At 48.5% G+C, this 139,141-nt stretch overlaps 7 protein-coding genes across 13 annotated transcripts; 5 read left to right on the forward strand and 2 right to left on the reverse strand.

The window, feature by feature from the left end:
- The first annotated feature begins 6,946 nt into the window (after positions 1–6,946).
- On the forward strand, positions 6,947–30,315 carry RSPO1 (R-spondin 1). 3 transcript variants are annotated; one of them, XM_081923051.1, is made up of 6 exons: positions 6,947–7,676; positions 21,241–21,682; positions 25,630–25,821; positions 27,356–27,505; positions 27,801–27,992; positions 29,620–30,315. In XM_081923051.1, the coding sequence occupies exons 2-6, from the start codon at positions 21,556–21,558 to the stop codon at positions 29,760–29,762; spliced, it is 804 nt and encodes a 267-aa protein (XP_081779177.1). In that variant the 5' UTR covers positions 6,947–7,676; positions 21,241–21,555; the 3' UTR covers positions 29,763–30,315. The 3 variants fall into 3 exon arrangements, with proteins under 3 accessions (XP_081779177.1, XP_081779178.1, XP_081779179.1); XM_081923052.1 differs by lacking the exon at positions 6,947–7,676 and having other exon boundaries at positions 21,590–21,711; positions 25,634–25,821; XM_081923053.1 differs by lacking the exons at positions 6,947–7,676; positions 21,241–21,682 and adding an exon at positions 24,182–24,369.
- A 10,127-nt stretch (positions 30,316–40,442) lies between these two features.
- Positions 40,443–57,449, forward strand: GNL2 (G protein nucleolar 2). The gene is made up of 16 exons (XM_081923048.1): positions 40,443–40,816; positions 42,195–42,279; positions 45,696–45,790; positions 46,005–46,144; positions 48,265–48,449; positions 48,824–48,890; positions 49,785–49,943; positions 50,348–50,461; positions 52,188–52,316; positions 52,652–52,756; positions 53,230–53,388; positions 54,055–54,162; positions 55,054–55,490; positions 56,015–56,094; positions 56,765–56,865; positions 57,288–57,449. The coding sequence occupies exons 1-16, from the start codon at positions 40,753–40,755 to the stop codon at positions 57,432–57,434; spliced, it is 2,175 nt and encodes a 724-aa protein (XP_081779174.1). The 5' UTR covers positions 40,443–40,752; the 3' UTR covers positions 57,435–57,449.
- Positions 57,450–58,505: 1,056 nt separating this feature from the next.
- On the reverse strand, positions 58,506–64,435 carry DNALI1 (dynein axonemal light intermediate chain 1). Its single transcript, XM_081923054.1, has 6 exons — positions 64,240–64,435; positions 63,985–64,121; positions 62,216–62,385; positions 61,353–61,531; positions 60,181–60,345; positions 58,506–58,857 (listed from the first exon to the last, which is right to left on the reverse strand). Exons 1-6 carry the CDS (start codon positions 64,318–64,320, stop codon positions 58,822–58,824), a joined length of 768 nt encoding a protein of 255 aa, XP_081779180.1. The 5' UTR covers positions 64,321–64,435; the 3' UTR covers positions 58,506–58,821.
- A 146-nt stretch (positions 64,436–64,581) lies between these two features.
- On the forward strand, positions 64,582–71,025 carry SNIP1 (Smad nuclear interacting protein 1). 2 transcript variants are annotated; one of them, XM_081923050.1, is made up of 4 exons: positions 64,582–65,567; positions 66,991–67,093; positions 67,417–67,994; positions 69,536–71,025. In XM_081923050.1, the coding sequence occupies exons 1-4, from the start codon at positions 65,488–65,490 to the stop codon at positions 69,801–69,803; spliced, it is 1,029 nt and encodes a 342-aa protein (XP_081779176.1). In that variant the 5' UTR covers positions 64,582–65,487; the 3' UTR covers positions 69,804–71,025. The 2 variants fall into 2 exon arrangements, with proteins under 2 accessions (XP_081779176.1, XP_081779175.1); XM_081923049.1 differs by lacking the exon at positions 64,582–65,567 and adding an exon at positions 65,947–66,023.
- A 1,603-nt stretch (positions 71,026–72,628) lies between these two features.
- MEAF6 (MYST/Esa1 associated factor 6) lies at positions 72,629–83,627 on the forward strand. 4 transcript variants are annotated; one of them, XR_014171248.1, is made up of 9 exons: positions 72,629–72,889; positions 73,115–73,230; positions 74,162–74,249; positions 74,915–74,960; positions 76,492–76,681; positions 81,461–81,490; positions 81,664–81,722; positions 82,255–82,288; positions 82,955–83,627. XR_014171248.1 is itself a non-coding variant. In XM_081923056.1 (8 exons), the coding sequence occupies exons 1-8, from the start codon at positions 72,785–72,787 to the stop codon at positions 82,961–82,963; spliced, it is 618 nt and encodes a 205-aa protein (XP_081779182.1). In that variant the 5' UTR covers positions 72,630–72,784; the 3' UTR covers positions 82,964–83,627. The 4 variants fall into 4 exon arrangements, 2 of the variants coding, with proteins under 2 accessions (XP_081779182.1, XP_081779183.1); XM_081923056.1 differs by lacking the exon at positions 81,664–81,722 and having other exon boundaries at positions 72,630–72,889; XR_014171249.1 differs by lacking the exon at positions 81,461–81,490 and having other exon boundaries at positions 72,636–72,889.
- A 51-nt stretch (positions 83,628–83,678) lies between these two features.
- LOC309376601 (uncharacterized protein) lies at positions 83,679–91,248 on the forward strand. Its single transcript, XM_081923058.1, has 7 exons — positions 83,679–84,191; positions 86,260–86,374; positions 87,599–87,655; positions 88,350–88,449; positions 89,436–89,617; positions 90,742–90,856; positions 91,084–91,248. Exons 1-7 carry the CDS (start codon positions 84,169–84,171, stop codon positions 91,098–91,100), a joined length of 609 nt encoding a protein of 202 aa, XP_081779184.1. The 5' UTR covers positions 83,679–84,168; the 3' UTR covers positions 91,101–91,248.
- Positions 91,249–100,336: 9,088 nt separating this feature from the next.
- Positions 100,337–115,028, reverse strand: ZC3H12A (zinc finger CCCH-type containing 12A). The gene is made up of 6 exons (XM_081921153.1): positions 114,872–115,028; positions 113,611–114,171; positions 104,558–104,697; positions 103,430–103,664; positions 102,804–102,910; positions 100,337–102,594 (listed from the first exon to the last, which is right to left on the reverse strand). Exons 2-6 carry the CDS (start codon positions 114,156–114,158, stop codon positions 101,627–101,629), a joined length of 1,998 nt encoding a protein of 665 aa, XP_081777279.1. The 5' UTR covers positions 114,159–114,171; positions 114,872–115,028; the 3' UTR covers positions 100,337–101,626.
- Positions 115,029–139,141: the final 24,113 nt, after the last annotated feature.

The following is a 139,141-nucleotide window of genomic DNA, read 5'->3' on the forward strand; positions in this document are numbered from 1 at the left end:
TATTTTGCTATATATTTTTCAAAGAATCATAGAGTTGGAAGAGACCATAAGGGCCATCGAGTCCAACCCCCTGCCAAGCAGGAAACACCATTAGAGCACTAAGCAATTGCAACAAACAACCCCCTCCACTCCACATTTAGAGGAAATGCCTGCTGAAAACTTTTCTATTCTGCCAGGCCTATGCTGGCAATTAAGAATGCATCCTTCCAAAATGGTTAATTGATGTCTGCTTTTAACTTTTTTATGGCCTTTATTGTATTGTTTTATCCTTTATTGCTGTAGATCGCTTTGATACATTTTCATGACAGAGCAGTATATAAAAAATTTTTTATAAGTAAATAAAAGGGCCTAGAGAGACACCAGCTATTCATCTTTAATTTTTGGGTTAGCAAGACTTTCATGGCATAAAGTTATGGTATTATTTTTTTATATTTTGCATGACGTACCATGCATGTTGCGTATCTCTAGACTTGTGTTTTGGGGGAGGGGGGGAACCACACACCTGGTGCAGAAGCACCCTTAGCTGCTGAAGCCAAGGAGCTGTTGGCTAGCCAAAGCAAAGAGTGGTCAAAGGTAATGAAATAAAAACACCAGAAAATCCCTGCTTCTAGTTCGGGATAAAGGGGAACCGATCTAGTCCAGCATTCTGTTCACAGTGGCTAACCAGACGTCCTGCCCACAAGCAGGATTCAAGTGCAAGAGCCTTTTCCCCTCTTGTGGTTTCCAGCGACTGGTATCTAGAAGCATTTATTGCCTTCAGCTGTGGCCTTGAGCTTTGACAGCTCTATCAAAGACTACTAGCCACAACGGCTACTGTATGCTCTGCCTCCACAGCTGAAGGCAATAAACTCCTTTTAAAAAACATCCTTTTTAAAAACATCCATTCCCAGGGCTTTTTTTCAGCTGGAATTTACCAGAACTCAATTCTGGCACCTCTAAGGTGGGCGCCATTGCCATTATAAGAGAACAAGAGAGACATTCATGGTGAGTTCTGGTACCTCTTTTACTAGAAAAATAGCGCTGTCTATTATTATTATTATTATTATTATTATTATTATTATTATTATTATTATTATTATATTTATTTATCCTGCCTTGCTTCCTAAAGGAGCCCATCAGTACATCCTGTGGGAGTGAATTCCATTGTTTAAATAAGTGTTGTGTGAAGAAGTAAATGTTGGCTGCAGTGAAGTGAAATTTGTCTTTGTGTAATGGATTCAGAGGAAGGATTCTGAGGCTGTGATGAAACCTTATATTACAACATAGCTCAGTACTGCCACCTAGAGCATGTGGGAATTTTGAACTCCTGCCGTGAAGCATGAATACACATACATCCTGTGCTTTGTCTCTGAATAAATATCTAGGAGTTAAGCTCTTTTTCACAATGCTGTATCCAATTAGAACTGGCTAGCTTTTCCACTATGCAGGCACAGAGTTGTTAAGAAGGTGGAACTACCATCTGAGTACATTTCTGTTTTGCCACGAAGACAACTGACATCAGAAATGGAGTTAATCTCTCTGCTTGGCTTAATAACAAACCATCTTAGGAAGAAGGCTATCATTTACTGGTTACAGATTCCCATAAATATGTGAGGCTTTAACCCCACTCATTGTCATTATGGAAACATCTACTCAAGAGAAAAATTATCTAAAATCCAAGACTCTGTCCTCCTTTTATATTTGAACATTTGGAATTTGGAAGGATATTTTCATCAGAATCTTCACTCCACCTGGTGGCAAACTATCACAATTGTTTTCGGGTGGGGGGGAGCAATACAAAAGGGTGGAGTCTGTCAGTAAAGAAAATTACCCCTCCCCTGTTCTATCACATAAGCAGATTGGCAACGAAGGAAAAAACAAGGAAAAAATGTCTGTAAACTCAACACAGTGATACAGACATAATGTGTGTGATAAATGTATATGTGCTGGTTTGTCACCTTCTATGGCAATGTTTCAGGTGCTGTTGGGGGACACTGAATAAAAATAAGGGGGACATAGAAGCATAAAGAAAGAAGAAAAGAGAAGAAAAAAATTAAAAATGATTCGTACATGTTTCATCTGTTGTGAAATGGCACTTACCGCCAGGTCGGGCGCTATTGTGGGTAGGTGACCACGCATCCCCTGGAGGCGAGGGGTTTTCTCAAGCTTGGGTGAACCCTTTTCACCTTCACCTGGTCCAGGAAGTGGATCACAGCTTGCCTGCCTATTTGGCCAATGGCAGGTGGGCTGCAGCCCTGGCCTCAGGACATCCAAAAATAAAGTACCTCTTCATTGTGTAACACCTAATCAGTTCATTGAATTCACTGCCGCCAGCAAAGCCTGACTCCAGGTTCAAGGGGGGCCTGGCAAAGTGTCCTTGGTGGTATCCCTGGTGGTCTCAGCCAGTGGCAGTATCACTTTCAGTTTCAGTTTCTAGGTCTATTTGAATTACCCAGATTGCCCCAAATATATTGTCACTCTGGAACATTGTGGGAAATTTCAGTGGCAGGTGGACACAGATGCCTGCCACTGCCTGCAGCGCCAGGATGGATTTTATTTCTAAAGGGGCCCAGCACCCTGACAGCTATGACCCCACAGCCTCAAGTCTGAGCCCTAGTCATTAGGTGGGTTGGAGAAAGCAACTGAATGGAAATTGCCAACGTCCTCCTCACTTCATGCCGCAGTGAGTGTAATTCTCCTTTGATATGGACTCGGCTTCTCTTGTTTTCCAACCTCATTCCATCTCCCTGAGAGAGCGGTTTTTGGGTGGGAGGGGGATGAGTCACCAGGCTTGGCCTAAGCAATATGTCACCAGCCCCCAATACGTCCTTCAGCGAGGCAGAAATGGACTGCGGCTCATTAAAGAAGAATTATAGCTTCTGCTTAAGTAGATCTTCCACCTAAAATAAATTCCAAAAAGCGTTCAGGCGACTTCAAATGTCAATGTGAGAAGAGTGAAGCCATCTGGAGCAGATCATGAGAACAACAGTAGTCAATGGAAGGGAAAAGAGGCTCCAGCTGGAAAATAGGCTTCCTTAGGGGCCATTCTGGTTCTCCAAATGTATCCATTTGGGACTCACAAAACATGGGAAAGGTTTAGAGCATGGCATGGAGAAAGTGGATGTAGAAAAGTTCTCCTCCCTCTCTCATAACACTAGAACTCATAGACAGCCAATGAAGCTGAATGCTGGAAGATTCAGAACTGATAAAAGAAAGTCCTACTAGATGCAGTGCATAGTTAAACTGTGGAACTTGTTCCCAGAGGACGCAATGACGACCACTAACGTGGATAGCTTTAAAAGAAGATTGGACAAATTCATGGAGGAGAAGGCAATCAACATCTACTATCCATGATAACTGTGTTCTGCTGCCACAGTCGGAGGCAGGAATACATAGAATACCAGTTGCTGGGAACTGCAGGAGGGGAGAGTGCTTTCCTCTAAGTCAGCTTTCCTCAACCAGGCCCCCTCCAGGTGTTGATGGAGCCAGGTAGCCCCAGCAGCCAGAAATGGCCAACTGTCAAGGATTAGGAAAGGTTGTAGTCTTGTGCTCAAATCCTGCTTGTGAGTTTCCCTTTGGGGCATCTGGTTGGCCACTGTGAGAACAGGATGCTGACTAGATGGGCCATTGGCCATGATCCAGCAGACTGTTCTTATTTTATGATATTCTTGTGTTCAAAGCATATGGAAGGCACCACATTGGTGAAGGCTCTCCTAAGCCACCATAAGAGGTTCCTCCTTATATTCAGGGGTGGTGCTTACAGACACTGGATCCCATGCCAGCCTCCTACCAGCCCCACTGTGGTTCTGTATTCCTACCTCACTTCCCCACTCTGTGCAATTTGTGTAGCATACCAGGAGCCTGCTCTCTCCAGCTCTAGCTTTCATGCATTGATTCCCCCCCACTCCCGGCAAGATGTTGTTGGAGCCACCTGATCAGTCTCGACTCCTGGCCCTTCTACCATTTTGTTCTCCTGCTGTCTCTTCACAGGCAGAAAGGATAAAGCGTAGTAGGCATATGCTGAACTGCATATTTGGCACTGTCTTGGGAGGGAGCCAGGCAGAGGAGGAAGAATCAAGACATCCTGGCAATCAGCCTCCACGTCATGCAACAAGGGTGGCATCAATTAAATACCACAGAGATAACACCGCATGACGCCTTCAGAAAGGCCTCCTGGGCTTTCCCTCATAAATAATCTGATACCACAACATCCCTGCAGCAACATCCAGACAGGAACATGTCTGTTGGCCAAACACTGGCAAGGAGTCCCAACACAAAAACTGCCTTGTTATTCCCAGAACAAGCAACCTGAGATGCACATCCAAATCCCTATCAGTTTAGATGGCACAAACTCAGATGTTGTGGTACGTGGTCAAATCCTCATTCCTATTCAAACTAGATGTTTGGCTTGTTTTTGACAATCTGTTTTGGAGCTAGTTGGGTGCCAAGGAATGAAGGATAATATATGGAGGAGTCATAGATGATAGAGACAGAGTTTGCTTGGCGTATTATTTATGTATTAGCTTCTCTTTAGCCTACCTTTTGGGGTACCTACCCTCCTTAGGCAGTTTATAACCTCAAACATCATCATTATACAATAAATATTAAAATGAGAAGAAAATAAGAGATAGAGATTTACTAGTTTAGTAGTTTCATAGTACTACTCTCTAGTACATTGGGAGCCAGTGTGGTGTGGTGGTTAGAGTGGCAGATTAGGACCTGAGAGACCAGGGTTCAAATCTCTTCTCAGCAATGAAGCCCACTGGGTGACCTTGGGCCAGTCACTGCCTCTCCACCTAACCTACCTCACAGGGTTGATGTGGGGATTAAATGGAGAGGGGGGGAGAACCATGTATGACATTTGCTAAAACAGAACACCATAAAAATTGTGAACTGCAGCCTGGAATGAAGAACATATTTACAGTTCTTCTAAAGACCAACCAAGAAGGAGGCCTGTTTCCCTGGGAAGAGTGTCCCAGAGGGGCCACCACAGAAAAGCCTTTGTCACTAACCAAGAAAAGATTCATTTCCCCTCCCCCCATTTTCGTTTGGTGTAAATTATTGTTGCTTAGGGTGTGAACACAGATACACACTGGGATGAGGATCACAATGAGCTGTACTTACTAGCTACATGTCAGTGAACCAAGCACTGGTCTATGCTACGTTCTGAGGCTTCCTCTCACTGAAGAACAAGGCCCACTGCAATTGGTTACCTGAGTTGGGCTGCTTCCACCTTGGGCACATCTTGGGTCCAGGGAGCACTTGCTTTTCTAGAAGCAGGAGGTGCTGGAAGTGAGGGAGCAGGTGAGAGGAAGAGGACCAGGCCTACCAAGAAGCAAGGATGGGGGTTACTTATGTACCAGGCACTGCAGCCAGCAGGGACCCCAAACTCTGAGGTTTAATTTGACAATAAGTATCTAGCCTTCCTGGAAAGAATGTTACCAAGCAAAGCTTCTAATTGACTTCTGTGAGATAAGCCAGCCTGGCCCCTCTCAGCCTTGTTTGTGGTTTTAGCCAATGAGTGATGTCAAAGCCGTAACAGACAAGTGAGTTGATTGGACACCAGGCAATAGGAATCTCTGGGGTCCTACAGAGCTGCTGTTTCCCTTCCCCTTTAGTGCAATTTTCTTTCTTGCTTCTGCCTCATTTGCTAGTCCTTGAAAACTCCATCATTTGTCCTTCCTTTTTTCCTAGCAACAAAGTTGCATCTTTCCTGTGGTGGATTCAACTGAGATCTGGTATAAGCTATTTTCTGCAAACACTCCTACACAATCAGTGTGCGTGGATGTTAAAAAGCCCCTCTCTCACTCCCCCCAACCACAAAATGTAAAATGTGAGACCTTTGCAACGAGGCATAATGGTAAACCCCATTTGTTTGCTGAAAAATTTCAGCGCTAACATTCACTTTGCTGACGCACTACAAAAGGAGTGGCCTGTGGGGCTGATTCCACCCAGCACAGGTCATTCTTGGGCCTGGGAGGCCATTTCCCCCAAACCACTCCCATGTGCATGACATCACATGTGACAGCAGGTCTGCAGCAGTAGGTAGAAACACAACAGCAAGGGAGGCTTCAGCTAACTGGGGGTGAGGGTAGGGCTATGGATCATCTGCGCTACTGAGTAGCACAGATGACCCCCCCTCCCCCAAGTGGAGCATGTTGTGGAGACACAGAGGTGTCCTGCCTCGTCCTGCAGCATTCAGACTCTCAGCCCAACGGTTGCCAAAGGCTTTATTCCAGAATTCACTGCAATGCCCCCAAATCAGACTCCAGGTGCCTCCAAGAAACCCCCAAGCAGCTGCATCTAGCAACCACAATGGCACCTGAGCTGTCCCAAACAATTGAAGAGCCTTGTGGTACTTCAAAGGCCACAGTGGTGGCATAAGCTTCCATGGGCTCAAGCCCATTTTGCCAGATGCATCCAATGCCCACATTCAAACACAGTTTTTCTTTCCTGCTGGCCCTAAATATGACCTGAAAGGTTGTGATGGGTGGAGGTTTTCTTAAATTTCATTTCGGTTTCTTCACCATTCATCCATCAGGCTGAAGTTTTAGTGCAATGTACTTAGTGCAGTGTAGTGAATCAATATCATTTGTGTACTCAGGGAAAAGGAGTCACAGAGGTGTTTTCCCCCAATATGGGGTTCTCTGGTGGTGCATGGAGTGAAACTGGTCTAATAGCTTTTTATTCCATGAAGATGAACCTCACAGCAGTGAATGCACAATAATGCATTATACAGGCACAAATAGACACAAGAGAGGTTTAGCTGAATCAGACTTTGGACTGAGCCTCAGTTGGCTACACTAGGCTACACTCCCAGGCTTTGCGTCCAGCTCCCAGGCCAGCCTCCTGTTAGGAAAAAGTTGTCTTCCTTCCAAGTGGCTAACAAGCTGCTTTGAATATGTGACATGTTTATTAACAGATGCAAAAGTGACCATAGATGACTCCTTAGGCTGGTTACTACTGGAATGTCATCCTCACCCTCATCCTCCATGACTTTTAAATGAAGCCAGACACAGAAGGGCCTCTTTGTCCCATCTTCCACCCACCGTGGCAATTTGCTGAGCTCCTGCTGGCTCTAGACAGAACTTTGCATGCTCCAGTCCAGGTTTTGCAACAGTCGCAATATTTTGGCAGGATATTGTCTTAGGAGGTGGTACGAGTGGGGTGGGATTCCCTCCTGCCGCAGTTTGCACACTCCATGCCTTTGCAAAGCTGGATGCGTTACGTTTGTAGGCAGGAGGAGAAGAGCAGTGATACAGGGGAAGCCGTCCGGGCGAAGAGGGGCTGGAGTCTGCCGCATCAAAAACAGGAACTTATTAATGTGCAAATTGCTTAGATATGATCACATTCTTCTTTTGCTCAGCATATCCAGAGAGCCGTGTGGGATACAAACGAGCCCAGGCAATCTTCGCAAGCAGGAATTCGGCTCGGTGGAGGAGACGCAATCGCTTCCCTCTGTGAAATTTGGAAAACTATTTGGTGCCTGGCTTTAGAAGAAGAAAGGATTTGGGGTTGTTGTTGTTCTTTTAAAATATCCAAACTGAAGGTACAAAAACTGGCAGAGGGAAAAACTTGTGCGGAGAAACTTTTTTCCCTGGTGGAATGGATGATTGCGATGAGTGCTGAAATTGGAGTCTAACCAGAGTAGCGGAGAGAGTTTCTTCAGGCAGCAGCAAGCAACTGACAGCTCAGAGGTAAGGATTTCGCAACCCACGCTTGTTTGGAAGGGGCTGTTGCAAGGGCTGATTTGCTGGGCATGTCAGGTTGCTTGAGAACAGCACACCTAATGTAATGTGGTGGATCACACTTTTTGGCATTGCCAGAGAACAGAACCTGGAGGGCTTCCACTCTCAAACCAGGGACAGGGTTTTCCTGGCCTGATTCTGGATCAGTGTTAGGAAATGGTTTGGCAATATGGATCATGTTCCTAGGTGACGGATCAAGGGAACCATCTCAGGACAACTGTGTATACATCCCCACTCACCATGTCCCCCTCCACCTCTTTCCCCTTTTTCTTCCTAATGTAACACTAATATCTCAACAAATGAAACTGATATGTAGAAAATTTGACTTGAAAAAAGAGACATCACACATAGTTTTGTAAACCAAGAAATCTTTAATAAAAATATGTAATAATAATAATAATAATAATAATAATAAGAAGAAGAAGAAGAAGAAGAAGAATAGGGGCTAGGGCTCCCTGCTGTATTTGGTTTCTTTGCTATAGTCCTTCCTGACCAGACCTTTCTTAAGGAGGCATTCAGCCTGGCAATTTTCTACATAATGCCCCATGATGCCTGGTTCCAGGCAGTGGCGCAGCGTGGGTTGTCAGCACCCGGGGCAAGGCAAGTAATTTGCGCCCCCTAACCCATGGATTTGCGCCCCCTAACCCTAACCCCCAAATGTTGCGCCCGGTGCGGCCGCCCCCCCCTGCACCCCCACGCTATGCCACTGGTTCCAGGTAACAACCAGATGGGAAACTGTGGTGGTGATTACACGTTGGATTGCATCTGATTAAATCCTATTTGTTGGTCCCCAAAGCCTGGGCTGACATTCTAGAAAGGTGTTTTAAATTTCTCCAAATTGAAGAGCAGAAACTGGAATCCTATACATGCTTACATGGGAGTAAACCTTATTGAGCGGGAATTATCTCTGAGCTAACATGCTATGTGGTTGTGCTGAAAGGGTTGTCATCAAAGTATGGAGATCAACAGTAGTTTTTTTTAGAGTTTAAGATGGTCTGTTAGAGCCATTGTTTCCTGTGGTGTACATGTAGGAGTGTACACCCACACCCACACACCATTCACTCCGTTGCAGTGTCTGATTAAGCTGGCCACACTGCATGATCAGCAATTCTAGCAAGGTAGGCATGTTCCAAATGAGCAACAATAGTCCTGCTGTCATTTACCACCTTCAACTATTTTAGTTTGGAGGACCATCATTTTTGAGAGATTTGCATGGCCATCTAAGATCAGTGATGTACAAGCATTTCTTTTGTCCCTGGGATATACATCCATTTTTTAAAATTGCATTTATATCAGGCATAGGCAAACTCTGGCCCTCCAGATATTTGTGACCACAATTCGCATCATCCCTGACCACTGGTCCTGTTAGCTAGGGATGATGGGAATTGTAGTCCCAAACATCTGGAGGGCCGGAGTTTGCCAATGCCTGATTTATATCCTACCTTTTCCTCCAAGGAGCTCAAGGTGGCCTGTATAATTCTACCCCTCCTCATTTAATCCCCACAACAACCCTGTGAGGTAGGCAAGGCTGGGAGAGGCAGTGACTGGCCCAAGGTCACCCTGTGAGCTTCACGGCCAAGAGGTGATTTCAACCCAGGTCCTAGTCAGACACACCATTATGCCACACTGCTTCTCTGGTTGAAGAGATTTTGAGATAAGCACATCACTGGCCACAAAGCCTCTCAGATTCTCAAAATAACAATCCTCTGACATGGATCCTTTGGGCAGCAGTTTCCTGTGTGGCTCAATGATTTGCTGCTCTTCTGCATGATTTTCTGGGCTGTGCAGGAGGCACTCCTTTGGAACCAAAGCTGGAGAAAGAAGGCACCTGGCTTCAAGGACCAGCGCAGCCTATCCCCTGAGGGAGATCCAGGATGATGAGTGAGGACAGAATCCAACCCTGCAGCAAGTTCCTCCATGCCTGAAAGAACTGCACCTTGGAATCTGGGGGTGTCTGGCAAAGTCCCAGCAGGAAGCATGATCCCCCAGGGATTCTCCATCTGCCTGGAATGAGGCAGGGCTGGTACTGCACTTGGGGTTGGGGTTCAGGGCGGGGTCCATAAGAAACAGGGAATGCCGAATGCCAAAAAAGAAGAAAAACAAACAGAGAAAAAGGACTGGAGGCTGGTGATGACCGTCTTCTTGCAGGAAAGAAATGCACCCAGGAGTTTTTGTTTTGTTCTGAAAGCAATGCCTCCCTGAGAAATAACGGGAAGCTGTAAAATCTGGGCACAATTACATTATGTTAAAGGAGGCAAGTTTGTCAACAGCGCGTTTCCTTCCTTTGCTGACCCTTTGGCAGCACCCTTCCTCAGGACTCTTCGCCCAAACAAGATCAAGCACAAGTGAGCCTCAGAAGTGGGATGAACTGAAAACCCTCAGCCAGTGAGAACATCCACACCTCTTCACCCCAACCTCAAAAGAGCTAACCTTTTGAAGTCCACACCAGCTAATCTCACCATGATGGTTACACTCTGCCTCAACAGTCAAGGCAGCAATGCTTCTGAATACCAATTTTTGGAAACTGCAGGAGAGGAGAGGGCTCTGGCTCTCGGGTCCTGCTTCCAGGCTTCTCATAGGTGTCTTGTTGCCCACTGTGAGAACCAAATGTTTCACTAGACAGGCCATTGGCCAGATCCAGCAGGCTCTTCTTACGTTCTTAATGCCAAGAGGCATTGTGTGAGTCGTTGGCGATGAGCTTTAGAAAAGCTTCAAGGTGTCATTGTTTACTGCCATTGGCATGAATATCATGGCTCCATTTCCTTTGGCTACTTTATAAAGCCTGATGGCTTTGCTAGTGTACTTGTTCCCATGTTTCCATGCAATGCATACTGTAGGCCAATGGACTGGTGAGGAAGCAGGGAAAGCAAGAATAAGAACATCAGAAAGGCTTGCTGGATCAGGCTAATGGGCTATCCAGTCCAGCATCCTGTTTTCACAGTGGCCATCCAGGGAAGAAACCACTCTCCCCTCCTGTGGTTTCCAGCAACTAGTATTCAGAAATATTCTGAATTCAGGCTAGTAGTCACTGTTAGTTTTAGCCTCCTCCACCAGTTTTTTTAAAAGAGCCAAATGGCTCTTTTAAAGCCATTTAGGTTGGTGGCCCCCACTGCCTGCTGCAGGAATGAGTTGCATAGTTTAAGTATGCCCTGAGTGAAGGAGGACTTCCTCCTGAATCTTCCAACATTGCTTTGTTGGATGTTCATGAGTTCTAGTGCTATGAGAGAGGGAGAAAGTTTGATGGGACCTTTTGCAAGGGATGCACAGGCAAGAGAAGGTAATTGAGGCTTCTGAGACTGCCAAAACGAGGCTTTCTGAAGGCAGCAGGGGGAGGGAGAGGAGAGGGTTGCCGTTAGCAGAGCCCACCTGAGTACTGAGCAGGAGCCAGGGTTGGGCAGGAGGACACAGATCTTGAGAAGGCTCCTGCATACTTCAGTGGTCTTCTTCCATGGCTTCCTTGCCCTTCAGTTTATATTTCAGGATTAGAGAAACTCCTATCAAAACCAAATGTTGACCTTCTGGTTAGGAAACACAACAGAGCCCAGCCTGTTTTTATGGCTTGGAGGATTAAGCAAAACAAAGTGCATTTTCAGCATCATGTGGGGATAGAGCAGCGACGGCCCCCCTCTCTCCCCCTGCCAGCCACACGGATCTTTCTCTGCTTTCGGTGACCTTGTGCACCACGGGAGGCAAGAGATGGCAGTTCTGTCCTGTGCAGCTCTCTCCCTGCTCAGCGTGCCAAGCAGGATGTTGACCCCCAGAGCAGGCAGGAAATGATGATGGGCCAGAGGGGTGGGAAGGGGTCAGGCAGAGGGTCACTGCCAGGGAATGCCTCCACGAAGGTGAGAGAAGGCAAACGGATCTGTGTTTCCTTCTTAGATCTTAGAATTGTAGAGTTGGAAGGGAGTACGAGGGACATCTAGTCCAAATCCCTGTAATGTAGGAATTTTTTTGCCCAACGTGGGGCTCAAACCCCTAACCCTGAGATTAAGAGTGTTGTACTCTACTGAATGAGCTAACCATCCATATCTTGCAAACTTCTGGGGTGGCAGCAGGGATGGGTGGGCCAGAGAACCAGCCATTGCTCGAGTCAGCCTTCCAGCCACACCTTTTGCCTTGGATTTTTTTCTTCCCCCAATCCTGTTATGGTGGCGATGGTAAAGCACTCTGCACATGCTCAGGTTAATCTTCTGCTTTGTTATTGCTTCACATGTAGCAGGATGGAAAGGGGCTCCAGGGCCACAGTCGAGCGTCCTGGGTAGTAGTTATCGCAGGCTATGTGAGATTGCTACAGGGCTTACAAGGGCCAGCTATATTGGCATGCCCTGCCCCCCTCCCACCGCAATTGTTGTGGAGTGAGAGATGCCTAAGTGTCAGGATTGCCACCAGCCACCCAACCTGCTTTCGTCTTCCCTCCACTCCTATGCACGCTGGCACCAGGAGTGGGAACTGCAATTCAGTAGATGCTGGTAGTGCTGGCAAAGGAGTACTGCTGGTCTCAAGACCCCTTGCAAGCCAGCCAGCCGGCCAGCCAGCCAGCCTTTGACTGGTCTGTGTGAACCATACCGACGAAGAGACTCTCTGAGCCGTCCCTCTTAGGGGGAAGAGCACAGCAAAGTGGAGATCACAGGATGTAAACAGGGGATGAATCACCCTGCGAAGCTGGCGTAATCCTTGTTTGGCTTGCAGGAATTTATTAAAATCTCTATTTATGAAGGAGATTTATTTATTGATGTTGAGGACATGGTTGTTTTGGCTGGAGGAGGTTCACGCGTCTGCACCAAATCAACTTTCTAGGCAATGAGGCCTGCAGGAGTTAAGCACCTCAGTTGTGGAGCCAAATGGAAACTTAAGGGGTTGGGAGGATTCATTGGCCCACAATTGTAACTGCTAAGGAATCTGACAGGAAAGGCCCCCATCACTTTTGATGTACAATGTGACATTATGCATTGCAGCAGCCCCCGGGTTGCTTTGGAATGGGCTTTGGGGCCAGGGCTCCTAAAACCACTTGTCACTTAAGTAAACTATGAGGTGTCAACCCATTGCAAGAGTGACCCCAGGGAATATCTTTTATGGATGGGAACAGCAGAAACTCAAGAGGTTTGGAAGTCCAGCCTGACAGGTAGAAGTCAGTATCTGGGCTTGTATGGAGGCAATGGAGCCTCCCTCCCCAACTCTCTCTTAAACTATGGAATTCATCCCCACAGGAGGCAGTGATGGCCACTGACTTGGATGGCTTTGAAAGAGGATTAAACTAATTCATTGAAGTGAGGACTATTGATGGCTACTATCCATGATGACTGTGCTCTGTCTCCAAAGTTGGAGAAAGTAATGTTTCTGAATACCAGTTGTTAAAAAACACAGGAGGGAGAGAATACTCTCGTGCTCAGATCCTGCTTGCTGGTTTCTGACAGGCATCTGGTTGGCCACTGTAGGAACAGGATGCTGGACTAGATGTCCACCCCCACATTTGTCTGATCCAGCAGGATCTTATGTTCTTATGTGTTCTCTGGCCCACCCTTGCACTCTTAGTTACAGGCAATAGGAGCCTCTCCTTCCTTGTTCCTCTACTGCTGTTTTCTCTCATCTGCAGGCCCATTGAGTCAGGCCAGCTGTTATTGGGGGAACTTGTTGCTAGTTCCCAGGACTATAGTAGCTTAAGCTCTGTGTGCTGCTGTTGTGCCATGTGTGTCCATCTGGGCTTGTCAGGTGGGCTTTGGATTCTCTATCACAAAGTGGAAAGTGGTGCAACTTTCTCCAGGTTCAAAGGCAGTATGAACATAAGAAGAGTCCTGATTAATCAGAACAAAGGTGCATCTAGACCATCTATTTTCTTATAACAGAACTGATCATTAAAGTCAGTCTGTGAGCACTTAGAAAAAGACGCTGTGATTACTAAAAGTCAGCATAGGTTTATCAAAAACAAGTCATGCCAGATGAACCTCATTTCTTTTCTTGATAGAGTTACAAGTTTTGTGGATCAGGGGAATGCTGTAGACATAGTGTATCTTGATTTCAGTAAGACTTTTGACAAAATCCCCCATGATATTCTTGTGGAGAAGCTGGTAAAATATGGGCTGGACAAGGTAACCTTTAGGTGGATTTGTATCTGGTTGACTGACTGAACCCCAAAAGGGCTCATTAATGGTTCTTCATCATCTTGTAAAAAAGTGACAAATGGGGTCCTGCAGCATTGTGTCCTGGGCCCATTGTTGTTCAATGCCTTTATAAGCGATTTGGATGAAGGAATTGATGGGATGCTCATCAAATTGGCAGATGGCACCAAACTGGGAAGGGTAGCTGCTAATGATGCAGAAGACAGAATTGGGGTTCAAGATGACCTTAACAGATTGGAGAACTGGGCCAAAGCTTACAAAATGAACTTCAATAGAGGTAAATGTAAGGTTCTGCACTTAGACAGGAATAAAAAGCTTCACAAACATAAGATGTAGGAAACCTGGCTTGTTAGTAGAACATATGAAAAGGATCTAGAGGTCTTGGTAGACCACAAGTTTAACATGAATCAACTGTGTGATACAGCAGTGAAAGAGGCTAATGCTATTCTAGGCTGAATCAACAGAAGTATAGTATTGAGATGAAGGCAGGAGTGCCTGAAGGCTTTTCTCCTGCTGGGTGAGCTCTGCTCCTACCTCCAGTCCCCATTTGGACAGGCAGTTTTTGCACTCAACATCTCATTGCAAAGCCCACTTTGGAGTTTTGCTTTTTTTCCAAGCACCTTAAACATTTTTCTGTTCAAAGATCTGATCTGCATTTTCCCCCCATACCAAAACAGTTTTATACTTTTGGCTTCATGGAGATGGGGGAGTTGGCTGTGTGATGTGACACAAGAGCACAATCTGCTGGAAAAACAACAACAGAACAGTAGCCTCTACCTTGAACTCGAACAAAGCTGAAGATTCAGGACTGGAATGACTTCTTCATGCAGTGCGGTGTTAAAATATGGGGTTTGCTCCTACATGATGCAGTGATGGTGACCACCACCATTTAACAGGAAGTTAGACAAATTCACAGAGTGTAAGGCTATCAGTAGCTACTAGTCATTGCAACAGGTGTATTGTTCTAAATCTAGAACTACAGTGGTACCTCGGGTTACATACACTTCAGGTTACATATGCTTCAGGTTACAGACTCTGCTAACCCAGAAATAGTACCTCGGGTTAAGAACTTTGCTTCAGGATGAGAACAGAAATTGTGCTCCGGCGGCGCGGCAGCAGCAGGAGGCCCCATTAGCTAAAGTGGTGCTTCAGGTTAAGAACAGTTTCAGGTTAAGAACGGACCTCTGGAATGAATTAAGTTCTTAACCTGGGGTACCACTGTAAAAGTAAAAATGACAATTGCTGCTGTGAGGCGGTGGTGGAATGGCCACCTAGCCTGCTTGGTGGCTTCCCAGAGGCTCCCTCTTCCCTGTTGACAGGATCATGAAGCAGGAAGGCCTTGGCATTGCTCCCTGATCTCGTTCTTCAGCTGCAGCCAAAGGAAACACCCACCTGCTGGCAGGGATGAGCCCGTTTCGTCTGCTCTTGGTTTTTGGCTGCTGCATTGGATCCTGATGGATGGCAGCACAACTCCCCCGAGGCAGAGGTAGGCGGTCCTGAACGTGTGCCAGGGAATCCCTCCAAACTTGCAGAATTAATGGGAAGCAAGATCTCTGGCAGGTGAAGGAAAACCAGGGTGCTCAAGGCGCAAGATGGAGAAGAAAGGTGGCAGCCTGCTGGCATGCACTGCCAGGTTACTCACGAGCAAAACCTGGCAGAGAATGGGGGGAGTAGAGGGGGGGGGAGTTTTATAGACCGTGAAACAAATAAAGACCCGTGTGATGGTGTGATATATCTTCTGCAAACGGTGCTAAATTGAGGTCGGGGCTGACTCTAGAAGGGTGGCAACACTGGTGCCCCAAGACCAGGAAATGTCCCACAACTCAGCTCAACAGCTGCACCATCCTCACTCTTCAAGTGGCAGCCAAAAAGGTTGGCTGCAGCATGAGCACATTGCAGACCACACCCCTCTTCCTGGTGAAGGCAATGGGAGATCCCTGGGACACACACAGAACACCGAAGAGACACTGGCTTACTAGATAGATAGATGATAGATAGATAGATAGATAGATAGATAGATAGATAGATAGATAGATAGATGATAGATAGATAGATGATAGGTGATAGATAGATCATCTACCTATCTTCCTATACGCATAAAAAGGTATAATGTCATCATGCTGGTGTGGCCACCAATAGGAGCCAGAGGTGGTGTAGCAGTTAGTGTGTTGGTCTAGGACCTGGGAGACTAGGGTTCAAATCACCATTGTGCCATGGAGCTCACTGGGGGATCTTGGGCCAGTCATCACTGTCTCTTAGCCTAACCTACCTCACAGGTTTGTTGTGAGGATAAAATAGGGAGAACTAGGTTTGCCACCTTGGGCTCCTTTGAGGAAAGGTGGGATATAAACACAAGAAATAAATGCAATAAATAATAAACCGCAGCATGAGAATAATGAGCCCATTTAATGTGTCTGCAGCAAGGTTCGGTGGAGAGTGAAGAGGCCATTCACTCAATGATATAGTGAGCTTCTGGCTGACGCACCTGCCCTTGCTATGCTAAAGGAACCTGCAGTGAGGTTTAATGGAGGGGGGGCTTCACCCACATAGCTAGCTGCTCTGTGAAATGCCCCTCCCCTGGCTCACTTAAAAAGGAGTGACTGGGGTGAGCTGGGAGGGATAGGGTCTAAGGAGTGGGGAGGTGTAAAGGGAAAGGTGTTTGGTCCGATGTGGCGAAAAGGGGGTTTCCAAAGGAGTAGGTGAGGTTGGTGAACGGAGCAAGTAGGGTCAGAGCCCCTAGTATTTGCTATATGGAATCATAGAAATGTAGAGTTGGATGGGCCCCCAAGGGTCATCAAGTCCACCCCCCTTCACCCCAGGAATCACAGAAAGATGGCTACCAACCTGATTAAAAACTTCAAAGGAAGAAGAGTCTGCCACCTTCCAATGTGGTCTGTACCACGATTGCATAGCTTACTATCAGAAAGTTCTTCTGATTATATATTACACACACGCACACACATCTAAGACCTCTTTCGTAAAAATTTGTTGTTTTAACTCTAAAAAGTTCATCTAACCCACCCCCTCCCCAATAATCCACTATGCAAATCCCAAAATTGCACTTTGCAGAAGACATAAAAAAGACTGGCCATAATTTGAGGGCTTAGTAATTGAAATAGTTTTCCCCTGATGCCGAAAGGATATTATTAAAGTTGCTTGGAAACATCCCTGTGGAGCCTAGCCCAGGAAGAGAAAAAGTCACATCCCTTATATTGCGCACAGAAACAAACTGGAAGCCAGAAAAGATGTTTCAGCACTGGCAGAATCTGGCCAGCTGGCCAGCATCTGTTAATAACCTAGACCAGTTGCAGTTTCCAAACCTTTTATTCATAGGCTTCCCTACAAATACTGCATAATCTAATCTGGGTTTAGTAAAGCGTGGATAACTGTTGTGATCCTGCTTTCTTCCATGGGTCAAATGAAATCAGTAAGAAGCACTTTAAGCCACAATTGTCACTTGAGCCTCCACAGATGGAGGCAGCAATGCTTCTGAAGACCAGCTGCTGGAAACCACAGGAGGGGACAAGGCTCTTGTCCTCGAATCCTGTTTGCAGGTTTCCCACAAGTGTATGGTTGGCCACTGTGAAAACAGAAGGCAGCACTAGATGGGCCATTGGCCTCATCCAGCAGCCTCTTCTCATGTTCTTATGGACAAAGACTGACCAGGCTTTTATAGGTGAGCCAGCAAGGTCAACAGGAAATTCTCCAAATTCAGAACACCTTCAACCTCTGAAGGTTACTCTGTGAGTCCAAACCCCTTGAGGTAGTGATGAAGGCCCTGTTGACACCTCAACCCAACATGGACCACCAGCTCCTCACCCAAGCCACACTGTCAGACTGTATGGGTCACCTGTTGCCACATGTGCCATTCTGTGAGAGCTCCCAGGTTGCCAAGGGCAGCCATGAGATCCTGAATTGCCCCAACAAGAGGACCTCAGGCAATGCTGAAGTTCTAAAGAATGAAAGAAATGGAGACCCATGACACCAGGTCTAAAATCATCTCTAGGAAGGAGGGTGGGACATGGACAGAACTCCTAATTTGTGCTGTCAAATGCCCGGTGCAAACCTGAAGGAGCGTCTCCACCCCCATCGTTCTGCCCGGACACTGTGGTCCAGTGCCGAGGGCCTTCTGACGGTTCCCTCCCTGCGAGAAGTTACAGGGAAACAGGCAGAGGGCCTTCTTGGTAGTGGCGTCCACCCTGTGGAATGCCCTCCCATCAGATGTCAAAGAGAAAAACAACTACCAGACTTTTAGAAGACATCTGAAGGCAGCCCTGTTTAGGGAAGCTTTTAATGTTTAATAGACTATTGTATTTTAATATTGTGTTGGAAGCCGCCCAGAGTGGTTGGGGAAACCCAGCCAGATGGGTGGGTTATAAATAATAATAATAATAATAATAATAATAATAATAATAATAATATATTATTATTATTATTATTATTGATATTTTATCTAGTAAGTGATGGAATACTACTCCTGCTACTACCAAATGAGTTTTACCTAGAATCATAGAACTGTAGAGTTGAAAGGGATCTAGTCATCTAGTCCAACCCCTTTCGATGGAGGAATCACAGCTTTCCCTTTCGCTTCCGTGGCCTAAAATTTCTGTTCTTGATCACATGGTCTGTACATTCTGAATGCTCTGCTCACACATTAGACAACACCCACACCATACACACAGAACACCCGTATGCCACACTTTGGCATTCCCAGTGTAGACAAAGCAGCATTTTCCATACATACACACAATTAACAATATTGCCTTGTAGGGTGAGGGATGGGCAAAATTTTTGATTTCTGTTTTTCTCAGTTTCTATCCTGCCCCCCCAATCTTAAGTTCTCAAAACTTCCACATAATTTTGAAATTTCTTAAACAAAGAAATCTTTGTGAAAATCCGCATGCATTTTAGTGCAAATTTCTCCTAATACGACACAGTTTTGTGTGCAAATTTGCAAGTCATTTCCATAAGTATATGCATTTGTATGCACACTTCACACCAGCATATACGTTTTTGAACACCTTAGTGGGCTGGAGGCTGGCATTGCAAAATTTGGAGAAGGGCAAATTTGGCTGGGTTTTGGTCCAGGAATTATTTTGAAAAGTGCAAATCAGGAAGGTTAAATGCAAACTGAATCAGATTTCTCCTCCATCCCTAGCTGAGGTGTCCAGTTTCAAGACAGCCAGTTAAGGTGAATACCAGAAGATTTCAGAACAGACAAAAGAAAGTGCTTCTTCACATGGTGCACAGTTAAACTATGGAATTTGACCCCACTGGATACAGTGATGGCTAGACAGATTCCTGGAGGATAAGGCTGTTGATGCCTATATTCTGTCTCCGCTCTTAGAGGAAGTATGTCTCTGACTTCCAGTTGCTGAGCAGCAGAAATAGGGATTCCCATAGACTTCTGGTTGGCCACTGTCTAAACAGAATACTGGACTAGATGGGCCCTCTTTGGCTGGATCCAGGAGGGCTCTTAGGATCACATTCAACAGAGACTCCCTGCCCATTCAACAGTGGTTTGGGGTTTAACAGAGGATCCTTTCAGCAGAATGGATTTCTCAAAGGCTGTTTCTCATTCTCAACTACTTGGGAAACAGTTTTGGGTGCTCCTAGTCCCCCTCTCCCCCACCCTCACTAGAGATGAAACCATGCTTGGTTAGAGAAGCTTAAAAGATGATGCCAAGTGCATCAGACAGACTTCCAAGTCAAGAGGCAGGCAGGATTTACACAAGCAGCTAATTGTTTATTTGAAATCTACGTGCACGTGCGCAGGCATACACACACGAACGACGCAGACAAGTTTAATGATACAGTGTCCCTCGTAAGTGCAAACACATGCTTGACACCAAGAGATAATCTGGCAGCCTTGGCAACGACCTGAAGAGTGACGGCAGAAGCGTGGAGAGAAGGTTCGGCTCCATCTGTTTGGCTCAAGGGCTTGAACTGCAGTTGCTCCATCTCTCAGCCAAGGCCAACAATGACCTGGCTCCTTAGGCCCGCAATTAGCTATGCCACTACCAAACTCGACTCGGAGCATAAGAACGTAAGGACATCAGAAGAGACTGCTGGGTCAGGGCAGCAGCTCATCTAGACCAGCAACCTTTTCTCACAGGGGCCGACCAGATGCCTGTGGGAAACCCCAAAGCAAGATTCAAGCACAAGAGCCCTTTCCCCTCCTGTGAAATACTTGCAGCTGGTATTCAGAAGCATTCCTGCCTCCAACCAGGGAGGCAGAGCACAGCCATATTGGCTAGTAGCCACTGATAGCCCTGTACTCCAGGAATTTAAAGCCCTGTGGAAGCGAGTTCCATGGTTTAATTCTGTGCTGCATAAAGAAGGTATTTCCTTGGATGTGTCCTAAGTTTAAGGCATCCTTGAATCTGTCCTGAATCTTGCAACATTCAGCTTCATTGGATGTCTATTAGTTCTAGACAGGGAGAAAACCTTTTCTCTAATCACTTTCTCCATTTATTAACTTCTATCATGTCACCTCTTCCTTGCCTTTTCTCTAAACTAAAGTCCTAAATGCTGCAACCATTCCTTATAGGGGAGTCGCTCCATCCCATTGGTTCCCCTTTCCTGAACCTTTCCCAGCTGTGCAATATCCTTTTTGAGACGAGGCATCCATAACTGTACACGGTATTCCAAATACGGCCACACCCTAGAATTGTGTAACGGCATTATGATACTGGCAGTTTTATTTTCAATTCCATTCCTAATGATCCCTAGCGTGGAATTTGCCCTTTCCGTGGCATGTGTGGTGCTGTTCAAGCCTGTGGTCTGTGTAATGCTGAGAAGAGTCTTTCAGCTCCTTTCTCCTCCTCTTCGCTGGAGTCCTGCCACAGTGGTCTTGCAAGCAGGAGAGGCGCCCACAGATGGGTTCTGAATTATGGGCCTTTCCAGCTTTATCAGAGGTGGGAGGTTCCACAGAATGATAAAGGAAGTGGTCCAACCTGTACATCCCCTTTGTTACTTGACCTCTGCTCCTTGTTTTGTCTGTTGCATGCAGAACCTGACTGTCACAACCTTAAGTGGTAGCAGATTTGGAAACTGTCACAGTCTTGGCTGTTTTCAGAAAGGCAAAATGTTAGAAGATGCCTGCTGGGAGCCTTCTAGGGATCTAGAGCAGTTGAGAAGGAAGGCTGTGAAATGAAGGCTTGGAGAGCCAGTGGGGAGTAGTGGTTAGAGTGCCGGACTAGCACCTGGGAGACCAGGGTTCCAGTTCCCACTCAGCCATGAAACTCACTGGGTGTGACCTAACCTACTTCACAGGGTTGTTGTGGGGATTAAATGAGAAGGGGGAGGACCATGTTTGCCGCCTTGAGCTCCTTGCATGAAAGGGAGGGATGTAAATGCAATAAACTAGCTAACTAACCTTTCCCCCTTCCTTCCAGTGTCTTGGTGCAAGCAGACGACTCAAGTCGCCCCAAGCTCATCCTCGCTGTCTGTGCCCAATGGGACTGCCGCCTCTCGCCTCTCAGGCTCCTTATGGGGTTGGAAACAGAATCATGTTATCTGCAACCTAATGCTTTCGGGGTCAAGACCTTGGTTCGTGAAGATGGTCTTTTACTGGGCGTTGTGTACAGACTCGTGGTTCTGATCAAGTCCCGAACACGTTAGGAAAAAGCATCACACACCGCGACCCAGTTGTGGGCCGGAGTCCTTCCAGTCACTCTGCCTTCGAGGGTCTGAGCTGCTGGGAAGTTACTATGCAGCTTGGACTGTGCACAGTGGTGGTTTTTCTGAGCTTGGCGGATCTTGCAGACAGCAGCAGCAGCAGCAGCAGCAGCAGCCGCAGCAGCAGCAAAGCACTGAAGGGCAAGAGGCAAAGACGAAGTATGTATGAAAGCCCTTTGAAATGGCAAGTTGCAGACCTGCATCATTGACCTATTCTTCTTGCATTGCATTTTCAGGCAACGTAGGGCATGGGCATTACAGGAATTCTCTAGGAGGGTGATCTGGCCTTGATCTGATGATGGCTCTGCTCTGCCTCCACAGTTGGAGGCAGCAATGCTTTTAAATGCCACTTGCTGGGAAACACAGGAGAGGAGAGGGCTCTTGTGCTTAAATCCTGCTTGCAGGTTTCCCATTGGTTGGCCACTGTGAGAAGAGGATGCTAAACTAAATGGGCCATTGGCCTGAACCAGCAGGCTCTTCTTAGCTTCTTTATAAAAAATAGCAGCCCCTCCTCCACCTGCCAGACTCAAGCCAAGCTCCCCTCTCCTAGATCCTAGTATTGCCATATTTTTGCCATTCACCCCTTTGGGGGTGGGAGGATGGCCTTAATATTAATGTGAGAAATGCCATGTTTCCTCGATTCAGGAAACAGCATGCTGTGTGGTAGAAAGGTGTCTTAGCTGGAGAGTGGTTCTTATGGAACAAAGGAAACGGAGCTTCCAGCCACCTTCCTGTTCATTTGCGTAGAGTGTGGGGTGTCATAGAATCCTAGGATTGTAAAGTTGGAATGGACCCCAAGGCTCATCTAGTCCAGCATCTGTAGCATCCCCATAAGCTTTCATGGCCTTTCATTCTGGACTCCATATTTCCACATTCTGGCTATCTGACATATCTGCTACCGAGAGTTGTTGGAAAACCCTTACTCTTCTCCCTGAGTGACAGCTCTCAGAGTTCCCAAGGAAGAGGGATTGGCTGTTAAATCATTCTGTGAGAGGGACAGGGGTATCTCAACAACTCTCAGCACCCTTAACTACAGTTCCCAGGATTCCTTAGGGAAGCTCTGATTGTTTAAAGTAGCACCATAGTGTTTTAAATGTATGGTGTGAATGTGGTTTTAAAGAATGCCTCACTTTTATGCTGCCAGAAGTGTCATTTCAATAACCATACTGCAATATACCTTCTGCCAGAATAGATATGGGAGATGTGTGTGTATATATATTTGCAGATCAAACTACATGCGACATTAACTGCATGGTTTGCCCTGAAGGGGGTGGGGGTTTTTTTTGTCAAGGGGCTAGCATGGAGAAGGGATGTACATCAGTCAGGACTGGCAGGCAGCAGTGGGTGGGGGTGGAGTGGGGGGCTTAACTTCTTGGGGTCTGTTGCCTGCCAGATCCACACTGAGTCCCTATGTGTGCCATTTACAAAGAGTAGGGGAGCAAATGGGAGCCCGCCTGCCCTGTCCCTGTAAACAGTAGAGAAGTCACTGTGCCAAAACAACAGCAGTCATCTCTGTGGACCCTGGAGGATGTGAGAGGGAAACAGAGGTGCAATTCCTGCATTGCAGGAGCTTGGACTAGATGACCCCCAGGACCCTTTCCAACTCTACAATTGGAAGAGGGCCTTAAGGTCCATGAATAACTATAGTTTAGAGGTCCCAGACCCTAAGGAAGTCAGACTATCCTCCACTAGGGCCAGGGCCTTTTCAGTGACAGCTCCGACCTGGTGGAATGCTCTGTCCCATGAGACTAGGGCCCTTCAGGATTTAACCTCCTGCCGTTGGGCCTGTAAGACAGAGGTATTCCACCTGGCCTTTAATTTGAATTCAGCCTGATCTTTTATTTCCCTTCTCTTCCCTCCCCCTCCCCTTTTAGAAAGATTACCCGCTCTGAGACCCCACAGCTAATTCTCCGCTGGCCTCCTCGCTGGCTCAATTAGGACTAATTCAGCCAGCTAACCCTGGTGACTATCTAATGCTTATTAGATGGATTTTCCCCAAATTGATTTCTGAACTTTGAATTTTATTGTTTTTCATGTTTTTATACTGTATTTTATGCTGCTTCTACAATTAAGTGTTTCAAATTTGTTGTTAGCCGCTCTGAGCCCGGTTTTCTGAATCGGGAAGGGGGGGTATAAATAAAAAAATATTATTATTACTATTACAATTTGAAGCTGGAGGTCATGAAACTGTGCCTGAGACACAAGTGGGATAAGTGGGACTTAAATTCAATCTTCTAATATATTAAGATGGGGGGAAACCTGATGGTGCATGGTGGTTGGAGTGGACTCACTTCAGAGAAGGAATCGGCTCCCAATTTCTCAAGACAGGCTTCACTTCTAACAGCTTCCCCCTGCAAATCCAGGTGGGGCTGAGTTGACAAATTGGTCCTGCTGCTTCTCCCCCAATCTCCCAGCCTGACGGGAGGCCTTTGCAGCCTCTGCCTATCTCCCCACCACCGAGAAGCCGGGCCTTTGACTCTCAGGAATGTCAGAGCACTTGCTTTGCAGGAAGAATAAATAATGTGTTTAAAATAAAGTCAAAAAAGATGTAGACTTGCTATAAACAAAAGCCAATGCTTGCATAATTAACCAGTATAAATATAAATAACCTGTGACGATTTGTTTAAAAACCTGGCTGAGTTGTCCATGATAATTGATACCAGAAAGCAGCACAGACATAAAAGGGGATGTTTTTGTTGGCCTGAGCCAAGGAGGGCCCAGGAGGAGTGAGTCTCTGTCCTCTCCGGATCTGGACTTCTGCTTCCATCCAAGCGAGTTCAGAGAGGGAAGCCTCCCTGGAGGAGAGCAGAGCAGAGACAAAGCTGTGGGAGCCTCGACTTTTCCTTGTAGGTTCTGCTGGGGCAAACCTTTACTCTTCTCAAAACCTTGTGTGAATTTAAGTGAGGGAAGGAAGTGATTCCAAAGCATTCTTGGGAGCTGAGTCTGTTTACCCTGGAGAAGGGAAGGCTGAGAGCTAATAGGATAGCCGTCTTCAAAGATCTGGTGGGCTGTCACATGGAAGAGCAAGCTTGCTTTCTGCTGCTCCAGAGGGAAAGACCTGAACCAATGGATTCAAATGACAAGGAGATTCTGCCTAAACATTAGGAAGAACTTTCTTATGGTAAGAGCGGTGGAATGGACCACCTCAGAGGTGGTGGACACTCCTTCCTTGGAGGTTTTTGAGCAGAGGTTGGATGGTCATCTGTCAGGGATTTATTTATTTTGTGATTCCTGCATTGCAGAGGGTTGGGCTAGCTGACACGGGGTACCTTCCAGCTCTCCAATTCTATTATTCTATGATTCGGCAAAGCTTCTTCTGGGTCAGGCCATAGTCTGCCTGGCATGTGCAGTTTAAATCTTGAATGGTCCAGGCCCATAGCCATACATAGACAGATGTGTCATTTCCCTTGCCCCTCTAAGGCTGGCTTCTGCTCTGCCTGGGAGACTGGCCTCTGCACCCAACCACAAACTGCTTTAATGGGAAGGTACAAGAAGCTGGCCCTCCATCTCTAGCTGTTGTTGACAATGGTGGAAATAGCGACTTCAGAAGCCATTCCCAAGAAACTTAAGCAAACCAGACCCAGGGCCCTGTGGTGACGCCCCATATCCCCCTGGTGAGATGCCAGGGGATTCTGACAGCAAAAAATCATAGAATTGTAGACTTGGAAGAGATCCCAAGGGTCATCTGTAGCAACCCCATGCAATGCAGAAATCACAGCTCAAGAATCCCTGACAGATGGCCACCCAACCTCTCTTTAAAGGCCTCCAAGGAAGGAGCGCTCACCTCCTTCTGAGGATGTTCGTTCCACTGTCAAACAGCTCTTACCCTCAGAAAGTTCTTCCTAAGGTTTAGGCAGAATCTATTATTGTTGTTTTAGTTGCTTTATTGCTTCAACTTGCCCACTGTGCATTCTGTGAACATCTCCAGCTTCTCAAGGGCCTAGCTAGCAGTGATGGGCAACCACATGCCAAAGGGTGTTTGGGAGATGCTTTGGGTCTCTGCTCCCAACTCCTGGGACCTCCTGCTTGCACTGAGCTATGACCCTTCATAGAAGCAGGCAGGTGATCTTGCTCTATGGTGCTCACTTCTCTCTCCCTCCTTCCAGTCAGCACTGAGATGACTCAAGGCTGTGCGAAGGGATGTGACCTGTGCTCTGAGTTCAATGGGTGCCTCAAATGCTCCCCCAAACTCTTCATCCTTCTGGAGAGGAACGACATTCGCCAAATTGGCATCTGCCTGCCCTCTTGCCCACCAGGCTACTTCGATGTGCGGAACCCAGACATGAACAAGTGCATGAGTGAGTCTTTGGGATGGGGGTTGGGGGGGGGGGAATAGGGTGGGGGGAGGGAGCAGCCCAGCATTATTTTCTTGTGAAATTCAGCCATGTTTGAATGTCATTTCTCACCATATAATGGTCTCTTTGTAATATTCTGTGTGATTTCTGATTTTTGAACAACTGATACGTAATCTGAGGTGTGAGCCAGCCATCTAAACTCCTATAAGGAAGGTTCTTAACTTAGGAAATGCATTTTCACCTAAGGCAAATGTTTTTGGCACTCCATTGGAATGAAAAATATCATGGGTTTCCAAGAGCTCATTTCAGTGCGTACATCAGTGGAATGGATGAAGAAAGTCCTCTGTCCCCATAGCCAGTGTGGTGCAGTGGTTGGCGTGTTGGACTAGGACCTGGGAGACCATGGTTTGAATCCCCATTCAGCCATGAAGCTCACTGGGTGACCTTAAACCAGTCGCTGCCTCTCAGCCTAACCTATCTCACTGGGTTGAGAGGGAGAACTATGTAGACCACCTTGAGCCCCATGGAGCAAAGGATGGGCTATAAATGCAATCAATCAATAAAGTGTAGATGGGATCCCAGAGCACTCCTTGGTTCCTCAAGAACAGCTCTGTCAGCTACAAGCTTGGTTGCATTCCTGTGGAAGGGGACAGTGCGGCAGAAGAAAGCATGCCTCCTTTGATGCCAGGGCTGAATGAGTGTGCACAGAAAGATCCCTTAGAAAGTATGGACAAAGAGGAGAAAGCATGCAGAACATCACACCTGCAGGGAGGTGAAGTCAGGGCTGACCCAATACCTTTGGCTGCCTGACGTGGGAGAGCAAATGGGAACCCACTCACCAAGTCAAAAGGCACAGTGTCCAAGGCTGGTCAGGTTACCTTGGCACCTGAGGCAGGTAACCCCACAAGCAGGACCACTCCCTGGGAGTAAAAATATATCAACAACACCACTCTGATGCCCTTCCATGCCACTGTATGCCTTTAGGAACTAGGATTCGAGCAGAGCAACTCTCCCCTCCTGTGGTTTCAAAAGCATTGCTGCCTCGATAACCCTTTCCTCGATCATTTGCCTAATCCTCTTTTAAAGCCATCCAGCTGGAAGGTCATAACAGCATCCTCTAGGAGCAAGTTTCGTAGTTGAATTACTTGCTCTGTGGAGGACTTCCTTTAGCTGTCCCGAATTTTAGACAGACAGATGGGGACTTACCAGGGCCATGTTCAGTTCTCAAGGCAGAGAATGGACACTTCTCTTTCTCCTTAGCAAGCCCCTGATCAATGAGGGCCCAGCACATTAGCAGGGCACAAGCTGTTTCCTGTGTGTTGTTTTCTTTTAGTGGCAGGTGCCAATTCCATCTTACTTCAGTGCCAGCTCTGTTGCCATCCCCGCCCCCCCCCGCCAACCATGTGGGACCCTCTCGGCCACCTAATTTGGGATCCACTCACAGGAGGACTCTTGGGTAAGGGGTGAGAAGGAGATTTCCATTTGAGGCGGTAATTCTAGCTGGTCATTTTTCTTTCTCTCCCACCACGGGACACAGAATGCAAAATCGACAACTGTGAGGACTGTTTCAGCCGAAACTTTTGCACAAAGTGCAAGGAAGGCCTGTACTTGCACAAAGGAAGATGTTACACCACCTGCCCTGAGGGTTATTCTGCTGCCAACGGCACCATGGAATGCAGCAGTCCTGGTGAGCATGACAGTCAAGAGGGGTGGTGGTGATGGAGGAGGTCTGCTTGCCTGCCCTGCCCAGGGCAGCCAGTAGCTCAGGCCCAGGGGGCCCTGGAGGTTCCAGAGCAAGAGGGGACTTTGGTTAGAGGCCACCATGTTCCCCAGGATTATTCAGCCTTTGCTTTATTCACTGAAGCACCTTGATGTATATTTGGGTTTCCATGGAAACATGGGCATAAAAAATCCCCCAAGGTCTATGACTCTGTGACAAACAGACCCCTCTCTCTCTCCCCACCCCCCTGCTTTTTTTATAGCACAATGTGAAATGAGCGAGTGGGGTCCATGGGGCCCTTGCTCCAAGAAAAAGAAGCTCTGCGGCTTCCGGAGAGGCAACGAGGAACGCTCTCGAAAGGTCCTTCAGGCGCCCTCCTTGGGGGACGTGTCTGTGTGCCCAGCCACCACCGAGCTCCGGAGATGCACAGTGGTGAAGAACCCGTGCCCAGAAGGTGAATGGATTATGAGTTCCACTTAGCCCCTTTGCTTGGTTGGCATAAGCACAGGGCAAAGAATGAGAGACGGTTGCTTTATGTCCCGGAATGTAAGCGTTCTCTTCAACTGGCTAGCTGGTAAATCCAATGGAGGCTTTGCTGGACTTTCATTGCTGCATTTTGGACCGGCTGAATTTTCCATGCCCTTTTCAGAGTCAGCAGTTCTCCAATTCTGATGCAGTTCAGATTTGCATAAGCAACACACGGCTAGGGATGTATCTTGCAGGGGCAGGTGGTGCTCAAGCTGAAAACCGGCCAGCTAAGTCAAAAGGAACAACTGCGCTCTTGTTGCCTCATTTTTCAACATTGTTGTCTTGGGTGTGCAGGGAGGAAGAATGTGGGCTGTGACCCTTTAGCCCCGATTTCAAAATGTATCAGGCTATCTGTTGATTTGTGGTGCTGTTTGCCTTGGATAAGACTACATTTCCTGTGAAAAGACAGGTTTGCATTGTGTGCAACTCCATCCCATGAGGCACCTAGAATAAAAATACTGTGACATGGACCAAGGCATATTATTATTGTTATTATTATTAAAATTTATATACTGCCCTATACCTGTACGTCTCAGGGTGGTTCACAATATAAAATTACAATATAGAAACACAAAATGCATAACCAAAACAGAAAGAGCCAATCAACACCCTCAAAACATATAAAAAGTCAAGAACCATTTTAGTTAAAATAAAATAAGAAGCAGTTTAAAAGAATGTAAACAGTACTCACTGCTGGGCAGCAGCAGCAGTCCTTTTGTAGTCTATCAGGCCAAGCCCTGGGCCTGGTGGAGAGAGACAGAAGCAGGACTCTCAGCATGTTCAGCAGAACCTTCTCAGGGCCATCCCCCATTCCCTTCCTGCCTGTCCTCCAGGCTGACTTTCCCTCACCGACAACTTCTGAGTGTCAGCAACATCACTTCTTCAACTCATCCAAGGCCATTGCAGGAGCCTGTACTCCACTCCCTATGTCTATCTCAAAAGCTAGGTGAAAAGCCATCCCCTGCCTTTGCATCCAGGGGAAGGGCCATAGCTCAGTAGTAGAGCATCTGGTTTGGATGCAGAAGGTCCCAGGTTCATTCCCTGACAGCACCTCCAGGTACAGAGGACAGAGAACACAGCCTGAAATTCTGGAGAAGCTGATGCCAGTCAGTGTAGACAATAGTGAGATAGACAAGTGATCTGACTTGGTATAAGGCAGCTTCCCGTGTTAATTGATCTGGGGGGAATGAGCTTTTTTTGCCCCTCAGAGACAACATTATAGCTTGAAGAAGGAGGGCGATCTCTCTCTGTTGAGAAGGCCCAGAGGTAGGAAACCTGCTCTGTGCACAGATGGCCCCAGGTCTAACCTGCAGCATTTCTACATAGGGCTGTGAAAAGAGTAGATAAGGTTGAGCTAGGTGGACCCATGGCCAGTCTCCATATAAGACAGCTTCCCATGTACAGGTAGCACATGGTGTTGACTGTTTATGTGCCATTTCAGAGTGTCTAATGTCCTCTTGCTGAACAGCAGAAGCAGGTTAGGGGACAACCTCCTCTCAACTAGCAGGCAATCTGTTCCTCTGTCTCACTCTTGGCCTTTTGCTTGTTTGCAGGATGGAAAAAGAAAAAGGAAGAGCAAGGAAAGCGAGACAACGCGAATGAGGACAGAAGCCGGAAAGATGCCAAGGACGGCCGTGTCAGGAGAAGGAAAGGCCAGCCCAGGGGAACAGTTGTGCCTGTGACCTCTGCTCCGTAGCTGTCCCTCCACAGCTGTGCGATGACAAACCTCCATTGCTGCTATGTATATGAAAGCTTTATTGAACCAAAACACTGCACCACGATGATGTAAGACACGGCTGGACAGACGGAAGGATCCTTCTATGGGCAAAACGTACAAAAATGTAGACCCACCTATATCCGGCGTACTGTATCAGAAACATGGGAATTCCTCGTGGTTCCTTAGCAAGGGGACTGTCTCAACAAGGTGCTCTTGACCAGAGTGCCCAGGACTTGATGTTGGGAAGATGAGAGGGAAGAAGGCATGTGCTTTAAGGAGGGCCACTGAGCAAACATCTCCAGCTGGAGTCACTATGGACAGACGGCATGAGAGGAGACAGTTCCCAATGCCAAGGACAAGACTGGAATGAGTTTGCTCAAAATCTGGAAATGCACAAAGGCTGCTTTAAAGTCCTCTCCATTGTGTTTCAACCTGTATCACTGAGAATATGTGTTGCATATCTGTGATGAACGTCCAGGGGTGTTTGCCCTGATACTGCTTCAAAATTTCAGATTAAAAAACCCAAAAAATAGTCCCATTCTTATGTCTGCAGATCATCTTCAAAGTAGTATCTCCGAAATGAGTATTCTCATCCTTCAGGGTACATAAGGTCTGCTTAAACATTATTTCTATTGTGCATTCATGATGTTTGGTGCTTATGATGCCACCATGGCATTTTTATGTGATTTTGCTGTTTGCACCCACGAAACATCGCCCACACTGGAGGCCCCCAATCCGGAGGCCTCCTCTGTCACACTACTGTCAGAAAGTTCTTCCTAGGTGGAATCTCCTTTCCTGTCATTTGAGAGCTTATCCAGGCTTACCTTTTGGTCTGCTCTTTTCAGGCACAAGTCTGTGCTTAAAAGCTCTGTGTCCAAGTGTTGTTTTGTTTTGTTTGTTTTGCCCCACAGCTGCCCCCATGAAAACTCACTCTTTAGCACTCAATCAGAGAAAACATTAATTTGGGTTTTTAGTGGATTGCTGCTTGTGCCAATTTAGTTGTAAAGAGCAGGTTTTCACAGAAAAAGCTCTGGAACTGAAGCTTTAATGTGCAGACTGTGCCTGGAAATAGTGGAGAAAAGTTAAGTGTGGATAAGCCCTGAATCCAATGGTTTGGGTCCTACCCTCTGGAGCAGCAAAAAGCAATGAAGAACTTCCTGAGAGTAAGAGCTGTTTGACAAGGGAACGGACTTCCTTGGAAGGTGGCTGAAAAACCAGAGATTTTTCAACAGAGGTTGGATGGCCATCTGTCAGGGAATCTTTGGCTGTGATTCCTGCCTTCCAGGGGATTGGTTGAGATGACCCTTGGGGTCCCTTCAAACTCTACAATTCCATGATTTTATGATTCTGCACTGGACATGGCTGTTGAGCAATGAGCCCTGGAGGGATGTGCGTCAGGCCTGCAGCATGGGAACACAAGGCTTCTCCTGTGGGTGTACACCAGCCAAGTCCGGTTCCTTCTTGCAGTTCCATTGTCCTGCTAGGAATTTCCACCCTGGTTTCTGTTTGCAGCCAAGGGGATTGGGCAGTTACGTTTCTAGGGAAGGCTCACCGGATTGTCTTCCTGGCTCCAGCAGGGGTGTGGGAGCGGAATAGTTGTGTCAATTCCAGAGCTGTACCGAGCTCTCCCGGACTGCTTGTTCACAGCAGGGCTGCCAGGCCCATCATCCACTTTGCACTTAAGTAAACACTGCACCGTTATATCTTTCGGAGGGGATTCCATTTCAGCGCGATGATAAATGAGCAGCATACCAGGCCACAAGTGGGCAAGAGCTCCTCCAGGCTCAGCCTTTGAACCGCGCAGAGATTATGTTGAGGGAAAAGCCGAAGGAGGTCTTCTCGGCTCCTTCTAAAATTTCTCCCCCCGGCGAGTGAGAGATAAGCAGCTTGTTTCTGCTGCAGCATCTCAGCAGTGGGCCGCGTGACCCTCCAGAACTCCGAAAGCTTCCTGGCAAAAGAAGGGCCTTTGTCTGAGTGGGGCCTCAAGTTGCTAAGATGCTCTGTTATGAGACTGACTCTGTCGGAACAGTTACCTTAGGAGAGCACTCCCTTGCCCTGTGCCTTTGCAACTGATAAGAGTGGACAGAGAAAAGCTTTTCTCCCTCTCCCATGGACTAGAACTCATGGGTGTCCAATGAAGCTAAATGTTGGATGATTCAGGATAGAAAAAAGCAAGTCCTCCTCCTCCTCCTTTTAAAAAACAACAACCCTCAAAGCTGTTTACAAAAAAAAGATAAAATAAAATTATCACTGAGAAAAAATTAACAACATTTAAGACTTTCAAAAAGTTTAATAATGACGGCCAAAAAACAGATGACAACTCGTATCACATTTCTAAACATCTGGGTGGGTTTGTTTAAATAAATGTTTTTAGCAGGTGCCGAAAAGAGTATAGTGAAAGCTCCTGCCCGATATCAACAGGCAGGGAGTTCCAAAGTGTAGCAGTCGCCCATGCTAAATATGGAACAGATATTATGTGGCACCTCTAACACTGCCAGTTCCACTGACTGAAGTGGTCAAGTGGGCACATATGGGGTAAGGTGATCTCATAGGTGAAATATTGTTCTATATGCTGTGAGGGGGAATTGTTAGTGGTGCTGCTTGCAGCCCTTCCTCGCTGGTACCTTGGCATCATCATCAAATGGAAAGCCCCCGTAACTTGCAGCTCAGATGAGCCCCAGCAGATGAGCCCCTTGCTTCAACCAAGATCAGGAATCAACCTCATCCCATGTTCTCTCTTTTTGGGGACCCAGATGCCAGCCCCTTGTTGTGGGAAGTTTGTGCCACCCAGAGCCATGATCTCAAGGCATAAAGGGCCCTGCAGAGTAGTTAAGTAATAAAAACATGGCAAATAAGTAGGAAAGGACGAGGAGCAGTCATACCCAGGTATATTTAGGAAGGCTAGTGATAAAAAATTGAGTGGTGGAGAATCAGCACTTGCCAGAAAAATATTGTATCACATGCAACGCCAGGCTCTCTGTCTCTCTGCCCACTCTTGTCTTCCCAAAGAAACCCACCCAGAGTTCAGCTGAAAGTCCAGCATACCTCCCCCCACCACAGTGACAAATTGTATGGATTATCTTCTCCCTCCCATGTTTAATATAAATCCCAACTTTCGCCAGCTTCCCTGGCAAGCCAAGTTTAACATGCTCATGTGCAGCCCCCCAATAATAATTTACTAGCCTTCTGCCTCCATAGCAACCTAGAGAATGTATATACCTTGCTTGTTAATGTTTACATTAAAATGACTCTTTGCTCTGAAGAAATCCCAGTTTATACATTCAGAAGTGTGAGGCATCCTTCGCACTTCATTCTTTTGTGGTCTTTCTCTAGAACGCTGCAGAAGTGACTGTTTTTGGGAAATCGAAAGAACATGAAAACATAATATTGCTATTGTGGGTTTGGGTGGTTTTTTTTTATGAAGGCTCTCCTTTGAGGTATCAGAAACTCCAGATTTATATAAGCAGCTACCCCAGATTAATCACTCTGATGGTATTTATACACAGTATAATATATTGCAGCCTGGGATCTCTATACTCAGTTGGAGAAGCAGGGTAGGTGGGTGAGGGGCATTCAAGGGAAGGAAGGGGGGGGGAGAGAGAACAGGGTTCAAAAGAACCCAAAGGGTTGTTGTGATAGTTTTACTTCCCATGGTGTGTGTAGGTGCATATTGCCTCTTGTATTGCATGGAAATGATGCAAATGCATGTCCATCTGGTTGCCAGAGGCGATTCTGGGAGGATTGCACATATATGACATCAAGAGCAACAAAGAACCCAAATGCAAAAACGTGGTGGCTGCCAGAGAACACTGGAAATCATAAAAACATAAGAAGACGCTACTGGATTAAGCCAATGGCCCATCTAGTCCTAGTCCTGGATCCTGTTCTCACAGTGGCCAACCAAATGCCTGTGGGAAACCTGCAAGTAGGAACCAAGCACAATAACAATACTCTCACCTCCTGTGGTTTCTGGCAACTGGTATTCAGAAGCTTCCTGCTTCCAGCTGTAGAGGCAGAGCACAGCCATTGTGGCTGGTGGCCACCGATAGCCCTCTCCTCCATGAATTTGTCTAGTCCTCTTTTAAAGTCGTCCAGGTTAGCGGCTGTCACTGCAGGTATGCCTTCCCAGTATCTGCCAGGCAAGCACAGCCAAGGTGAGTGGGGAGAGGAAGAGGAGGGGAGAAGGGGAAAAGGTCAAAGCTTTCCATTTCACCTTGGCAGCCTCTGCTTTGTCAAAAAAGCAGCAGGGGCAAAACTCCGAACGGAAATCCATTCAAGAGCTTCCATTTGGCTGGGAAATGCTCATTTCTTCTATGGAAATGATTTCACAACTCTTGTGGGGGCTGTAAAAGGAAAGCACAGATTAAGACATGTGGCATGATGAGGCCATGGCACTCTGCCCTGGTGGTGTGCGACACACAGGGGAGAAAGAGGAGGACTCTGCCCAGAGAGAACTTGTAAACTGACTGGGAGGGTGCAGTACCCACTGACAGGGCAAGAAGGAAATTAGTAGAAGCAGATAGAGAGCACAGATGGAAAAGGACACAAAACATCAAAGGAGAACACCGCTCAGAAAGCAAGAGGGACTTCTTGGTTCTTCGGATCTCTTTCAATACCTGCTCCTCATCATTAGTTTTGCTTCCATCCCACTGTGTGTGCTTCTGCCCTGGAACAAGTTATCCTGTTATTTCTTATGCGTTAAAGAGCACAGGAGCAGACTGCTGCAGTCATCTTACATGTCCTGCTCTGTGTAGTCTCTTTGCCAGTTTGGCCACAGCTTGAGCTGCATTCCTGAAGCTAACTTTTTCTGCTCTTGCAGAGCCTGGACATCAGATTCCTGGGAAGATCCCAAGTTTCTCCCCCCCCCCCCCCCCGCTTTCCCTTAAACAACACACAAAGTGTGTTTTTCTACGGAAAAGGAGAGAGAGCGCAGGGTGAAGAGAGCAAGTATTACTCAACTATTTAGTCTGAGAGTTCAGAAATCAAAAGAGCCCTTTGACAGATGGATATCGCCTTTAATAGAAACCACACCGAGGCTGGGAGAGGCCTTCTGTCTAAGCCTCTAGTCTAAGAGCTTAAATAATTAGCTGCAATTTGAATCTTTAAAAAATCCCACTGGGGGAGTGAGCGCTTTGCGCACAGATAAATCTATCACGATAAAAGGAAGGGGTGGGGAGACAGACTCCAAAAAAGAATGAAAATTGCAGCTCTTACATTTTGCTACTGAGCTCCCACTAATTGAAACCAACTTCAGACCAGAGAGGGTGTACACTGGTGAGATCGGAGGCTGTTGCTTGTAGTTGTAGAACACAGAATAGACATGGAGAAGATCCTGGGTTCAGTTCCTAACATTGCCAGGAAGGGTTTGGAGAGGCAACAGTCCTGAGACCCTGGAGAGTGGCTGCTAGTCATTGTGTGGACCAAGAGGCATAGGGTGGTCACACCAGACCCCCAGGACTCTCCCCATTTTTGCTTGGCTGGAATGTGTCCCTGAACTGGAAAGTTTGTTTATTTACCATATTTGTTAAATTTTCTTTCTTTCTTTTAAAAATTACTTTACTGAAACAATACTTTACAAACAAACAATCAAACCAAAAAAAACACAACAAAACAAAACAAAACAATGCAGTAACAGCATCAAAGAACAAACAAACAAGAAAAAACACCACATATTCTTTTGACTTCCATTCATCCCACTATGTTTTCTAGGCTTCATTTTCAATTTCACACTTTGTATTATCACTTCTTAATTTTAATTATCACTTAATTTACTCGTGTTCCCTATTGTCCTGCAAGGTTCAGTCTAGACTTGTCAAAGCGTTTAAGTTTTTACAATGTGTCTGTAAATATTCTTTAAAGACATTCCATTCTTTATTTAATCTCTGTTTAAACTTCCAGTCACTTTGGCTAGTTCTGTATATTCTATCATCTTCACCTGCCAGTCTAATTTGGTGGATATCACCTCTCCTTTCCAATTATTTGCTATCAAAATTCTAGCCACCGTTGTTGCATACATGAAAATTCTTCCCAGGTCATGTGGGCGGGGAGGGGGGGTTGCAGTGATTTTTAGGAAGTAATTAGTCTGCACCAGGCGTCCTATTGGGAAGACCCAGTTTTCTGAGTGCATGTTCTGGAAGTTGGGCAATAGGGGCAGTACAGGATTCCTACTGGTGTACCGACCTCCCCGCTGCACCAAGGATTCCCTGCCCGAGCTGCTTCAGGTCGTGGCAGATATGCTCCTGGAGACACCTAGCTTGGTTGTCCTGGGGGATTTTAACATCCATGCCGACACGACCTTACAAGGGGCCGCTCGGGACTTCGTGGAAAGCATGGCCTCCATGGGGCTGTCCCTGAATAAGTCTGGCCCAACTCATAGCCACGGACATGCCTTAGACTTGGTGTTTACCTCTACGGATGTTGGTGATCTGACATTAACTAAAAGCGAAACAAAAGAAGTGCCATGGTCAGATCACTTCCTGGTGCAACTGGACTTCTCCGCAACCCTTCCCCTCCGCAGGGAGGTCGGACCGATTCAGATGGTCCGCCCCCGCCACTTAATGGATCCAATTGGCTTCCAGAGAGTGGTAGGGGATGCTTTATCCCAAGTTGATGGCCTTTCAGCTGATTCCCTGGTGGCACGCTGGAATGCGGAGTTAACCAGGGCAATTGACTGTCTGGCTCCGAAGCGCCCTCTCGGATTGCATGGAGCCCGGACAGCCCCGTGGTTTTCCCCGGAGCTGAGGGTGATGAAACAATCGTTGAGACAGCTAGAGCACCGGTGGCGGAAAACTCATTCTGAATCAGACCGGACACGGGTTAGAGCTCAACGTTGAGCCTACCAAGTGGCAATGGCGACGGCGAAGAGGGCCTTCTTCGCCGCCTCCATTGCATCTGCAGAAAACAGCAGCAGGAGACTTTTTCAGGTGGTTCGCAGTTTATCGGAACCACCTGTACCACCGGGGCCTGGTAGGGACCCCAAGATCTCCTGCAATGCTTTTGCAAAGTTTTTTGCAGATAAAATCGCTCAGATTCAGAAGGAGGTAGACTCCACCGTGGGAGCAGGGCCAGGGCGGGAGAGTGCTAGAGTTCTGTCTGGTCCTGTTATATGGTATCTATTCCAATCTGTTACCTCCGAGGATGTGGACAGGCTGCTTGGATGAGTGAAACCGACCACCTGTCTCCTTGATCCTTGCCCATCCTGGCTCATAAAAGCGAGCCGGGAAGCGCTGGGCGATGGGCTCTGCGGGGTGGTGAATGCTTCCCTCTGTGAGGGAGCCTTCCCAGACCCGCTGAAAGAGGCGGCCATTAAACCGCTTCTTAAAAAAACATCTTTAGACCCGGCCAATTTGGCTAACTATCGCCCAGTCTCAAATCTGCCATTCTTGGTCAAGGTGATTGAGCGGGTGGTTGCTGAACAACTCCAAGCACGCCTGGAGGAAACGGACCATTTGGATCCCTTCCAATCGGTATTCAGGCCTCACCATGGGACTGAAACTGCCTTGGTCACGCTGGTTGATGATCTCCGGCGGGCTAGGGACAAAGGTGAGAGCTGTTTCCTAGTTCTGCTGGATCTCTCAGCGGCCTTTGACACCATCGACCATAACATCCTTCTGGACCGTCTAGAGGGGCTGGGAGCTGGGGGCACTGTCATACAGTGGTTCCGCTCCTTCCTCCTGGGCCGTGTCCAGAAAGTGGTGGTGGGGGGTGAGTGTTCAGACCCCTGGGCTCTCACTTGTGGGGTGCCTCAGGGTTCTGTCCTCTCCCCCATGCTTTTTAATATCTATATGAAGCCGCTGGGAGAGATCATCAGGGGGTTTGGACTGGGTGTTCATCAGTATGCAGATGACACCCAGCTCCACCTCTCCTTTAAATCAGAACCAGTGAAGGCGGTGAAGGTCCTGTGTGAGTGCCTGGAGGCGGTTGGAGTTTGGATGGCGGTTAACAGATTGAGGTTGAATCCTGACAAGACAGAAGTACTGTTTTTGGGGGACAGGAGGCGGGCAGGTGTGGAGGATTCCCTGGTCCTGAATGGGGTAACTGTGCCCCTGAAGGACCAGGTGCGCAGCCTGGGAGTCATTTTGGACTCACAGCTGTCCATGGAGGCGCAGGTTAACTCTGTGTCCAGGGCAGCTGTCTACCAGCTCCACCTGGTACGCAGGCTAAGACCCTACCTCCCCGCGGACTGTCTCGCCAGAGTGGTGCATGCTCTAGTTATCTCACGCTTGGACTACTGCAACACGCTCTACGTGGGGCTACCTTTGAAGGTGACCCGGAAACTGCAATTAATCCAGAATGCGGCAGCTAGACGGGTGACTGGGAGTGGCCGCCGGGACCACATAACACCGGTTCTGAGAGATCTGCACTGGCTCCCAGTACGTTTCCGAGCACGATTCAAAGTGTTGGTGCTGACCTTTAAAGCCCTAAACGGCCTCGGTCCTGTATACCTGAAGGAGCATCTCCACCCCCATCATTCAGCCCGGACACTGAGATCCAGCGCCGAGGGCCTTCTGGCGGTTCCCTCATTGCGAGAAGTGAGGCTACAGGGAACCAGACAGAGGGCCTTCTCGGTAGTGGCGCCTGCCCTGTAGAACGCCCTCCCATCAGATGTCAAAGAGATAAAGAATTACCTGACATTCAGAAGACATCTTAAGGCAGCCCTGTTCAGGGAAGTTTTTAATATGTAATGCTGTACTGTTTTTAACACGGATTGGGAGCCGCCCAGAGTGGCTGGGGAAACTCAGCCAGATGGGTGGGGTATAAATAATAAATTATTATTATTATTATTATTATTATTATTATTATTATTATCTTCTAGAGTTTTTCGGGATTTCATTGTACATGATTCCCAACAGGAAGGTTTCTGGTTTTTTGGAATGAAAATTTAAATATTTTTTTAAAGTTCATTACTTATATGGTAATGTCCCAGAATTCTCTAACTTTCACACAGTTCCACCACATATGTAGCATTATACCTTCTGACTTCTTACACCACCAGCAAATGCTCGATTATTTTTTTTAATAATACATTTTGGCTAATTTGGCTGGGGTCAGCTACCATCTGTAAAACATTTTCATCAGATTTTCTTTCAGATTATAACATGCGGTGAATTTTATGTCTACCTTCCAGAGTCTTTCCTACACATCCTATTATAGCCGAAGTCCTGGGCGCATCGAACCATAACTGATTTGTTAAATTTTCATCCCACATGTTTCTCTAAGGAGCTCATGGTGACATACATGGTTCTCCCCCATTTAATCCCAACAACCCCGGGAGGTAGGTTAGGCTGGGAGGCAATGACTGACTGGTCATGTAGGGATTTGAACCCTAGTTGACCAGGTTCTAGTCTGATACTCTAACCACTACATCACACTGATTTATTAGCGCAAGCCAGACCCCACATCTGCTTGTCTTTCTTGCATCAGTCCAGCATATGCCACTGCCCTTCGTCTCAGTGTTGCTATTGTAGAACTGAGTAAGGAAGAGGAGGAGGAAGGGGATAAAAATAGGATTAAAAAGTCTCTGCCTCCCACAGCTTTGGCTCCACCTCCTGTTGGTCTCTCTGCCTTCCACTCTACCAGCCATTCAACGGAGTCCTGAACTAGGATAATGCTTGCTTGGATGGAAAAGTGTGTGTGTGTATAGAAACTTGCATGGCTGGAATCTAACCTACTGCACTTGGCCACTGGTCAATGATGGTGGGAGTTGCAGTTCCATCATCACCTGGAGATCAAAGTCTGAGGAGTGCTATGTTTTTAGCAGTTACAGATAGGTTGCCGTGTTGGTCTGCCATAGTCAAAACAAAAAAAATTCCTTCCAGTAGCACCTTAAAGACCAACTAAGTTAGTTCTTGGTATGAGCTTTCGTGTGCATGCACACTTCTTCAGACTGTTTTTAGCAAATACCATGAGCACCACTTCTCTCTTCTAATGTGAAAATGTTTGGCATTAGCCATGACCCTGTACCTGGCATCAAAGAGGGTGGGGAGAGTGCAATTCCAGGAAGCAGGCAATTATGAGCAGATTGGATGCTTTCAGCAGTGGCTCAAAGGAACGCTGTGATGCTCGTAAGGCCACTGTGGACCTACAGAAATGAATTATAACCCTCCCCCTTCTAAAGGCTCCGCAGTTAGTGAGGTCTACCTCCACATTCTAAATTCGCATTTAACAGCAAAAACGGAAGGGGAGTGGTGGTGGTGGGGGAGATGTAGCCTCTTATCTCATCCGGTCTGTGCTGGTGAGCATGACTATTCTAAAATACGTTGAGCTGACTGTCCACGGGGGTCTTAAGGGGGCACAGAGGAACTATGGCTTGCATCACGTTTATTTCCCTGCCTTCGGCTTAGAATGATGGAAAGCGGAGCGAAGCTGCCTTGGGAGCTTCAGGGCAGAGACAGGATTTGAACCCAGATCTCCTCCTTCTCCTTCTAGTCCTGTATCCCCTGGCTCTTCTCCCCATAAACGTTCTCATCACCCCCACCCATCCCGCCGCGACAATTGCCCATGGTGTTTGCAGGGGCTTATGGGAATTGGAGTCCAATCGCATATCCCCTCCCGCCCCTTCCTCAAGCGCTACCCACGTGTTAGGCAAGGAGGAAGCCCATTGGACGGGCGGACCAGGGGGCACTTACTTCTGAGTGGACAGAGGACAGAGGCGTGGCCGGAGCTGGCCCGCCCTGGGGAGCCACGCCGCCTTCATGCTTTACCGACGTCATCCAACAAGCGCTTCCCGCCTGTCACTTCCAGGAGCGGGAGTTTGTGTGTGGTGAGGGGAATCGTACCAAACCTTTCGCCGTGACGTCACGGCCAGCTTCGGAGCGGTGCTGGCGAAGGGGAGCGAACTGACAAATTGAGCTTTTGCCGGAGTCACCGGCGGCGGAAGTGCGTCACCGCCTTACCCGGAAGTTGCTGCGGAGTCTCTTCCGGGCGTCTGAACGTGGCCTGAGCCGCAGCAGGAACTGCAACCGCCGCGATGGTGAAGCCGGGATTCAAGGGCCGCGCCAGCATCAACCCCTCGCGGGCCAGCACCAACCCCGGTGAGTGAGTGGGATGGGCGGGCAAGGGAAAGGAGGGAAGGTCGCCAGGCGGGGGTAGCCCCTCCGGGCTGGATCCTGCGCTCTCCCCACGGGGGGCTGGGCCTCGGCGCTGGTCCGTAGCGGAGCTGCAGGTGAGGCCGCACTTGGAAGAATGCGTCATGATGGGGACAAAAAAAAAAAGAGAGACATTAATTTCTCCTGAACTGGCGGAAAGTGACCAGGAGCCTCAGGGTCCTAGTGGCTAGCACGATGGGGATGTCGAAAAAGGTAAATTCCATGCTAGGGGTCGTTAGAAAAGGAATTGGAAATGAAGTCGCCAATCTCATAATGCCATTATGCAAAACTATGGTGCTACTTCACATTGAATACTGTGAGCAGTTCTGGTTGCTTCACCTCCGAAAGGACATAGTAGAACTGGAAAAGGTTCAAAGAAAGGGCAACCAAAATGATCAAGAGGATGAAGCAGTTCCCCAAGAGGAAAGGTTGCAGCATTTGGGACTTTAGGAAAGGTGAGTAAGAGGTGACATGATAGAAGTTAATAAAAGTATACATGGCCTGGAGAAGGTGGATAGAGAAAAGGTTTTCTTCCTGTCTGATAACACCTAGTGCTCATGGACATCCAAAGAAGCTGAATGTTGAATAACTCGGGACACATAGAATGAAGTATTTATTAAAGCACGGAGTTAAACCCTGGAACTCGCAATCACAGGAGGTAGTGATGGCCTCCAACTTGGATGGCTTTCAAAAAGGATTAGACAAATTCACGAAGAAGAGGGCTACCAATGACTACTAGCCAATATGGCTATGCTGTGCCTCCACAGTTGGCGGCAGCAATGCTTCTGAATGCCAGTTGCTAGTATTCCACAGTAAGGGAGGTGCCCTTGTGCTTGAATCTTACTTTTGGGTTTTGCATAGGCACCTGTATGGTTGGCTGCTGTGAGAAGAACAGGATTCTGATCTCGCTGGAACCCTTTTGGCTTGATTCAGCAAGCTATTCTTATGGATCTTGACACAGCTGCTCAGGCTGTGTCTGAGCGTTGCACTACCAGGTTTTATAGTATGGCCTTAACCAACCTGGTACCCTCAAGAGGTTGGGGCTACAACTCCCATCCGCCTCAGCTAGCTGAGGTGGGTGGGAGTTATAGCCTTAAACTTCTGGAAGGCACCAGGTGGATGAAGTAGTACACTGAAATGTTTTTCTTTTAACAGTTCCTTTTCTTCATCTTTGGTTACTTGCGTCCACACAAGCTGACACAGGTTCCTTCATTTGTACAATTCCTCACTTACACTAGAACTGACTGATGGTTCTTTTAATTTTTGGTCACGGTTTCGTCACCATGTCTTTCATTTTCTCTTTCCCTCATCCCCATCATGTTAGATCGGCCAAATGGCGCTGGAGGCCACAACATGCGGGACCGGGCAACCATCCGGCGCCTCAACATGTACAGGCAGAAGGAACGCAGGTGAGGCTGGGTGTGTGTATGCCATGAACCCTGTCTGGAGGGTTTTCTAGTCAGGGCGTTGCGGTTCCTGAAAGGACAAATTCATGGAGAGGACCATAATGGCTATGCTCTGCTTCCACAGCTGGAGGCAGCAATACTTCAGAATACTAGTTGCTGGAGACCACAGGAGGGGAGAATGCTCTTGTGCTCTGGTCCTGCTCATGCGTTTCCCATTTGTGACATCTGTTTGGCCACTGTGAAACTAGTGTGCTGGACAGGATGCCATTTGCCTGATCCAACAGGCTCTTCATATGTTCTTGTGTAAAATGGCATTTAAAGAGGACTTTTCCTGAGACCAGCAAATATTTCACAATCATGAGGAAGCTTGATGCAGAAATTCATTTTAGTCAGTAAAAGGAAAGGGAGTCATTTATTAGTTGGTTCAGTTTACATCCTGCACTTCATCAGTTCCATTGATCTCAGAGCAGGTTTTTTTAAATAATAATAATAATAACAACAATAATAATTTATTTATACCTCAGCCACATATCAACACACTATAAAGCAGTGCTATTTTAACAACATAAAGTAGAACAAATATCAATGCAGTGATAAGATTGCAGCAGAGCAGCACTAGTAGCTAGTGAAGTATTTGCTCAGCTCTCCCCTCTTACCAAAAGCCTGATTGAAAAAAATTAGTTTTTAGAGTTTTCTGTCACATCTTCAAAGCAAATTCCATGGAGGTTTCTGGGAAAAAAAGGAAAAAAACTTGTTGGCAGCCACAGGAGGGAACAGTTTGGATTGGGTCTGTGCAGGAAGAAAGGAAGTTCTAACCCTTTGCCCCTGTACAGTGGCCTAGATCCAAATCATCTTCTCTTGCCAGCTGCTATAACATGCATAAGGGAAAAAGTACAGTCTTAAGAGCTGAAGGCCTTAAGTCTTTTTCTCCATAGTTAATAGAAGCTCTGGTTTGGGATAGAATTTTGATCAGGGCTGTGACATGAGGCAGAGAGTTAGGTTGCTTCCTGCCTTCGGCAGCATGAGCGGGATCCAAATTGTCTCTTCCATGGGGTTGCTTTTTGTAATATAAGAATATTGCAATATCTTGTCATACCATGTATGGTTTGCTCATACCGTGTGAGGCTATTCATTAGGTCTTGCAGGTTACAAAGTATAAAAGCACAAAGCAAATGATGAAACAAAAAAAGTTAAATATTTACAATCAAGTCCTTCCCTGATTTTGAGAGAACAATAGTGGCCACTCCAAAACAAGCTTCCCTTACTGCCATCTGTGGAAGCAAAAAGCCTGCCATTCCCCCACTTCTCTTCTGGGTTGCAGCCCTGTGATTTTTTCAGTTTTGCCCCCTATGAAAGCCTCCTGGAAGAAGCAGTGCTGGTTATGCAAATAAATAAAAGCAAGCAACTGCATGTGCACATCTTGCAGTCTGAATTCCTGCAGACTTCTGGCAGCTGACTTTTTGATAAGAAATCCAATAAGCTAAAGCACAATTTGTGGGCGGACTGCCTTATTCCTGCTGGGATTCCTGTTTTTTGTGTGTTTGTGTTTTAAAAGGCTGCTCTAGGTAGATCCTTGTGTCCTCTTAAGCAAGAGCACATACATACGCAGGATAAAAGATTATAGATTTGTTCAAACTTTTAACAAGGAAAATATTCAGCATATGGACTCTGCCTGTAAGTTTACAACACCCATCAGTGCATCACAGGGAGCTGTTGCTACAGGAGGTTGGACTAGATGACTTTTTTTTTTACCTTCCAACTCTATGGTTATATGATTTCATGAAAAGAAGTTTTCTGCCCAACTGTTGGTCTGTTAGTTTTTCTTATTTAAATTCTGTAAGTAATAAATCTACTTTTTGTTTAACTTGCTGAATAGCTGGAGACCCCCAATCTGTTTCTTCTCTTCTTAAAGTAAAAATGAAAAGTGGTCCATTAGCATTGATAGTTATTCCCAGACTTTGCTTTAATTAGCATCCTTTTCATGTCGCAGCAAGATATTAGTAAGCAGAAGTGGTTGTGGTGCTCTCTCCTTCAAGCTAGTTACTGTGGCGTGTGTTTTTCTTTGGTCAGGTATTCACTGCTAAAAGGGCACTTTCCCCACCCCACTTAGTTGAGACACAACTTTTGCTACCCCACCTTTACTCAATACCAGTCTTGCCTGCTCTTCCCTCAAGATCATGTTCCCATGCTTTTCTGCTTCTGAGCTGAGCTTGAGAGCAACTAACCAATTGTTGCCCATCCAAACACCTCAGCGCTTGGCCGGAAAGGGTTTCGAGTTGACTCAGCACTTCAGAAGAGGCCACATGACATGCAGGTCTTTCCCCCATCACTGAGCCCGGGGAGCCAGTGTTTTCAAAAGTCCTTTCTCTGTAAGCTGATTCAGATACAGGTTCTTAAAAAACAGGGCTCAAGACCCTCTTGCCATCCCCTCTGCTCCCTCACCTGTCGCCATGAAATATGGGATTGGCAGACAAGCATCACGCCAGTGTTGTCAAGGAGAGTCACAGCCGCTTTGCCAGAAACCTAGATCTGGGTGAAGCTGCCCTTCCTCAGCTGCGAGGCTGAAGTCACTGCTGCCTCCTGTTTTCCTCAAACTTGGCGCCTGCTTCTGTACTGTCTGTAAACAAGTCGATTTCATGCCCCGTTGTGCGGCCGGCATGTGCTCTGTACCCCTGAGCAGGTGCTAAATGGAAGCAGCCTTGCTGTGTCTCCCCAAACATCTCCGCCTGTGAAAGGGGGCCAAGGGCAAAATGTGGAACCTCTTAGTGATGTGTTTTTCAGAGGCTCTGCTCCATTGCTTGGCGCGGCCTGTGGAAAAGTGTCAGCCTTGGGTAACAGGCATTCTTGCCCCCGCCTCGGTAACCCTCCTGCCCTCCCGCCTGACATGCAGCCAAGGAGCCCTTATTGCTTCCAGTTGTTCACCTGGAGCCGTACAATCAGCTCCCTTCTGCTCCGTCTTGTGTTTCGCTTGAGCGTTTGCCCTTTCCTTCAAGCCAAGGAGCAGGGGCTGGATGGAGGGACCAGCTTATTACTCCCCTGGGAGCCCTTATAGGTACGGTTTTGTTTCTATCAAGTACATTTTCTGCAGTCCTCCAATTCCAAACACGTTTTACAATCTTAGCTGTGTTCGCCCTCTTAATACATCTTAATACATTGGAATCTGCGAGTCGGCTGAGTGGTCCATCTAGCTCTTTATTGTCCACACTAATTGGCACCAGCTGATCGGAGTTCTTCCAGGGAAGGAATCTGGGACCTTTTTCATGCAAAGTGTGTCCTCCGCTCCTGAGCCTTTGGCTCCCTGAGGACTGCCACTGCTGTTTCCAATTCAGAGTTGGGGAAACGGAAGCTGAAAGGGACTAGCTTCCCTCAGACAGGATCAAGCACAAGCCAGCTCTCCAGTGGCTGTTCTTTGTCTGCAGGAACAATCGTGGGAAAGTCATCCGGCCACTGCAGTTCCAGTCCACGGTGGCACCCGGCACGGTGGCAAGAGTGGAGCCCAACATCAAATGGTTTGGTGAGACTGTTTTTTGGTTGTGCTGTGGCAGTTTTTCTTAGGCTTTCTTCCTTGGGTGAAAGGCAGGCATGCAGGGACCCTTGTCAAAGAGCTGGGTTTGAATAAAGGCCACCTTGCACCTGCTCCTAAAGAACTGCTTATTTCATCAAGCCCAAGGTGTGGGAGGCACCACATTGGGCCTGGGGTGCCCCCATTTATGGTTCTCTCAATGCAGGAAACACAAGGGTGATCAAGCAGTCGTCCCTCCAGAAGTTCCAAGAGGAGATGGAGACAGTGATGAAGGACCCCTACAGAGTTGTCATGAAGCAAACCAAACTGCCACTCTCTCTCCTACATGACCGAATTAAGCCTCATGTAAGTCCTCCTCTTACCACCTTGTGGTGGGGACTCTTCTCTCCCCACAGCATCCAGGGACCCAATTTTGTTCTTTTCTTGGGTGTGGTTGTATGCATGCCGGACTCTGGGAAGACTTCTGGGTTGCATTTCCCACGCATTCACAGAGAAAAGCATATTCCAGTAGGTGTAATTGCAGTAGGTGCAATTAAAGGCCTAGTGAAAGTGTGCAAATTGACTTTGGAAAATAATTCCACGTAAAGGTTATTCTCTAGCCCACCAGTGCACAGATGCCAACATGCCGAGAGAGAAGGGGGGCAGCCTTTGTTAGGCTTTGTTGCCTGAGTGTCCGTTTCCCTCCTCATCTTAGTCCATTAATGTAATTGTGTGTCATTTTGTGATTCGCACCTGCTGAATTGCTTGTCTCTGTAAACCCCCCTCTAGACTTTTCTCCCTTCCCGCAAAACTCCCCAGTGCCTATGGGCTGCTTCCGAGGGAGTAGGAGCCTTCCTTTGGTTCCAAGCCTGATTGGATTACGTTTGCAACTTATAGATGTAAACTGAGCTGTAGCGTGGCTGCTCGCTCTTTGCCAGGATGTGCCCAACATGCAAGGGCTCAGTAAACTTGGGGGGCGGGTGCTATTCCAGCACCATGTTCTTATACTGGCCTTCCAGTTGCCCAAAGAGGAAAGCTGCAGGAACCCTCTCCCCTCCTGTGCAACAACAACAACAAAAACAACAACAATAATAATAATTTATACCCTGCTCTCCCCAGCCAGAGCTGGGCTCAGGGCGACTAACACCAATAAAATTACAGTAAAATCATAATAGGGGAGAAAAGGCCAATTTAAAATACAGGTTAAAATGCAATTTAAAATGCAGCCTCATTTTAAAAGTAGCCCATAGATCAAAACCATAAGGGGAGGGAAAGATAAGGGTCAGACTGAGTCCAAACCAAAGGCCAGGCAGAACAGCTCTGTCTTGCAGGCCCTGTGGAAAGATGTCAAGTCCCGCAGTGCCCTAGTCTCTTATGACAGAGTGTTCCACCAAGTTGGGTCCAGTACTGAAAAGACCCTGGCCCCAGTTGCGACCAATCTAACCACCTTGCGACCTGGGATCTCCAAAATGTTGTCATTTGTGGACCTTAAGGTCCTCCGCAAGGCATACCAAGAGAGGCGGTCCCGTAGGTACGTCGGTCCTCCTAGGCTGCATAGGGCTTTAAATGCAACTGGCATTTAGAAGCATTGCTGCCTTGAACCGTGGAGGCAGAGCAAAGCCATCATAGCTAGTAGCCACCAGTTGCCGTCTCCTCCTCCATGCATTTGTCTAATCTTCTTTTAAAGCCCTCCAAGTTGGAGGCCATTGCTGCCCTCTGTTGCATGCCAGGTGTGTTCATGTGGAACATGTATGCGGTCTGTGGTGTTTCTCTGGTAGCCAGATGTGCCAATTCCCAACTCCGGGCCATTGCCCAGGCCTGGCACTGAAGAGGAAGCCGCTTGGCTCTGTCCTCTGGCTTCTTAGGTCCGCCCCACAGCCTGTGCCTTTCATCTCAAGCCCAACATTCCCTCTGCTCTGGCCCATCTTTCTTCTACGCATACTGAGCTCTTGCAGGACAATTTTGTTTTCTCACGAGTTTCCATGTGTCTCCAATAAAAGGAAAACATCCTAAATTAAGAAAAGAGTTCTCTGTAACTTGAGTGCACATCACTTAAATGAGCAAGCCTTGCTCTCTGTAGGAGACTCGCTTCCAAGAAAAGGGCTGGCCCTTGCAGCTGGACTTTGAAAGAACAAAGCAAAATGGGAGGCAGATTCTCCCTGACAAATCTGGGCCCTGGCTGGATCTGGAGCCCTCTTTGACGGAACCGAGCAGAGAGAGCAGTGGGATTTGCACCCTTGTAGCTTTAATTGCGTTGGACTGAGCGAATGGTAATCTTAATAATAAGAGAAATGGAGCAGGTCTTTCTGGCAAGCCCCAGGGCTGTGGCTCAGGTCTGCTGGGCTGCTGCTCTCAGAAACACCCCCAAACAACAACAGAACAGGGGCAGTATGTTGTCCAAATCAGCTTAACTTGGGCGTCTTGTTCTGAGCCAGGACAAATGAGGTGTGACTTCTCCCTTCCCTCCCCCCCCCCTTGCCTTTCAGAATTCCAAAGTCCACATTCTCGACACAGAAACGTTTGAAACTACATTTGGCCCCAAAGCACAAAGGAAGCGGCCCAACCTCTCGGCAAGTGATGTGCAGTCCCTGGTGGAAAACGCCACAGCTGGAGCCAGCAGTTATGAACAAGAAAAGGACAGGGATCGGGTGACAGAAGATACTGGAGTGAGGTGAGCCCTGGAGCATCTTCCTAGGGAACGGGGTCCCTCTCCCTTCTCTTTTTCATTCTTTCCCCCCCTCCCCTCAAGGGCCCTGTTGGCTGAGTTATCAAGACAGGAAATGGAGCTTTTTACCCTGTCAAATGCAAGGCTAGCTGTTTTTTTCCCTGTCTCATGGACTGGGCTGGATCACTCCCTCAGAACGGGCTAACTAATTCACTAGCTGAGACCCTGTGTGGTTAGTGGTTACAGCATCAGACTAAGACCTGAGAGACCAGGGTTCAGATCCCCATTCATCTCACTGGGTGTCCTTAGGCCAGTCACACCCTCTCAGTCTAACCTACCCTCACAGGCTTGTTATGACACCTTCAACTGCTTCTTTGCAGGGAGGAGGCGCGAGAGGAAATCTACAAGAAGGGGCAGTCCAAGCGCATCTGGGGAGAACTGTACAAGGTAGGCTCTGTGGAACTGTGGGAAGGAGTTCCCATCTCTCGGCCGGAACGTGACCCAATAGGTCCCTTCAGTTGCTCTCCATCCATTTGCTTCTGGGAAGGGCCTTCCATATTAAAGATGATGGTTATATATGTATATATATATATATATATATATATATATATATATATATATATATATATATATATATTAGACTATCTTTTTGCTTGCCTTCTCTCCCTCCCTCTGATAACAAAACGGGAGAGATTGGTGGGATGGGGGCTTTTGGGGGAGTCCTGTGGGAGGGGGAATGAAAGGCAGAATATTTAGCTGGCTGCCTTATGCTGAAGTGGGAGGTTGGGTACTATGTGAGAATGATGGAGGAGGGTGTTTTTCAGTAAGTGGTGCAAGCAAATGCATGTCTACTCACAATCAAGCCCTACTGAATTCAACAGGCCTTACTCCCAGGAAAGTGGAAATAAGCTTAGTTGAACTCTAGGGTTTATGCATGCATAGATTCCACTTAGACCTTTGACTGGGGAAGCAGATGTAACTTTGCTAGTAAATCACTTAGACTACTCTTAAATAAGTTGAAAATAGATTGAATATATTATATGGAAGTTCATTTAATATTTTTATTAAGTCTACTACTTCCTTACATTTTAAGGCCCTCTGCTGTCACAGGGAACCACACTGCATGGAGGTATGGCGGGACCTCTGCTGCTGAAGGGAGGCCCAGCAAGGCCCTCCACCGCTGCAGGTGTATATTGTGATATGTCGAGATATCATGATGTTTAGCTGGTGATATATCATGATGTTGAAAAACAGATATTGCCTAGCCCTAGTCACTGAGATTCTGTGGAAAGTTTCCTTCTAGTCTAATGTGTGTCCCTTGCCCTCTCTGTGCCCTTCCAGGTCATTGATTCATCAGATGTCGTTGTGCAAGTGCTGGATGCCAGAGACCCCTTGGGAACCCGCTCCCCACACGTAGAGACTTACCTCAAGAAGGAGAAGCCCTGGAAGCACCTAATTTTTGTCTTGAACAAGTGTGACCTTGTGCCCACATGGGCCACGGTGAGTCTTGTGAAGGAGGGGTGCTTGCTGGCAGAGCCAGGAAAGAAGGCTGCCCTTTGATGGCCTCCTGCCAAATTCCCCTGAAAATGGCCTTGTCAACCCCTGGAAGCTGCTAGGTCTGAAATAGTTCCTTGGAGCGGAGCGAAGGGTTAGGCCCCAGCTCCCCCGGGTGGGGGCTCCTTGGCAAGGAAACCAATTTTGGAAGTGGGATTTGGACTTTTCCAGAGCGCTAGACCTGCAGAGCAGGCTTTTCATGTCTGGGAGTCTTTTGCTATGATCCCTGCGTAGCAGGGCTGTTGGACTAGTTGACCCTTTGGGTCCCTTCCAACTCTACACTTCTGTGATTCTATGAGCAGCTGTGCCTCGTGAGGTGGGATGCTAAATGGCAAACTCTTCCCTTCTAGAAACGCTGGGTGGCTATTCTCTCCCAGGAGTACCCAACTTTGGCCTTTCACGCCAGCCTCACAAACCCCTTCGGAAAAGGGGCCTTCATTCAACTCTTGAGACAGTTTGGAAAGGTAAGGCACATCTTTGTTTCAAAGGTGCATTGCAGTGGTGTGCGGTCACTAAGACTAGGCTAGTCCCCTAAATGTTCCCCTGGTGCCTCTTCCCCAAAGCCCGGAAAGCTTCTGCCTGGCTTAGGGAAGGAGCTGCGAGGCTCCGATGAGTCCAAGATCCGTTCTGCCATCTTCCCAAAGCCCATCTGGTTTTTGAAAGGAGGCTGGAGGGCTCCATGATCCTGTCAGAGCCCTGGTACCTCTTTTGCAAAGCCTGGGAATTTTCTGACTAGCTTAGGGAGGGAGGCACGATGCTCACATGCACGACATCAGGACGTCACGTCACATGCATGACATTGCCGCTGCCCCCATCTCCCTCGCAAGCTGGCACCTCTGTTCCTAACTGTTCCCCTATGAAAAATTTCACTGCACGCCACTGGTGCATTGTCGGTGAAGAGCCTTGCATTTTTTTGGGGGGGGGGAGGGGTTGCTGAGATGCAGTCCTCGGCAGGAGATACAGTTTCAGAAATCCCCGTGGGGTTTTGTGGTGGTGGTGGGGGACTTGGTTCCTGCTGTGCTAGGAAGTCTGATTTCCTGGGAGCGTCCTCCATCTCCCCAGGAGGAAGCCATCAAGTTTCATTGAAGAGAGATGCCAGGAGGTACCATCTTCAATTGTTGGGGACTGCATTGCATAGGTATGGTGGCTGCTGCTGGTAGGGCAGGTAGATTACTTGAACTGCTAGGCTAGCAGGTGACTGTAGGTGTTTGTGTGTGCCCATTGTCATTGAGAACCTCTTTCCCTCGGCCCGAAAGCCCAGAAGCCTCTGTTCTTGCACACTTGCACTGGAGCAAGCTTATTTTCTGCTGCTCCAGAGGGTAGACCTGAATCAGTGAATTCAAACGAACAAGGAAGGAGGGTCCAGTGAAACATGAGGAAGAACTTTCAGGTGGTAAGAGCTGCTTGACAATGGAACCGGAAGTGGTGGACTCCTTTTCCTAGGAGGTTTTTGAACAGAGGTTGGATTCGTTAGCTCTGGTTCCTGCATTGCAGAGATTGAACTAGATGACTCTTGGGGTCACTTCCAACTCTATAGTTCTGAGATTCTGTGCTAGTTCCATACTGACAGCCGCCCCTTCTTTCAGTGATTAGACAAGCAGTGATGCCCCTGATGTGCTGCTTCTCTGCTGGAAGAGAGCGGCGGCGGCGGCAGCAAAGGAGGTGGCAGCTGTTTGGCCTCCCTCCTTGCTCTTCTCCAGAGTAAACTGAAGAAGGGGCATAGCTCAGCGTTACAGCATCTGCCTTGTGTGCAGAAAGTCACTGGCATCTCCAGGAAAGGCTGGGGGAGGCTTCTTCTCTGAAACCCTGGAGAGCCATTGTGGCCACTTAGTGTAGAGGATGCTGATTCTGTTCAGGGCAACTTCCGTTGTAGGATTGCTGTGTCCTCTAAGAGAAAAAGGGCTATTGATGGCTACTAGCCACAGTGGATAGGCTCTGCCCCTACAATTAGAGGCAGCAATGCTTCTGAATACTGGTTGCTAGAAACCACAGGAGGGAAGAGCAGATTTCCCTTGGGGGCACCTGGTTTAGAACAGGATGCTGGACTAGATGGGCCACTGGCTTGATCATGCAGCAGCTGTCCCCAGCAGCTGGTTCAGAAAAGCAGTGGCCCTCTCCAGGTTGGACATTTCCTGTTTGAGGACACTCAATGGATTCTATGCCCACACACATGTCCTTCTCTCCCAACAGCTGCATGTGGACAAGAAGCAGATCAGTGTGGGCTTCATTGGCTACCCCAATGTGGGAAAGAGCTCTGTGATCAACACACTCCGTTCCAAGAAGGTCTGCAATGTGGCACCCATTGCTGGCGAGACAAAGGCAAGTGGCCTTCATCATCATCCCCAAAAAGTGGGGGTGGGGGCTCATGTTTAATCTCCAGTAGGCAAAGGCAAGGGCGAGTTGCTAAAGGTAGCTCTCCTCCTCCTCCAATCAATCCCTACTGTCATCGAGGAGGAAATGCTGCCTCTTAATTTCCAGGAAGCAACCCCTGAAGGTGTTTGATTCTCCTTCCCCCAGCAGTACTGAGGAGGGAGGGAGAGGGAGAGCGCATTAATTAATCTCCGCTGAGCAGCCCCAGTTTAAAGTAGCTGCTACCACATTCATTTTCAGGTGAGTAAGGAGGGCCAAGTTGATTCCATTCTTTCCTCCCACAGGTGTGGCAGTACATCACCTTGATGCGCCGCATCTTCCTCATTGACTGCCCAGGTGTGGTGTACCCCTCCGGTGACACAGAGACGGACATTGTGCTGAAGGGAGTGGTAAGTAGTGGAAGGGACAAGCGCTGAAAGGAGCAGGTGCTTCTCTCCTAGCCCAGCCCTGGTCTATTATTTATTTCTCTGAATTTATATCCCACCTTTTCTCTAAAGAGCTAAAGGTGGCATATACATGGCTTTCACCCGCCTCATTTTATTCCTACAACAACCCTGTGAGAGGCAGTGACTGGCCATCAAGGTCACCCAAGCTCCTAGTTCAACACTAACCACTACAGTACTCTTGACTCTCCATATTTGTTGTCTACCATATTTCACTATCAAAAAAGTGCTGAGGATTAGGATGCTTGAATTGTCTTTGCAGAGGCTTCCTGGCTCTTCAACATCTGGCGGAGGGGACACACAGGCCCATCAGAACCCCTGCCTTTGCTTGTTGGAGCCACCCTCCATCGTTCTCACTGCTGCAGCTGTGCCCCAAATGCCCCAATGCCGTGGTAATGAGCTGCTTTTCTTATCTCCAGGTTCAAGTGGAAAAAATCAAGTGCCCGGAAGACCACATCGCTGCCGTGCTAGAAAGGGCAAAGCCGGAATACATCAGCAAGACGTACAAAGTGGACTTCTGGGAGAATGCAGAGGACTTCCTTGAGAAGCTGGCTTTTCAGATGGGGAAGCTGCTCAAGGTGAAGGATGAGAGCCTGCCTTTTCTTCCTGGGGATTGTGGGTGGAGGGTTATATGGCCAGGCTGTCATGGAGGAAGTCACTTGCTTGGGCTAGCTAGCTGCTGAACTGCAATTTGATTGGGGAAACCCTGTAGCTCAGTGGCAAAGGATCTTTCTTGCAAGAAGAAGATCCCAGGTTCAATCCCCAATGGAATCTCCCAAGTAGGCGTGGGAAAGATGTCCTCTCTCAAACTCCGGAGAGCCGTTTGAGAGTGTACTGAGCTAGATAGAATGAATATAAGGCACCTTCCTAGGTTCTTGTGATTAATAGGCCAGGCGTATACTTGGGAAGCGATGTCAATAATAGGAAAGTGTTTCATCAGAGGAAAAATGAGAAGAGCAAGCAGGCACTCTTTGGTGACTTGTCTCGTTCCAAGAATCCATTCATCCAAGTGACAGGTGATGACTACATGGGGAAAGGTATGCTTGTGGGGTTGTAGAGAAAATGGGGTTGCAATCTATCCCCCATAAGTATCCCCACCTTCTTGATGTAGCCAGAACCTGCCTCTTGCGATCTCAATAATGAGACTCCACCTTTGCTTTTAGAGAGTTTGAGCAGAGAGGCCCCTTTTTTCACAAATGTCTATGCTTTGTGGGTCTGAAAGAACTGTCCCACTGCCATTTCAGGGAGGAGAGCCTGATGTGAGCACAGTGAGCAAAATGGTGCTGAATGACTGGCAGAGAGGCCGCATTCCTTTCTTCGTGAAGCCCCCAAATATGGAGCAGGGTCCCCAGGTAAGAGCTGCATGTTTAAGGTGGGTGAACAAAGGTGCCATCTGATTTCTCAGTCCCAGTGCGGTGGCGGCTGGAATTCTTTGGAAAACAGAAAAGATGGGATATAAATCCTCCAAAAAAATAATTGATTTTGAACATGTAGCGTAAACTGGTGAGCAATATCTAAGCAAGTGGAGCAGAATTGATTTTGCCCGGTCCTCATTTGGATGGCAAGCAACTCTTGGACTAATAAATCACCCTCGTCCATCAGCCATGACAGAAAACAGGATGATCTTACTGGCCAAGTGATTTTACTCAAAAGGGCGGCGGGGGCAAAACGTTCCTATCTGCCCTCACGGTAAAAAGGACAGGGCAAATGAAAATGAGACGGCACTTAAGACCAGGCTAGTCTCACTGTTTCAGTGTTTTGGGGTCCTACATCAAACAACTTCCACTTCTAAAATCACAGAAGAAGGTATGCTTTCTTTAATTCTAACAGAAGTCATTGCTGTTTTGTTTACTAGTAGTTCTTTGCTGCAAACCAAAACCATGGAGAAAATCAGGAGACCCCCCCCCCCCATAAAATAAGTTCAGGTATTTTTGCAAATATAAAGGGATGGGTTCTAAAAGGAGATTTGGGTCAAGATAAACTCTCTAATCTGGAATCCCTGGCCCTTAATCCTACAGACGCAGGGGGAGGAGCACTTGATATGTATTTAATGTGGAAGGAAAATCAAAGAGCATATCTAATCTGTATTCTGACCAGTTTTTGAAGCTGGACCCTGTTGAGGTGCAATTATAGACCCAGCAGTGGGAAGTAAGATGTTCTGGAATGGAACTGACACATTAGCATGTGGATGTGGGTTTGGTAATTGTGGCTCCCAGAGATGCTTCTTTCCCTTCATCTTCCAGCCCACAGATGCTGCTTTGGAAGTGCCCGCAGCTGCCAGTCTGAGTGAGAGCCCTGGGGAGAGCCTTGTTGCGACGGAGACAGCTGCAGCAGAGCCCAGGGGTGAGGAGGGCCCCCCGCAGGAAACCAAATGGCCCTTGTCCCATGTGCGGCAGAACTTTGGGAAGCTCCACGTGGCCCCTCAGTTCTTGAAGGAGGACCTGATCCCCGTGGATGTGCTTGATGTTGATGGGACGGACAGTGATCCAGAGGAGGAGGAGGAGGAGAAAGATGGGGAGGAGGAAGGGCACTCCCAGCTTGGCAAGACGGATAACAGGCCCTCCGGCAGGGAAAGCACCAGGCAGGACCCAAAGGCAGTGCTGAAGTCCCTGGATGAGAAGATTGCCAAGTACAAGAAATTCTTGGACAAGGCCAAGGCCAAGAGGTTCTCGGCAATAAGGTAGTGCCTTTCACGCTGTCCCTGGGAGTGGGATGGAGCTTGGTTGAGTTACGTGGGTGTAAAAGTCCAAAAGGTGGAGGCTAAGCTTCTGTCCAGCCATTACGTTGCCTTTCCTACCCAGCGGCAGCTGAGGCAGTCCAGCTGGCCACAACATGCCATGAGCAGAGATGACTTGGCCCAGCCACATACTGCAGAGGAAGGCTTGTGCTGTCCCAGGCATTGCTTGCCACCCCCCCCAACCTTGATTTGGGGAGGTGGTCTTGCTCCATCAGTGAGTACTCTTCTGGGCACAAAATTGCATTTGCGACAAGGCTAGTGTGTTCTTGTGCCACAACCTTCAGTGTATCTCTCTCCCCAAGTATGTGATGTGTGCGACTCCTGCAGAGGTGGATGGTATTGCTAAATTGTGACTGTCGCAGATGATATGCCTGGTTAGATGGCAAGGTCTGTGTGTGTCTGTGTCAGAATGCCAGCTGTGCGCAGGTTTTTGCAAGAGCCTAAATGCCCACCTCCTTGCCTTGCAGAATCCCCAAAGGACTGAGTGAAAAAGTCTTTGCAAAATCACAGTTGGACTCTGGTGCAATTGCAAGTGATGAAGCTGCAGGTAGGTTGGCTCTAGGACAGCACTGGGAGGTCTCCATCTGAGAGCTCACCCACAAGAGGCCCGTCCTGCCTGTAATCCCATGGTGGGAGGGGATGGCCTGCTCCTGGCTGTCCTGGGCTGTGCTCCTTCTTCCACCATGCAGTCCTGAGTGACTGGGAAACACACTTGAAAGCTCTACATCAAGGGAGGGGTCAATTATTAATAATAATATTATTTATTAAATGTATATACTGCCCTTCTTCCAAGGATCACAGGGCGCTTTACAGTATAAAGGCAAACAACAAACAAAACAATACCCACCCACTCCCATTTAATAAGGCCATAAATTGTTTCTTTAGTCAAAGGCTTGGGAGAAGAGGAATGTTTTCACCAGGCGACTAAAGATCTATAATGAAGGCTCTAGGCGAGTCTCCCTGGGAAGAGCATTCCTCAGATGGGAAGCCACAGCAGAAAAGGTCCATTCTTGTGTTGCCACCCTCTGGACCTCTTATATTCTATGGATTGGGCTGTCATCAGCCTAAGTAGGAAGGCCTTACGTCTTTGGGAACCCCTAGCCATTCATCACCCTGCAGTGCTTGGCAGTTTGGAAAAGCTCCAGCCATCGGCCTGAGCAGAACCACAAGTTTCTGGAGCATTTTGCCTCACACAGTTCTTGAAATGCTGCTTTTAGGGAGCCCGAGGAAAGCTGAGAAAAGAGGACGGCAAGAGGATGGTGAAGAGGACCAGGGTGCCTGTCCGGTGAAGGTTTGCAAGAAACAGAGTTCCAAAGAGGTAGGTGCCAACAGAATCTTTCTGCAGCTCCCCCAGTTTCAGGGCAAGGGGGGGGGGGCTTTTGCAGCTTATGCACAAAAATATGTACAGCATGTTATGTGGAAGGGGAAATATTCACTGTGTAAGCCCACCTTTTGTTCCTTTTAAATAACAAGTTTCTAGTTCTCTTTAGCAAGAATTTGCCCATTCATTTGCACATGGCAAAATGACATGGGCTTTGGCAGCAGTGGTGATGCTTTCCTTTGACTGACTAAAGTGGGGAGGGGTCAAGCCATGTTCCCTCTTCCAGTCACAGGAAGACCTCTTTGCATTGTGCAAAGAGGTTCTCCTGTGTCCCCACTGCATCTGATGGGTGAGATTGTCCAATTTTTAAAAAAAATTGCCAAAGAGGGTAGCACAAACTTTCTTTGCTTCTTTCACAGAGGAGAAGAGCAGAGCGGCAGCAGCACTCAAAGAAAGTCGGCGTCCGATACTATGACACACATAATGTCAAAAACAAAAACAGGAACAAGAAGAAACCCAACTCAGCAGGGCAGAAATCAAAAACTAAGAGAAATAAACACAAGTAATAGTTTTCTGATCTAGACGCCTTTCTGTCCAGTTTTCTGACTGAAAATAGGGATTCAGCTTTAGCCCGCATAAGTTGCGTCTATGCAGTATTCCTGTGCTCTCAAATTATAGGTTGTCTAATGTTAAGGAATATGTTTCCTGTATGTTTTTGGCAGATAGAGATTTTTTTATATAGAACCTTGAACTTGCAGATGCTCCTGTAATTGGAGCTACAAATCATTGATAGAGCACATACCTGCATGTAAATAAATAAACCTGCCATAAAAGGAGATGGGATCAGTTAGCTCTGCTTCAGTGGGAAGAGTTTGACCCTTGTTAAACCTCTGGCTAGGAAATTAAGAAATGAAGCAGCAGCAAGTAAAACTGCTCATTTCCCAATTTAAACTAATGCCCAAACACAAAGCAGTGATAGCCACCAGCTTGGATGGGTTTAAAAGAGGATTGGACAAATGCATGAAGGAGGAGAGGGCTATTGGTGGCTACTAGCCATAGTGGCTATGCTCTGTTTCCACTGTTCAAGGCAGCAATGCTTCTGAGTGCCAGTTGCAGGAAGCCACAGGAGGGGAGAGGGCTCTTGTGCTGGAATCCTGCTTGCTGGGTTTCCACGGGGGCATCTGGGTGGCTACTATGAGAACAGGATGCTGGCCTGATTTAGCAGGCTGGTGGCACTGTGGTTTAAACCACTGTGCCACTCGGAAGGTCGGCGGTTCGAATCCCCGCAACAGCGCGAGCTCCCGTTGCTTGGTCCCTGCTCCTGCCAACCTAGCAGTTCGAAAGCACGCAGTGCAAGTAGATAAATAGGTACCACTCCGGTGGGAAGGTAAACAGCGTTTCAATGCACTTCGCCAGAAGCGGATTAGTCATGCTGGCTACATGACCTGGAAAAACTCTGTGGAAGTGGACAAACGCCAGCTCCCTCGGCCTGTAGAGCGAGACAAGCACTGCAACCCCCAAGTCGTTTATGAATGGGACTTAACTGTCAGGGATACCTTTATCTTTATGTTCTTAAAGAGGCTGACTGGATATTTAAATATCAAGGAAACTCATGCCAATTAAGCAAACAGACCAAGTTTCAGAATTATTTAGTTTAATGTGACTTTGTAGAGCCTTTGTCCTCCTGCGGGGCAGAGGCTTGCCTGGTAATAACAAACTGAAGTACTACTACATAAAAAAATACTTAAAAAAATTCTAGTTAGGGTAAACTGGTGAGGCAAATCCCAAGCCAGCTGAGAAATCACTAGAAGCAGAGAAGGGGAGCTGCTCCAGATGAGAGAGGGGGTGCAAATTAATTCTGGAACCTTTTTTAAAGAACTCTTGGAAGATATTCTTTTGTTTGCCACTCAGGAGGCACTCCCCCCTCCAGCTCTGGGCTGTTGGAAAGGTCCGCTACTTCTTTGGTGCAATGATGCCTTCAAGCTGCGCCTGAAAAGCAGAAAAATACAGACTAATTAATTAGTCTCTCACTTTTGCCAGAAGGTGCACATCTAACAATCCACTGCTTCACTTGGAGGCTGCTGCAGTGCTGGGGGCTGAAACAAGTTGGAGTGGAGAGGGGGGTGTTGTTTGTTCTTGCATTCCTCATCCCATGTTTTATAAATTAAGTTTCTTTCATTCTTGGCAAGGAAATCTGTTGCTTTATGAGAAGAAAGTGGAGAGTTGGCACTGTTTCCTGGCTACAAAAGTCTCATTTCATAATGTAAAAGTACTAAAGAGGAAATTGAATCAAAGTTGCTGTAACAGTGGTTTGCATTCTCTGCTTTCATGACTGGCCGTGAAGCCCTTGGCTGTCTGAGGGCTGTGCTATGAACATCATTTCTGGGACTCAGGCTCACAACAGTGACTAGAGGCAACTTGATGCCCAATTAGAAAAAAAACAACACCACTGGCTGCCACTGAACAAGGATGGGTTACTGGGGGCCACATCCAATTTTCTTGCTGGTTTTTCTTCCCTGCATGCCAGAAGCAGGCTCCACCAAGGAGGCAAATCTTTGGTAAGAGGAAAGTGTTTTCTGTCCCTCCACCCCAATCATAACACCCCTAAATTACCTAAGGGACAGGTGGAAGGAAACAAGACTTCTAAGCACACAATACCCATTGTGAAGCATTCAAACAGGCCTCGATTTCCCATAAGTAGCCCTTTGAAACTTGGTAAAATATCCCACCCTGTCAACTGACGTGCTCAGCTCTGTATGATCAGACTGACTAAGATTAAAGAGTACAGTTGCACTTCTGGGACCCTTAATAATGCCCCTCACTACTAGTGAAACATGTTGAACTGTCTACATAGCTGATCCTCTCAGCAAGTCTTAAGTCCTCTGATTAAGAATACCACTGCTGATTAGCATATGGCTAACAGATTAGAATTAAGGACTCTGGCCTTCCAGACCAGGTTAAGGACATGCCTACATAAAGCCAGGCTCTGGTATTTTCTAACAAAACATACATTACTGGGAGGCCATGTAAATTGGGAACTAGAAACTGGCCTGACCAAATCAACCTGGGTGTGTCCTGTGTATAACAGATGAGCAGGAAAGATGTAGCAACTCTCCCAAAGTCAGAAACCAATAGGTGATGGGGCGGGAAGGCTCCTAAAGTCTAAACGCAGAATCCTGTTAGGAGCGTAGAATTTGCTGGACTATAACTTCCATCATCGCCGACTGGAGCTGGGAGTCCAACAGAATTTGGATGTCTAAGAAAGAGTGGTTTCTTTATGCACCAATCCAGCCCCTGTCCCCTCTAACCAACCTTGAGCTGCTGATTTGTTCGTTTCAGGAACTGCACTTCTTCTGTGTGCTTCTTCTCTTCCACCTGCCGCCTTTCAAGTTCCCGTTTCTCAATGGCATCACACTTGGCTTTCTGCTCATTCACTTGCCTCTCCAAGTCCCGCTTCTCATCCTCTAAGTCTGCAATCTTGGAGCAAAAAACAGACCCACCAGGTTAATGAGTGGCCACAAGAAGTGCAGTGTTACTTCTCCAGGCCTCCTGGAAGTGTCTTTACTGTCACCTAATAGAAGCAGGCAGGGATGTGGGTGGCCCTGTGGGTAAAACCTCAGTGCCTAGGACTTGCCTCAACTGTGAAGGTCTCCTTATCCCACTGGCCTTCACCTCAGATCTTGCTTAAGCATAGCAGGAATTGCAGACAGTGGAAAGATACAGGAAGCCCTCACAGCCCCCTGTCTTTGTGTCACCTGCTGTCTCTTTAAATAGTTGTTGGCTTTATTTGCTGTTTTGTTATGCTTCCTGGTTGCGTTTTTATCTTCCGTACTTTGTTGATTTAACTTTATTTAAGCTGCCTTGTGGGACGCGGGTGGTGCTGTGGGTAAAACCTCAGTGCCTAGGACTTGCCGATTGTATGGTCGGCGGTTCGAATCCCCGCGGCGGGGTGAGCTCCCTTCTTTCGGTCCCAGCTCCTGCCCACCTAGCAGTTCGAAAGCACCCCCAGGTGCAAGTAGATAAATAGGTACCGCTTCATAGCGGGAAGGTAAATGGCGTTTCCGTGTGCTGTGCTGGCTCGCCAGAGCAGCTTCGTCACACTGGCCACGTGACCCGGAAGTGTCTTCTGACAGCGCTTGCCCCCAGCCTCTTAAGTGAGATGGGTGCACAACCCTAGAGTCGGACACGACTGGCCCGTACGGGCAGGGGTACCTTTACCTTTAATAGAAGCAGGCAAGATGTGTGACAGTAATTACTATTCAGGTGGTTCCCACGGCTTGCTCACCCTAGGCAGCTCAGCCTTGGAGCTGATTATTCTCCTTTGCAAAGTTGCAATACGATGCACTGCACACACACATCTGCACAACTATAAGCAAGTGGTAGACTTCATGCTTGCCAAGAAGCTTTGAGGCCCAAACCAACTCTGCCTTTCTTTCCCCAACTAAGATCGTGCAGTGGTGGGAGATGTTGGCCTCCACACTTACTCTCCTTTCCATATCAGACTTGCCCTGCTCAGCCTGCAGTGCCTTCCTCATGCCAAAGGCAACACTGCTCTCATACAGGGTCTGGTAAGCAGCAATTGTCATCCGGATCTCGTCTCGCACTCGCAACAGCAGCAGCCCCCGCTCTGCACAGTTGATGGTCACCTCTCGGATCAGCTCATCTGCAAGGGAAGAGTTGCAAATGAGGCTTTGCATGGGAAAAGTCTGGACTGATGCTCTTTCTCCCACCCACCTCCAGAGGTTGGAACCTAGGGACTCATGACTGCCTTAAAGGACAAGAATTCTTCAGTGTTTGGTGTTCCAGCTTGCGAGCAAGTTAATGACTAACTTAGGTTTCAAAGCTGTACTTGTAGCAGCAACAAAGTTGATCAGGGAGGCTTTTCCTAGGAAGATGAACTACAGTTATTTAAGAGGCAGGTTAAAAAGAAATGGATAAGCAGAAAGGGGTGTATTTTGGGGGTGAGGGTGGGATGGGAAATAACACTATAATGTGTTACAGTGGTACCTCTGGTTGCGAACGGGATCTGTTCCAGAGGTCTGGCCAGATCCCAAGATTTTCGCAACTCGAGGATCACTGTTATATGCATGCGCGTGGCGGTAGACCGCTTCTGCGCATGAGTGTGCGGCAAAACACTTCCAGGTTTGCCACTTTTGCAACCTGAAGTTTACGTTACCCGAGGGTAATGTAACCCGAGGTGCTACTGTATTTTAATTGGAAGAGGTGTAGGACTAGAACTGGGGGTGAGGATGTGACAAATCATTGAAACGAGGACCTGGGACTCATGCCCTCATTTTCTGGATGAGATTGTGCATGCGGAGAGGGCTGGCTCTGTTCACTCACTCACCAAAGCACTGGGAGTACAGCTCTCGCCTCACAGGGCAGATGCCTGTCTCACGGGCCTGGCGCTGCTGGAGTTTGAGGTCCAGCTGTTCCTGCAGATGCACCACATCCATGCGTGTGCTGGGGGTGCTCGACACCTGCTGGATCCATAGCTGGTTCTCTTCCACCCATTCTCTACACCAAAGCAAGCAGAGAGAGGCTAGGATTCAAGGAGACCAAGCAGGCTCACTTTATGTTTTGGTAATGAAAGAGACATTTCCAGCGGCTTCTAAATCTTAGAAAGGAGACAGCAACCCAAAGCCTGTTCAGACCTCAGTTTATCATGGATTGTGAATTCCTCGTGCCTCCATCATTCCCAACCTAAAGTGTCCTCTTCAAACTACTGCTGTCCCATACCTAAAGGTAAAGGTACCCCTGCCCGTACGGGCCATTCGTGTCCGACTCTGGGGTTGCGCGCCCATCTCGCTTAAGTGGCCGGGGGCCAGTGCTGTCCGAAGACACTTCCGGGTCACGTGGCCAGCGTGACAAGCTGCATCTGGTGAGCCAGCGCAGCACACGGAAACACCGTTTACCTTCCCGCTAGTAAGCGGTCCCTATTTATCTACTTGCACCCGGGGGTGCTTTCGAACTGCTAGGTTGGCAGGCGCTGGGACCGAGCAACGGGAGCACACCCCGCCACGGGGATTCGAACCGCCGACCTGACGATCGGCAAGTCCTAGGCGCTGAGGTTTTACCCACAGGGCCACCTGTGTCCCAGGGGTCCCATACCTAGTCCTCCCTAAATAGAGATTCCCACGCTTTGAAAATTTGAATACAAGAGCTACATCAGTTGTATAGGGAAACTCCAGATTTAGGGAAGAGAAAGTGAATGACAGCAGTAGTTGGAAGAAAACATGTAGAGGACATGGGCATAGCCAAGTGGGGGGCAGCTGACCCCATAAATCAATAAAAATACTTAACTGAGGTCCCCCCAGCACAAAGCCTTCCCCCCTAATAGAAATCCTGGCTATGCCCGTGGAGGAGGGGGAATTAAAGGGGGCACGGGGGAGGGGTTCATAATCCACATTAAGCTGAGGAATGGATGGCTCCATGTCCAAGGGCATTAAGAACACTGTAGCCTCCACTCCTTGAATCTGAGTGCACTGTGAGTAGACCTGTAACTGCAGGATGGAGCCGCAGCTCAGTACAGTGGTACCTCGGGTTGCGAACGGGATCCGTTCGGGAGGCCCATTAGCAACATGAAAAGATTGCAACCCGCAGTGGCGCATTTGTGCATGGGTGGGTTGTGATTCGCTGCTTCTGAGCATGATGTCATTTTGTGCTTCTGCACATGCGGCGAAACCTGGAAGTAACCCTTTCCGGTACTTCCGGGTCGCTGCAGGACGTAACCTGAAAGAACATAACATAAAGTGGATGTAACATGAGGTATAGCTGTATTTGGGTGGGTGTGGATGTAAAGCTGCCAGTTCAGCATGCATCTGCAGAGGAAGTTTTTTTTTTTGCTGTTGCCACTATAGAGAAGATGCAGACTTCTTCTCATGCAGAGCGAGGTAGCTGGGCAGTGGGTGCTTGCCATGCCTGGAATGAACGGGGAGCCGCCCCCCCCAATAAAGAGTAGAGCTTCCTTGCTGGCCTCTACTGTGGTGGGGAGCCCTCCAGGACTGGTAGCTCAGCTGCCCCTCCGGCCCCAGCAGGAGGAGGGGGACTCGAGAGGCCCCTGCCCAGCAGCCCCTTGGTTTCGGACCCAACCCACTCACAGAGCCTGCATCTCACCTGGGGGGCAGGATGGCGTTGAGGATCTCCTCGGGCTGCTTGGTGGCGTCTACAGTGGGCGGCGGGGTCTTGCCCTTCGGCGTCGGGACGGGCCCCGGCGGAGGCCCCACCTGCGGGCTCGCCTTCAGCGGACGCGCCTGCGGAGGAGGAGGAGGAGAAGACGGAGACAGAAGCAAGTGGAGCGGGGCTGGCTGGGGCGAACGGAGGGGCTCCGTGCACGGAGCTCAGACCCAGCCGCCACCCCCCGGGACGTACCTTGGGCGAGCGCTTATCAGTGTTGCGGCTGACCAGCACCGGCGTCTCATAGCGGAGCAGGGAGTCCGCGGGCGGGATCATGATGGCGGCGGCGGCTCCTCTCTTCCTCCGGGCGGGCCCGGCTTTCGCCCCGGGACCTGTTGTGCTAAGGTTGGCATAGCGACGGCGACCGGGCTCGGACAGGAAGCCCAGTCACATGACACGCTCCAGCCCGCGCCTGCGCAGAAAAGCACCGCGACCGCCCCATCTACCACACGGCAGCCTAGAGACACGCAGGAGCCGAAAGGGTTCGTGAGAGTAGTGCCGCCTGCGCCGACTTCCGGGTATCGTGGACCGCTGCCCCGTTCCTCCCGAGAGGCAAGCAGAGAAGAGCCGCTCCCGGCTAAGCACGGGGTTGTTCTTGCTTGAATCCTTCTTAACATAGTCCAGTGCGGGTATTCTTGCTATTTTGGTTTGCACACGAAAACTGTCCTGCAAAGCAGCTTAGCAGCAACAATCCCTGAGGCTGGGACTGGAAGAGAGGAGAAGGGGAGAGAGAGGAGCGGAGCGGTCACCTGCTCAGGATGAGCCTGTCCTTGTTTTCAACCCCCGCCCCCGACTGTCCCTGCCCGTCATGGAGGTCTGTGAGCTTAGTTAGGCGCGGCTGGCGAGCACAAGCGACGGGGCATTCTACGTGGTGGCCCCGCAGTCGCAAGCCTCACTTCTGGGTCACGTCTAGAGCTGTTTCGGAAAGGATTGAGAAGCATCTCCTTTCCCCCAGTGATAGATTCCGTATTTATCGCGCCTCCCTCCGTCTGCAGCGCTTCAGCGCTTCACACACGGCTTGGGGGGGGGGGAGCTTCCTGCTCGCGCGCGCTCTCTCTCTCGTTTGTTATGAAAAAGCAATAAATGAACCCATTAAGTGAAGACGAAACTTGGCCCTCCAGCTGTTTTGGGACTACAATTCCCATCATCTCTGACCACTGGTCCTGTTAGCTAGGGATGATGGGAGCTGTAGTCCCAAAACAGCTGGGGGGCCAAGTTTGGCCATCACTGCATGATTAAGTAAATATCTTATCAGTGGCCGCCAGGGGGCGTCTGACCACGACTAGTCCTCCAGACAACTCCGCTCACAGGGCAAACCATAGAGCGCACAGTAGGTAGAGCGGCATCGAGCCTGGCTGGGAAGTGTTTCTCGATAGTGACACCGGCGACGACCTGGAAGCGGAAGCGGGAGGAAAAGGAGAAGGAGAAGAGGCCGGCGGTGTTATGGAGGAGCCGCAGCGTCGGCGGAAGCGGAGCCCGCGCGGAAGCCACTCGCCGCCGCCGGGGAACTCGGGGGCCGGCAGGTGATGATGCTCGGGGGTGGCGAGGATGGGCTCAGAAGCTCCTGTGTCTTGTGAGGGGAAGGGGCCCGGCCCAGCGCCGCCGCCTCCTCCACTGGCGCTCCGTGGGGAAGGGGGGGCGCGAGGCCGTGGGCCGACTCGCTTTATTTGCCCTTTGCCTTATAAAAAGGAGCCTTGAAGGACCGAGAGTCGGTGTGCTGTACTGGTTAAGAGTGTCGGACATGGGAGAGACCGGGGTTCAAACCCCCCGCTCGGCCATGAAGCTCCCTGGGTGACCTTGGGGACCAGCCACTGCCTTCTCTCAACCTAAGTTGCCTCACAGGGTAGCTGGCACCATGTTTGCCGCCTTGAGCTCCATGCCTAAAAAAGGTGGGATATGAAGACAACGAATAATACAATGGTCTCCGGGCAACTGTTTCCTATTCAAGTCTGGCTTGACTGGCTTTGCAAGAAGGTGAGGTAGGGTAGAATGACAATTATGGGAAATGTGGGTTAAATGCTTCTGTAGTGGCATTGGGCTTTGATTAGATAACACACATTAGGGAAACTGAGTTTCACCTGTTGACTGTGAGAGTGGTGCTACACATACTAGCCTTTGCCGGCGTGGTGCCCTCCAGATGTTTTGCACTGCAACTCCCAGCAAGTACAGTATGCCCCTCAACTGTGAAGGTCTCCTTATCCCACTGGCCTTCACCTCAGATCTTGCTTAAGCATAGGAGGAATTGCAGACAGTGGAAAGATACAGGAAGCCCTCACAGCCCCCTGTCTTTGTGTCACCTGCTGTCTCTTTAAATAGTTGTTGGCTTTATTTGCTGTTTTGTTATGCTTCCTGGTTGCGTTTTTATCTTCTGTACTTTGTTGATTTAACTTTATTTAAGCTGCCTTGTGGGGCGCGGGTGGTGCTGTGGGTAAAACCTCAGTGCCTAGGACTTGCTGATCGTAGGGTCGGCGGTTCGAATCCCCGCGGCGGGGTGAGCTCCCGTCTTTCGGTCCCATCTCCTGCCCACCTAGCAGTTCGAAAGCACCCCTAAGTGCAAGTAGATAAATAGGTACTGCTTTATAGCGGGAAGGTAAACGGCGTTTCCGTGTGCTGCGCTGGTGCTGGCTCGCCAGAGCAGCTTTGTCGCGCTGGCCACGTGACCCGGAAGTGTCTCCGGACAGTGCTGGCCCCCGGCCTCTTAAGTGAGATGGGCGCACAACCCTAGAGTCGGACACGACTGGCCCGTAAGGGCAGGGGTACCTTTACTTTTTAAGCTGCCTTGTATGATTCTGCAAATGTCAGGTATATATTCCTTATTGATGCCCCACTCTCACCTCTGAATTGCTGTATACCAGACCACAGTGGATCAAGTGTGTTGACTTGCATGTGCCTTTTTTTTGCTGATGGGAATTCATGTGCTTAACCTTGATTTCATATCTTTAAAAGGTCACAGTCAAAAAGAAAAAACAAGTCCTCAAACAAAAAAAGCAAATCCCCCCGAGAGAAAAGAAGCCGAAGTCCGCATCATGTGATCCCTAAAGTAAAGCAGGTAACTGGGCATACCAGATAAAATTGACAGAAGCTTTGTATTGTATTGCACACTTAGGATTAAAGCAAGTATGGACAACTTGAGGAAACAAAAGTTACTGGTGTAAAAAAAAAAAAAAGCTAAACAAACACTATCACTGCCATTAGATTGTGCAATAGCTTAATTTTTCCAAACAGACCTTGTAGTGTGGCTATTAAATTCAGCATGCTGTGATAACAGTTTTACAGTTTTAGAAAATATATGAAAAGCTGAAACCATTTTACTTATTTATACTCATGAACAGATCTTTTAAAAACTTGCCTTTTGCTATTGCCCTAATGTAGGAGCGAGAAGAACGCTCCCAGAGGGGGCATGAGGAGCGTCCACATCGAGACCACTCTGAGCCGGGCCACAGGCGAGAAAGAAGCAATGACCGAGACAGACATCGGGACCATTCTGGCCGAAGGAAGCCCCACCGGGATCAGCCTGGGGGCCACGAAAAGGAGAGGGACGGTCATCGCTTCCAGGTTCAGCAGGCACAGAGGGAATTATATAATGAGCAACGTCGGGAGCGCCGGGAGCAGGCAGAAGCCAGCGGTGACGAAGAGAATCCAGAGGCAGAGGGGTCACACAGCACAGACAAAGAGCCAGGGAATAAAGAGAAACCAAGCTTTGAACTGTCTGGTGCACTTCTGGAGGATTCCAATACGTTCCGTGGTGTCGTGATCAAATACAGCGAGCCCCCAGAAGCACGGATTCCTAAGAAGCGGTGGCGTTTGTATCCTTTCAAGAACGACGAGGTTCTCCCAGTTATGTACATTCACAGGCAGAGTGCCTACCTGCTGGGCAGGCACCGACGCATTGCTGATATCCCTATTGACCACCCCTCCTGCTCAAAACAACACGCTGTCTTTCAGTACCGGTAAGTCTTGGCCCAGGTGTGGGTGTGGATATCTAGCTGCTTAGGAGCCTCTATGAGCTATGAGTAGCTGTTAGTTTCAAGTTAGCTATTAATACTCCCCACTTACTGGCTGGGATCTATACAGTAAAAGACAGTATTAAGGACTTTGGATACATCATTTTATTGATAAATACGCCCTGTAATTGCTACCTCCATGTTGTCCTACCCCTCTCCAGCAAATTTATGCCAAATACATTCATCTGCTGTCGTTTTGACCGTAGCTCCTCTTTCCTGGTACACTATGTCGCTATTGAGAAAGTATCCTTGCTTTAAAGCTCCTTGCCTGCAATTTGATGTCAGCCTTGTCTCCTAGTAAAGCCCTTCTAATTCCTTCAACTTGGGACAAACAAGCAACAAGTCCCAAGCAAGTGTCGGGGAGCTTCTAGCCCAAGGACCTAATTAAGCCTGGCACAAGTCCCAGTTTGGTCCATGAAACTGTTCCCCACAAACTACAGTCACCTGCTCCCCATTTGGCCTTACATAGAGGATGTGAAATGTGGGGCAGGTATAGACACGGTTATAAAGGATTTAACTTAAGCCCCCAATTGTTCCTTTGCAAGCAGGTTCTTTGTTGGTGCTGATAGGAACTCCCTAGCATAGCTGAGGGGACTTGCATTGTTTGCAGGAAGGGGTGTGGATTCAAACCTGCTTGGAACAGAGAATTGTTTTTCTCTGCAGAGGGGGAAATGCTTTGTTTATGGAGAAAGCAGCTTTTACCCAAACCATTTTCTTGAGAATGACTTCAAAGGAGCTCCCTCTGACTGCCAATCAGTGGTTACAGCAAGTCCCTTTGAAGGCATTCTCCTTTGAACTTCAACATGTGCATGTGCCAGTCATCTGGCAGTATTATGACGTTGGCAGAGGGTGGGGGAATTAAGGGCCAGCCTTGACAAACCTGGTAAACTAATGGAAGCCAGTGCAACAGAGCTTACCCTCCCTATGCCTCCTCCAGATCTCTTAAGGGTCAGGAGAACCCCTAGAGCAGCACCCAGGAGACATGGGGCTTGCCAAGCTGTACTTGGCAAGCAGAAATATTTGTGCTGACAGAACAGTCGTAAGAGCATGACTTTGAATTCCTGTCTAAGGATCTGGCCCACTGGGTGGTTCCTATTCCCCGTTCCTGATATGCTGAATTGTGTGAGGACTGGGAGTGATCAGAAATTGCAATTATGGGGCATATTGAAGGTTTAAAACCAGAGCAGACCTTATGGGGCTTTAAGTTCATTATCAATAGTTGCACTAAAGATTAGGGCAGCTACAAATTTCTCAAGGTGGAAAGGGCCACAGCTGATCTCCTTGAGCAAAGCAGTCACAACTAAATAGCTCTTCTTCCTGAATAAGCACACAGGTCTCTGCTGTCAGTTATGTTCAAAGGAGTTTTATGTTTTAAGATGTGCTCCACAGGGTTGTTGTGGGATGCTGGAAGCTGGGAGAAATCTTAATGAAGTTGGGCTCCCATATATTATGCTGTTAATCAGTACAAATCTCTTGTTTCTTACAAGGCTTGTGGAATACACCCGCCCTGATGGCACAGTGGGCCGGAAGGTAAAACCCTACATTATTGACCTTGGCTCAGGCAATGGCACATTTCTGAACAACCAGCGTATTGAGCCTCAGCGCTACTACGAACTGAAAGAGAAGGATGTCCTGAAATTTGGGTTCAGTAGCAGGGAGTATGTTCTGCTCCATGAGTCATCAGATACCTCAGAGGTGGACCAGAAGGCAGAGGAGGAGGAGGAGGAGGAGGAAGAGGAGGAAGAATCCACCTGACAGCCCATCAGGGGGTGGACTTAACCTTTCTCTGCAGCTGAGCCTCAGATCCTTTGTGTGGACTGAAGCATTGCTGCCCCGATGCCTCTCACTGCCTTAAAATCTGCTGCCTTTGGCTAGTCATGTTAATTTGTGAACTTCTCACACACTCAGTTGATGGTTATGGGCACTGAAGTAGAGCCAACTGTTGCTTTTCAAATGGTTTGGGTTAATCAGAAGGTGCTAGGAAAGCGAGGTCACTTTTGATGCCCAGCTGATATTGCAGCTGTGTTGCTAGAGTTTCTCAATGTATCTTTTAATTTAAGACTCTGAAACAAGAAACCACCCTGTACAAAAATTGCCTTTTCCAAACAAACAGGTTATTTTGCTTCTCCCCACCCCTTTTATTCTTTTGCTTGCAGTTTTTAAAAAAATGATAGATGCAACTTTTTTTAAGAAAAAAAAGAATTTTGGTTTAAAGCCTGTTGGATGTTCTGTACTGTCTCTAGCAGTTCGATTTATTAATGTGTCGAGGTAAAAGAACTTGCAAAAAATTGTGTAGATTTCTGAGATTCATGTAGGAAATTGTGCATCAAAATACATTTTCAGGGATATACTTTCCAGATCCGTGGCAGTTGAATCTGGAGTGAAAAGGAAGTTTTCTGTCTCCTCTGTCTGGCTTTCTTACCACTGAGAGGAAGGGAGCATTAAGTTCGTTTCTCAGGCACCTGTATTACCCCATGAATAATTTTGCACTTAGCATGGTGGATAGTTTCCAAAAAACATTTAAGTAAGTTTAATTTCCTTTCTTTCAATGTGGATGCTACTATATTTTTGTCTTACTGATAGCAAGAGGCAGGAGGTGTATTAGTGTTGTACGAAGGGAGGTGGAAAAGACCTTCGCCCACAACCCTTTTGCACTCTGAAAACTTGTGCACAGGTTCTGTAGCTGCAGTTGTGCCTTACAATAAAGGAAACACAACTTGCTGTGTGTAGGGGTAGTAACTTTTCCTACTGCCCCACACTTTCTGAGAGCACCTCCTGTTTGCATAAATGTACCATGTGCATAGGGTTGTGTGCATGTCTAGAAGAATATTAGGATAAAGTTTAGCATGTAAATATGGGGCCAAAATGCAGATTTTCAAGCTTTTAGGTGATGGAGATGGTTTTGGACAGCAGTATTGCCTTTCCCAGAAGTCCCTATTTTCTTTTTTAAATAAAGGATTTGTAAATTTAGCTTGAACATGTTTATATTGCTGTGGTTTTTTTCTTCCTTTCTCCAAATTGATAATGTTATTTCCTATTTAACTTTTAAATGAAAACAGGTGGGTTGGTGTGATATTACAGATAAGCAGCAAAAGTAGAGTTTACAAAGCTCTGTGTATTTTTTTAAAATGGCATTCGGCAAGCACGACAAACCATTCTATCACTGCAACCTTGTACTATTGAGGAGTCATGCTGTAAGCTGTTTAGAGCCTGTGCCCCATAATCCAATACCAAAATATTTATTTTCAATACAGTGCCATTGTGACCCTCTTAAGAATGTTGGGGGGTGGGTTGAACAGGAAGGACTAGACCATGTGAAAAGTGAACAGAATATTTGAGCTGCAGTTCATTTTCGCCTTTGTATTCAAGTTATAACAAATTGCACCTAGACATTCTGTTGTTGCTCCCATAACCTAGGTTTAAGGTGCCATTTAGCTCCTAGCTTTCACATCTCAGTTTCTAACACTGCAGGCAGCAAAATCACAAAATTGGGATGACACATACAGCCCCAATTTTTAAAAAGGAAGAGCAGCAAAGAATGGACTTAACCAATCCATGAAAGAACATATTAGACAGCCTGGTCTGAGATGGGCAGGTGAATGGTTCTGCCCATGTACATTCAACTGAATGACCCACTTTATAATGCCAAACCCAACTGTGTGGACTCCCTAAGGAGATCACAATTGCTGTCAGCTTAGCAATTATTTCACTTAATGTGCTGTCCTAATGCGTTCTCAGTTTCCGGCTTACGGTTTGTCTGGGATGTACAAACCATGAGCTTAGGTTTGGATGATCTGCTACTGGCACAGAGGAGATAAAAGACAGCCAGTGTGATACAGTGATTAGAGTGCCGGTTTACAGCCTGGGAGACCAGGGTTTGAATCTCCACTCAGCCATGAAGCTCACTGGGTGAACTGGGGTCAGTCACTGCCTCTCAGCCTAACCTACTTCACCGGTTTGCTGTGAGAACAAAAATAGAAGGGCAACCATGTGCACCGCCTTGAACTCCTTGGAGGAAAAGGGATATAAGGTCACACATCACTCCCTCCCTAAGACAGAGGGGCCTCTGTCACCTGGTTCAGGCCTGGTTCGAAATATAATTGCTTTCTGCTTCCTAACAAATATTTGCTTCATCTTGCACCCATTGCCCGGTTGAAACAATCCCAGGAACTTCTCCTGGCCTGTTGACATTCCCTAAATATATTTGAACGGAGGCGATAGTGCAACTCTTCTCCTTCCCCTCTTCGGCTGAGTAACGTCAGAAAGGCAGAGGCTTGGGAGCCTAACTGTGAGTTGGCTTCCTGGCGGGGTGAGAGACCTCCCCAGGTGGAAGGGCGGCGGGAATCCGTGGGCCTGTGTCCGTCGGCTCCTCGACCCTTCCCAGTCCACCCATCGGCTGGGATTGGGACCGGCGGGCGCTTCTAGATCCAAGAGGGAAGCGCGGGCGGAGCCTTCCGGCCCCTCCATCCTTCCTGCTGCTGCTTATCGAGAGCGGAGTGGAAGCCCCGCCGAAAGGGAGGGAGCTGGCAGGGCGGGGACTGCCGCCTGCGGGCCGCCCAACCGCCGCTTGGCTGCCTCCGCCTCCGCGCAAGGGCTGGCCCGACGGCGAGGAAGGAGGAGGCTCCAGCCTCTGCTGCTCCCAGCGGCTCCGCCCGGCATCGCGCTCCCGCTCGCCTGCCTGGGTCGGGCCTTCCTCTCGCCTCTCCTCCTGCCGCTCGCTCTCCTTCTCGCGGGCGATGGCGGCGCTCCACGGGGCGGCCACCAAGGCCGGCGCCCCGCCGCAGATCCCGGACACCCGTCGCGAGCTGGCCGAGCTGGTCAAGCGCAAGCAGGAGCTGGCCGTGAGTAGGAGCCCCCCGACGCCGAGGGAGGGGAGGGGAGGGGCGGGCTAGGCCTGGGCGAAGATGTTGAAGATGCCCCTGGCCCGGGCAGTGTGGGCGCGGGCGCGGGGAGGGATGCCTTCTCTGCCCTGCTCCTCCAAAAGCCCCCACCCACCGCGAGGCTCCCCTGCCGCCCCTCCCCACCGCGCGCTCGATGTTTCCTCTCTCCCTTCTGCCCTTTTGCAGGAGACGCTGGCCAACCTGGAGCGGCAGATCTACGCCTTCGAGGGCAGCTACCTGGAAGATACCCAGATGTACGGCAACATCATCCGAGGCTGGGACCGCTACCTGACCAACCAGAAGTGAGTGGAGGGCGGGGTGCCAAACGGAAAGCTGCCCTCAAAGAGGACTGGCGTCATGGGTTGCAACAGGAGACCTCTAGCAAAGCGCTTTGCAACTGCGCCAGGTCCTCCCTGCTCTAAGTGATAAACCCTATAGCTCTCCTCTGGGGGGTGTCCCATGGCCTGGACTGCTGCGGGTGACTCCCTGCTGCCCCCCTTCCACTTTGAGCTACTCCTTCCTTCTCCTCCCCCCACCCTCCACCTCCTGCCTCACCAGTGCTCCTTCCCTGATTTGGGGCAGGGGCTACAGCCACCTCTCTGGGGTCCAGGGTGTGTGTGTGTCACCCACTGGGCCTGGGCCTTAATCTGTTGTCATACAGCAGCCACAGTTTATTCTAGAGTCCAGAAGGCGGCCTGAAAAAGGGCACTCCCTCCCACTTCTTCTTGAGAAGAGAGGGGTGGTTTCCCCGTTTGAGGTGGTGGTTGTGGGGAGATGCTATTTCACAGGTCTGCCCTTGACTTACACCAGCCAATAGGAAGGCTGCTGGATCAGGCCAGTGACCCTTTTAGTCCAGCATCCTGTTCTCACAGTGGCCAACCAGATGCCCCAACGGGAAACTCACAAGCAGAACCTAAGGTCAAGAGCCCCCTCGTCTCCTGTAGTTTCTAGCAACTGGCATTCAGTAGTATTTACCTCCTCCGACCATGGAGGCAGAGCATAACCATTCTGGCTAGTAGCCGTGGATAGCCTTCTCCTCCATGAATTGGCCTAATCCTCTTCCAAAGCCGTCTTGCTTGGTGCCCAGCACTGCTTCCTGCAGGAGCAAGTTCCATAGTTTAACAATGCACTGTGTAGCTGTCCTAAATATTCAGTTGAAGGTCCACAAATTCTAGTGTTTTGAGTCAGGGAGAAAAACTTGTTTCTATCTATTTTCTCCTCTCTTGCTTCCAGGAACTCCAACAGCAAGAATGACCGACGGAACCGCAAGTTCAAAGAAGCCGAGCGCCTTTTCAGCAAGTCTTCAGTCACATCAGCTGCTGTGAGTGCAACCTGGGGGCGAGGCCTGTGTTGTTTCTCTGAGGCCTCCCCCTTCTATGTCCTTTCTTCCACCCAAACACGTGGAAAGCATATTGCATGATTTCCAGTAACAGGTACTCAGAAGCATTGCTGCCTCCAACTTTTGGTCCTCCTCTAGGTAGTCTCCCTGTATTGACAGGAAGAAGTCACTGAACTGATCCCTCAACTTCTCTAGACATCTTTCAGGTTGAGCAAACTGTGTTTATTTGTTATTTTGAAAGCATTGGAGTTATTCCTGTCCAGTTTTGGCCAGCCCTCTCCCACAACACACACCATTTGCGTCCTCCCAGTCTCCTTCCCTCCCACCTTGTCTTATTCAGGTGTAGTTTGTTCTTTGTCCTCCGAGCACTGAGGGAGGACCAATGCCAGCCCTCCTGGGGCAGAGGAAGCTTTCCCCCATTACTAGATGCCTGAGATCCTGTCAAGGGAGATACTGCCAAAGCATAGAAAGTAGGGCAAGTACTTGGAGTGGGGTGGGATTTGCAAGCTGTGCCTGTCCTATGGCACAATCTCGGAAGTCCAGCCAAATGTGGCACATCTTTGAGTGGCCTGAGAAGGAGGCGATGGGGTGGAGTCTCCCAGAAGTTCCCACAATCCTCCTCAATCTGGTCTCTTTCGGTTTCCTAGGCGGTCAGCGCACTGGCAGGAGTTCAGGACCAGCTCATTGAAAAACGTAAGTTGGCCTTCCTTCCTGCTGAGCCCCCTTCCTCTCTTGTGATCTTGTCTCCACACTGCTTACTTCACAGATGCTGTGAAATCCAACTCAGAAGGTGCAGAGTTGGACTGTCCCGCTTCTGGAAGAGAGCAGGATTGAATGCCGAAAGCTCCCTGCACGTGGAAAACTTAAAAAAAAATAATTAAATATTTTATTGAAGTACTGTAAATAAAAAACCCAATACAATAAAAACAATAGAATTATATAAATATATATATATATATCTAGGTGAGACCCAATATTAGACTGGTAGAATACTTAAGACAATTAGGAAAGCTGAATTTCATATTGTGCTGTGGAGAGAGAGTCCCGTGTGCTTGTTATGTATAATATAATATCCCACCAAACAGTGTAAATTTTTTCAGGGTCCTCTAAGCTTTTGCCACCAAGTAATTTAGGAGTTATTTTTTCAGCTAATGCTAAACTTCACATATTTTTATACCAAAGCAGAAGTCACAAGTCCTGCAAGGTTTTCCCTGAGAGCTGAAAACTGAGTTGCTCTTCCCACAGTTTTAGTAATTAAAGCTGCAGTGAAGTTGTGTTGGGATTTTTGAGGATTTTGGTCATTTCTTGACCAATTGTCCAGCATTTGAATGCCTGCGGGCAGTCCCACCACGGGTGGAGGAAGGTGCTTCTTTCCCCACATCCCCACTAACAATTCTGGCATCACACCAGTAATTTGCACTGGTACATTGTGCCATAGGATTTCCATGGAACACTCCCTCATGTAAGCCGAGGCTGATTTATATCATTTAGATGACCCTAGCACATAGAATCTATTGTCTGCATGTGCAGGTCTTTCTTCTGTGTAAGTATAAGGCCTAATAAAACAGACCAGTGAGAATATCTACTAATTTGGCACATTTGGCTGACACTAGGCCTTTCATGTGAGGCGGGGTGCGCTCCCGCTGCTCGGTCCCAGCGCCTGCCAACCTAGCAGTTCGAAAGCACCTCCAGGTGCAAGTAGATAAATAGGGACCGCTTACCAGCGGGAAGGTAAACGGCGTTTCCGTGTGCAGCTCTGGCTCGCCAGAGCAGCGATGTCACACTGGCCATGTGACCCGGAAGTGTCTCCGGACAGCGCTGGCCCCTGGCCTCTTAAGTGAGATGGGCGCACAACCCCAGAGTCTGTCAAGACTGGCCCATACGGGCAGGGGTACCTTTACCTTTACCTTTAGGCCTTTCATGTGGAAAGCTAGTGCTTCAAGGAGAAGGGCAACCCTTGCATCACCCAAATCAGCCCATGTTTCTCACTTATTTATTCTTCCATCCTGCTCTGAGTTTTCTGAGATAAGAATAGGTTAGAAATAGAATGATTTTTTTAAAATAAAAAAGAGTAAATTGATAATTCAGGTGTGGCTGCAAAAAGCGCATTTCCCCCCTGCTGTGGGGGCTTCCTTTCTGACCCCTGGGGGCTGGCCTTCTGACCAGAGCCAATGAGAACAGCTGTTTCTCCGAGCTCTGAGGCATGTCTGGATTTCTCCTTCAGGGGAGCCTGGCAGCGGGACGGAGAGTGACACCTCCCCAGACTTCCACAACCAGGAGAACGAACCGAGCCAAGAAGAAGCCGAAGAGCTGGACGGCTCCGTCCAAGGGGTGAAGCCCCAGAAGGCGGCATCCTCCACTTCGGGCAGCCACCACAGTAGCCACAAAAAACGGAAGAACAAAAATCGACACAGGTGAGGGGGGCGAGGGCCAGGTGCGTGGGCTGAGCTGGAGTTGGGGGGGTTTAGAGGGCACCTTCTCTTGAAGGGCAAATACCCTGCCAGAGGATTTCCCCGTCTGGCTTGGTACATGTTTTGGTTTTGGAATCATAGAATTGTAGAGTTGGAGGGGACCCCCAAAGGGCATCTAGTCCAGCCCCCTGTGACGTAGGAATCGCAGCTAAAGAACCCCTGCGGGATGGCCGTCCAACCTCTGGTTAAAAACCTCCCGTGAAGGAGAGTCTAACCCTACCAAATCTTTATTTTGAGGTGGGTGTTGAAGAGGACTCTTGATGGCACAGCGCAGGGCTGGGGGACTGGATTTTCGGGCCACTTTGACAGGTGGACAGGGGGAGTGCAGTGCAGCAGGTAGAGCAGTGCTTCCCAAACTTTTTCAGGCCACTGCTGCCTTGGTTCCATAACCTCATCCCCAGTGCCCCCTACTCTGTAAAAAGCATTATTCAAAATAGTGGTTTGCATGACCTGTTAAGGTAGATAATAACACACTAGAATTCAAAACAGTAACAGTTAATTGCACATTTATTCAAAATCCAGTTAACGCTATTTAGCTTAATTATTTCAAGAAAACTGATGAACTTGATACATTGATACCAGCTTTTCGAAGTCTGAGTGTTATTTACACCTCTAGCGGCCTCCCCCCTCCACCCCTTTGCCTCTTAGTGCCCCCCTAAGGAATCACACTGTCCCCCAAGGGGCACTACTTCGGGAACCGCAGAGTTAGAGTGTTTGACTAAGACCTGGGGGACCAGAGTTCAAATCCCCACTCAGCCATGAAGCTCCCACTAGGTGATCTTGGGGCTCTTGTCCCTGTTCCCAGGCTAATCTACCTCACAGGGTTCTTGTGAGGATAAGATGTGCAGAGGGAGAACCAATCAATGCCACCTTGAATTCCTTGGATGGAAGGAGGTGGGGTAGGACTGTTGTACGTAAATAAAAATACATGACAGGTCATAGGATGTTCAAGGTGTGATTGCAAAGGAAGAGGAAGCAGGAGAAGGTGCCTTCTTGACTCTTCCTTTACAGGCAAAATCCTGCCCTTTTCCTGTTACTGTGCAGGGCAATAGACGAAGATGTTCCGTTAAAAAGCAGCCCATTTTGCCTGTAAAGGAGGAGTCGGGGGTGAGAGCACTTAGAGGGGGCTCCAGCTTGAGGTCTCAAGCCTTAACTTGAATTTTCTTACATCTGATTCACCTGCCATCAGGGCTGGGAAAGGTAGGCGTGGTTTATTTTGTTTGGAGCATTTGCGTCCCGCACTTCAGCCCAAAAGACTCCCAGAGCAGCTTAGACTAGTGGACAAAATTGTGGAAACCTTTTGGAAAAGGTGTATTTCTGAGGTTTGATGGCTCATAACACCACTTTTTTTTTTGGGAGTAATACCATAAAATTATATATCAATGGAGAATGCAACATTAAGTTCACTTACCTGTATTCTGTAAAAAGGTATACCTAAATAACCAGAAAAGGGAAGCACAACTTCCTTAGGCCTATACGCAGTCGCGTTCCTTCATTTGAATGTAGCCAATGAGCATGAGTGTTTGGAGAGCCAATCAGGTGTCGTCTTGTTTTGGCAATGATCCAATCAGGTCACAGTAGGATTCAGCTGTTGATGTTATGTACTGGAGCTGAGAGGAGGACATTGGTCAGTGTGTTAGGTGATTGCTATCAAGTTGGTTGGTTTTTTTGTGTTCTTTCATTTAGTGAGCTTGTAAAACGTAATAAAATTAAAGAAATGGTGCAAAGCGTTGCCTGGTAACCCAGAAAGCGATGTAAAATAGTACTGTTAAGTGAACAAGGCTACAGTTATGAAGAAATTAGAAGAAAAATTGGTGGAAACTTAACTAAAGGTGGCATTTCTAAATTTTTGAAGAGGTATAAGGAGACTCAGTCACTGCAAAATCAGACTGGTAAAGGCAGGAAAAGGTGCACAACAGCAAGTAACAACAGAAGAATTGAGAGGTGTGGCTACGTGGCAGAAAAATAATCTGGGTGTATACAAGATGACATGGCGCAATGTAATGTGAAGTTGAGTGCAAGGACTGTTTGGCGCAGACTGCAGGAATATGTTCTAAATGCTAGAATTCCAAGGAAGAAGCCACAGTTATTTCTCAAAGGCTGAAAAGATTAAACTGGGCTAAAACCCAACTGGACCGCAGAACAGTGGGACAGTGTTATTTGGAATGATGAGACCAAAATCTCCTTGCTTGGTAGTGATGGCATGAAATACGTGAGGAGAAGAATCGGAGAAGATTTGCATCCTACTTGCATTACACCTACCGTGAAACACCCAGTTAGTGTTATGATCTGGGGTTGTATGACAGCAAAAGCTATGGGCAGAATTTGCATCATTAATGGGAATGTAAATGCCCCAAAATACATAAATGAAATACTTGAGCCCGAACTGAAGCGTTCCACACATGATCTTTTCCAAGACAATGAAGCATTTATATAAATGTTTATTAAATATTTAAGCATGATTTAGCTCCATGTCATATTGCTGCTGTGTGCAAAAGGTGGTTTCAAGATAATCATATTCCACTGCTGGAATGGCCTGGGAATAGCCCAGACCTTAACACAATCAAAAATCTATGGAGCCAACTAAAGAAACTTGTCAGTCAGAAGCAACCCAGCAATAAAACCCAATTAATAGAGGCAATAATTCAATCTTGGTTTCACATTATTACAGCTGCAGAACTAAAAAAAACTTGGTTCACTCCATAGGAAGGCGTCGTAATGCTGTAATTAAAGCTAAAGTTTACCCAACTAAGTATTAACTGACATGGTGAGAATTCTTGCATATCTCATTTTTTCTGTGTGGTTCACGTTTCTTCTTTATGACTGCTGTTGTAATAAATAATCCTTCATAAAAGTTATTGCATTATATTCATTAAATTATCTTTCCATTGATATATAATTTTATGGTAATACTCCAAAAAAGAAGTGTTATGAGCCATCAAACCTCAGAAATGCACTTTTTCCAAAAGGTTTCCACAATTTTGGCCACTAGAGTACATATGATCAAGAAATGACAATCCCTACCTGCAGGCTTACAGTCTGTTAAAAACAAACAAGCCATGAAATGCAAGGGAAACGGAACAGAGAGGGAAGAGGAAAATGAAAACAAAAACTTGGGTACCAATTTCTGCACAGCTGTTCCTATATTGACCAGCTGGCACAGTTCAGGAGCAGGAGGTGCCTGATGGAGCTAGGCCTCTAGCAAAGCTGATGAAATGAGCCTTGCTGGTACCCATCTCTCCCACAGATGCAGCCTGGGGGGAATGGCTGCCTGCAGGTGACAGTTAAGGGCAGAGGAGGCCCGATGGGGCTGGCCTGTCCCAGCAGAGCCAATCATTCTCTGCTTCTCAGCTCTCCCACTGCTGGAATGGCACCCAAAACACCGTGGTGGGTCACCTGGTGGGCCAAAAGTTCCCCACCAATAATGTAGAGGGAGGTGGCTTTATTTTAGTAAATTTTGATTCTTCATTCCAAGGAGCTCAGGGTGACAATTATGGTTCTTTCTTATCCTCTCAGCAGCTCTTGGGAGTAGGTTAGGCATGGTTCACCCGGCGACTCACTGTTTGGAGCTGGGCATTTGATTCACCACTGCTCCATGCTGACCCATTTATGGGTTGCAGGGGGGAAAGAAGCCACCCCAGGGGTGCAGTTCAGGTCCACAGCCAGGGATGCTCCTAAATTAGTGGGGGTTTGCCAAGGGCCCAACTCCAAATAGGAAAGAGGCCTCCGTTGAGCAGATGTCAGATGGAAAACGCAGGTGAAATGTCACCTCTAACTGCAGCATGTTATGGCTATTGGCATAGCCCCATCTGGGTCCAGGCTGCTCTGTAAGAGTGAGAGGGCAGAGAGCTGCCCCATAGAGAAAGTGCAATCTAGGAAAGTGCAAAAAGTAGTGGTGGGAAAGGGGGACAAAGGATGGAAAATGGGAGTCTGCCACAGTTTCACATCCTAGGTGGGCATTCAGAATATCCGGCAGCTGGGTAGAATCAAAGATTTACAGAGTTGATAGAGCTGGACAGGATTCCAGGATTCCAACCCTCTGCAGTGTAGGAGTTGCAGCTCAGGAATCCCCGACAGATGATGGCCCTCCAACCTCTGTTTAAAAACCACTGATGTTGTGGGGTGCTTCAGGCTTTCCCTTCCTCCTGGGTGCTCCGGACCGGGAGTCTCATAGCCACGCTGTGTTTGACCGGTCTGTTGAAAATCCCAATCCCCCAAGAATCCAGACCAGGGTTTGTGAGTGAGGCTGGCATGTGCGTGAATGTCTGGGACCGAATCCGTTCTGGTGCTGCTTATTCCTGCCTTTGCTCTCCCACCTTCCCGTGTCAGCTCCCTCCCACCCACTGCTACTCTGCCCTTAAGAGCTGCCTTTGCCCCCTTCCCCATCATTCTTCTTCCTCCTCACCTGCCTGTTCCCTCCCCCTGCAGCTCTTCTCCCCTTGAGCTCCATAGGAATGCTCCACAGAGCTTGTGGGGTGGGAGGTGGAATCTGTGGGGTGCCAGGCTGAGAGGCTGGGAGTGGGGCAGGGGGCGGGGGGAGGGAGGGATTTTAAAGGCCGGTGCTTGGTCATCAGATGCCCTATTCTGAAGTTTGGATCATCACCACTGGCTCTGTTTTTATTTTTGAATAAACTTGCTAGGGTGGCTAATCGACTAATTAATTTTAATTCCTTAGTATATTAATGTCTGTTGCTTTCTTCCTTTCAAATGCTGCCCCCTCAGCCCGTCTGGCATGTTTGATTATGACTTTGAGTAAGTTTGACTTGACTTAGTTCTTGTGCTGTGTTTATAGTCCGTAGACCTTTCTCCACACCACCCTCCCTCCCCTGCTTTCATCTCTTCCCTCCCCCCCCACCCCCCACTCCTCCCTCCCGCCATGCCTGGTCAAAGCTATTCTAACCCATAGTTTATCTGTTTAATTGTAGGTATGTATATTAGGTTAGGCTGGCAAGTTTTTTAAAATACAGACAAAAGCGCATTGGAGGTAACTTTTTATTTAATAACCTTGGCAATATTCAATCGGCTTCCTTCTTCCGCTTCCTTTACATCATTTTAAAAAGCAGATAAACTTCTGTTGGGGTTTTGAAAACTTGATTTTTCTTGCTTTGCTTTCTGAAGCCAATGGCCCATGTTGGACTTGGCCTTTTCCCCCGCCCCGCTGCAGAGAAAGACAAGGCCTTGATTTGGCTGGGGTAGTCAAATCTTCTTTCAATCTGACATCCGCTCTCTCCTCAAAAGAGCTGCACTCTTTAACCTGCTAACATAGCGCATGACATGTTAACTCAGTCTATGGATGCTGGCTAACTCTCTAATTCATTTTCCTTCTGATTGTGTGGGTAGAAAAATGCATTTCTGTGCAGGGTTTTGGGTATGTTGTTGGGGTGGGGGCAGATTCTGCTTTGGCCTGGCTGAATTGGCAACTGGGGACAAATTAACCACGTTCTGTGGCTTGGTTTTTGGATCTGACTTTTCCCTGAATCTCATCTGAAAGCTCCTTTCTCTTTCTTTCCTTGCAGGATTGATCTCAAATTGAACAAAAAGCCCCGAGCTGTAAGTATCATCCTCTGACCTTGGAATGCCCTTCTCCGCCCCCTACCTTCAACCCCCTGCCCTTCCTCTCCACCCAGTTCTTCTTTCAGTGGCAGAATTCTGGGATGGGGAGGGTGGATGAGGAGTTAAGACAAATCCCATCTTTTCACTAAGGGGTGAATCCTTCCTCTACTCATCCTCCACTTAATGAATGACCTGGCAATGTGTCTAAGTGGTTAAGCTTCTTCACACAGCTAACTTGGGTGGCTTTAAAAGATTGGACAAATTCATGGAAAGGGTTGTGCTAGCCATGATGGCTGGGCTATGCCTCCACTATTGGAGGCAGTAATCCTTCTGAATCTCAGTTGCTGGAAACCCTTGGAGGGGAGACTGCTTTCATGCCTGGGTCCTGCTTGCTGGTTTCCCACTGCAACATCTGGTTGGCCGTTGTGAGAAGAGGATGCTGGACTAGTTGGGCCATTGGCCTGAACCAGCAGGCAGTTATGTTCTCGTGTTTTCACCAAAGGCAGTGTTTAAATCCGCCTTTCTCTCTGGCATTGCCCCTGCTGAGCTAAATCTTCCTCCCTCTCCCCACACTGAATGCAAAGAGTGGGGTGGGATTCTGAAGCAGCAGTTTGTGGGAGCAGCTGTACTGATGCCCTGCCACCTTATTCTTTCCTGCCACAGGATTACTAGATGCCTCCATGCTGAATCTTCCAAGAGCCTGTCTGCCTCCTGCCCCAAATCCCAGTCCGCCCCAGGAGACTGAATAAGCACAAGGCCAGCTCTTTCCCACCCCAGACTGCCCAGGTCTCCTGGCTCAGCTCAGCTCAGATGATGTTGATGGGGACAATCTGTGACAGCAGCAGCAGCTGCAGCTGCTCCTTCTTTGCTTCCTTCCTTCTCAGCTGTTCGGCAACAGACGCCCACCTTGGATTGGCCAGCCTCACTGCTGCTGTTCCATCATGTGTAAAATAACCATCAGGAAATGCTCTTGTTGATGTTTCCTTCTGTTTCTTCTGGTTGATTATAACCCCCTTTTTTGTCTCATGATGTTGCTTTTTTAAAAAACAACAACAACAAACCTTGATATTTAAATTACAACTTTTTTATAAAAAAAAGAAAGAAAGAAATGGTCCAGCTGTGCTGCCCCCTTGTCTATGTAGGTCCTCTTCCCTCTTGCTGGAGCCTGACTGTGGTGATGCTGGGGGAACTACTTCAAAGAGGCAGTGGGTTGGAGCAGGAAGGTGACTATTTAATTCTCCTGATGCTTGAGAGGGATACAGGCGGTGGGGGCAGAGTCTCTCTCTTTTTAAAAAACACTTCTGTCTTTTGTTTGTAAATAAAGCCATCAAACTTCCATCTCACTGAGCTTGTTTCTGAGCAGGAGGCATGTCTTATTCTGGGGGTGGGGGTGGGGAGACCTAGCTGGCCAGCCAGCCTGGGTCAGGGCCAGATCCTGCTGGTGGTGGTCTGCAAGGCACCATTGCATCAAGACAGGGAAGCCCTTTTGCAGCCAAGAGCTCCGGGGAGAGGCAAGCAGGCCCTAGCAGGAGCACCTGGGCAAGTGCTGGGGAGCGGGGCTTGGGAGGGAGTTCTCTGATGTCTGTGCTGGCGAGTTTTGTCGGCTCACCTGATTGTGGCCGTTGGTGTATCCAGCCTGAAGCACTTGGGAGAGGCCTTCTGAGACGTGGGGACGCCAGGTGGTCGTGGAATTGGGCATCTTCTTGTTAGCAGGGAGCAAAGGAACCAGAGACATGGATTTCCAAAACAAGCACCTGAAAATCACCCAGTTCTGCTTTCATCATTTGGGCTGTTCCAGTTTTGCACTCTGTTGTCACACCTCCCTGAATTTCAAGGATTCAAAATTATGGGAATGGTGGAGAAATCTGTGACCGAAGATGCAGGAGCATCACCTGGGCAGGTGTGTGAAATGTGTGCAACCACCTTCATGGATAAGTCTGCTGTTTGCCTCCTCTCTGGCTCATCCCTTTTTCTCGCCACTCCTCCCCCTGCCAATCAGCATTTAAACAAAGGCACCTCAGACAGAGGAATCCAGCTAGGAAGTAACCAGCCAAGAGTGCCTTCAGCCTAGATGTTAAAAGTCAGACCCTACAACCAAACCTCCCACCAACACCAAGATAAATCACAAGTCACCTCCCTTTGCCACATTGGAACCCCTTTAGCATTTAAACTTACGTTGTGGTAAGGATGGCAAGAAAGCCATTGAAAGGAGGATAGCAAGTTAGGCAAAATGCACTGGGACACCTGGCTTCTAAGGGGGTTCCTGGAGTTCCCAAGGGAAGTATTGGGAATTTCTAGGTCTGGGCCCTGACATTAGGTGCAGAGGAAGGCAGCCCACATAGGCAAAAGATCTTGGGTGTTAAGTAAAGGCAGCATATTTTCAGTTGATTTATTATTACTGCCATTTTTTATTGCAGCCAGGAAGAGGAAGATCAATCCTTATTTATTTGTAAAAATATTTGTATACCGCTATATCATCCAAAGTATATCAAAGCTGTTTACAACAATAAAAACTACCACCTACTTTGGGAACTACTGTATTAAACTTTTTAAATAATGACTTCTGGTGAGCTGTTGCTTGCCTCTACAAGGAAGTGGAGGCAGCTTCATCCTGGGACAAGGGTGGGGAGACTTCACCCCCCCCCCCAAAAAAAAAACCTGGCAGGCCTCCTTGGGTGGCTCCTTGTAGTGTGACAGTGTTTGGGGTTTGCAATGGGGAGGTGTGGACCTGGCTCTTGGCAAGTAATGAGGCTAGCTCTCCTTGAGGTCAGGCATCTGCACAAAAGAGAACTAATATCTGTGAGCCTCCCTCATGAAGGCTTCCTTTGCAGAGATGCCCAAAGGGAGATTTGCTGCCTTGCTGAGAGGATTTCTGTGCCCCTTAAAGGTAAAGGTAAAGGGACCCTTGACCATTAGGTCCAGTCGTGATGGACTCGGGTTGTGGTGCTCATCTTGCTTTATTGGCCAAGGGAGCTGGCGTACAGCTTCCGGGTCATGTGGCCAGCATGACTAAGCCGCTTCTGGAGAACCAGAGCAGCGCATGGAAACGCCATTTACCTTCCCGCCGGAGCGGTACCTATTTATCTACTTGCACTTTGACATGCTTTCGAACTGCTAGATTGGCAGGAGCAGGGACCAAGCAACAGGAGCTCACCCCGGCGCAGGGATTCGAACCACCGACCTTCTGATTGGCAAGTCCTAGGCTCTGTGGTTTAACCCACAGTGCCACCTGCGTTCCTCTGTGCCCCTTAGGAGCTTGCAAATTGTGCAGAGCTTCAGTCTGCATTAGCAGCAAGAACTGCTTCCATCTTGGAGCCCCAGGCAGTGTCTGTGTGGCTCGTGGGAGGTCTCTTAGCCAGCCACTGGCCAGCCCTGCTTAGCTTTCAGCAAGCGAGTGGCTCTGTGGGCTTTCAGGTGTGGCTGGGACCTGAGGTTTGGGAGCCCTGTAACCTGTTCCCAGAGCACGAGCAATGCCTGGAAATGAGAGGCAAGGAGAGGTGAGATTAAGACCTAATGAAAGGGCTAATCGCCCTTCCTCTCTTGCACTGATCCTCTTGGGTCAGGCAGGCGCTTATCCCTCCCAAGGCAGCATCCCAGAGGGGAAGCCATAATCCCAGTCTCTGTCTTGGGCACCTGGTTTTGCTTGCAGCAGTGGAGCGAGAGCAGGTGAAGATGGTACTCTGCTGGGTGGGTGGGTGCGTGGGTCAAGGCAGGCATCCTGGGGGCAGGATGCAAATTCTGCACAACATGCCTCTGTCTGTCTGTCTGTCTGTCTGTCTGTCTGTCTGTCTCTCTCTCTCTCTCTCTCTCTCTCTGTGTGTGTGTGTGTGTGTGTGAGATGCAATGTCAACCATGACAAATATCAGGAAAGAAGATGCGCTGTAGTCATTAGCTGATCCTGGGCACTTCCTGCCTTTTTGCCAAGGTGGTGTTTATGAGACCCACAGTTTCTCCTCTTTCTTCTGCAGAGGTGCCATGGTGCCCCACAAGAGGCTGCTCCACCCCAGAGCTGGCTTCAAGTTGCTTTTGGCGCTGGTGCCAAAAGCCCTGGATGGGCTTCTTCTCCTCTGGCGAGCTGTGTGGGTTAGTATATGTGTAGTAGTGTAGGACTTCCATTAGCAGGCTGGGAGTAGCCCTGTGACTGGGTGAAACAACACCAGCTCATGTTTTCCCCTCTGGGATCAGTCACCCAAAGGGGAGGAGCCTTTCAGGAGATCACTGAGTTTTGCCTTTGCACAAACGGACCTTGCTGAACTTTTGCAGTGGAGTAGGCAGGCGGGAAACGGCACCATTTAGGCACCGGCTACACCCCCATCTCTGCCAGTGTTGTGGGCTTGCAACTGACCACTTGATGCAATATGGACGGGGTTTGTTGTTGTTTTTCAAGAAGAAACAAAGTTCCATTTAGTGATAGCTTTTCCAGAGTAACAACAGACTTCTAAAATCGCTTGGTGGGGAAAGAGTTAGGGTACACACATTTCACTTTTAAATTTTGAAAAGTTTGCATGTTGGTTAGCAGACCCTATTTTCCAAGGACAGTCCTGGATTTACAGAAGCCATCCCCATTTCTGATTTGATCCCAGAATGTCCCGCTTTTCCTTAGGATGTCTCTATTTTCATCGGAGAAATGTTGGAGGGTATGGGTTATAGTGAATTGGGGGAGGTTCTATGGGGTTTGTGTGTGGGTTTTAAACTTCCTTTTTAATTGTGTCTTGTTTTTTAAACTCTCTACTTCCTACTCCTTATTTATTTGTTTCATAATACCTATCTACTGCTTGATTGTAAAAAACAACAACCCTCAAAGTGGTTTACAAAGAGAACAAAGCAATAAATTTATCAGAAAAACAACTTTAAAAACACACACACACAAAACATTCTAAAGGTAAAACCAATAAAACAGATTAAAACCCACATCAGCTTTCTAAGCATCTGCATAGGCTTGTCTAAACAAAAATGTTTTTAGCAGGTGCTGGAAAAGAGCGCAATGAAGGCCTCTGCCTGATATCAAGAGGCAGGGAGTTCCAGAGTGTAGACGCCGCAGACTGTGAGCTTCCTTTCTGGCATTCCTCAAATGTGGAAGCACCAGCATCCCAGAGGGTGGCAAGCAGAGGGGTGGAGAAAGGCAGCCATGCTGCGCATTGTGGCTCAGAGGTTTGCACTTGCCCTAGATTCTTTTGGGGAAGCCCTGGCAGATATAATGCTGTAAATGTGAGGCAGATTGGTAGGACAAGTAATGCACCCTCAGGTGAGAAAGGGGGTGGGTGGGATTTCCTTGTCCTTCTAATTGCTCTCTTGCCACCTCCACAGGTTATCTTGTTCTGTTACAAGCTCTGCTGGGAAGCCGCCTTTGACCTTGTGCAGGAGGTAACAGCCCTGAATCTTGCAAGTAACCCCCCACCCCAATGCCACCTCTATCAAAGCTAAAAAGACACCTCAGCCTTCGGGGTGTCAGAGTGTTATAAAGGCTGGGGGTCTAAAATACTGTTATACGCAACCCCAGTCTCCAAATCGTGAGAGCATCCTGGGGTTCCAGGAGCTTACCCAGGGTTCGGATTTCTTGGAATGATGGTCAGAGGAGACTGTGGTGTCTTTAGAGTACATAGTTTTATTTACACATATATACAACCTGAGGATGAAGATGGAGGGGCTCACAACGTCAACACCCCAACAGATCTTGCTTCTCCATTTGTCACAGCTTTGGATCCAGCATAGAGGAAGCATGTCTCTATGTCTCCAGCTTCCAGCTCACTCTGGCTGCTGTTCTCCTACCCAGCAGCTAGGAATGGTGGATGGATGTTAATGTGCCCATTAACCCAGTGGGAACCATCACTCAGCTGTAGCTTTTGCTACCTGGCTCATTCTTTTGGGATGCTGATGAAGATACTTAAGTGGCCAGCTAAGGTCATTGTTTTACAAAGAAACTTGTCTGCCTAGTTTAACAAACTAACTAACCCTCACTGGGTACAGGACCCCACGAATTGGAAGGGACTAGACTGACCCCCCCCAATCCACAATAAAACCTTGAGTTTGATGTTCTCACCCTCTGCTGCTGTCTTAGGCTTGTTCGTCAATGACTTCATGGCTGGAGGACATCAGTGAAGCCCACCAAGGAGATGGGCTCCTCTCCTCACCAACAACCCCTGAGCCCCAAGAGGCAGGTTTGTAGACTTATGATGGGCATGTTGGGGGGGGAGGGAGCGAGATGAAGGGGTTACATCTTCTCATAAAAGGGCTGGCCTTCCATCCTGCTTTCTGTGCAAAGGAGCCCATCTAATCCAGCATCTCGTTCTCACAGTGGCCAAATAGATACCTGTGGGAAGCCCACAAGCAGGACCCTGCCCACCTGAGATTCCAGGGCATGCTGCCTCTGACAGTGAAGGTGGAACTCAGCCATTGTGGCTAGTAGCCTTTGGTAGCTTTATCCTCCACAAATTTGTCCATCCAAGTGGGTAGCCATCACTGCCTTCAAGGGTGTGTGCCATAGTTTGGTGGGGAGAGTGCTGCCGTTGTGCTCAAGGCCTGCTTTCAGTTTTCCCTTTGGGGCATGAGGTTGGTTGGCCACAGTGAAAACAGGAGGCTGGACTAGATGGGCCTCCTTTGGCCTGATCCAGCTGCTGCAGGCCTCTTAGTTTTTTTTATGATTCATAAATGGAACTTTCATGGACAGAATCATGGAATGGTGGTGAGCAAGAGTGAGAGATGGCCATTGCTCTCACATCTTGCTTGTGGGCTTCCCTTTGGGGACATCTGGTTGGCTACTGTGAGGACAGGGTGATGGGCTAGATGGGGCCCTGTGTGGCCAGATCCAATGACATCTCCTCCCATTCCACCCCATTAGTCCATGGAAACCAGCTTTGTCCACCTTAGGAGCAAATGGTTCTCCAGGGTCTCAGGCCGAGAGAAGGGTCTTTCCCCCTACAATTTGGGATTGTGTTAGCAGAAGATGCCAGGGACTGAGGTTGGGACCTTCTGCAAAGGCTCTGTTGCCACCAACCTCTGGGTTTCTTGTCTGAGGATTGCCTGAAGTTCACAGGCAGAGGCTGTTAGGGCAAGGTATCTAACATCCTGCGTCACAGGGGCTTGAACTAGAGATGAGCCTTTGATCCTTTCCTACTTTACGATTCTATGATCTTGGTGTTTCCAGGTGCTGAGAAGCTGGGGAAGATGGTACAGATGCTCCAGGAGTCCAGCAGTGCCATGCTGGGGCAGCTGGTGGGTCTGGAGGCCGAGGTGCAGCACATCAGTCAGGAGCTGCGAGCTGAGAAGCTCCTGTGGAGCAGCCGCTACCTGGAGCTGCTCAGGGAGCAGCAAGAACTGCTTGTGCAGGTGGGCCTGTAGCGGAAACCCCCCTTTCCCAGGAGTCACTTCCTCAAGGCTCCTCTTCAGCTGGAAAGATGGTAGGGCAGGGGTGGGGGGCACATCTGTACCCCCCCCCCCAAAGCTGTCAGGACTTGCAGCTTTTGCCATTGTCCCTGGCTGTTCTGGGGCTGATGGGAAGTGGAGTCTCAGTGGAATGGGCTACCTGGGAAGGTGATGGACAGGAATTCTTCAGCTGTAATTCCTGCAGTGCAGTGGGTTGGACTAGATGGCCCTTGAGGTTCCTTCTAACTCTACAGTTCTATGATTCTATATCTGGAGGGCCACTCCTAATGGAAGGGCCTCCACGTACCTGTGCCCCAAGGCAAGGTTTTATTTTTGCAATTATTATTTTGCAAATCCCAAGGGCTAAGGCCATGCCGAACTGAGGACAGACTGGAGAACGCCAGCGGGAAGGTCCTCTGGGGAAGCCCCACCAAAGGGAGAGAATGGAGCTGCGTTCAAGCTGTGCTAATGGTCTTGGGCAGCAGAACTTAATACTGGTCCCCCCACCCTACAGATCATCTCTTGTTGAAATTCATATCCCATCCTTCTCCCTCTGCAACAACCCTGAGTCCAGTCTCCCACCTCTCAGTCTACCCTGCCCTTGCTGGGTGTCTATCCATGGCAACAGAAGTGACACTTGCTCAACCGGCGGCAGCCAGCCCAGCCCCTCCCCAGCTGGCTGATCTCTCCTCCACCTCCTATCCCATCCTTCTCCCTCTGCAACAACCCTGAGTCCAGTCTCCCACCTCCCATGGCTTTGCTGTGGGAGATGCAGGCTGCTCCTGAGCAGAATGAGTTGCACAGCAGAGCATCAATGTCAGCCAAGCTGATGTGGTGTAGCGTTAAGAGTGTAGGGCCAAGACCTGGGTTCGAATCACCACTTAGCAATGAAGCTCACTGGGTGACCTTGTGGGACAGTCACTGCCTCTCAGCCTCCACCTACCCCACAGGGTAGTTGTGAGGATAAAATGGAGGGGGTGGGCAAAGAACCGCATAGGCCATCTTGAGCTCCTCAAAGGAAAAAAGTGATATATAAATGCAACAAGTAAAATAATAAATGAATGAATCAAGCCCTCTGTTTGGTGCAGTTCCAAAGGCAGGACCCGACTCTGTGGCTGCAGGACATGGAAGGGAAGAGCGATGCCCAAGAGGCCCTGGGATGCTACACAGAGGCTGGTGGCCAGAGGACACAGGCTGCAGCAGGCAAGTGAGCCCAAAGGACAGGGGACCTCAAGCTGGTGATGGAAGGGGAAGCTATATGGTGGTTTGGCAGGTCAAGGTGGCAGAGGAGGAGAACTTGCAGGGTGGCGAGATGCCGGAGGGGTGGTGGAAGTAGGCAAGAAGCTGGTTTCTCCCAAATGGGCTTTGCTGCTGTGAGTTTCATCCTGCAATATGTTTCACCACCTGTATATTGTTCTGCTTCCTTTCAGAGCTTCCCTCTCCCTAGTCTTACAGACTAGGAACAGAAGGCGGCTGAAAGCAAGAGAGGCATGCTCAAAGTTGCATAAAAAGCCCCTTGTGGAAGGAGAACTGGAACCCACATCTCTGTCCCTAACCTCCTGAATTGCACAGGCTCACTGATAAAATAAACAGGATTAAATAATCTAGGGGTTGCTATATTTCAAAAAGTGAAAATCTGGACACAAAAGTTGTTGAGCTTTTAAGCAGGTGCCGGAAAAGAGTGCAATGAAGGCCTCTGCCTGATGTCAATAGGCAGGGAGTTCCAGAGTGTAGACGCCACAGGCTGTGAGCTTCCTTTCTGGCATACCTCAAATGTGGAAGCAACAGTGTCCCAGAAGGTGGCAAGCAGAGGGGTGGAGAAAGGCAGCCATGCTGCGCATTGTGGTTCAGACAGTCCAGAGACACTGGACACTGTTTCCGATGGCCAGATCCCAGCGATGTCTGGGAAATTCCGGATGTATGGCAACCCTAATTAATCCCAAAGCCAGAACCTTTGTGACAAGGGGGCCTCTGGGCTATACTGGGTTGCCTTTAGGTGGCTGGGGGGGGGGGGCGGTCAGATAACTCCATACCTGTCCAACATTTCTCCAATGAAATTAGGGACATCCTAAGGAAAAGTGGGACATTCCGGGATCAAATCAGAAACTGGGACGGCTTCTCTAAATCAGGGACGTTTCTGGAAAAGAGGAACACTTGGAGGGTCTGTAACTAGGCCCATTTGGAGTCATGTCCTCCATGAGAATTTTCTTGCCTGAGATTCAAAAGAAACTCCAGGCTATGGGGGCTTTGATCAGATAAAGCTCCATGGGTCTCCAAGAGGCAAACAGATGGATGCAAACAGGAATGGGGCAGGGGGGTAGACAACATTTGTGTGTGACCTTGACTGGTGGGTTGGCACCTCTCTCTGCCTGCATTCTGACCATGGTCTGTGGTGCTTTTGGTGCTATGGAGGGTGCTGCCACTAGGTGGCACCCATAGCCTTCTCTGTTTGCTGGCTAGCTGGCTAATTCTAAAAGGTCTCCCTGCTTTCAGATCTAAAGGCCACGGAGACCAGCTTCTGGAGGAAGGATGGGGTGACAGGGATTGAGTCAGAGCTGGTGGTGTGTGGTGTGGAGGTTATAGGCCGTGATCTAGCCTAATCTCCATACTTGATGTGGGAGATCAAGAGAAATGTTGTGAGAGAGGGAGAAAATACTTGCGTCCCTGATTCCTGGTACCTAAATGCAGGACTTTATGTTTATCTCTTCTGAATCTCATCTTGTAGGTTTCAGTCCAGCATTCCAGCCTGTCAATATCATTCTGAAACTTGATTCTTCTTTCTGTGGTTTAAGCTGTTCCTCCCAGCTTCATTCAACCTGCAGATTAGATAGGCACCCTCTCTACACGCTCAGACAAGTCATTTAGAAAATTGATGAGCAGCAGAATGCTTTGTACTTTCCAACCATATTGACAAAATACATACATAGATACATTATTTTATTTGTATGCCACCTTTCCATAGTTCAAAACATGTTCAAGGTGGAAATTACAAACATATCAAATAATTACAAACATAACCCCCCCCCAATCAAAAAGTTCCCAATTTGAAATTTTTTCACATAGAAATAATTGAACAATTTCCACACAAAAATAATACCAGTAACAGGTACAGCCTCCTGCAACACCCCCCTAAATAATACCGCATTGCAATAGTCTGTTCAGCAGCCTCAGCTTTTGTAGCTGGAGTCCGTCAGTCTCACAATCAAGATAGTCTCTGACGTCTTCAGCAAACTGGAATGTGTGCAGAAGAGGGAGACCAAAGTGATAAAGGGTCTGGAAACAAAGCCTTATGAGGAATGGTTGAGGGAGCTGGGGATGTTTAGCCTGGAGAAAACTGAAAGGTGATATGATACCCAACTTCAAATACCTGAAGGGCTGGCACAGGGAAGATGGAGCAAGATTGTTTTCTGCTGCTCCAGAGGGAAGGATGTGAACCAATGGATTTAAATGACAGCAAAGGAGATTCTGACTGAACCTTACGAAGAACATACTGGTGCTAAGAGCTGTTTGACAGTGCAACGGACTCCTTCGGAAGATGGTGGCCTCTCCTTCATTGGAGGTTTTTAAAGAGAGGTTGGGTGGCCATCTGTCAGGGAGTCTAGAGCTGTGATTCCTGCATTGCAGGGGGTTGGACTAGCTGAACTTTGGGGGGCCCTTCCAACTCTACAGTTCTATGATTCTATGAATCCTGTTGCAGTCCTCTTGAAACTTCCCTCCAGGCTGACGCAGAGCCATTCACAGCGAGCTTCGGTGGCTATGGTTGCTCAACCACCCGTGGATCCACCTAACAGTGTTATTATCCAGCCCATGTTTTTAACAAGGAGATTGTGGGAGCCCTTGTGGATGGCTTTGTTGAAACCAAGATGTAGTGTGTGCATGCCTTGCCCACCAATGACCTAGTAACTCAATCAGCAAAGGAGATAAAGTTTCCCTGGCACAACTTATTCTTGGTAAACTCATCCTGGCTCCTAGTAATCAATGCATTCTTTTCTTGATACTCACAGACCAACCCCTTAGTAGTGCTGCTGCAGAGTTCAGCCCTGGCTAGTCTGTCATTTCCTGGATCCACCTTTCCTCCTCTTTTGAAGGTAGGGACAACACTCCCCTTCCGAGAATTCTCAAAGATCACAGGCAGCAGCTGTGAAATAACTTCCATCATCTGCTTATAATTGTAGTATTATTTCCCCTCAGAGCTGTTGTTTGTACACAGGGGTAGGGACACCTCTCTCTTGCAAATTTGGGATGCCACCTAGCCAAGCTAAGGACAACTTAGCCCTGCCCATTTCAGTGAAAAGGAGAGAAGCATGTGTGTTTAACTCTTGCATTAAAGCAAGCCAGTAATGTAGTGGATCATGCACCTAAATTCAAAGGACTTGTAAAAAAGCAGGAAAGGAAATCAGGTTAAGGCCATGATAAATACTCTCTCAAGTAAATTTAAAACCCCACTTTAAAGGTACTGCTTGCTGTCATAGCTGTCACAGATTGGAAGCTCAAGCTGACATGCATGGTCTCTCACTCTTCATCCTCACTACAACCTTGAGGTTGGTAAGGCTAAGAGATTGGTCATCACTCAGGGTTACCCTAGGGACACGGGTGGCGCTGTGGGTTAAACCACAGAGCCTAGGACTTGCAGATCAGGAGGTCGGCGGTTAGAATCCCCACGACGGGGTGAGCTCCTGTTGCTCTGTCCCAGCTCCTGCCAACCTAGCAGTTCAAAAGCACGTCAAAGTGCAAGTAGATAAATAGGTACCACTCCGGCGGGAAGGTAAATGGCGTTTCCGTGTGCTGCCCTGGTTCACCAGAAGCAGCTTAGTCATGCTGGCCACATGACCCGGAAGCTGTCTGCGGACAAACGCCGGCTCCCTTGGCCTATAGAGCGAGATGAGTGCCGCAACCCCAGAGTCAGTCACGACTGGACCTAATGGTCAGGGGTCCCTTTACCTTTACAAGGTGACCCAGTGAGCTTCATGACTGAGTAGGGATTTGGTCTGTCAGGTCCCTAGGCCAGCACTCTAACCATGACACTGCGATAGGTGGGATGAGAAAGAAACTCTGAACATGCTCAGGCACATGGTCCCCTGGATGACGATTTATTATTCCAGCTTGCCCAGGGCTCAGCCACTGGCTCCCACATCCCATCAGAGGAGAGGTTTCCTCTTTGCTTCTGATCTTCTGACGGGCATTTCCCAGCCCAGGTCTCTTCCAGAGGAAAGGATAGGCAAGGTGCAGCCCGATGGCAGCTGCCTTCCCCAGGCACAGGATGAGTCATGCAGGAGAGGGCAGGAAGCATCTCGTTCTGTGGAAAGGCTGCTGGGAATGGGGATGAGCTGGATGCCATGTCAGAAGGGAGGTGAGCATGCCAGCCTGGGGCAACGGGCAGCACAAGGGAGGGAGGAACATAGGAATGTAAGAAGTGCCTTCTGGATCAGGCCAGTGGCCAGTCTAGTCCAGCATCCTATACTGACGTTCAGAAGCATGGTTGCTTCCAAACTGCGGAGGCAAAGCCTAGCCATCCTGGCTCGTAGCCATCAATAACCTTATGATTTTGTCCAACCCTCTTTTAGAGCCATCCAAGTTGGTGGCCATCACTGTCCCCTGTAGAAGTGAGTTCCAATAGTTTAACTATGCGCTACGTGAAGAAAGACTTTGGGCTTGTCCACACTTCTGCTTGCCCTGTGCCTAGAAAGAACGGGACTCCGAGCAGTTTTCAGCTTGCCCTGTGCTTTCTTTGTCCTGCTGCTCTCCTCTGGAAAAACCCGCCTGCTTCCTTGGGGTCCTTCTACGCAGCAGAAGGAGAGGGGAACCCCCCCCCCCCACATATCACTGTAGTCCAGAGAATCAAATGATGGGATGGGAACATCCGTTCAAAGCTCAACTTATTGCATAAGAAGAGCCTGGGGGCTGCATCAGGCCAGAGGCGCATGTAGCCCAGCACCCTGTTCTCACTACAATCTGTCTCCACCAGAAACTAGTTCCTCACCTGCAAAATGGGAACAACAGCACTCTGAGTTGTTTAGAGGTCAACCAAGGTAAGGACTACAAAGCACACTAGCCCTGTATCATAGGAACCCAACTAAGCCGGACAACCTTTGCCTATTTGTGATTATGCTTCCTGTTGGGCTTGGAGCTCAGCAGTGCCCAGTCTCTGTCCCCACGGCCAGAGGAAACTCTTTCCTTGTTTATCTATAATCACGGTGGGGTGGGGGGAGTGGGGAGGTAGGGAAGGAGGGGATTCCCCTTCCACCTTGGCTCAGACTGGGTGAGGCTGCTCTGTCTTCCTGGTCTCTACAGGGAGCTGTATCTGGAAAGGCAGAGAGAGGTGAGCAGAAGATAAGGCTGCAGATGGAAGGAGCTATCGCCCCATGGACAGGTGTGACAGCAGAATTTTTAAATGCTGCAATGCCTCCTCTGTTGCCTTCAATGTGACAACCCTCACAGTGAAGGGTAGAGCATCTGTCTTGCGTGCAGAAGGTCCCAGGTTCAATCCCTAGCGAGGGCAGGGAATGTCTCCCCCCTGAAGCAGCTGCCAGTTAGTGTAGACAATACTGAGCTAGATGGACCAATGGTCTGACTGAGTATAAGGCAGCTTAGGGAGCCTGGAAGCCATCAGAGTCACTCATGTCTACTTGGCTGCTGCCCTCCTTGAAGCTCCAGGGAGCAGATCAATGGCTGTCCATACAGCTGGACCTGTGGAGCTGATTGACCGAGTGTGGCATGTATGTATGTATGTATGTATGTATGTATGTATGTAAAGAAAGAAAGAAAGAAAGAAAGAAAGAAAGAAAGAAAGAAAGAAAGAAAGAAAGAAAGAAAGAAAGAAAGAATTATTTATATACCACCTTCATCTCCAAAGGATTTCAAGGTGGCGTACCTGGTTCTCCTCACCATTTCATCCTCACAACAACCTTGCGAGTAGATTAGGCTAAGAGATGAGGACTGGCCCCACCCAGTGAGCTTCATAGCCGAGTGGAGATTCGAACTCTGGTCTCCCAGGTCATAGACTGACACCCTATCACACCACACTGGCTCCTAGAGTGGTTAGTGTGTTGGACTAGAACTGGGGAAACCAGGGTTCACATCCCTCCCCCACCCTCAGCCATGAAGCTCTCTGGGTGACCTGCCGCCTGCCACTGCCTCTTAGTCTAACCTACCTTGCAGGGTTGTTGAGCGCATTATATGAGAGGGTGGGGGGAACCATGTACACCACCTTCAGCTCCTTGGAGGAAAGGGGTGGTACAAAAGTACAACCAATAAATTAAACAAATGCATTTCAGAGCGGTTACATAAACTCCGGCTGAAATGGGTGTGGGGTTTTCCCCACAATGGGTAGACCGAGAGAGGCCCAAATCGCAGGTATTTGCAAGCCCTTTTCTTCTGCCTTCCCGCTGAGCTTCTCCAAGCCAAGAGGCTGAGTGATGGGCTGAGCTCCCTGCCTCACGTCTCCACAGACACAATCTGAAACCAGTCCCAACAAGCCCTGCCCTGCTGCTCACCCACGCAGCAAGAGCAACAGCACAGAGGCTCCAGGAAGTTGCTTCGAAGTCAGGTGATTTCTGGGGCTGGGAAAACCCCTCACAGTGCAACTGGCTGGGTTCAAGGGAAAGCTCAGCACCGCCAAAGGAGAAGGCCCGAGAGGCCTCTGGGAGGGTGGGAGCCACCAGACAGGCCTGAGGGTGGGGTGGGGGGAAGCCAGGAGGAGAGGGAGGCAGCCTTCTCCACCCTTTGTTGTCTCAGGCAGGATCTGTTGATGGAAAGAGCCTTGCTCAATGCCTCTGCACCCACCCAGCCAGCCTAGGCTCAGGGGAGGGCAGCAGGGAGATTCTACATCAGGCGTCAGTAAACTTTTTCAGCAGGGGGCCGGTCCACTGTCCCTCAGACCTTGTGGGGGGCCGGACTATTTTTTTTGGGGGGAAATGAACGAATTCCTGTGCCCCGCATATAACCCAGAGATGCATTTTAAATAAAAGGACACATTCTACTCATGTAAAAACACGCTGATTCCCAGACCGTCCGCGGGCCGGATTTAGAAGGCGATTGGGCCAGATCCAGCCCCTGGGCCTTAGTTTGCCTACCCATGTTCTACATCCGTAAAGAGTAGCAGGAATCTTTCCCCTACCCCATCCTGTCCCTACATGGCATGTTAGCTAGTCTTGCATTGCAGAACACCTGCTTGGCCTGCAAAAGTTTCCAACCTCTGGGATCGCAGGTTTCAGGGCTAGGAAAGTACTCCCTGCAGAGCAGGCTCCCCTAGCCTGGCAGCCTCCAGGTGTTTTGAACCACAATTCCCATCGGTTGTGGTCCTAAGAGCATAAGAGGAGCCTGCTAGATCAGGCCAGTGGCCCATGCGGCCCAGAATCCTGTTCTCACAGTGGCCAACCAGATGCCTGTGGGAAAGGTGCAAGCAGGATTTGAACACAAGAGCCTCTGCTTTCCAGCAACTGGCAATCCTCTTTTAAAGTGGCCATCACTGCTCCCTGTGGGAGTGAGTTCCATAGTTTAACAGTGAGCTGCAAGAAGATTTTCTTTTACCTGTCCTTAATCTGCCAGCATTCAGCTTCGGTGGATGTCTGAGTTATAAGAAGTGGGGGGGGGGGGGAATGACTTTGTATACTTTCTTCATATCATGCATAATTTTATAAACTTATGTCACCTCCTACTGTGAGCGTAGATGGGCCAATGGTTGGGCTTGAGATGGTGGTGAAGGAATTAAATGCAGAGTCTTTCGCTCAAATGCATCAGACAGGCAGGCGGGAGTCCTGAAAGCCTCTGGCTGAACCTCTGACAGGCCTTCGGTGGAGGTGTGCTAGTTTTAGTTTAGCTGAAGTTCCTCTGAAGTCACAGGAAAGCCCAGTGCCCCCCCCCCGAGACTGAACAAAACTGGGCACATCCCATGATGAGGAAAGTCCAACGTTCAAAGCTCAGCTTGGCGTACAGAGCACGAAGCGGAGACACAAACAAGGAAACTCCCACCTCAAGACAGAGAGCAGCTTATTTCCTGCCCGCAAAACCACAGTGTGATTTTTTAAATTATGTTTTTACCACTAGTAGCAGCAGAAGCAGCAGCAAAAGTACGCCGGGAGAGCTGTTTCATACCAGGGCCAGACTGTTGCTCCATTTAACTCCAGCAGTACCCACTTTTGACTGGGAGGATTTTCCTGCCATCTCAGGCAAAGTTGGCTCTTCTCTGCCACCCGCTCCTGTAATGGGAAGCGCCAGAGATTGGAACCTGGGACAAGCTGCAGACGAAGCACATGCCTGACCACCAGTGCTGTGGCTGTCCCTTGCAGGTTTTTGCCAACCTCTCCTCACAAGACGTTGACAGGCGAAGAGTTTCGTCGTCTAGGCCGTGGGTCACCAACATGGCACCCATGGGTTCACACAGCCCCTCAAGAGGCCTTGCCTGGAAAAAGAGTCCCATCCCCAGCACTGAAATTAGGCTTGGAAGCAGTTTCCTATTTCTATTCTTTTTTCAGACTTGTGAGGGGGCACCTGGGGGTCCAGCTGGGGAGGGGAATTAACTCTCCTCTCCTCAGCTGAAAACAACCCTCTGCTCTTAGGGCACACCTCACACAGTTTCCCTCTTGGATTTAAATTATGTTTGTTTATGAAGTAAGGAGGGACAGAAAATATTTGTCCAGATAAAACTTGATTAACCAATTCTGCTGTAGGAGGCACACAAGGAGTAGGAGGCACACAAGGAGTTCTGGGCACCTCAGAAGTTTGGCGAGGAGCCCATCAGAGGCAGGACCCTTCTCAGCAGGTGCAGCAGAAACTCAGAAAAGTGCTTTTGGAGAACTTTGAAGCCATTCAGTTGTTATGTCAGAACCTGAGAAGAGCTTGCTAGATCAGGCCCATGGCCCATCTGGTCCAGCATCCTGTTCTCCCAGTGGCCAACCAGATGCACCCATGGGAAGCTCACAAGCAGAACCCAAGCACAAGAGCTCTCTTCCCTCTTCTGGTTTCCAGCAACTGTGATTCAGAAGCATTGCTGCTTCCAATTGTGGAGGGCAGAGCGTAGCTATCATGGCTAGTAGCCACTGACACTCTTACATGAATTTACCCATTCCTCTTTTAAAGCCATCCAAGTTGGCAGCCCTCAGTGCCTCCAGTGGGAGTGAGTTCCATGGTTTAAGTTGAAGCAGGAGAGGCAGGGCTCCATTTCATGACTCGAGAGCTGCTGCTAGAGTTTGGGGTGGAAATGGAGAGAATGTCTTTCTTAGCATCTTGCAGCACAAACACACACACACTGGTCTCACAGGGGCTTCATGGACCATGCTTGGGATGCAGGAGTCCAGGATTTCTCAGCCACACCCTTCCCTCTTCCATGACAGAGGAAACAAGCCCTAGGGGCAGCATTGGTGTGTCAGGAGGGGTGCCACAGAAATTGCCTCTCACCCTCCTGCTTCTACCTGAAGGCACCTTGCTTCAGCAGCAGTGGGTTCCAACCATTGACAGCCAGTGTGGTGTAGTGGTTAGAGGGTTGGACCAGGACCTGGGAGACCAGGGTTCAAATCCCCTCTTGGCATTGAAGCTCACTGGGTAAACGTCCACCAGCCACCGCCTTTCTAGTTCACAGGGTTGCTGTGAGGGTAAAATGGGAGGAGAATCACGTATATCGCCTTCAGCCCCTTGGGAGGAAAAGTGGGATATACAATTGCAACAAATAAATTAAGGTGACGAGAGTGATGTGAACAACCAGGGCTTTTTATTTGTGCATCACAATCGGTTGTTATTGCTTCAGAGAGAGAGAGAGAAAAAAGAAGGAGGAGGAGGAAGAAGAGGAGGAAGAGGAAAAGGAAGACGAAGAAAGATCACAAGACATTCCAAAGTGTTTTTACTGTTCCATGCACTTTAAAACAGCCCACTCCTAATTATGGGACAGCGACCTCAGAAGGAAGGAAAACCAGCATCATCCAGGAATCCCATCCCATTAAAAACCAAACTCTCACATAATTTACAAAATGTGCAAAGTTATAAGATTACAAACAATAGTTAAAAAGCATTTTGCTTACTAACATGAAACACCACTGTTCCGTGATGTATCATAATATAACCAGGCATACGGGGTTTTCTGGGTCCAGGTGGCTCTTGCAGCACACGGTGCTAGCCTGGCTGACCTATCCCTTTGGCATGTGGGAGAAGGAAGGAGCAGGTCACAGCACCCCCATCCCCCCCAAAAACCCACTCATGGGGCAGGGGGTCTTGTGCTCTGCTCTCTCCCTTCTGCCAGCCGCCACCTGGGATGGCTTCAGCGTCAACCACTAGAAGGACCACACGGAAGAATACATAACGTATACAGAGGGATACAATATGCATCAACAGATCAACTGCTCCTGGCCTGCAAGTGAATCACACACTTTATTTTTTAAAAAATATATAAGCAGGAACCAGGAGCAATTGCTATATATTCATTACCGAAAGTATCTATAACCGTTAATATCGGACTTGCCAGTCACCAAGACTGAGCCGCTAGAGGAGTAGCGAGCCCTGAACTCTCCACCCCATATCTAGAGATGCCTCCTTCTACAGTTCTGGAGGTCAGGGGAGTGTGGGTGCCCTTTGAAAGCTGGGAGAAGGCAGGAGGGCAGTCAGAGCACAGGCAGTGCTCTCACGGCTTCCAGTTGTCAGAAGTTTTTTGTTTTTTTTAAATCACACCAATGTTATGGGAGAGCCTGTTATCCCCTTTTGCCAACTTCACCCTTGCCCGGACGTGCCATTGCTCTTATGTGAAGAACAAGCCTTGCCTCTGAACAAATGCTTGAAGGGGAGGGAAAGGTTGTCCCTCCTCATCCTAATTGCTCACTGGCCCATTCAGGCCTCAAAGCTTCAGCTAGTGTTTGGGAAGGACCTTCCCAGGGGAATCACAGAATTATAAAAGTCGGAAGGGACTCTATGGGTCATCTAGCCCAACCCCCTGCAATACAAGGAGAGGACTTCCTCCCTCCAGGGCCAAACCACTGCTTTCCCTCCACCTCACACCCCGGGGTTTTGGGACTTGTAAGTGAGGATTTCGGCAGCGAGCTGCTGGGGGTCGAGAAGCTGCGGGAAGCGGCTCATGACCGCGTCCACCAGGTGAGGGTGGAAGATCCCGCACAGGCGGGTGTGAACGTTGGCCCGCTCCTTGGCAAAGTGGTCTGTTGCGGCCCACTGGCAGGAGGCCTTGTCGTAGGGCAGCTGGTGGCCCCTCAACCCCTCCCTGGGGGCTGTTGGCTGGTAGGGCTCGGACCAGTACTTGGGCCCCAGAGAAGCCCTTGAGTCAGCAGGCAGGCTGTACCCAGGCAGGGAGGGAGGGAGGGCCCTGGCAGAGGAGGAAGGCACCTCTGGGTTGTAGGGCATGAAGCCGGTGCCTGAGCCCGCAACGGACTTGTGGTAGCCCTGGGGCTGGTAGCAGTTGTAGCTATTTGACTCAGGGCCCAGACGGTGCGGGTAGGTGGGCCTCTGCCCCCTGCAGTGGTGGGGGTGAGAGCTATGGCTGCCAGGGGGGCTGGGCCACATCTCGGACAGCTGGCTCTCCAGGGAGCCAATGCCAGAGTCAAACTGCTCCTGAGACACGTAGGAGAGGGAGTCCATGTGGGGAGAGGCAGGAGGCGGCGGCTGGTACCACTCTGCAGGCCGGTAGGTGCCACTGCCGCTGCTCTTATGAGGGGCCCCTTTGAGCAGGAGGTGTGTGGGGCCTTCCCCGTGCTTGGCTTTGTGGGTGGAGCTTTTCTTGTCCACGGAAGCCTTCTGAAAGGGGGTCTTCTCACTCTCGGGGGGCAGGGAGCCCAAGGCTTCCACCTGGGAGGGCCGCCGGCTCCCCCTCTCCTCCTTGGAAGTTGGCACGCCCCTGGTTGGGGAGAGCCTGGCGTTGGCGCGGAGCTCGTCGGCCACGGAGCGCTGCAGCTGGTTGAGGCGCTCCGGGTGGTAGAACTTGCACTTGACGCCGTAGGTGCATTTCTTCCCTGAAAAGGGAAGGGAAAAGGGGTTGAATGTGGGGCAGAAGTACCACAGGAAAAATGGAAAACCCTTCTGGCCCAGAGAGAGAGAGAGAGAGAGAGAGAGAGAGAGAGAGAGAGAGAGAGAGAGAGAGAGAGAGAGAGAGAAAAAGAAAGAGGGAGAGAGTTTGGTGCCAGGGGTGGGTGAATGGAGAGTGGAAATAAACCAGCCTTACCGTAAGGGCACTGCTGCTTCTTGTGCTCAGGAACCACCGGCTTCTTCCTCAGAAAGTTGTCCAGGCTGGGTCCATGACGCCCAAGCGGATCATCGGGAAGCATGAACCTGGAGGCAGGCAGCACACACCCTGGTCAAGAGCAGCCGTTCCCAGAGGCCATGATTCTCCCCCTCCCACCATAGCCAGCGACAGACAGAAAACCCAAATGGCCCCTGAAAAGAAAAAAAGGGGTTGTAGTTCCAACTTCTTCGGGGAGGTGTTTCCCCTGCCCCCCCCCCGGGCTTGTGCCCAGGAGTAATCACTGAGAAAGCCCAGCTCCTTGCCATGCCCACCCAAACCTTTTGCACGGATTGGGCAGTGTATTTTGGTTCTGCTGTCCCTGGAGATGAATAGGGCACTGGAGTCCTACTCCTGGCCACTAGCACACCTTCAGACCCAATTTTCCACTGACCAAGTCTAGCTTCCAAGGCCCCACCAGGCATGCTGCTGTCCTCGCCCCAAATAAAGCTTATTTTGGCAGCCATGTAGGCTGGACCCCCCAAGAGTTCCTCAGCAAATCTCTCCCATTCTGTGTCCAGCCACATTCTCCCCCCAGTCCAATTTTCTCGAGCGCCCAAGGGACCTACTTGTCATTGACGAACGAGTACATCAGCAGACGCTTCTCAATGAACTTCTTCCACTCAGGCCGCTCCGCCTGCAGGTCTCGGTAGACGTCGTTGGAGACCACAATGCCGTCCGACTCGTAGGCCAGCTTCACGATGAAGCGGTCGTCGTAGCAGACCACCCGCTTGCCCCCCACGCGCCGGGAAGGCGTGAAGACAAGGATCCTCTTCTCCTCAAGCTCGCGGAGGATGTGCTGGTCTGCAACAGGACACACCAAGGTCACCCTCTGCCCAAGACAGCTCTTGGAAGGGCCAGGCATTTGCAGAACAATTCGTGAGCAAGCCAAGCTGGCAGGAGGCTGGGGGAGGCCAACTCTCTAGAGCCGGAAACTGAGAGACGCAGCCTGACCTAGGTAACACTGCCTGCTGCTCACACCCCCAAGCAATTTTGTTCCATCCCTACCCAAATGAGAGCTTTCCCTCTTTCTCTCTCTCACTCAGATGCCATATCACACCCTACAGATTTGTTTGACTTGAACATGCAAGTGAGAACCCAAATTAAAGCAAGTCTTAGAGATGAAATGTCCACAGTCACGAACCTTTAACGTAAGAACATATGGTGAGCCTGCTGGATCAGGCCAATGGCCTATCTAGCCTGGCATCCTGCTCTCACAGTGGCCAACCAGAAGCCCCAAGGGGGAGCTCACAAGAAGGACTGGAGCACAAGAGCCCTCATAGGAGGTTGGGAGAACAAGTTCCATAGTTTAATGATGTTCTGTGTGAAAGACTTTCTTTTCCTTTACCTTTTCTGAAACTTTGCCATTAGAACTTGCCATAGCAAGGAAAGCTGATAGCACTTCAGGAAAATGTTCAGAGTGGGATTTTGGAGTGTTTCTGGAGGGGGAGTTCTGACCTTGATGCATCTTGGCATCCTTTTGGTCAGGTAGAGGCAATTCAGGGCAACCCAAGAGGAAAGTGGGGTGACTATTTGGATGGGACAGCCAAGCCTCGCCTGACATTTCAAAGTATGTGGGGTGGAGGGTAGGCAAGGCAGAGGAGTCAACCATGATCTATCCCATCCAGTCATCAGCTCAATGTCAAATGAAAACAGACACTCCCCTGGCTACCTCAAGCCATGTGCTCAACACATACCTGTGATTGGGACGTCAGGCCTCGGCTGCTCCTTCCTCCAGGATGGCACAAAGACAGTGATGTCTGTGTGTCCTCGGTCAAGGAACCACTTCACCGCCAGAAAGATGCCCTGGCAGGAGAAGACATCTTTGTCCCCATGGCTGCAAAGATACAAAGATTCACAGGGTCAGTGTTCAGGTTCCCATGTGACCTGTGTGTCACGAAGGCAGAGGAAACCTCAGAGGAGATCCACTGGGCAAGCTCTGTGCCCTGCTGTTATTTGAAGCCAAAACTCACAAGGAGATGCTGAACACCATGCCACCGCCGCCATCCTTCCCCACACCACTGGGATGCCCCTTGACCTCATTATTGGAGCGAATATTCCTTATGTTAAATGTTGAATTCAGCCCTGCCAGCCAGTCCAACAACCCGTAAGAAGAGCTAGCTGGATCAGGCCAAATGCTCATCTAGGCCAGTATCCTGTTCTCACAATGGCCGGCCAGATGCCTGCGGAAAACCCGCTAAAGGACCCAGGTGCAAGAGCCCTTCCTGTGGTTTCCAACAACTGGGATTCATTGCTGCTTCTGAAGGCAGAACATAGCCATCATGGTTAGTGGCCCTCGATAGCCCTCTCTGCCATCATGGTTTATAAATGATACAGATACACAAAACAATGCGAAACAAAAATAAATAAATCTTATTCTTTTGAAAAACAGCTCCTCTGAAAATATGTTTTTATGTGTGCTTTATCACAAGAAAAGTCTGCCTGATCAGGCTAATGGCCCAAGTAATGCAGCATCATCTTCTCGCACTGGCCAACCAGATACCCATCATGGGAAAATTGGAAGCAGGATTCAAGCATGAGAGCACCGTCCCCTCCTGGGTTTCTAGCAGCTGGTATTCAGAAGCATTGCTGCCCTCTTGACTGTGGGGGCAGAACATAGCTATCCTGACTAGCAGCCATTAACAGCCTGCTCTTTTGAGTGGGAGAGGTCTGTTAAAGCACTTTTACATTGCGAGCCCTGGATCTCATCCTCAGCGTGCCCTTCACTGCCTGCTCTGCCCTTTTGCCACTTGCATCAGCCTCCCCCCTCCCAATCCCTTTGGTTCTCTTCCTGCTCAAATTAGCTCTCTGGAAACAGTCTCCGGGTTAATGTACAACATCATCGCTGATAAGTTGAGGTATGCAGTGGATACCACTGAGCTCCTGCAGCAACTAGCCTTGGTAACACAGGGCAGACTTTTCTCACCAACAAAGTACCTTTTCCAAGAGGAAGTGGAAAGGGGGAGTTGGGAGAGGAATCTGTCCTTCCCAACGCCGATCTTTCCAGCTGGGGGTTCAAGGACATGCACATCGACACAGTGCAAAGTTTTCTAACCCCACCTAAGCCAAGGAAAGTAGCTTTGAATGCCAGGAAGGCTCAATCCCTGCCAAACGAGTAAACGGCGGTCTCCCCTTCGGCATGCACAGAGCACAACTGCTTCCCTTTGGGAGTCACTGCATCCGGCAAACCTCTTCCCCGCCCACAACTCTGACATGGAGGGGGCAGAGCTTCCAGATCCCAGCCTCTCCCACAAGAAGCAGGCAGGTCAGATGCTCCTCTCTGGGCAACAGTCCAGCGCCACCAGCTTACGTTCCCTGGGCAGTTTCATCAGAGGGTGAAATCCACTTCCTGTCCAAGGCCTTTGTGCAATTAGCACGTGTGCCAAGCAGGAAGGAAAAAAGGACCCAACAGCAGCGAAGCTGAGAAATGCTCCCCCACAAAGACCCGCATAATGCAAGTAATATTTGCATAGGCTGAATATGTTAATTCCTTCTGGCAGAAAGAAATGTTCCCATAGTTTTTTGATCACCCACACCCCAAAAGATTTAAATTAGGGGCCAGGTGGGGATGATCATAGAATCACAGGTTTGGAAGGGACCCCAAGGGTCATCTTGTCCAACCCCTTGCAACGTAGAAATAATCACAGCTAAACAAATCCTTGACAGAATTCCTGATGGGAAGAAAATATGACTTTCTATTAAGAGAGTGTCTTAAACTTTCATGGGGCGCTGATGTCTTTCCCAGAGCTTCCTGTTATGATCATAGTTTCTAGAAGCTGGCCTTTCCAAAGCAAGAGAGAGGAGGAACCTCAGGAAGCCACACCTGCCCTGGGTACCCCTGGTGGTTCCAAGGTCTCCGTAGCCACAGGGCAGACAGGATGCTCTTTTGGCTTCAGGGCCCCTTTTCCAAAAGGGCTCAAGGAAGGACCGGCAGCGCTTGTTTATCGGCTGGCTTCCTTCCTGCAGGTTCTCTGGGGAGTTCGCGAAATAGAGCTTCAGACACAATGATGTAATGATAGAATGCAATGTAATATCTATAAGAATTTCTAAGCCTGAAGGGGCCCCAAGCCTGGGAGAATGACGTCTGGCAACAAAAAGACCCCCTCCAAATGCCAGGCAGGTCACTTTGGAGAAAGTGTTCTACAGTTAAGGGGCCACAACTGAAAAGCTCCCTCAGAGCATCGGAAGAGGTCCTTAGCACTGAAATCAAGCCCTGCCCAATGAACAGGTGGATCCTATTTCTACAGGCAGGTAAAGCCCATCAGCCCTTGGAAGGAGCTCAACTAATCCAAACACCAACCCCCACATCATGCAAGCGGTCAATGGAGATAATTGCTTTCAAAAAACCAGTTCATTTCCCTCCCTTTCTTGCCATGCAAAGACGATTCTGCTTGCAGAGAGACCAGCGCCTGCCTGTGACCAAGTCACCTGTCCCCTTACCTCAGAAAATTTATTTATTTATTGTGTTTATATCCTCATTTGTAGGATGCTCTCCCCAGGGAGGTTCGGCTGGTGCCTTCATTACACACCTTTAGGCACCGGGCAAAAACATTCCTTTTTAACCAGGCCTTTTAAAATGTGTGGAGTGTGTGTTATTGGGTTGTTTTTGTTTTTATTTCTATAATGTATTTCGTGTTTTTATATTGTGATTTTATGTTGTAACTGCCCTGAAACCTGCGGGTATAGGGTGTTATATAATAATAATAATAATAATAATAATAATAGTAATAATAATAATAATAATATTTTCTCCAAGGAGCTCAAGGTGACATGTACATTGTCCTCCCCCTCCTCACTTAATCCCCACAACTCTGTGAGGTAGGTGAGGCTGAGAGGCAGTGACTGGCCCAAGGCCACCTGGTGAGCTTCATGGCTGAGTGGGGATTCGAACTCTGGTCTCCCAAGTCCTAGTCCAACACACTAACCACTACACCACACTGTACCACACTAACATACTACACACCACAGTATGCTTCTGAATCGGGTACCTAGCCCATCTTCACTATATGATGCTCACATCTCTGTTATTCCCAAGCCCATTAAAGACCACATTGGCTGTGCATATTATAGGCCAATCTCCTTAATGAATGTAGATGCCAAGGTATTAACAGAAATCCTTGCTAACAGATTTTAGGCTGTTTGTATAGCTAGATCAGGCGGACTTTATTTGTCAAAGGCAGGGAACAGATGATTTAAGCTGGTAGCAAATCTTTGTTTCTTTAAAAAAAAAAAGAACTGATGGGCTGGAACTATTTTTCCTGATGCTGGAAAAGTGTTTGATAAAATACATTGGTAGTTTATTTCTGTAACTTTGAAAAAAATGTGCGTTTCCACAAGAATCTATGAATTGGGAGTAGAATCTTACACCTCTCTCTCCTCAGGTGGACTCGACAAACGGAATTCATCTGAGTGAGTTTGGTATAGAGAGGGCTACAAGGCAGGGCTAATCTATTTCACCCGTTATATTCATGGTTAGTGCCATTAGGGTGTGCAATTTGCCAGAACAGGTAAGACACTCCTGGTTTGGTGCATGAAAAAACTGGAATTTAAAGCAGCTATGTATGCAGATGACTGATTATTACAGTATTTATTATTAGCAGACTCCAATAGTCTACATAAACTAATAAAATCTATAAATCTTTTGCCTAATTTCTGCCTATACAATGAATTATTTAAAATCCAAATTCATGCCACTATTTAGTTATCTGGTTTATGTGACTAACTGGCAATTTTGTTGGTACCCAGAGGTAACATATTTCAGTATTTTGGATCCTAGACATATTTCTCAATTAATTAAACTGAATTTAAACAGACTGATGACAGAGATATCTCTTGATTTGGAAAGGTGGGCTTAGACTTAGTATTTGGGATAAAGTTAATATGCTTGAATTGAATATTTTGCCACAGATAATTCATGTGCTTTGTAGTATTCCTTTAGATATTCCCCAAGTGTATTCACACGGGTTTAATGTGGCATTTTGGGAGGTTTATTTGAGGGGGACCTCTCAACTTCATTCTCACTTAAAAAGCTGAAGCTGTCAATATTGGAAGGAGTTAATTTTCCACATCCTACTTTACATCATAAGACAAACCTTTTAGCTTATGCAAATGGTTGGCAAATCTCTTTCTGCAAATACCACGCCCCCACCCACAAGGGTTGGTTTGGGAGATGACCTACTTGGCACCCCTGTATGGATAGATGATGCTTGGACATGGAGCTATAAAGCTTGGACTGTGCCTGTAAAACACAGAGGAAAGGTAAGTGTGGATAATCCCTCAGTGCAAGGTGCTCTAATGCAGGCATAGGCAAAATCGACCCTCCAGATGTTTTGGGACTACAACTCTCGTAATCCCTAGCTAACAGGACCAGTTGTCAGGGATGATGGGAATTGTAGTCCCAAAACATCTGGACGGCCGAGTTTGCCTATGCCTGCTCTAATGGTAGAGGAGGAAAAGCAACATTAAGAACATAAGAAGAGCCTGGTGGACCAGGCCAATGTTCTATCTAGTCCAGCATCCTGCTCTCAGTGGCCAAACAGGTGCCCCAAAGGGAAACCTGCAAGCAGGATTCAAGCACAAGAGCACTTTCCCTTCCTGCAGTGTCCAGCAACTGGGAATCAGAAGCAGTGCGGAGTCCAGCTGTGGCCTCAGCCATCACGGCAAGGAGCCATCAAGAGCCCTCTCTCCCCATGAATTTGTCTAATCCTCTTTCAAAACCATCCAGTTGGATATCATCCTAGAGCGAATGTTTTGAATAATTTCTTTTATGTAACTGACAGACAGAAAATAGAAAGTCCTTTTAATTCTCTCTTTCTCTTTGGTGCCCTCTGCTCTGGGTCATTATTGGGGTCCAAGGATTAAGCACACATGAAGGTGGTGGCTGGCTGGTAGAAGAACCATGAGTGAGAGGCAGGGAAGGGAAGATCTCCCAGGGTGAGAGGCAGGGGGTATAAAGGAAAGCTCCCAGGTGGGAGCTGGGAAGGTCTACCACTTTCTGTGAACAACAAGAGCTGCCTTTGAGAGAGGACTCCGCATTATCTTTTCTCTTCCTCTGTTTTTGTTTTTAGTTAGATTAGGTTTCTAAAATATCATTGTATTATGAAATAGCTTTAACAAAATCTTATAAAAATATCCATCCATCTATCTAATCAGGAGAAATGTCAACTTTCCAGGGGCTCCCTCTCACCTCCTCCAAACCCTTTGATACTAAACCTTCCTGAAAGTTGACAGTAGAGAGAAAGAGAGAGTCAATATTAAAATACGAAACAGTATTATGGGAAGCAAATCCCACAAGTAAAACTGAAACTTTCTTGAGGATCTAAGAGCAACCAACTACCAAACCCTCTTCTCCTTATTGCAGCTGCTGGAGAAAATTTGCATGCTGTTTCCTAGAAGCCTCATGTGGAACGGCTTGCGAAGGAGCTCAGCAGACTCATCTGATGTGGCAACAACTGTGAAAAATTCCCTTAGAAGGAAGTGGAGGCCAATTCTCCTCCACTCACCCCTCTGAGATTTGCATATAGTTGCCTTGAGTATTATCCAGGGGAGGGTGAATCAAGAACGAACACAGCAGTTCGTCATTCCACTCTGAACAGGAAGCTGGCTCTGAAACTGCCCTGCTCTTCCTGGGTCCTGGTGGCTGCTTGTTTATATAAAAATAGCAAGGCAGAAAACCAACAAACCTTAGAAACAAAACAAATTAACAGCACACTTGTGTAGGACTTGTATCCCCCTCCACCCTGCTCCTTTAGGAGGGTCTGATGGACAGGAGGCAGGCAGTAAAAAACCCTGAAACCTTAACTGTGATCAAGGAGCAAATGAGGATAGCAACTGCTGTTTGCCCATTTCCACCATAAAAAAAGAAAACAGGCCCTTACTGGATCAGGCCAGTGGCCAATCTAGTCTGACAGCAGCTGACCAGATGCCCTAATGGGGAACCAGCAAGCAGGACCCGAGTGCAATAACCCTCTCCCCCTCCTGTGGTTTCCAGCAACCGGGAATCAGAACCATGGCTGTCTCCAGCTGTGGAGGCAGAGCACAGACATCATGGCTAGCAGCCCTCTCCTCCAGGAATTTGTCTAATTCTCTTTTAAAGCCATCTGGGTTGGTGGACATCACTTTCTCCTGAAGGAGCGAGTTCCACAGTTTAACTATGCCAAGTTCCTAACACCACCACTGCCTTGGGGCAAAGGGGGCAGGGGGTATCTGAACACTACAGTAAGGATGCTGTGCAGCTGCCTACTGGGGTGTGGGGGGGGGGCGGACACACTATGATCCCAGAATGAATTAAGATGCCATTCTCACCTCCACTACCCTGACCAATGTTAGAACTTGTGACAGGCTCTCAACCTCACTAGGCCAGGTGAGGAAAAGCTCTCTACCCTTGAAGTGCTGCAGGGATGTCCCCGTTCTAGCAGCTAACTCTCAAATCAGCATTGTTTTCCTGGGAGACTTCTCCAAATTCAGAGAACATCCAGCATGAACTGTGTACAGTCATACCTCGGGTTGAAGTAGCTTTAGGTTGAGCGTTTTCAGGTTGTGCTCCGCGGCGACCTGGAAGTAACGGAATGCGTTACTTCCGGGTTTCGCCGCTCGTGCAGACGCTCAAAATGACGTCACGTGCATATGCGGAAGCGGTGAATCACGTCCAGTGCAGATGCGGGTTGCATTCGCTTCAGGATGCGAACGGGGCTCCGGAACAGATCCCGTTCACATCCAGAGGTACCACTGTATATTCTCTGCTACAAGGGTACTCCAGAATCAATCACACAGAATTTGGCATTCCAGAATCGTGGCTTTCAAAACCAAAGAGCACCAGCTCATAAGCAATCGAGAAAAAGGTTTTCTCCCATTGGCAGGAACATGAGAGTTTGCCACCGCTTAACTTCTTAAATGACTGGCAAGTGCTTAAATCTGTCAACAAGCTACAGCCAGTAACTTGGGAGTTGCTTCCCCAAATTCCACAGTTGAGGGGGGGGACACTTTGGGTATCAAGTAAAGGGAATACACTCAGCTTATAATTTATTCAAAAAGGCACTCCCCACATTATTCTCATTCTGTTTTTCCTGGCCACAGGCAGACTCCAGGAAGGAGTGCTGGCGCAAATAAAGGTTTTAGGATTCTTTTGCTCAGGGTGCCTTCAAGAGAGGGGCTACATCCAGGCCCTCTCCGCAGTGGCCCTGAGGTGCTTCTGGGAAAGGGGCAGGTACATTCTGGGTCCTGGAAACTTATGAATCAGCACAAAGGGTAGTTTTATGCTCTCTTATTAACTGGAAGGTTGTAGGCGGGGTGGGTGGGTTAAAACAAGCAAACTAGCAAGGTCAAATCTACCCCAAGACATGCCCAGAACTCCTGCAGGGGGAAACTGGCCTTCCTACCCACAGTTGCTGCCTCTTCCACCTGAGAAGCAACCCCCCTCCGCCTGCTGCACCCCTTTGAAATCAAATCAAATCAAATCAAATCAAATCACAGCTCTTAGATGAGCAACAACCACAAGAGAGAAATGATCACTCTAGAGCAGGGAACCTGCTTGGTCAGATGCTTCCTTACAAGCATAATTCCGTCATAGAAATCCAGAAATCAGTGTTCCAACTTGTCTGTGAAAGCAGGAACAAGCAACCTGTATGCTGCCACCACCTCTTTTAACCCTGGAGTAAAATTAACTTGCCAGGCAGATTCCTGGGCTTGAAACTTAATGTTAAAAAAAGTTAGGTAACTCTCCTCTCAGTGGAAGGGTTGCTGTTTCAGGAGGCTGACATCTTTGCCATCAGTTCCTCTCCACTCCCCATCTGCAGCTGCTTCCGCCCCATCCCTCAGGAGCAGAGACCCCTGGATTGTATCACCCACTGTCAGGGGACAAGATATGATACAATAACCATGCACCACACCACAACACATCAGATCCCCATTGTAAATTTTGCCTGGATTTTATTGTCAAACTGGGGAGACCACCTCAGCTGACAAGAAGAACATAAATATAAGACCACCATATCTACACAGGGCAGGATCTTGCCCTCTGGACAAAACAGGACACACAAACACAGGCCTTTCCCTCCCAGCAAGGCAGAGGATCCTGCCCACAGTGAGAGGAACAAAAACATACAAACTTGTAGCACGAGGCCCTCCCCTTGCTTAAGGAGGTGGACGTGTTGGTTCTCAAGCGGCTTATTTCTTGCAAAACAGCAGAGCATGGCTTGCCAGCTGTGCAACACAGGTCCTGAGCAATCTCCCTTGCGCCTGAGGCCTTTCATATGGCTGGAGGCTGGAAGAGGAGCAGGTCAGAACCTCTGCCCCCTCCCACCAGTTCCAAGCGCCACAATAACAACTCTTGCCCCATCACCGCACAGAAGATCCTCTTCATGGTCAGAAGGAGAGGTCTGCCCACTTTCCTCAGGCACAGGAAGGAACTTGACAGCGTGAAAAAACCCAACAACCACCCTGCTTTTCAGAGCCATGTGACATCAAGCTCTGTCAACGCCCCACGAGTCAGTCATGAAACCACTACAGAGGGAAAGTACACAGAGATGGAGAGGATAGGCAAAGAACTAGGCCGCTCCCTAGAATATTGACATCTGGGCTTAAAAAGAACAGCCAGGTTGGGCATTTAAGGTGTCACTCTCTGCTTATAGGATCATAGAACTGGAAGGGACCCAAAGGGCCATCTAGTCCAACCCCCTGCAAGGCAGGCGCCACAGTCCCAGCAAGCACCTCCCACATGGGAGGGAACGAGCCACCACAGACAAGGCCCTACCTCATGGCCACGTTGCTCCCGTCAATGACGATGGGACGCAAGTTCTCTCCGTCCTTTCCCTCCAGAGGTGTGGCACGGGTGGGGCTCTGGTTTGCTGCACCCCCTCGTGGGACCAGTGGTGCCTCGGGGGCATCCTGGGGCGCCTCAGCAGGGTCCCTCTCCCCCGTGGCCATCCCATGCTTGACCAGCTCCCCGAGGACCGTGTTGGTGTCAGCGTTCAGGCCGTGCTTGTGGAGGACGGCCAGGATCTGCTCCGAGGAGTAGCCCAGCTTGCGGAAGAAGTCCACCTTCATCTGCATTTCGGTGGTGTCCTGCTCCAAGGAGCTCCACGACTCCAGGTCTGCGTCAGACTCCTCTGGGCTTGGGCCCTTCAGGCTCAGGTAGCCACTCTCCTGCATGGAGCTCCCCTCAGGCTCCTCCTGCCCACTGCCACCAAGGCACTTAGCTAAGGGCAGAGGCTCAGGCCAGTGGGCAAAGCCACCCTGAGGGGCGGTGGAAAGGCCGCCTAAGTTCATCCTTTTCTCCTCTGGGCAGAATCTGTTCCTCATTCACATGCCAGAGCTGCAAAGGAAAAGAGAGCAGCTGTTACAGCCAGACTTCAGGAGGGAGTCCGAGATCCAGGCTGGAGCACTCCTGACTGCTTAGCCGCAACTCAAGCGTGGGGTACAGGAGGCTCCATGGGACAGAAACAGGCAGCAGAGCCCCACTAAAGAATCTCGCCCACTTCCCAGTCATGTGCTTTCCCTAACCTCGATCCAGGAGGCACCTCCAGCCAGGGCTGCCCCACCTGGACCCAGGAACTCGCCACTTCCGCCCCGCCTCGGTGACTCTACAAGGAGGATTGAGCGGAAAGTGTGTGTGTGTGGGGGGGGGGAGTCGCCCCCGATCGCTCCTCGCCCCCAACGGAGACGCGCGGGGGGCAGAGTTCAACTCCTGCTCCGCCTAAGGAAGCCGAGGGCGCGGCCTCGCTCCCCACCCCCTCCGCTGTCACCTGCTGGCGCTCGTGACCTTGACGCAGCCCCGGCCAGACCAGCCGCCGCGGTGATGGGCGAGGGGCAGGAAGCGCCCCGTTTACACCACCGTGGGGGCGAGGAAGCGCACCGGGGCGCCGCTCCAGGACACCCTTTTAAAGCCGGATCGCCCCTGCGGGACACCCGTTTGAAGTTGGATTGTCCGCCCCCCCCCCCAAAAGAAAAGAAAACAATAGCCAGGCCAGGGGTGGAGGGCGCCGCCTCCGCGCCCGGCCAAGCGGGCTCCCTACCCGGCGCTTCGCCCCCGCCGCCGCTTCTTCCCCTCCTTCTCGCTCTCCAGCTCGGCGGGGCCCGCGCGCTCCTCCATGGGGCCGATGCGGGGCCGGCCGTGGCTGGTGCTTTATAGGGCGCCGGGCTGGTGGCAGCCGAGAGGCAAGGCGAGGCGGGGAGGAGCCGGCTGCCGCTTCCTGAACCGCCCTCCTCCCCGGTCCGTCCCGGCTCCCCGGCTCCGCCTCCAGCTCCGACGACGCGCAGCGAGGGCGCGCGGGGGACCCATGGCCTCCTGGCTGCGCCGCGCGGAGCTGCCACTGTCGCGGGCGCGACTCGAGCTGGTTCCCGCGGCGGCCGCAGCTGCTGGCTCTGTCGAGAGCGTAGCTCACCTCGCCGGGTTGTTGTGCGGAGGGAGAGGGCCTAGTACGCCTGCCTGAGTCGCAATGGTCATTGCTTAGGTTGTAAACTTTATACACCACTTGATTGTGAAAGCAAAACAAAATCTCCAAGCTGTTTACCACGAGAACAAAACAAGATGCAACTCTTTAAAATGTTGCTATTTGTATATAAATCCCATAACAACTTGGGACCAGTTTGCCTGTGAGATCAACTTGCCCCACATGTGCCCACTCGACTGCTTCGATCTGACGCTGTTAAAGACGCCACATAATTCCTGTTCGACATTTGTAAGAAATCAATCTCTTAGTGATGGCAGGCACCTACACTTAGGAACTCCCTGCCTGTTGAAAGCAGCATAATTATCATACACTTTATACACTTACTTGCCTGTAAACTAAAAAGGCCCAAATGCTGTAGCCTCACGGGAATTGTTCCAAGCCCTCCAGACTATACAGTTGTGCTTGTTTTGCTGGTGCTGCATGTGCAATAAATAGCATTTCAGAGAAAGCAACCTTGGGCGTCCTAACTATATCATCATAACCACCTGATTGTGTGTGTCTTTCCCAGCTGATCCAAGAGAAGGCAGCGTGGCGGAGTGATTAGAGTCCTGGACTAGGACTTGGAAAAGACCAGAGTTTGAATACCGATTCCTCCTGCCAGAAAGGAAAGTGAAAAGGGGGCAGGATGGGGAGGGGGGAAGATATGTGCCCCTGCAGCCTCTCCCCAACCTTGCCCAAGGCTCCTACTTCTGCCCTTGGGGGAGGCAGAAGTGAGGAAGTCTAGGGCAGGGAGCTTCTAAGACTGGCCTGAGAATATTTCATAGCATCTGTTTATTTCAGATTGTAAATTGCCTTGTGTGCCGCGGTAGAGAGGCAGAATATAAATGCAACAAACAAACTTCACAGAAAATCTTCTGCCACTCCAGTGTGTGAGAAGGGAAGCTAATAGAGCCCACACTACACCCAGTCTGGTATAGTGGTTAGAGTGTTGGACTAGGACCTAGGAGACTAGAGTTCGAATCCCCACTAAACCATGAAGCTTACTAGGTGACCTCGGGGCCAGTCGCTGCCTCTCAGCCTAACCTACCTCACAGGGTTGCTGTTGGGATTAAATGAGGAGGGGAATTTCCTTGAGTTCCTTGGAGGAAAGGTGAGATATAAATGTAATAAATAAGTAAGTACAGTAGACATAAAAATGCAGGAGATATATCCCACTTATGTTACAATCCTGAATATGTTCTGTTGGACTTTCCTGCTACTCCCTCCTTGGTACATGTGGGTTTGTGATTGCAGCATCCCTGCAAAAGAGTTAGACCCTTTCATACGCAGCCACCCCTTCCACTGCTCTTCTGCCCCCAAACACGGATGCCCCGCCTCTCTCTCTCTCTTTCTGAAGCGCTTTCTGCATGTGCTTAATTTCAGGAGGCAGAGATTCTCCACAGTATTAATACTGGTGCAGAGAAGCACAAGCTTGGACTCCTTCGAGTGGAATTGATTTTGCTAGGCAGATGTGATTAAATTTGTACGAATCACAGCGTGAGTTCAGCAAGAGTGCAGGCAGGAGAGGCAGGCATAAGTTTGATGCTCTGCCCCAGGAGTTTAGCTGGAAGCATTTGCTTAGCAATGAAGGGCTGCAGACAGAGATTTGGGGAGGTGGGGCAGGGGAAATGAGGAAGAAAGAGAACCATTCCGTACTTTAACTTATGCATTTTGGGCTGATATTTAAATATAACACAACACATGAAGGCAACTAACCAGGTAGTGCAATGGAAACAATGGAAGCTGCTCTAGGGAACCAGACCCTCAGTCTAGCTCATGGGTAAGCAAACTAAGGCCAGGGGGCTGGATCCGGCCCAATCACATTCTAAATCCGGCCCATGGATGGTCTAGGAATCAATGTGTTTTTACATGAGTAGAATGTGTCCTTTTATTTAAAATGCATCTCTGGGTTATTTGTGGGGCATAGGAATTCATTCATATATATTTTTTTCAAAATATAGTCTGGCCCCCCACAAGGTCTGAGGGACAGTGAACTGGCCCCCTGCTGAAAAAGTTTGCTGACCCCTGGTCCACCTTGCTCACTTTTGGCTACCCCAAGTGGTAGCAGCTCTCCTGGGTTTCAGGCAGGGATCTCTCCCAGCCCTATCCAGAGATTAGAACATAAAAACATAAGAGCAGCCTGCTGGATCAGGCCCATTGCCCATCTAGTCCAACATTCTGCTCTCACCGTGGCTAATTGGATGCCCCAATGGGAAGCCCACAAGCAGGATTCGAGCACAAGAGCCCTCTCCCCTCCAGCTGGCACTCAGAAGGATTGCTGCCTCCCAGTTATGGAGGCAGAGCATAGCAATAATGGCTAGTAGCCAATGATAGCCCTAGCCTCTTCCATGAATCTGACCAGTCCTCTTTTAGGTAAAGGTAAAGGGGACACAGGTGGCGCTGTGGGTTAAAGCCTCAGCGCCTAGGACTTGCTGATCGAAAGGTCGGCGGTTCGAATCCCTGCTGCGGGGTGCGCTCCCGCTGCTCGGTCCCAGCGCCTGCCAACCTAGCAGTTCGAAAGCACCTCCGGGTGCAAGTAGATAAATAGGGACCGCTTACCAGCGGGAAGGTAAACGGCGTTTCCGTGTGCAGCTCTGGCTCGCCAGAGCAGCGATGTCACACTGGCCATGTGACCCGGAAGTGTCTCCGGACAGCGCTGGCCCCTGGCCTCTTAAGTGAGATGGGCGCACAACCCCAGAGTCTGTCAAGACTGGCCCGTACGGGCAGGGGTACCTTTACCTTTACCTTTAAAGGTACCCCTGCCCGTACGGGCCAGCCGTGTCCGACTCTAGGGTTGTGCGCCCATCTCACTTAAGAGGCTGGGGGCCAGCGCTGTCTGAAGACACTTCCGGGTCACGTGGCCAGCGTGACAAGCTGCATCTGGCGAGCCAGCGCAGCACACGGAAACACCGTTTACCTTCCCGCTAGTAAGCGGTCCCTATTTATCTACTTGCACCCGGGTGTGCTTTTGAACTGCTAGGTTGGCAGGCGCTGGGACTGAGCAACGGGAGCGCACCCCGCCGTGGGGATTCGAACCACCGACCTGACGATCGGCAAGTCCTTGGCGCTGAGGTTTTACCCACAGCACCACCTGCGTCCTCTTTTAAAGCCATCCAAATCAGTGGCCACTATGAGTTCCATAGTTTTAACTATGTGATGTATGAAAAACTTCCCTTTATCTGTCCTGATTGGACCTTCTGTATCCAAAGCAGGCCAAACGTCTTCAGCCAATCAATAGATTCTATGAAATCAATCAATCCCCAGATAAAATGGCTGGAAATAGCCTTAGTGCCTGATCACCAGAAGTTGCTGGTTGCTAGGAATTTAGGGCAAAACCCACCAGATGTTATCAAAGTCTCACTGAGATGAATCAATGCAGGTGAGCATTCATTTCAATGGGGCCTATGCTGCAGCTTTCTCAATCATGGAATCAAAGAATTGTAGAGTTGCAAGGGACCCTAAGGATCATCTACTCCAACTCCCTGTAATGCAGGAATATGTAGCTGTCCCCATACAGGGACTTAACTTGCAACCTTGGCGTTATCAGCACTATACTCTAACCAGCTGAGTTATACAGGTTGGCATAAGCTCAGCTATAGGGAAAGCTGCAACCGCCTTGAGAGCGTTTGATGCCGGCCCCTGGGAATGAGAAGTGTCTATCCAGGCTTCATCTTCTCTCTTTTTCCAGGAATAGCACCACTCAACTCTGTTGGCAAGACCACCCCGTATCCAGAAGAGGAGTTGGGGTCTTTCGTGGAAAACCGTCTGCAATGACAGGGGATGCAGCTTCCTTTTTGTTTCAACCTAATTCTAACAAGATGGACGACATGAAAGCTTGTCTCGCTACAGAGCTTTTGCCCTGCTACAAATGGCAACTGGGTTTTCTGTGGGTTGCTGTTTGTTCCAATTTAGTGCTAAAGAGTGGGTTTTCCAGGGGGAAGTGGAGGGGCAAAGGTAAAACTGCTCAGACCTGTGCTTTCTAGGCACAGGGCAAGCAAAAATGTGGACGAGTCCTTAGCTACAGCTAGGATTTCAATAGCCCTTGAAAAATCTGCATTTGTCTCTGTGTTGTTAGAAATTATGGACTTTGGCTGTTGTGGGGGAAAAATACACATAAACTGTGTGTCTCCAGGGGGATGGAGGATTCAGAAAGCTTTTATGTCATCTGCTGGGCTTTTATTTCCTAGGCTTCAGACTTAGATGCTCATCATTTACTAGCCATACCAGCTTGGGAAATAGAGGTGTCTTGAGACAAATTGGTGTGTCACCATTTCTTTCTGTTACAATTTATTTTTTGTTTGCTTTGTATATGGTATTATGCCATTCCTTGCTATTTACTTTGGGGCTGTTAATAATGCTAAAGAAAGTTAAAATAAAGGCACGGGGGGGGGGGGAGGAGGAGGAAAAAAAATAGTTCCAACAATTACTGCTTTCAAGTTGGGGCACAAAGTGAGCTCCCATCCTTTCCCTCAGCTGCCTGCCTGACTCTTTTCTGTGTTCAAATAGTTCTGCTGCCTTTTGTCTCCTTCCAGCACCTGGCAGGATTGTGACACAGCCTCCTGGTGGGTGCTGGGGCAGGATTTCTGTGAGAACACCTGGCCTCGCTATGCAAATCGGCTTTTGCAATGAGCAATATTTGCCTAAAATGTAAATAGCAGCAATTTGCTTGTTCATGAAAAGCCTCCTCTGCTTCCTGGTTTCTTTGAAGGCCAAGCCAAGCACCCTTTGCTCCTGGTTCCATTTCCTCCTTGCCATGGCGTGTTCGGCCTCCAGTGAGCCCTGGGAACTTACATGCTGAGCTATGTGTGGGAATACCTGAATCGGGGCCTTTCCTCTCCATCTACAGCGCTAACCTGTCTCTCTCTCAGCTGAGTCCTTCTGCCAGGAGACAGGAGCTGTAGTCAGGGTTGCCCTGGGGAAACTGGCCTTTATGGGCACCAGCTTGTCTGCTCAGTTGCTTGCTGAGCTGGGAGGACCCATCTAGATTCTGCACTTTCCTGGAGAGAGCAAAGCTGCCCTAGCTGCAGACATCAGATGGTGATAATGTTTCCATGCTGTGAAAAGCCTTCCCCTGATTCTGATCTTTGCACATCAAGCTGCCATTGAAGGCACAAAAGCCAACCCCAGGTGGGAATTCTCCCCTCCTAGGCTGCAGGCAGCTCTAAAATGTGCCTCCTCCGCCTCTTCCTCCTGGTGTTCAAGGGCAAGAAAGGTCCATAAGAATGTAAGTGCCTGCTGGATCAGGTCCATGGCCCAACTAGTCCAGGATCCTGTTCTCCCAGTGGCCAACCAGATGCACCACAGGGAAGCCCAGAAGCAGGATTCAAATTCAGCAGCACTCTTCCCTCCTGTGGTTTCCAGAAACTGGCATTCAGAAGCATTGCTGCCTCCAGCTGCAGAGGCATAGCATAGCCATCATGCCTAGTAGTCAAGGCTGCTTTCTCCTCCATGAATTTGGCTAAACCTCTTTAAAAGCCATTCAAGTTGGGGACCATCACTACCTCCTGTGACAAGGAGTTCCATACAGTGGTACCTCAGGTTAAGTACTTAATTCGTTCCGGAGGTCCGTTCTTAACCTGAAACTGTTCTTAACCTGAAGCACCACTTTAGCTAATAGGTCCTCCTGCTGCTGCCGTGCCGTCGAAGCAAAATTTCTGTTCTCATCCTGAAGCAAAGTTCTTAACCTGAAGCACTATTTCTGGGTTAGTGGAGTCTGTAACCTGAAGTGTATGTAACTCGAGGTACCACTGTAATTCTTTTTTTTTTAAAAAAGTTTTTATTTATACTTTTCAAGTTTATACAGTTCATTAGTTTTACAATCAATTTAACATTTCAGAGTTTGACTTCTTTCCCTGCGGTTCCTTAAATTTATTTTTTTAAATATCTTCTGCATATCCAACTTCATTTAATTTGCTTGTTTAATTATCTACTTTAAATATATACTCTTATGAAACTGCAGGTTATTACAATAATCCTGCCAATGTTTTTATCGGTTTACAATTTATCTGTAAATATTCAATAAGCCATTTCCATTCTTTTATCAAAAGTTTGTTATCTGGATATCTTATTCTTCCGGTAAGTTTTGCCATTTCTGCATATTCCATAAGTTTTTGTATCCATTCTTCCTTTGCTGGGACTTCTGCTTCTTTGCACTTTTGGGCAAGTAGCATTCTTGCTGCTGTAGTAGCATACATAATAAACTTCTATACAATTTAGGTAGTTCTGTCCCTATCATTCCCAAAAGAATTCAACTATGTGTTGCACCCTCCGGCGTTCTCAGTTTCTCTGAGTTGCGACACCAGGCTCATATAATGATTTGTTGAGGTGCAGCTTCTGTGGTGTCTAATCCTGTCCACATTCGGCTGTGAATAGGGCGTCCATTACAGAACCTTCAGGCTGGGTTTGAGGAAGAAGTCATATTTGCACCTCTGTACAGAAGCATCTTTATGTGATACATGCCAAAAGCAGGACCCTCCTCGCACCCTTTCTTTGGATAATGTGCTTAGAGCAGGTGGGAGGAAGCAGCAGTCTATTCCCAGCAGCAAAGCCTCCCCGATATCACATGGAGGATAATGTGCCTGTCTCAGGATCCCACCCTCGTGGCAAGGAGTGCAAGAAAACGCACTCAAGAGGCCTCTTCTCTCACTTCATTGCATTTGTGTCCCATTTCTTGTATCCCACCTTTATCTCCAAGGTACTCAAGGAGGCACACACGATTCTTTCCCTCCTCATGTAATCCTCAAAACAACCCTGTGAGGTAACCTAGGCTGAGAGGCAGTGACTGGCCTCTGAGTTTCATGGTGACGAATGGGGATTTTGAATCCTGGCCTCCCAGGTCCTAGTCCTACACTCAGACAACAGCACTGCATTTTACCCTCTCCAGTAATCCTGTGGCGGAGAGAAAAACAAATCATCATGAATCTATTTATGCAAAATATTCCCCTCTATGCCCTGTAAAGACAGTGAATTTAGCAACCTAGTTACACTCTGCGATACAAGCACATCCACACCACCACACACAGGAAAAATATTCCCCTTTTGTGGGCACAGGGCAGAAGCAGTAGCTGAGGTTTGCGTTGCTTTCTAGGCTGTGGCTGTTCCGCTTCCCCTCTGTGTGTGTGTGTGTGTGTGTTTACAGTCCACTTGCTGCATTGGAAATCCCCTTTGCAGAGCTCAAACATACAGCCATTGTCAGGGACACAGAGAACGAGAACAAAGCATCCAACCTCACTGGGGAACTGACAACAATCTGCTGACCACAGACTTCAGCACATGATGGGAAAGATCAAGAGGTACCATGGATAGTGCCATGCTTGGTGGTATGGTTGGAAGACAGGCTTCAAGGCCTTCCTCCTCGGCCTTCTCATGACTCACCTCTTCAGCAAAGGCCTTGCCTCTCCTTGGTTATAAGAACATAAGACCAGCCCGGCTGGATCAGGCAAATACATAGCCTCCAACATTTCTCTGATGAAAATAGGGACGTCCTATATCATCATCATAATCATTTTATTTATACCTTGCCCACCTGACTGGGTTTTCCCCAGCCACTCTGGGTGGCTTTCAACATATATAAAAACATAATCAAGCGGCTTTTTTCGTCTGTTGCCATTGTGGTGAGTGGTTAGTGAAGCTTGAGTATGTCTTCCCACAAGACGTTCAAGATCAAGCAGTTTCTCGCTAAGAAGCAGAACTGGCCCATCGCTCAATAGATCCACATGGAAACTGGCAATAAAATCAGGTACAACTCCCAAAGGAGACCCTGTAGGAGGACCAAGCTGGGCCTGTAAAGAGAAGCAGCTCCAATCTTGCCAGCATGCCTCTGTATCTTGCATCAAGCTCTCGAGTGTCAGAATAGCCTCTTCCTACCAACCTGCCACTTTTTCAGGGCTGGAATTCTGTCTGGTGCTGTGCAGTTTTCCCCCTTTGTAGAAATATTTGTTGTTGCAAATATGACTTAATTAAAAACTGAATAACGGGGGGGGGGGGAAATCCTATAATCAAACGCTAAACATTAAAAACCTTCCTTCCCTGTACAGGGCTGGCTTCAGATGTCTTCTAAAGGTTGTATATTTACTTATCTCCTTGGCTCGGGGTGGGGGGTGCATAGTTCCATCCGCTCCAACATTTCTCCTATGAAAACAGGGACATCCTAAGGAAAAGCAGGACATTCTGGGATCAAATTAGAAACCGGGATGGCTTCTGTAAATCCGGGACTGTCTCTGGAAAAAAGGGACACATGGAGGGTCTGCAAATGGCCCATCTAGTCAGGCATCCTCCTCTCACTGTGAGCAACCCAGATGTCTGTGGGAAACCCATAAGCAAAATCTGAGCACAACAGCCCTCTCCTCTCCCGTGGCTTCTAGCAACTGGGATTTACACCTCCAGCTATGGAGGCACAGCATAGTTACTGTGGCTAGTTGGTTGCACTTCAAAAGTTGAAAGCCAGTGTGACATAGTACATAGTTAGAGCCTTGGACTAGGAGCCGCAAGTGTTTTTAGATGTTTTGATTGTTTTATTGCCTGTGTTTGCCACCCTGAGCTCCTTTGAGAGGAAGGGTGGAATAGAAATATAAAAACAAACAAACCCAAATCTCATCTTAATCATACTGTTATATTCTGCCTTGGTCAGGTTCCAGATTCCCTCTGGAATCTTTGGTCCAGTTTTGGGCACCCAAGTTTAAGAAGGGTACAGACAAGCAGGAAGGTGTGTAAAAGGAAAAGGTAAAGGACCCCTGGACGGTTCAGTCCAGTCAAATGCGACTATGGGGTTGCGGTGCTCATCTCACTTTCAGGCCGAGGAAGCCGGCGTTTGTCCACAGACAGCTTTCCGCGTCATGTGGCCAGCATGACTAAACTGCTTCTGGTGCAACAGAACACCGTGATGAAAACCAGAGTGCATGGAAACACCATTTACCTTCCTGCCACAGTGGTACCTATTTATCTACTTGCACTGGCGTGCTTTCGAACTGCTAGGTTGGCAGGAGCCGAGACAGAGCAACAGGAGCTCACTTGGTCGTGGGGATTCGAACCACCGACCTTCCGATCGGCAAGCCCAAGAGGCTCAGTGGTTTGTGGAGGAGGGTGAACAAGGTGACCAAGAGTCTGGAAACCAAGTCTTACGAAGAACAGTTGAGGGATTGGGGTATGTTTAGCTTGGATAAGAGGAGACTGAGAGGAGGCATGAGAGCCACCTTCCACTATAGAAAGGGCTGTCTCATGGAAGCTGGAGCAAGCTTATTTTCTGCTGCTCCGGAGGATAGGATCTGAACCAATGGATTCAAATGATAAGAAAGGAGATTTTGACTAAACTGAAGGTAGAGCTTTCTGACAGCAAGAGCTGTTTGATAGTGGAACAGACTCCCTCAGAAGATGGAAGACTCTCCTTCATTGGAGGTCTTTAAACAGAGGTTTCTTTAGTTCAGGGATTCTTTAGTTGTGGTTCCTGCAATGCAGGGCGTTGGGCTAGATGACCCTTGAGGTTCCTTTCAACTCTACATTCTCTGCTTCCAATCCCCCATGCTTATACTACTCAGGCTTCATTCAAATACCTGGCGACTCTCAGCTCCCGGCTTTCTCCATAACTGGCAAGTGGCTCTTCTTACCTCACAATGCCCCAGCTGGAGCTGAGCTGCTGGTTTCTGTTTGAAAGTTGTTTGCTAATCAATGTGCATATTAATTGCCGTGTCTTTGATTCTTAAGCTCTTTCCCGTTGTCTGGGTTCCAATTTGCTTATAGGCTAGGCGTGACGAACCATGACTCTTGCCACACGTGGCGCACGTCAATGGAGAACATGAGGGTATGTCCTTACTTGCACGTATCATATGACTGAAGAGTGGCAGTAGCAAGTTCATCTGTGCTGGTGTGCTCGCCTGGTCTTGTTAAAAGGCATTGCAAAGTAGAAGCTGGCTCATACAGATCCCTTAGCGCAGAAAGGCTGCCCCACAAGAAAATTCTTGTTTCAGTGGGATATTCGCTCTCGATGCCCTAATATGACTAATGAGTTTGTCTCCCCACTTCTTTTAAACAATTTAGTCTCTGGGTTGGCTTGAGGTCTTTTTCATCAGGCCCCAAACAAGGGCGATTCTATGCTTTTCTCTTTATGGCATTACAAATGATTACTGGGCAAAATACCCACATGGCTTGTGCAAGATTTATCCCCCTGACGTCAGTGGCAGGTGGTGAGTTTGTCACGGGGAAGAATCCTCACCTCACCTCTCCTCTCCTCTCCCCACCCTGTCTCTGCCATCGCAATTGCATTGCTGACTGATCAGATGGTGGAATAGACATGAATCATAGACTCATAGAATTGTAGAACTGGAAAGGATCCTGAGGGTCATCTAGTCCAACCCCATACACAATGTAGGGATCCTGCCCACAGCCAGCCCTGGGTGGGCTCAAACACTGACCCATTGCACCACAGGAGGGAAGCATCATCACCTGCTCATGCCTGCAGGTCAAGCTGCTGTCTAATGGCAGAGGAACAGAGGCCACCAGGCAGTGTGGTACAGTGGCTAGAGTGTTGGACCAGGACCCAAATGACCAGAGTTTGAATCCTTCCTCAGCCATGAAACTCACTAGGTGACCTTGCAGGCCAGTCACAGCCTCTCAGCCTGACCTGCCTCACAGGGTTGTTGTGGGGAGGAGGAGAACCATGTATGCCACCTTGAGCTCCTTGGACAAAACGGTGGGATATATATGAAATAATAAACTAATCAACCAACCAACAACCAAGCTGACAACCTACACTGCAGTAAAGTCATTTCCCCACTTTGGGTAAGTGAGCCGTAAAAGGGCAGCTCAGGATCGAGAATGACGTCAGGAACACTGAACACTTTTTTGGGCTGTATTTTAAATCTGGGGTTTTCTGGATGGCACTGATAACACCTCGGGAACTTTTATGAGCTCAGAAATTGCTTAGTCATGTTGCACAGCAAAATGCTGAGTCACGCGTTGAGGCCTCTTTCCTCTGGCTTGTTGCTTTCATTTTGCACTGAGTTCCAATAAAAAAGGGAAGATGCACAAGAACCCTCAGCTAAGATAAAGCCCACTTGTCCTCATATGGGATGTTGCAAAAAATGACACTGGCAAGTTCTAAGGGCAGATCCACACCACACATTTCAAACACATGACTTCCCCCAAACAATCCTAGTTTGTTAAGGACATTGGGAATTGTAATTCTAAACTTCCATATACTCTGTTCCAGTAACAAGAAGCCGAAAGCACCAGCCTGAAGATGACGAGTGAGACCTCGTCGAAACGTCGCCTAGACACCCCAACTTTTACACGGGAAGACACCCGAGGACACCAAAACCTGCATATATATATATATATATATATGGGGAGGAAGTCATGTGTTTTAAACGTGCTTTGAATGTGTAGTGGGGATCTGCTTCTAGTTTAGCAAATAAAATGAAGGGAAATCAATGGCACGCACAGATGCTCATAGCCTGCCACCTAGTGGAACAGATAGTCTGCTACAACTCCCATCAGCACCAGCCAGCACATCTCTGACTTGCATGTCTAAGCAAGTGGGGAGAACAGATCATTGCCCTCTCACGCCTCCGCCCGTGACAAGTTGTCCTCTTTCTTCTTCCACAGAAACCCCACTCACCCTCCTGTCTCTCTGCCATTGTAGCTGAATGTTGGTGGCCTTTGGTAACCCACTGTTTTTTCAGCCACTTAGCCCCCACCTCACCTGGGCCATCTAACATACCTTGCAATGTTGTTGTAAGAATTAGATGAAGCACATGGGAGACTTGGGACTGGCAAAACCAATCTACACATTTATTGATTTTTTGGAACAACTTATAACAGGTAAACATTAGGAAGAACTTCCTGGTGGCAAGAGCTGTTTGACAGTGGAACAGGCTCCTTCAGGAGGTGGTGGACTCTCCTTCATTGGAGGTTTTAAAAGAGAGAGTGGATGGCCATCTGCCAGGGATGCTTTAGCTGTGATTCCTGCATTGCAGGAGGTTGAACTAGGCGAACTTCTCACTTTATGATCACAGAAACCCTGGGAGGTATTTGAGGCTGAGAGACAACGAATGGCCCAAGGTCACCCAGTGGGCTTCCTGGCCAAGTGGGGATTTGAACCCTGGCCTCTCCCAGGCCCTAGTCCAACACTCTTTACTACTACACTGGTACAAAACAAAACATGAAGTGAAGGTCATTTGTTGGCTGAATGCTCAGAAAGATTCTAAAAAAATATAGGGAGAGAAAACAGATCCAACCAAGACGTATCTAAAGGTTATCCCAGAGAGAGTTTTGGAGGGATGTAAAGCTTTGAACACAAGAAGAGCCTGATTGGGGGATCCAAAGGCTCCTATGCTTTACAGCTCGTGTTTGTGTTGCGTTTTTCCCTCCAGTGAAGTCAATGGATGTCAAAGCCCAGGGAAACTGCAATGGTGAAAGCAACCACTGGGTGGCTCTGTTGTGCCATAGAATCTTCCTCTTCCCACTGACGCTCTGCAAAAGATGTTTCTTTTCAATCGCTGCAGGCTTTGCTGCTGCTATAAAGGAAACCAACTTCTTGCTGCTGGGGCTGCATTCGTTGGCTTCAGTGCTCCAAGCTGGCTTCTCCATCTAGGGGTCTTGCCCAGCAGCCCACAGGCTATCAAACCAATGGCCAATGGCCCCACCTCAAAGTGGCTGAACAGATGCATCTTATGGGAAATTGGTGCCCGAGTTTTGGGTTTTCCTCTTCTCTCCTTGTCCCCTTTTCCTTGTGTGTCATGTTCCTTTTTTAGACTGTAAGCCAGCAGGTAGGAACTGTCTTGTTTTGATTGTATGTAGGAGGCTTTGCGGCTGAAGAATGATAGAATCAAAGAATTGTAGAGTTGGAAGGGACCCGAGGGTCATCTAGTCGAACCCCCTGTAATGCAGGAATCTCACCACATGGTCTCCCATCCAGTTTGAAACCATACCAGACCCTGCTTAGCTTTGCAAATGTGCTAACTGTTTTATTGCTGCACCACTAGGAAACAGCAAGATACAAATGCTCTAAATAAATAAGTAAAAAAACCCCACCAAGCCCTGTACTCTGCAGGCAAGGGCTTCCTGCAGATAGCGTCCCTATAAGGAAGTCTGTCCCTCACAATGTTGGAAAGGGGGGTTTAGTGTAGGACCCCCCCCATTGGAACTCCTTCCTCTCCTTCCCCTGACATACCAGGCAGGGGGACTTGCTGCGTTTGAATTCAGAGTATGTGGCTGCAGCAGCAAAGGAGCTGCACTTGCCAGCCGGCCGTTCCAGTCTGTGGGCAGCTCGATTACCAATTTGTAGCAATTTAAAAGACAGATACTTAAAAAAACCCAAACCAGGAATAGAGGCAACACTGAAACTCTTGGACCGACTTGTAAAGTAATCCATCAGACTGCAGGTTATATAGTTGTGATCCACCTGGATCAAACCAGGTGAGTCTGCTTTGGAATTTGAGTTTTGTGGGTTCATTACAGTGGTACCTCGGGTTACATATGCTTCAGGTTACATACGCTTCAGGTTACAGACTCCACTAACCCAGAAATATTACCTCAGGTTAAGAACTTTGCTTCAGAATGGGAACAGAAATCGTGCTCCGGCGGCGCGGCAGCAGCAGGAGGCCCCATTAGCTAAAGTGGTCCTTCAGGTTAAGAACAGTTTCAGGTTAAGAATGGACCTCCGGAACGAATTAAGTACTTAACCCGAGGTACCACTGTATTTGTGAATAGACTCATACTTCTGGGAAAGACAACAACGGCATCATCATCATCAACAACAACAACTAAACTTCACACGAAACCCTCTGGGAATAAAATATCCATGTATTAATGCATTCAACAGACTTTAAAACAAAACACAAAAGAATCCAGACTGGACCCACAATGCTGTTTAATCTTGGAAAACTCTGATCTTAAGACCCCATTGCCTTGCAAGATATCTTTGGGAGAAGAAAGGGCTAAGATGAAAACCCTACACAAATCTGGAGTAGAGTCCCTGAGATGGTTGTGCTGTAAACTCATTTACCTGTTTGAGAAAGTCTGCCTTTGAATCTAATTTTAATTTGTGGATGCTTTGCATCAAATTTCTGTGAGACCTTTTGCTGGTACTTCCATACACAATTTTCAGATCTTTAAGGATCTTGGCGGCATCATCTAATGCAGGCACCCCCAAACTCAGCCCTCCAGATGTTTTGGGACCACAACTCCCATCATCCCTAGCTAACAGGACCAGTGGTCAGGGATGATGGGACTTGTAGTCCCAAAAATCTGGAGGGCCGAGTTTGGGGATGCCTGATCTAATGTATTAACCTGTGCCATTTGCACACCTTTAATTGGTAAAAGGTAGCTCTAGCTTGGTTGTTCTGATCTTCCAATATAGATTAATTGCTGCAATGGAACCTTCATCTTTGCCAGTGGGCTTTTGTTTAGCAGTTGCATTTAAAACTTCCTTTGCTTGAAAAATTGCTATCAGACACTTTCCCCACGGAAATAGGAAGCGCTGCAGCCAAGCGGGTGCCAAACATATTGCTCTGCTTTCCTTTGGACCACATCAGCAAGGCCAAGTGGGTGGAGTCTTGTCATCTGGGCAGCACAGGACCTCCATACACCCTGCCCAGGCTTGTGCCCAGGAAGGTCAGTTTAGTGCTGCTAACACAGCAGTTTGACTTCACCCCTGGAGACACACTCCATTGTCTCTCGAGTCAGATGGATGACAACAACCTGTTTTCCATGACATTTCCCAGTTTTTCAGCAAATTCTTTGTAATAGTAATTAAATGACCTTTGAAAATGGCAGTGGGTGGGAGACATCCTCCAAAACTAAGTACTGTAATTATGCTTCAGCATCTTGAAAATCACCTGGAGGAAGGAAGTGTGTTTATGTCAAGAAGTGGAAGGCAGGCATTGGAGACTGACCAGTTCTTACTCTGGCTTGTTTGCTAAGAATGGTAGCATAGCAGCCACCAGCACAAACAATTGGCTTAGCAGGCCCTCCTCCACATGCCCTGTAGGAAGTGAAGAACCCCTGACTGCATGCCCCTTAGTGCAGTTGCATCAGCAGAGCTGAATTGCTTTGAACTCCCTGTGCCCCTCGCCCCTATGTTAAGCCTGCAGGGATTGCTAAAGGAACTTCTGCAGCCATCATTCTTCTTCCTGTTCTGTTCTGAACTGCTGTCCTCTCGTTCTTTCTGTGCCTTGTGAAATGTAGGTGAGTTCCCACGAGGCAAGACACAGTGATAACAGCAAGAACCTTTCTTGAACTATGTACAGAACTGGACAACAGGGGCAAAGCAACTGCTTATGTACATTTCTGAAGGTCTGGGCCACTCCCACTCCCAACATGATTGGCTGTCTAAACTTCCAAGCTGCAAATCATGACTCAGAGTTTAAGGGCCAATGGCAGAGGCCCAAATCCTGAAATGTTCTGTGATAGGATATCATGTATCGAATCAGAACACAGGGGCTCAGAATCCTTAGTCTAGACTCAAACTCAGGCAAACATAGACCACTGAATACGTAACACTTTGAGAGACATGCCATCACCCTCAAGGTCTGTGCTGCCTTCCCTTAAATTTCAGTGTTGTGATTTAAAAGCCCAGAACAATGTTTGCAAGCGGGGTGGGGGTGGGTGGGTTTGCTGGATCTAAAGGCAGAGTCTTCTGGATTTTGGCACATCCAGGGGGGGGGCATAGCCCAAGTGGATGAGGCTGTGGGATGGGGGTTGGTGCTGAGGAAATCCTCAGTTCAAAATACCTCCATGTATTATTCCACAAAATATACGAATCTTTACCCAAGATAAAAAATACTGCTATATATGCCACCCGAGTCTCTCAGTGGGGAGAGACTTCAGGGGTTCCAGAAGTGTATGCAGGTTTGGTTTCTTGGAATGAAGGTCAGCAGAGACTGTGGTTTTATTTACGCACAGACACAACCTGAGCATAAGATGGACAAGGCTCACAGTGTTAACACCTCCAAAGATGTTGCTTCTCCGTTAGTCACAGCCTTGGATTCAGCACACAGCAAGCATGTCTCTGTGTCTCCAGCTTCCAGCCTGCTTCCATCTTAGCTCACATTGTTTCCCTACCTAGCAGTTTGGTGAGGCATGGGGAAGAGAGGCCCCCTATTAGCCTGGAGGGCACCATCACTTAGTTGCAGCTCTTGCAACTGAGCTCATTCTTTGGGGATCCTGATGGAGCAGGGCTGCCCCACCCATGGGGCAAGATGAGGCAACTGCCTCAGGTAGGATCCACAGGGTTAGCAGATCCAGCCTCCAAGGAATGCATTGTCTGCTGCTGAAGCGGTAGCAGTGACAGCAACAACATGCCCTTTGGAGGCCAGATCTGCTGCCTCCTTGGTAGCGCCAGCCAATACCACCTCTTGGCAAATAGGAAGCGCTACTGGTCTCCCAGCCTTGTTCTGAATCATCTCTCTCCCCCCCGTTGTTGATGTAGATCTCAACAACTCCCTCTTCTTCCGGGGGGAGGGGGCATTTTATGGTTCACCTCAGGTGCCAAAATGTCTTGGGCTGGCCCTGTGATGGGGACACTTATGTGGCCAGCTAAGGTCATTGCCTTAACAAAGAAACCTTTCTGGCTAGTTCAGCAAACTCCTTTCCTCAGATTTTAACCTCACTGGGTAAGGTAAAGGGACCCGTGACCATTAGGTCCAGTCATGGACGACTCTGGGGTTGCGGTGCTCATCTCACTTTACTGGCCGAGGAAGCCGGCGTACAGCTTCCGGGTCATGTGGCCAGCGTGACTAAGCTGCTTCTGGCGAACCAGAGCAGCCCACGGAAATGCCGTTTACCTTCCCACTGGAGCGGTACCTATTTATCTATTTGCACTGCATGCTTTCAAGCTGCTAGGTTGGCAGAAGCAGGGACTGAGCAACTGGAGCTCACCCCATCGTAGGGATTCAAACTGCCGACCTTGGCAAAAGTGCCTTTCTCTCTCTTTCAACTCCCCACCCCCATTTCCCCTTCTGCTCACAGGACTCACTCTCTCTCTCTCTCTTTATGGACTGGGATTTTTCTGCCCCTTTTTATTCTTTCTCTCTCACTGCTGCTGCTTTTTATCATCACAAAGATTTTTTTTAAAAGATGTGTAAATGGGAGTGCAGCTGTTTCTGTGGGCCAAAGCGGGCTGGGTAATTTCAATATAAAACAAACAAGTTGCCTTTTAAAATTAAAATTGTATGTGTGGCATTTTTTTTTAAATGGCATGCACAAAGACTGGGAGAGAAGCAATTAACGGGAGGTTGACATTCAGTGTTCAGCGAAATTGAACACAAAAGCGGCTGGTGAGGAAGAGTTATTTGTACAAAGCGGGAGAGAGGAGAGAGCTGGGGGAACAGAGGCGCATCTCTTTAAAAGTGCCGGCCTTACAAAATGCCTCCGCCCCAGCCCCACGCACCTGCTGGGCTTTTATCAAGGAGCTTTGTGCCCTAGTAAGATGAAAGGCAGAAGACAACTTAGCCTTTGTTTCTCCAAGGGTGCAGAGGGTCACCTTGAATCCTGGCCTTGGAAAACAACAGTCCTCAGGAGGAGGCCATGCCCTGGGTCTTCAGGGCCCACTGGGGGGCATCCCTTCATGTTTCCTGGCAGCAGGTTGGAATCAGGTTGTTGTTGGCAGATGCATTTATTGTTTGCTGCTGTTCCCCTTATCCTAACATGGCAGAAGCAGCGCAGATGGTTCTAGGGAAGAATGCCATTCATTCGGTCCTCCTGAGCGCAGAGAGAGATGGCTAGAGTGACCTTTTTCTGTTATCACCAGGTTGGGCTTTTCTTTTGGGTGAAGACAGAGGCAAAGGAGATGTTGAGCAGTTCCACCTTCTCTCTGTCACCCAGTAACGTTTCTCTGTCTTCTTCATGCCGAGTACTTACCACTTGCTTACTGCCTTGACTGCCTTGACCCAGAGCAAGACATGGGGTGTTGTGGGGGGGCTCTGTGGTCCCAAGCACATCCCTCAGGAGTTATGCTGGACCTCTGTTGGGGGGCAGCCCTCCAAGGTGCTAGCTTGGGGCGCCACCTTCTCCCCTGAAGGAAGAAGAGCTGCAGACATGAGGAAGGATCTTGAGAAACCCCCTACCCAAGCTAGTATGTTACCACCTATTAATTATGCCATTTAATTGGATAAAAAATATTCACATTTTGTTAGCGGCACCAGCAGATTTTAATCACGTCACTTTCTAGGATACCTCTCCAGTGCCTAATAAACAGCCACTTAGGGTTTTAAGGAGGGAGGGGGAGATATTTTGAAGTTAATTACCTTGAAATTAGCTTAATCACAGCTAATTTGAACTTATCCAAAGAACTGCACAAGGAATCTATGAAGAGCAAGAGTGCAACTTGCAGTGGATTCTGCTTCAGGACGTCTTTCGCCAAGGACAGGAGCATGTGGGGCCCCTTCATATGCTTCTCACAAATGTCATAGAAACCACAGAATTGTAGAGTTGGAAGGATCAGCTAGTCCAAACTCCTGCAGTGCAGAAGGTCATAGGGAGTTTCGGAAGGCATTGGCATTAGTATGCTGGTGCCTTGCTGTGAGGCACGTGACTGTTGCCCACTCATGATAATGGACTGGATGAGGCCTAGTAAGATGAAGCTTAACTCAGAGAAGACTGAGATGCTGCTAGTGGATGGTTCTCCATACTGGTGTACCACCTGTTCTAGAGGGGTTCACTCTCTTTGTTCATGATGGAAATTTGGGTGCAGCTCAGCTTGCACAATATTGCATTACTATCCCACCTTTTTTCTCCAAGGACCTCCGGGTAGTGTACATGGCTCTCTCCTTTCTCGCTTAATCCCCACAACAACCTTGTGAGGTAGGTTCGGCCGAGAGGCAGTGACTGGCCCAGGGTCACCCTGTGAGCTTCATGGCTGAATGGGGATTTGAAGCCTGGTCTTCTAGGTTTTAGCCCAACACCCAACCACCATACCATACTGGCTCTCATGGGTTAAGACAGCCAGAGTTAAGGACCTCGAGACTCCCAGACTATCCTTATATATTTAACCACTAGTAATGCCCTCCCTAGCTCTTTGATGTTTCAACTGATGTTTCATCCTGATTACTATGTCATCATCCTTCCACTTCTCTCTCAGACCTCCAGATGAGAGGTCACCTTGGATATGTCCTCTGAGACAGCAAAGCAGCCAACATGACTGACATGCTCTACTGTAGACTAGCTAGTTATACTAGGAACTTCAAACTTTTCTATTCAAGCATATATTTCCAAAAATCAACTACTTTGCTATTTTCCTTACCTACAAACATCTCTCTTCATGTGATTGCAACAGGTAAAAATCTGCTGTCTAACCAAGATTCACTCCCTAACTCAAAAGGCTTTCAGTGGCTGATGGACTCTATTATCAAATAGGTATATAGGATAATCTGAGTATTATTGTGCTTTTTTTCTTTTGCTTGGCCAAGCATTCCCTTTGTCTGAAAAAAGTTCCCTTCCATAAAATCAGCATGTCAACCCCTGTGTCTTTAGACACATAGACAGAGAGTGATGTAGCTCCACAACACATGTCTTGAGATATGAGACCTGCACCTTATCTATTTCTAGGGCCATGACTGACTGCAGTAGTTAGACGCCTATTCTTCATGCTGACTGGGGTGTGTAGGGTTTGTGTGTGTGTGTGCATGAACACAGAGCATTCATGCACAGTGTTTTCTGGGACTGTTCACCAACTTTGCTGGGAGTGTCAACACAGGCCACCTCTCCTGCAGGTGTATTTTTGCACCTACCTTGAAGCTGAAAAGGGACGTGGGTGGCGCTGTGGGTAAAACCTCAGTGCCTAGGACTTGCCGATCGCATGGTCGGTGGTTCGAATCCCTGCGGCGGGGTACGCTCCCATCGTTCGGTCCCAGCGCCTGCCAACCTAGCAGTTCAAAAGCACCCCCGGGTGCAAGTAGATAAATAGGGACCGCTTACCAGCGGGAAGGTAAACGGCGTTCCATGTGCTGTGCTGGCTCACCAGATGCAGCTTGTCACACTGGCCACGTGACCTGGAAGTGTCTGCAGACAGCGCTGGCTCCCGGCCTATAGAGTGAGATGAGCGCACAACCCTAGAGTCTGGCAAGACTGGCCCGTACGGGCAGGGGTACCTTTACCTTTTTGAAGCTGAAGCCACAGCTTAAGACTGAGATGAGGCCCCGCTCCTTTGCCTCTGCCACTCTGCCAACACCACCCAGCCCCCTCCCCACCTTGTGCTGGTGGAATCCTACTGGTATAAGCATTATCACCAGGTGATGTGGTTGCTCTTTCTGCCTGCATAGCACTTTGCTCTCAAAAGGGAATTAGTAGCAGTGTATTCCCACTCAGCAGGCATAACTCTTGAGGACAGCGACCCTGTGTGAATTGCACTGAGAGCCTATTGTGTTAGTAAAACAAGGATTCTCACATTTACTTTGCAATTATCTGTAAATCACAATGTTCTATTATTTTCTCTGGGAAAAGCCAACCTGAACCATGCAGATCCATTTTCAGCTTGTATGCACTGCTTGCAGAACGGCTTCTCTGAGGCGGAATCCATTCTGTGGCAAAACATCCACTTCACTGAGGCTTGTGCGGGATAATGGGTGATGGACTGTGTTAATGAGGGCTTCCTTGTGGGTGTCCCATCCCAGCACCACCAGTCACACTGTGGCTTAGATTCCCACCCCTCCTGGTGAGGCTGGGGAGCTGTCCAGTACACCGAGGAGCAGACTTTCCAGCTGCACAGTCATAGAAGGGACACCAAGGATCATCTAGCCCAACTCTCTGCAATGCAGGAATCACAGTCCCTGACAGATGGCCACCCAACATCTGCTTAAAAACCTCCAATGAAGGAGTATCTGCCCCCTTCTGAGGGAGTCAGTTGCACTGTTAAACAACTCTTACTGTCAGAAACTTCTTCCTAAGGGCTAGTTGGAATCGCCTTTCTTGCAACTTGAATTTGTTAGTCTATCCCAAGTCCCCTTCATCCCAACAGATGCCAGGATCAGCAAAGGAGTCTTATGATGATGTTGAGATTTCATCTGGTTGTAGTCAGGTCTGGACGGGAAGGAGGAAGAGCATGACAGCTGAGGAATCCTGTCTGAATTTTTCGCCTCAGGCAATGAAATGCTTTATGCCAGCCCAGCCCTGACCTACAAAAAGGAATTTGAGAAGCACCCTTGACAGACTAGGGAGTTTCTAACAGGTCTCTGGAGTCCAGTGAGGAATTCATAACTCCTATCTCCTAATTGACCTTTGGCTCATTAACCAACCCTGGAACTCCTTTGCTCATGTGAAATAGTCCTGGCTGCAAGGCAATTATTTTGGACAACATCACTTGCCTGTTGCTCATCCACGATGGTCCTTTCCTGCAGCTGTGGAGCTGCTTTTAACTATCAGCAACATTTTGATCCTCTTTCTGCTTTTCTGCCTCTGCTTGCATCTCCTTGTTTGCTATCACAGCTCTTGAGTGTGTTGTAGGGAAGCCCCGGGATGGGTGACATTTTCTTTCAGAGAGGTGGGACAGCGGCTTCTGAATAAAACAAAACAGCTCCTCTTTCAGGAGGCACTCAGATCTGGCAGCTGCATCGCCGTGAGATTTGTGTCAGGGAAATGAGATCATAAATGCATTCACCTGGGATGAATTTCAGGGAGATAATTCTCCCCAGTTTCCCCTAAAATACAGAGAGAAAGAAAGAACGAGCGAGAGCTTGATTAAATCACTCTGCTTGGATCTGACTGCAAAGAAAATTGTTGTTGTGATAGATTCAAATGTTGCTTTTGTGTGTGCACCTTCAGGGGTTTTCCATTTTCCTCTTCTTTCCCCCCACCTCAACAGCTGCATTTCTGGCAAACGCACAGAAGAGGCAGGGTGAAGGGAGGGGTGTGATTCACAGTTGGAACCAAGGCATTTTGCATCTCCTTCTACCCCCCACTCCCAGCTACTACACTCAGGTCAGCCCTCTCTCATAGCACTAGAATTCGTGGGCATCCTTGTACTGAGCGAGACTATTGGTCCATCTAGCTTAGAATTGTCTGCACTGACCAGCAGCAACTACCCAAGATTTCAGGCAGGAACCTCTCCCAGTCCCGGCTGGGATTGAACCTGGGACCGTCTGCTTGCAAGGCAGATGCTTTGTTACTGAGCTAAGGGCCCTTAGATAAACTGTGGATTAGACAACTTCATGACGGAGGGGGCTATTGATTGGTGGAAGCCACAGAGTGCGAGAGTGTGTTCAAATCCTGGTTGCCTACTGTGAGATCAGGATGCTGCCCCTGATGGGTTGTTGGCTTGATCCAGCAGGCTCTACTTAACGTTCATTAGAAAGTCTTGCTGCACCATTCAGACACCAGTTTCCCTGACCTTGGTGCTGATCACCCTACTTTGCCAACAGGGCAAACCCAACTCTTTTTTTTTTAAAGATATTTATTAAGGTTTTCAATATTAATACAGTAAAAATCAAAAATCAAAAAGAAAAAATAACAAAAATACAAAAATAAAAATAATTAAAAACACACAAAGTTTTCATAACTTATTTTCCATTAACTTATTTCCCAGACCTCCTCATATGTCCCTTTTTTGTATTCCAATTCAGATTGTTAGTTCAGCAAATCCTTATCAATAAATTTTAACCTGCTTCTAAACCTTTTTTTTCCATATTCTCTTAAAACTTTACAGCTGGAAACCGCTTAATTTCTATCCGACATCGTTCTAGCATTCATTAATTTTACAATATTTCTGTAAATAGTCTTTGAATTTCTTCCAGTCTTCTTCCGCTGACTCTTCTCCCTGGTCTCGGATTCTGCCGGTCATTTCTGCTAGTCCCAAGGGCAAACCCAACTCTTGTTAGGACACCAAAACAGGAAGTTTCTTACTGTGGTTCTCAAAATGGCTAAGGCTTTGCTCGTTGATCATTTCCAATGGCAGCTGCTGGAGGGCAGTTGTGGATGGGTGGGAGCTCAAACTGTCCCGTTTAATTCCAGTGTTCAAGATTAAGCCAGCAGGGCAGAGAAAGAGCTAAACATGTTTTAATGCTTCAGAAACTGGTTTTTTAAAAAACTTTAAAGGGACATGAATTGTTTATTTATGCTATAGTATACACTTCGAGTGATCCAAGTGTTTAAGAGACTAACTTATCGATTAAAAATACTGATTAAACTAATGACCAGGAGGCCTGCGGCAAATTAAAGATTAATAAATTCATAATGTCGTAAGCATTTGTGGACCAGAGTCTGCTTCATCAGATTCATGCCGAAATATGTTTTTTAGTCTTTAAGGCAGGGGTGACTAACACTTCCCCACTCCTTGGCCGGTCTTCCGGGGTGTGCGTGTGTCACAGCAGAGGCCATGGCCCAAATGGAAGTGATGGGCTAAAGTGGGTGTGGTGACCTGATACCCACCATCACACACACATGATAGAAGTTTATAAAATTATGATCAAGGGGATGGAGGAATTCCCTGGGAGGAAAGGTAGCAGCATTGGGGACTGCTTAGTTTAGAGAAAAGATGAGTAAACGGTGTCATGATACAGGTGTACTGGGGGAAAGGTGGTACGATGGAGAGCCACCCATTTCCACAACACAACTTCCTCCTGCAAAACAGCCACTTTCCCCACACAGCACTTCTGTTAATAGGATAAAAGAACAATTGGCCTCCAGGAGTGGGCAAAAGGTGGGTCTCTTCCTTTCACCAGGCAATTATGACTGCTAATTGCGCCTCCGGAAAAGCCCAGCGACAGCCAAGAGGCCCTTAGCTGTGGCAACAGCAGCCAAGCTGCCACCATCAATAAGATACACACATGCAGAAAGGTGAAGGCAGAAATCCTCTGAGATCTCATTAGCAGGGAACTCTCGCCAACCGATCCCTCCCTGGTCTGGAAGCTCGGCTCTCTTCACAAGACC

Source organism: Podarcis melisellensis (assembly GCF_964234715.1).
Source record: "Podarcis melisellensis genome assembly, chromosome: 8".
In the NCBI taxonomy this organism is placed as follows: domain Eukaryota; kingdom Metazoa; phylum Chordata; class Lepidosauria; order Squamata; family Lacertidae; genus Podarcis; species Podarcis melisellensis.

Excerpts from the sequence above, each read along its gene's own strand:
- RSPO1 (XM_081923051.1), top strand. The coding sequence starts at position 21,556 with ATGCAGCTTGGACTGTGCACAGTGGTGGTTTTTCTGAGCTTGGCGGAT. Across the intron at positions 25,822-27,355 it reads AGACATGAACAAGTGCATGA|AATGCAAAATCGACAACTGT; the intron begins GTGAGTCTTTGG and ends CACGGGACACAG. Across the intron at positions 27,506-27,800 it reads CATGGAATGCAGCAGTCCTG|CACAATGTGAAATGAGCGAG; the intron begins GTGAGCATGACA and ends CTTTTTTTATAG.
- GNL2 (XM_081923048.1), top strand. The coding sequence starts at position 40,753 with ATGGTGAAGCCGGGATTCAAGGGCCGCGCCAGCATCAACCCCTCGCGG. Across the intron at positions 45,791-46,004 it reads GCCCAACATCAAATGGTTTG|GAAACACAAGGGTGATCAAG; the intron begins GTGAGACTGTTT and ends CTCTCAATGCAG. Across the intron at positions 52,757-53,229 it reads ACATTGTGCTGAAGGGAGTG|GTTCAAGTGGAAAAAATCAA; the intron begins GTAAGTAGTGGA and ends TCTTATCTCCAG.
- DNALI1 (XM_081923054.1), bottom strand. The coding sequence starts at position 64,320 with ATGATCCCGCCCGCGGACTCCCTGCTCCGCTATGAGACGCCGGTGCTG. Across the intron at positions 61,532-62,215 it reads GCTGTACTCCCAGTGCTTTG|ATGAGCTGATCCGAGAGGTG; the intron begins GTGAGTGAGTGA and ends CTTCCCTTGCAG. Across the intron at positions 60,346-61,352 it reads AGTCTGATATGGAAAGGAGA|ATTGCAGACTTAGAGGATGA; the intron begins GTAAGTGTGGAG and ends TTTTGCTCCAAG.
- SNIP1 (XM_081923050.1), top strand. The coding sequence starts at position 65,488 with ATGGAGGAGCCGCAGCGTCGGCGGAAGCGGAGCCCGCGCGGAAGCCAC. Across the intron at positions 67,094-67,416 it reads TGATCCCTAAAGTAAAGCAG|GAGCGAGAAGAACGCTCCCA; the intron begins GTAACTGGGCAT and ends GCCCTAATGTAG. Across the intron at positions 67,995-69,535 it reads CACGCTGTCTTTCAGTACCG|GCTTGTGGAATACACCCGCC; the intron begins GTAAGTCTTGGC and ends GTTTCTTACAAG.
- MEAF6 (XM_081923056.1), top strand. The coding sequence starts at position 72,785 with ATGGCGGCGCTCCACGGGGCGGCCACCAAGGCCGGCGCCCCGCCGCAG. Across the intron at positions 74,961-76,491 it reads GGACCAGCTCATTGAAAAAC|GGGAGCCTGGCAGCGGGACG; the intron begins GTAAGTTGGCCT and ends TTTCTCCTTCAG. Across the intron at positions 76,682-81,460 it reads AAGAACAAAAATCGACACAG|CCCGTCTGGCATGTTTGATT; the intron begins GTGAGGGGGGCG and ends CTGCCCCCTCAG.
- LOC309376601 (XM_081923058.1), top strand. The coding sequence starts at position 84,169 with ATGCAGGAGCATCACCTGGGCAG. Across the intron at positions 87,656-88,349 it reads CCTTTGACCTTGTGCAGGAG|GCTTGTTCGTCAATGACTTC; the intron begins GTAACAGCCCTG and ends CTGCTGTCTTAG. Across the intron at positions 89,618-90,741 it reads AGCAAGAACTGCTTGTGCAG|TTCCAAAGGCAGGACCCGAC; the intron begins GTGGGCCTGTAG and ends TGTTTGGTGCAG.
- ZC3H12A (XM_081921153.1), bottom strand. The coding sequence starts at position 114,158 with ATGAGGAACAGATTCTGCCCAGAGGAGAAAAGGATGAACTTAGGCGGC. Across the intron at positions 103,665-104,557 it reads GCCTGACGTCCCAATCACAG|ACCAGCACATCCTCCGCGAG; the intron begins GTATGTGTTGAG and ends GTCCTGTTGCAG. Across the intron at positions 102,911-103,429 it reads TACTCGTTCGTCAATGACAA|GTTCATGCTTCCCGATGATC; the intron begins GTAGGTCCCTTG and ends GCCTGCCTCCAG.